Source organism: Chaetodon auriga, chromosome 12 (genome assembly GCF_051107435.1).
Source record: "Chaetodon auriga isolate fChaAug3 chromosome 12, fChaAug3.hap1, whole genome shotgun sequence".
Classification (NCBI taxonomy): domain Eukaryota; kingdom Metazoa; phylum Chordata; class Actinopteri; order Chaetodontiformes; family Chaetodontidae; genus Chaetodon; species Chaetodon auriga.
The window spans coordinates 9,128,249-9,262,897 of NC_135085.1; the positions used below are offsets into that span (position 1 = coordinate 9,128,249).

The window sequence follows — 134,649 nt, forward strand, 5'->3', positions numbered from 1 at the left end:
TTATTTCATGGTGTAACTGTCACACCCCAGCTTTGCACACTGACTTATTATATGCAAAAGTTTGATCAAAATGGTCAAAGACCAGGCCTTTGCACATTTGATGGGTCTCATTCAAACACAGCATACCCAATATATACTTTTATTTTACTTTCTAGGAAAGCTTTGAGCCGAAGTTATTTATTCAAGCACAGGCTGAGCTTCTTAAGTTAACTTGATGCAAACCAAGCTTGAAAATCCTCAGCTGACACCAGTGTGCTTCACCTCATCCCACCCCGTCAGTCTGCGCCTGGTGAAGTTTATCTCCTAAAGACCCATTAGCCCACTGCTAATGGTCAGCGGGACAAGCCAGCCTTGCAGCTTGGGCGGCATCTGAATATCACCATTTGGCCAGCCGGCCACCTGGCAGAGGGACAGGAGGGGGGGTGGGCTAAAGGGAGTTGGCCAGATAGGAGCAATTAGGAAAACAGGCTGGATCTGCTAGTCAGGGGAGGTGGGGGGGTGCCAACAGGGAGAAGTCTGGATCAACTGTAAAATAAACAGAAAATGTGGGGGAAATGGAGAAAGAGGGAAGTAGGGCACAGAGGCTGAATGAACAGCAACAACACAACTAAAATCCCTCTGTCCAATCAGCGAAATCTCAGAGAACTGGGCTGTAGTTACAAGCCTGGTAAGTGTGTGGGTATATGCAGGGTCTGATCCCACCTGCCACTGCAGGAGGTCACTGAACCTTTGTGCCACACACTCAGTTTTAATGTCTCTGAAATCTATGTGGAAGGCCTGATAACAAACACAGAGTCACTGGTACCTGACAGTACAGCTATAGGATATATCATGTAACCTTAATCCCTCACTAATTTTAAAAATTGCTTTTTGAATATTTATTATAAAAAGAAAACCTGTCCGCCATGCTGGCAGCTGACCTGAACTTTTTACCTGCCACAGACAACACTTAGCCTGTATTCGGCTGCTGACAGGAGCAAATGTCATTGCCTGGATATACAGGTGAGGAACATAATACCACCACTGGCGCTGTTATGGGCACAAGCACTTTCCTCACCTTTCAAAAAACATTGAAACATCCCTTACAAATATGCACTGTATTGATGTTTGTAGTCTCGGCTCGGATCTCATCACTCCCTACAAGAGAACACCAAGCTCAGCATTGTCATTATTAACGTCAATCCCCACTCCCTGCTGTGCCAAGGTCACAGCTTCGACGCCAACCGGGTCTACCTTTAAGGAGAAAAACACTTCAGAAGTATAATCACCAGCAAATGATTTATTTTTGTAAAAATTAGATAACTGCTATCATTTACAGATGCATATTCTATACAAAATTCGCTACCAAAATGGCTCAAAACGCTTAGTAATAAAGACAGAAATAGACAAAAATTAGAGGCACATTGAGTGTTTTGACCACATGATTCATCAAACACAGAGGAGCTCTACATACTTTGGAAATTTGCACTGATGTTGCATACAAGCAGCTCCTAAAGACTCACTGGACGTTGGAGGATTGAAATCAGGCTGAAAGCTGATTGGTCAGTCAGGTTCTGCATGTACTACGCAGGGAGCTCACTTATCAAAGCAGCAGCTGCAACTGAAGCTTGACAGACCACATCTGAAGATCAAAACATGTTATCGAAGTGTTAAATTAGGTTGTTGATTAGCAAAATTCAGGAGGCGTTAAGTTTTCCAGCCAGTTTGTCCTTGAAGTGCTGCTCAGAGGACAAAAAGCCTGCTCCGGGTCTCACAGCTTGGCCTGGCCTGGTTTGACCTGGAGGTTCTGCAGCTTCATAGCCATGCCCATGTTCCCAGAGATCTTCAGTTTCCCTTTGAAGTACGCCTGAGGAGACACAAAAAATAAAAAGTTGCACTATTAATAATTTTATTAAGGTGCATCTCCTATACACTGAAGAAGAAGCCAGTTTTTGTCAAACACTAAACGAGTCTTCTCAGATGGAAAAGGTGGCGAGCACAAACCGAGTTTTCACTTTTTCAGTTTGCAAGATTTTTTTCCTGTTGCTGCTTGAGCGTGTTTGCCTCCGGCTGTGTAGCCATCAGTGGGTTGTCATCTGACCCTACATCCACCTGCCAAGAGCACCAAAGCCAGGGGCCTCTATTGATTGAGGGCAGGAAATAAACAGGTTCAATTGCTTGCCTCATAGCTGGTGTGAACAGAATAAAAAGCTGGAGCTCCTAAAAATAGCCAAGTGACAGCCAGAAGCTCAACACTTCACATGTCTGAACCTGAGTAAAGTCTTTTTCTCAGTGTTCAGTTCACTCATTTACCTGAGCACCAAGACTAGACGATCAAATCCATGTGGGACACTTTGGGTCATATTACATGGTCTTAACATGATGCATTTATTATAACGTTTCATCTATGTTTTTCAATCAAATGTAGCCTTTTCAAGCCTTTTTTGTTGTCTTTATTCACTGGGCAATCCTGCATTGTACATACATTAACAAATAAAAACTCTTGAACCTTGACATTTGATATAAAATCATAGATGAAATATTACAGTGATCCTAATTGTTCAAATCCAGTTCTCAGCAAGTATTACAGATCTGGCATCAGTATACAGTAATCCAGGTGCAGGCAGTGTGTAGCCTTTGCTACACTCCCCCTCAGTGTGTGTGCTGCGTGCAGAGCTTCTCCACATGAAAGCTAAAACTGTCTAATTGTCGGTTTGATGGCGGACATGCATCCATCAAAGGTGCACTTTGCCAGCAAACACTCACAGCCGTCAATCTCAGAAATGTGAGTCTTTCTAAATGTATCAGTGTTTACTGGTGTATCATTACTATTGATAGAACTCATGAATTCATGCTAAAGCTAACCGGCTACCACAAGTTATAGTTGAAATAGGCTGACATTATTCATTTAAAGTAGCTCGCCAATGTTAGTTATCAAAGAGTTAATATTAAAACTCAAATTAGCCGACGCCTCGTTCGATATAACATTATCACTGACAAAGAGTAGACGAATCGTTTCCTATTGCTTTCAGAATTCCCTGATGGGCTAAATGGAAATGTGTTCAAACAGAAAGCATCCCTCTGGATAAAGCTGGTTAACACAGATGGTAATCTGGCAGACAGACATGTATTTAGTCTTTTTACGAGCAACAGACAGCTCTCAGTGAAAACTGTGTCACATCTCTATGGGAAGACGAAACAAACTGAAAGAGACGCATCCAGGGAATCCAGGGTGCTTTCACACATAACCTGTTTGGTTCAGTTAAGACAAACTTCAATGCGTTCACCTGTCTAGGTCATCACTTCATTTAGGCTGGTGTGAAAGCTGTCAATAGTCAATACTTATGAGATCCAGTTGCACAGTTGCAGGTGTTAAAGTGACCTGAGTGGCAATTAGGAAGAAATCCATTTGATCCATCTTTTATATGTTTAATGTGACATTTTGTTCATGTGGAAAACAGCAAAACAAAGATGACACATAAGTACACACCATTTGTGCGTTCAGCTTTCCTGTCATCAGTTCCAGAAGATCCTCATCACTCATGGAGAAGGTGCAGTCTGCCTTTTTACCTAAAAGGAAAACATGAGGAGCAACATCTTCATTATGGTCAACTAACTAATGCATCAGAGCTAAACATTCACACACAGAAAGAAATCAGTATTTGCTCTTCCTTATACACACATTAAGGAAAAATAACCTCCACTTGCTCCAAAGAGGAAAACAATGTCATATCTATAATGTTAAATATTGGAAGCAACTGTTAGTCACCATTAGCACAGCGCTCTGAACTGAAAGCCCTCCGGAGTACACTTGGCATTTTGATTCAAGTTTCCATTAGTGGAAAAACATGTTGCAGTCATATGAATCCAACGCAGTGTCTTTCACTGAAGCACAGAAGAAAGCTTTCTGACTCATGCTTCCTGCGCTCTGACTGAAAATCAACGCTGCTGTGTTCTGCTGCTTTCTAGGCCTGTCCAGGACAAAATGTCACAACGCCACAATCAGAACAAACATGTCCGTCGTTACAGAAACAGGCATGTTCTCTGCCTCGGCTACGATAATGGCGTATCAATATATATATAAATAAATAGTGACATCAGATGAAAACATGTTTTTTTTCCCTGTAGGAACTGTGTGCAAGTGTGCGTGTGTGTTGTGAATCGCTAATTGTCCTGAGCAATCCTTGCAGTCCTACATGAAAAACGTGTCAAATCACAGCCTCTTTGATGCAGTCTCAAATCATCACTGAATATCTTGCTTTACCCTATTTTTACTTTCCGTTTATTGAAGTACATTTTCACACAAGTACTTTTAGTATAATATTGTAGTACTCCTTCCATCCCCAGGCATTGGTAACTTCAGTTATAGGGGGAGTCAGCCTAAAGCAAACAGTCAGGGAGCTACTGATGAGGCTGAGTGTATGTCTGGGCGAATCTGTACATTTGTGCCTGCATGTAACATATGACATTAATTTTTCAGTTTCGTGCTTTGATGTCCATTTCAGCAGCCTTATCAGTCATTAAATCCAGAGATGAAAGATAATTCTAGTTATTGTGATGAAGACTGCGTTCAGAATTTCAACTACGTCAGCTGCTTCACTCGACTACTAGTTCACTTGAGTTGCAGCTATCACAGCTGCAACATAGCTGTGACTTTCCCTTGGGGATGAATAAAGGCTTTAACATCTGAAATCAAAACACCATCTAAGAGTTACGTACCGGGGTCATTGGTGACGGAGCCTTTGCCATTTTTCACATCTACGATCCAAGTTGCTTCTTTCCCACCTGGTCCATTATTGACTTTAAAGGCAAACACTCCGCCAATCTTCTTAACGAGCTGCTCTCCTTCCTGCAGGGAGTCAAGGAGGCTTTAAGCTCCATGAAACAGTGCTTTTCATACAATGGCTGCAGGCAGGCAGTCACTGCCCGCACAAATCAAATTAAATACTACAGCCATCCATTGTCATATGGTTTTTGTAATTAAGCTCGGTTTTAAAACTTAAAATTATGATCTGATTGTCTTTAATGGTGGTTGTGAAAGGAATATCTCCAAACAAGACAATTCTGGGCGACAACTAACAGGATCGCCACTTTATGTCCTCACTTGAGAAATGTCAACCACCAATCAAGGTGATGTTCAGAGCGACATATTCTAATAACCCACTTCTTTGATGGACCCATTTATGAAATCCTTGCAAACACAAACGAGGGGCTAATGGTTGCATTTCTGTCACACGGAACAATCAGTAGACCGAAAGGAAGAAAAAGGTGCAAAGCTAATCAAAGATATGGCTGCTTTTAGTTCAATGAAATGTACTGGCTCCATCAGATCAAACACAGAATAACTACATTTTACCCTGTGTAGTTGATTTTCAATCTCTTTGAAGACGGGGTAAGCTTTAAACCCCTCCAGACCGCTGCCTGAGCTGGTGAGAACTGCACCTACGCGAGAACTGTGGGAGGCAGAAAAAGAACTGAGATAGCAAAGTATGTGGAAAAAAGAACTTCATCTATGTAGTATTTCATTCTAGATAATGTACTGTGTCTCCAGCTGAAAGAAGAGTAACAGTGGAAGACACAATGTTCCGATGTGCGATGTGGGTACGAGCAGAGAAGAGGATAGAAAATATTTCTTAGTATCAAGTTTGATTCACATGACCAAAAAGGACATACTGACAGCCGGATCACGACTTCCTCACCTGGCTTCCTGAGGGAATCCCATCCTGTACAGGGTCACAACCACAGCTCCTCCCAAGCCAATGTTGTGTTGCAAGGCCACTTTAGCCCCTGAGACCTGCCTCCTGCCAGCCTGCCCTCGGAGCTGCCAGCACAGCTCTGCACACTGGGCCAGACCTGAGGGAGCAGGATGAGAAGGAACAGAGGGTATGGGTGAGGGTGACTCACAGAGGGGGGTGTGGTGTAAGGAGGTGTGAGGACCCGATAAAGAAACATGAATCACCACACATAAAATGATTAAAGAAAGTTAGTTTCACATGTGGACTGACTGAGACTCTCAAAAGGTGCTCCAAGAAAAAAAAAAATCCATGTGTTGTATGTGTGTGTATGTGTTAAGAGTCTGAAAGAGTCTAAAAGAGTCTGAAGAAGAGATTTCAGGGAGGACACCGATTTCCTGCCTGACATCTTCAAGCAGCCTGTCTCCACTTGAAGACACCAAAGCATTCTGCAATGTTAAACACAATATCCTCACTGAGGGTGGGTGACAAATTGACTCCTAATCTGACAACTCACTCCCTAATCCCACCAGGGACAACTCCTGCGCTAGCGTTATGGCTAAGTATTTCATCCCATCTGCTTAATGAGATTTTGCATTTCTCCATTATCCCAATCAGCTAAAGGACTTAAGGGTAAGACCTCTTCATGGTGCAGCGTTCACATTCTGCAGCACTCTCCTGATCATCTCCATGGGGACTTGCTTGTGTGAGTGTATTTTCATCCAAATCAAAGCAATCTGAACATCTATTGTAGGGTCCACCAGGCTGGACGTCCCCGCAGGTATACAATTTACACACAATGAAAAGGAACACTCAGAGTGGTGCATGTTTTTCATGAATCGATGGTGATCACAAGCCTTTTCAGCCTTCAGGACGTGGTAATTAACCACATAGGTCAAGCTCTGCATCAGTGAAGCTTCAAGGTCCCTGGATGTCACATCAACACGTAAACATCATACCCTTCTGAGATGGATCACGCTCCCTCCTGCGAGTGGGTCCCTGCACAGGTCAATCAGCTGTCAGTATCTCTGCTCGCACTGTTCCCGAGGCAAGAGGTCAGAGCTTAACGACCATGACTAAGAGCAACACCGTGGATCAGACAGAGCTTTGCTGACTGGGGCACTCGCATACAAAGAGATAGAGTGAGCATTGATGGGTTAGGGTTAGGGTTAGGCGGTTAGGCCATTACAAAACTACATCCAAGTAAAATCCAATGAGACTCAACAGTACAAAAGGCACTGCACAACTACTGCTACCCTAACGCTACGCTAACCATTGCAATGACCGCTGTGATTTATCACAGGTGTTAAAATGTGGTGTGACCAGTTAAGAAGGTGGAATGGGTCTCCGCGGGGGTCCAGCAACAGAACAAACGAGGGTGTGTTATGAGTATGACTGAGAGCACCCAAAGCTACGCAGCAGTGACGATGAGTATGAAAAAATGGTATGTATGAAGAGTACTGGATCTGCCAGTAAGAAGATGAAGGCTGGGGGAGTCATCTGCACTGTTTGCTCAGTCTTGTCCCTCAACAGTTTAATATGCAGAGAGATTACAGAGGAGGTTTGCCAAAACCACAGACGGCTGCCCTCTCACATGCCGGCTGAGGATCACACTTAACCGGTTACCCTCCAGGTGGCCATCACTATGAGACACATGCCACCTGGTGGCCACTGTGGAAACTGTTTGACAAAGTTTTAAGATACACACCACGATAAACACAGCAGCTTATATGCTCTGAATAGTTCATCTGCAGCTCCAAACAATATAAATAAACATTAGTTTAAAATGCTTTGTGACCCTGATCTGATCCCAGATCTGGTATTGTCACTCTCTGCCACACTGTGTGCTTTGTCCTACAGTGAACGACAAGTGGTTTTCATCAGGAGCGAGGGGCTCGGCGTACCTGTGGCACCCAGAGGATGTCCTTTAGAGATGAGACCACCGCTGGGGTTGACCACAAACTTGCCTCCATATGTGTTGTCCCCTCTGTCAATCAGCTCTCCTGCTTTACCTGCAGAGATCGTCAAACACTCAAGATCACAAAACAGTACAGCGTGACATGTACAGTACAATCCTATTACATGTTAATCAAATATCAGAATATCTGAATCCCTCTTGGTTCAGTGACATCTGAGGCAACAGGTTTTATTCAGCTTGCTCTTATCGTCCCTCAACACTGTATCTCCCACAAGAATGGAGACAGTGCTACGATGTGTATTCAGCCTCACAGTCAAATGTTCCAACAGCCAAGTATTTAAATAATGACATTTTTAACAGGTGCAGTCTCACCCTCAGGGCACAGCCCCAGAGCCTCATACGTGATGAGCTCATTGGCTGAAAAGCAGTCGTGCAGCTCGACCACATTGACGTCACTGGGCTTCAGACCTGCAGCCTCATAACACTTTTTGGCAGCCAAACGAGACATGTCATATCCAACCTGAACAGAAAAAAAGAAGCTTAGGAACTAACTTAAAGAAACAAACGTGTCACAATCAAGTTATCAAAAAAGTCCGGCTCGGTCAGCCTCAGCAGCAATAACACTCTGCACTGGAGACTTTACTCAGCATGGACCTTCCTTCCTTCTTAAGATCCAGTCATTTAGATCAACAAACGTTTGGTGGAATGTTTACTCGATGCCTGTAACCTGATCCACACGATCTTGAGCCTAAGACAGTGATTCTTCTTCAGAAACGCTTGGTTTGGCATCGTGCAACTTCACGTTCCTTCAGTTTGTCTAGTGGTTTCGTGTTCTTGACATTCATAGGTCAGTTATAAAAGGTATGTTACTGTTGGAGGATGTTATCACACTACACACTTTGTTAATGACAATTTCCTACCATCTTAATGCAGCTGTTTTCTTCAAAAGTGGAGGCCAAGTCGGTCACCATCTCCTGGGCCAGAATCTCCACTGCCTTGTTCTCCAGATGGTGCTTCCTGACGAAGGCCTCACTGGCCAAAACTGCTGCTCCAGCACCATCTGACGTAGGGCTGATGAGAGAAAAGAAGCAGGACAAGCATGAGAGCTGTGGTCGTTATCATCAGTGCTGGCCTCAATCCTGGCACAGCTGGACTCAAGACTTCAAGATCCATGTATTTTCAAAAGATAACACGAACTAATGAAACAAAAGGCATCCGCTACCACACCACCAGACTACAGAGCAGCTTCTTTCCTCTCATCCTCTGCACTCCAACATGAATGACAGTTTTCTTGTGTTAATAAAGGGACTACAACTTATGTGTCACTGTGCAACCCTGTGCTGTAGACTGACACTGACATGAACCTTGGAGCTTCTTACCAACACTGCAGTAAAGTAAGGAAGTCAAACACCTTCCTGGAGTTGATCACCTGCTCCAAACTGTACTCATCCTGGAACTGGGAATACCTGCTCAAACAGACACACACACACACACACACACACACACACACACACACACACACACACACACACACACACAGTATTCACACATAAACTTGACTGAAAATAAATTCATGGGCATTTTGAGGCAATAATCTGTTTTCAGAGTGAGCCGAGTCTTACGGGTTGTTGGTTGAATGCTTGTGGTTTTTCCAGGCAATTTTGGCAAAGTGTTCCGGTTTTGTGCCTGGAAGAGATAGTGTGTATGATAAAGTGAAAATCATGAACTCAACGCAAGACACAGCCATCACTTCCACATTTGAGGCCTCGCAAACTGCTTAAAGAAAATGGAAAATGGAAGTTAGCGGTCAGTCCGGAGCCCTGAAGCACGTACCGTACTTCTCCATGTGCTCCCTGCCAGCGTTGCCAAACATCTGTGGAGCTGCTGGAGCTGCCGCCATCCCGTAGCAGTTGATCATCACCTCCATGTGCTTGTCCATGGGATTGGTCCTGTCCATATACTAGAAACAGGCATAGTTACTTGGGTTTTCACCTTGTAAAAAACTTCAGTAGAGAATGATGGTATCTGGCGAATTTGCTACCACATCTGTACTGTCAGGTGATGCAGCAATGCCTGTTTTGTTGATGACAGACACTGATATACTTCATAGCAGCAGAGGATAAATGTGGACCCATCTCTGATATTCTTTCTTTTCAACATGAAAAACATGCTCCTGGCAATAACTACACAATGGACACAATAACAACAACACCTGCGTGGAGGATTGCACAATACTGTGAAGTGTTCATGTTATTTTGTCCACCTCCTCGACATACAGTGCAACAACACATAGTTTTCTACCTTTGAGGACAAGGAGCCCTTCTCCATCCTCTCAAACCCAAGGGCGAGCACACAGTCAGCGAGACCTGCGGAAGGAGAAGAGAAGAGCTTGAAGGAAGGATTTAAAAGTTTCAGTTAAATCGTGGATTATGGGTTATGCTGCAATGTTGCTGAAGAGGTTTCTGTTCGCATTGTGATTTTTTTCTGTTGAAATGCACTGAAGCCACTTTGTGTCCACCAGGTAAACTTGAAGAATTTTAAATGAGGGTCTGAATGGACAGCTCAACAATATGAACAATATAGATTTCAGTGGTTTATCACCTCCCAGGACTATCTGCCGTGCCATGAAGAGAGCTGTGGAGCCTGTGGAGCAGTTGTTGTTGACGTTGATGATGGGGATCCCGGTCAGGCCCAGGCTGTGGTAAATGGCCCTCTGCCCACATGTGGAGTCCCCTGAGGGAATGCGTTACTGCTGTTACTGCTTATTCATTTTACTCAGGGAATTAAAATATGAGACAATATGAAATGTAACATTTAAAAAAAGGACTTACCATAAACATATCCAACACAGGCTTGTTCAATGGCAGAATATGGGATTCCTGCATCTGCTAGAGCATTCTGACCTACAATATATAATACAATAAAACACTGTGTTACATGTTGAACAACAGAATCTAGCTCACAGATATAAAGATAAACAGATATGGTATCTTTTGAGCAACGGAACAACGTCCATATTCTGTTCAGATAAGCACCTGCTTCCTTGGCCATGTCGGGGTAATCATAGTTGTCTCTGGCTCCGGGCTTGTCGAACTGCAGCAACACACAGAAGAGTGTGACAGACAGTGAGTGTCGCTCAACATCAGCATGAACATCTGCTTTTTCTGTTCTCCAGTGCAGAATAACACCCTCTGTTTCATCTTTTGCATTAGTTTCACCTGTCTCATCCACTGTCTAACCACTAGATGGAACTTGTATTACAGGAGGAGTCACTCTAATCAAACTGTCCTTAGAAGATGCTTATGATGGATCTCACTATTCTGATAGTCGATTAATCGTTCTAATCAAGCATTCTCTACTTCTAGCATCTCAAAATGAGAGGATTTGCTTCTATTCTCTTATATATCATTGTAAACTGAATGTCTTTGAGTTTTGGTCCGTTGGTTGGACAAAACAAAGACATTTTACGACATCAATCCTGGGCTCTGGGAAGCTGCTTTTCATTGTTTCACAATCTTTTGACATTTGTGAATGCTGTGTGCAGAAAACATTGAATGGTGAATAGATTTTATTTCATAATAATTATTTAGAAAAGTGCTAAACACATTTTGTAAAACATAATCAATATTAATAGTTCATTTTAAGGAGCTTATTAAATCTTTAGTTTCTGCTTTAGGCACCATCCAGACCATATTTACTTTGCAAGTTTGCAAATGATGCCCGAACATTAAAATGTCCACATTAAATGATCAAATAGAAAGGACGGGGAAAGGACAAGACTGAAAAAGCAGTATGAGAGGCACTGAGTGTTTTCTCTGGTGGACAGCAGCATGTGTGTCAGAGTAGAGCTGATAGCATTACTTCAATATGAACCTCATTAGTGCATAAAAAGAGAAACGGTGTCTGTTCAGTGTTCAGTGTGATGGGGCGCCAGGCTCAGGTTTCATCCTGACATTTGACAGCATTATCACACTTAAAGCACTGATGTTTACACATTATCGTGAATCCACATTAAAAGCATTAAACTGACATGATAAGAGTTCATAAAACACACAAACAACAGGTGCAAAGGGAAACCTCAACAGCTCTGGAGTCACACGTCGTAATGTGAGCAGTCTGCTGGTGTGATGACCCTTCACACAGATTGCAGCACTGGTGGCCATGAACTATGGACTGAAAATGGACGTGAGGCATGAGATACAGACCCACAGCTAACCTGACTACAAACACGATTTTAAAACTGTAAATCACCATAAATCACATGCTGACATACACTGCGTGTACCCTGTATGGGCTAGCTTCGCTGGCTAATGTCTGCAATGTGTAGTGTCAGCTGTTGACACATTATGAGCAGCTCTTAGCAGCACGGACTGTTAGACATAGCTGTGACATTAATGCACAAAAGCTGACATTTTTAAGTGAAAACACGTTCAAAGGGGCACAGCAGCAGCAGAGTTAGCCGCTAAGTGTTATGCTAGCCTCAGGTATGAAGTTACATAAAGCTCGTTCATGTCGTCTGGCGCACTGAGACATACAAACGTGAAATAACATTACCTTTGTCATGCCCACACCGATGACAAACACCCTGTTCTTCTTTCCAGGTGCCATGCTGGCCTCTCTTCAGCAGCTGGTTCAGACACAGACAAGCCGACGACCAGCGGACTGCAGCGGGGATAACAGGCTCAGGCTCAGGCTCAGCCCCACTCAAAGCTCGTCTATGAATGAGCTGATGCGTCACTCGGTCTGCGCCAATGTGGACACGCTGAGGAGAGTGATCCTAAAGACAAACATCGTCCTTCTTGAAATGTCTTTGAAATACCTTGTAGTTGCATTGACAAAATATTTGGCTTTTATACGCCTTGTGAAAAAAGACTTTAAGTTGTCTGTGGCAGGCACTCACTTTTTACAATTCGAGCTTTTATTTCTTGTGTTCAATTATTCAACATTTACCAGCTTGTCTTATTTAGACCTTGACGTAAATACTCTTTTCCACAGGTGCTGTGTTTTTTTTAATTCTGTTTGTTTGTTTTTTTGTGTTATGTGGAAATGTAACTGACCTGAGGAAAGCTTAAGCTTTTATTGTTGTGATGAATGGTTTTACTACATTGTGCCTATTGTTCATTGTATGGTTGCTGAGGGAGTGTTTCATGGGACAGAGCATGGGTTTTTTCTACAGTGTGATACAGTTCTTTCCCCACCACTGTGTGTGGGAACTGTAATTTCGGGCAGGCATGCTGAAATTCTCACAGAGTGAGAGCTCTTCCCTTTCTTCTCCTTAGTTAAACAGTCATCTGCAGGACTTTCTACTGTCCTAACGTTTCTCCTCAATCAGTATTTGCCAAAATTGGACGTCTTTGCCCAGTCCAGCTTCTTTCAGCAGTAATGAAAAATTGAAGCAAACTTCTGCAACAAAATTCCCTCCAAGTAAGGGAAGTTGGCAGATCATGTGCCACTCCTCCACAGAGAGGACACCATTACTTTCCCTGTTCCATTTAAAAACAATCATCTCGGAAATAATTTAGTATTGTTTGCAGAGTTTTAAGCAGATATAAAATTTTTCATCGTTCCATCCTCTAGGTTTGCCAAATGAACGTCTTCTAAGACTGTTCTGAAGTTTCTAAAGTGGTGCTGCATGAGGAGGTATCTGTTCAAGTCTTGCTGTTCACAACTCTTTAACGCCCCCTATGTATCAGAGGACAGTAAGCCATAACACCTTTCCTTGCCCATATACACTGCCCAAAAAAATTGAAAATTTAATTACACATCGGATCATGATGAACAAATTATTCAAGTTGCCTGCTACTGCTGCCTACACACTCTGGCGAGGAGGAACCCAGGGCCCGCTGCACCAGTGTAAGGTCTGACAGTCGCTCTGAGGATTTCATGACGTTACAGGCAACGTAACGTTCACCACAACGTCTCCAGACTCTTTGAGGCCTGTCACATGTGCTCAGTGTGAACCTGCTCTCATCTGTGAAGAGAATAGGGTGCCAGTGGCAGACCTGCCAATTCTCAAAACTCAAAACTAAAAAGAATCAGTCAGGAAGGATAAGGACAGAGCAACTGTCTGTGGCCACCACATGCAGAACCTTTCCCTTTGTGGAGGTTGTATTGCTGTTGCCTCTCAGCTGCACCTGTTGTCACTTTCATTTGCACCAAAGCAGGTGTGAGTCACAATCACTTGTGCTTCCTAAATGAACAGATTGATATCCCTAATTAAATGACTTGTTATACTGTCATGATTAAGAGTTCCCTTGTCAATGTTTTTGAGCAGTGTATTAAATGCACTGTTACTCAAATTAGGGCTCTAATTTGAGTGACAGTAACTCTTCTTTAGAGTTGTAAGGTTTTAGATTTAATTCTTGGCTTCTTGCCATTCCAGATATATCTGGATATGAGTTTGACCCATCCCACAAACTGGTGGGTTTTCATTTCCGCCAGCAGCATTTTTGAAAAAGGTTCAGTCGTCGTGGCAGAACATTCAATTTGACTGATTCAACCCTTGAACTTGATTTTAGGGATAGAACTAAATGCCATGTTCTTACATCTGCCTTTCATCTTTCCTAAAGTACACTACTACTGTGTGTCTACTGACCATTAAAAGTGGAACTCAAACACGCAATGAAGAAGCTTAAATCCAAATATTCACCCATCAGTTTTATTGAGGCAGTGAAAAAAAGCCTTGAATGTGTTGATTGATCCAAGATGAGTGTGGAGAGCCTGTGGTTGTTAATCCACACCTGTTAATGTTCATCAGCAACCAAGCCACGCCATCTGAGCGCCTGAAGTGTCCTTAGATCTCAGGAAAGAGGCTTGACGACGTTTGGGCATAGAGTTCATTCACTCATCACGTGATGACATCAGCATTTTTTGAACTGGTGTGTGACCTCATATATCCCCACCGACTCATTTACTTTCTCATCGTAGTCTGTCCAGTCCTGAAATTTACAAAGCCGGGGTTTGTCCAGTTGCACAGATAAAAGAGAGAGTCACATTATGCAAACAAGCTGGTTTGAAAGTAATTTTCAGAGCAGAGAAGCAGAAATACAAACTAAATGAATGAATGAACCTGGAACTAAAGAACTACTGGGAGTCACTCAACACAAAACTTACGATGGTGCAATATCAAAGGTTCAAATTCTGCTTCAAGTCAAATATGCTGTATAAAATGTGCAACAAACAAACAGATGCTCTCCTTGACAGCTTATTCTCACTGCACTTACTTTTTCTTGTAGGTTGACTTCAGGAAACTGTGTTCCAGACTCTGCTCCTTGTGCTGCGAAGCCAGCCTGCAATGAGTTAGAAGGAAATTTAGAGAACACACATGATAGTATAACATTATCCAGTTCATGGGTTTTTTTTTAAGTTGTCTTAAGTGAACTGTCTGACTCAGGAACAATACACTTTCTCCACAACAAATACACTGACTCAGCAGGGAGTACAGGTGCACCTGACAACATTAATCGATTTCATTCAATTTAGTAGTGCCAGTACACTGTTCCAGAGTCAGTATGCTTAATACCAGGACCAGGAAATTGGTACACCCACATGAACGCAGCAATATTGTTTTGTAACTGTGACTGGCAGGAGAAAGGCTCGGAAAAGCTCAGGCGTACATAATAAAATGAATAATGGCAGCTTTTGTTCCAGGATGCTGGTATTGTGCACACTGCTTCACTGTCACACTGCCATGACACGAATGGAACGGAGCCATTGTTACTGTAATTAGTACTAATGTGCTTTTCCTATCAGTCAAAATGTCTGCTGTGAAAAAGGCCTCTGCTATACGCTTTGTATCCACTCTCAAAGGGTCTCACTTGCGGCTGGAAGTCGACGGGCTCCAGACCTCGACACTCAAACTGCACCATCGTCTTGAAGCTTTCGCTGTCCTCGGCCTTCAACCCAGCAAACAAACACACACAGAGACACACTGTTAATGGCTGGAAAAAGAAGCAGCACTCAACAAATCGTCATCCTGTTGGCCTACCTGACAGGATTTTTAAAATCTTTTTGGAATACTTAATATTCAGAGGTGCAGCCACATAATGAAGGACAGATGCAAGGCAGCAATATTTCCAAAAAAACATTCAGTGATGGGTTCACAACAGCCCTTCTTCATAAAATTAGTATGTTTGCTCCCCATAGCATAAGTGATGCTTTCAAGTGGCAACTGCACTGATTGATCAGGCTGCGTGAAGACAGACATGCAGAGACAGCAGAGGTACAGGATGTTTGCTTACATTATAAGGCGTGATTGTGTCTCCCAGGATATCTGTAAGAAAGCATTGTGACATGTTATACTTGCACCAGGGTTTTTACCCCCTGGACATGAAGCCAAAGTGAGGTAAACAGCACGTTAGCTTGACCTATTGAATTTTCCCTGGCACAGAGTTTACATTTCTGCACCATGCTGGCACTGCCTCTTCCTCCTTTTAGTGGCACACTCTCCTGTGGGATCATTAAAAAAAGAAACAGGTTGGATACCGTGTGTGACAGAATGTACAAAATCTGCTGAACTATGTGAATAAAAAGGTTAGTTTTGTTCTTACCACTAAGGTTACATACTGCCATTTATCTGGAACCTCTCCACAGTTTCCACATTTCAGCTAAAGGGGGGAAAGATTAGCTAGAGTTAGTAATGAACATGTGTCAACCTAATTAACATCTGCACAGCGTGTTTCCTTATTTAGCTGTCAAGTAAAGAGTACTATCAGACCATTTCCTCTAACAACGACCATGATAAAACTACGACCACCATCAAACACTAAACTGTTAAGAAGTGAGCTAGCATGCTAGCTTGACAGCCATCCTACCTTCAGAAACCAGCGGAAGTCGTCCCCTAAAGGTCTCACATTGGTGACATTCTCCAGAGTGGCTTTGAACTGGAGCCCAAATCTCTGTTATTCATATAACAAAGAGGTTAAAATTCACCCATGAGCTTAACTGCATTGTTTAGACAAGAAACATGTAGCGGCGACACGTACCACCATCTTGACGCTTCCCCACTTGCTGCCTTCAGGTACTCATCGTAAATTCTAACTTCTGAGCCATAATGGACAAATTTTCTTTTCTTTTGGTGGAGTTAGCTACATGACAAAGTGGTGTGAAATTGGAACGTTTTGATAGTTGTTCTGTTTACGAATCAAGCAGCACAGTTTTTCTTTTGTCGTCATTGAGCCGAAATTAAAATGGGAAAAATATGAATTATGCTTGCAATACATCTGTTGATAGCACGGTCACCTTATGCCACATTCAGCACGTCTTGCCAAACTGTTGACAACTAAACATCGCGTGTTGCTATTTTTTCTAATTATTTTTCACATTCGTGGCGATTACATGCCTCCAAGTTATCAAACGTCCGTCAGCATTTTAAGGGAGCATCACTCCAGCGGTTAATTGCTCACTCTAGTGGACACACTGAGAGCTGCCCGAATGACCTACTTTCTGCCCAATGCCGCATTTCACCCTGCTCTTTGTTCGCAGATGCACTCATGATGCATTTGCACGTGTAGGCAAATCTATCAACAAAGCATGTCATTTACAGACTTTGCCCAAATAATCACACTCTTCAAAGACGGACACTCGGTTTCATCAGTTTATTGACCATTAAGCAATTGACATCATTCAGTTATAAATCATCCAATATCTCAATCCAATTCAGCAGCCATACGGTACAAATCTCTTTATACAAATCATTCATTCAGTTGCACTAAACACAACAAATACAGCACGTGGAATACAAAATTGATTAAACACTAGCTTTTATTGTAAACCTAAAGTTAGAATGGACACTGGCTTCTAGTGTGGATACTTACTGTACATGTTAACCTGAGGCAACTTTGCAGAGGCATTGTGGTGGGTCCTGGTGGTTAATAGCCACACACCTGGGAAAGTGGATATTGCTGCAGCACTGAACACCCTTTTTCTGGCATTTCAAATCAAAATGGTATCATCAACCTGAGAGTATACATGTCATATTCTTATCTTGTTTAACAGGGCTGACTATGTCATGTGAATGCAAGCAAAACCATGTAAATTAGGGAACTAAACTATATATATCCAAATTTAAATAGCCTTATGATTGGTTCATTCCTTTTCTTTAACAGGAGTACTTACATGACCGAGCTTGAATAGAGACAGTTATACATAAACAGGCCAAAGGCCATAGAGAATACATGTGTCTCCAAAACGTAACAACACCCACAACACTAGACTGAGTTAACACAGTAGTCAGTTGAACCTTGCAGCCTTTGGCTTCATTGGTCTGGTAGTCACATTATTCTGTATGTGGCAATCAGTACTGAAAAATCATGTAGTGTTACTACTGCTGCTGCTGACGTCATACAGAATCAATGTGGTGGACACTTTGTGTAGCAAACAGACCTTGAGTGTCACACATTACACCACACAATACAATGAGGGAGCTTAAAACACTGGGGGCGGGGGAGGGGGGAGGGGGGACGGACACACACACACACACTTCCAAGATTGTCAGTACAAATACAGAATCCAATCGTGGTTTCTTCAACTCATCTCATCCACATCCTTGTCGTTTGGAACCCACCCAAACACTGATCACACTCCCCCGGCCATGAGGGGGTTCAAGTTTTACCAGACGTTAGGAAAAAAAAAAAAAAAAAGTTAAAGGATTCCCCTCTTTTATTCATGAGCGACATGTTTTCCATGGAGCAGCAGGGGATACATGATAAACAAAATGCAATCTGGGAGGAAAAATGCATGGGGGCAATTTTAACCCATGGTCTCATCACAAGAATAACAAGAGTTTCTCTTTTACTCTCCTGACAAAAAACAAAATCTAAATCCCAAGTTCAACAATTACAATGACAACTAATAACGAGTAGTCATAATAATAAAAGGCATTTCAATTCTTTTTGCATCTCTTTGCTCTCTTAAATACAGGGATGCCAACAGGCATTATTTACAGCGCAACCCCCACACCCCTCTCCGCCCTGTGAAGAGAGGTGTGATGAGGTCAATGAGGCCGGCTGCTGGACTCGGAGGTCCGCCGCTGGCGTGGAGTGCTGTGGCCATTCATGCAGCCGTTGTGCCGCTTGTTTAGTCCACCGTTCAGAATGTCTTGGATGTGCTGCACTATCAAGTTGATGGCCACTGCAGGAAAAGAGAGAGAGAGAGATGGTTATGAATCTGATGTAGGTGCGAACTGCAAGCCGAGATGAGGACAGAGCCACAGAGATCTGATAAACTGACTTCTTTTTAATTCCAAACCTCCAGATTTTGGGGGATCTTTTTAAACTGACATTTATCAGGCTTCATGCAGCTCACTCTTTCTTCACACATGCAGCTGTGCTTCCCATCGGCTGTAAACAGACTTTGATGTGTAACACGGCCTGGGTCGCCCTTGAACAGAACGCCACAAGAGGAACTATTCCCCGGCCGACCAACACGAGCTTAATGTCCGCGTACTGTGTGAAAACTGTCCTTACCAAGGTTGTCCGCTCCTCGTGGAATGATCACATCTGCATACTTCTTTGTCTAGTAGGAATGAACAGAAGGTCAGTACTCAACGTGTTTCTCATCATCAGATGTGTACTGACAATATGCACTGACCAGTATTTTAATAAACACACCATATAAATAAACATTTTGTCACCCTAGTGGACAAACTATGTAATAGCAACACTTTCATAATTGCCCTAAATGTGTCCTGGGCCTTTCTGTGCTGCAATTTAACGTTTCACATCACATTAAAACCGATATATCTGCTCTCAGCTACAACTGGCTGATAACGCTAGCCGTCACAGCTTATCGGCTGCTCTCTACTGCACAAGCACAGGCGCCTGTAAGTCAGGAATGTCACCTACTGGTAGACAGAACTCCTCAAAGGCAGGTTTCACAAAAGTGATGTACTGAGCCAGCACCTGCTCCAGCTCTCTACCACGCTCGCTGATGTCTCTCAGAACTGAAATCGAGAAAGCACACACAAAAAAAGATGGACAATATTAAATACAAGCATTTAACAAATCGATAAAAAACACCTCTATACAAAAACCCACACTGGTATTCGCTGCTAGTTTTCAGTGAACTTACACTGGTGGAAATACTTTCCTTTTACCAGCAGTACCTGGACAACTCTGGTTTATCATTAAATGAATACACTTAACTTTGCCTGTGCACTATTCTACAATCATCACACCCGTTGCGGTTGTTAACCCAACTCTCACTACACACCTCGGCGTGAGAGCCGTGTGTCTGGATCTGTGTCTACAAACAGCTTCATCTGGAACAGGTCCCTGATGTCCTGCGAGTAAAACATGAGGATGCCCTCAAACAGGACCACATCAGCCGGATACACCGTGACAAACTCCTCTTTCCTAAAACAACACACACAGAAGAGTTTTCTCCCATCTGCCCATGACCACATTCAAACATGGTGTAATACAAACCTAAACACACTGTCGATTTACAAAGCAAAGACGAGCTTCAGGAACCTGCTGGCAACAAACTGAGGAGCTCACCTGGAATGAGTGACAAAGTCATAAACTGGGATCTGGACCGTCTTCCCCTGCAGAATCTGTCTGAGAGTTTGCATGATCAGCTCATTGTCGAAGGCATCTGAGGACAAGAAAAGGCCAAACGCTCAGTTCAAATCTTCATGAGGCATCAGATCGTTTAACCCCAAGCTACACCAGCTTTGTGGGCGCCCGTGGACACGTGGGATCCCACACTAACCTAGGAATCCCTTTGGCATAACAGGTGTTGGCTTCCGTCTCTGAGCCTTAGAGCAGCTGCCTCCAAGAAAGGCCTGCTGACTGGGGGGATTTATAATCACCGAGAAAGGAAGCAGGAGCATGAGGGGGCAAAGTTGGGCTCCAAAAATGGAGTCTCCAGTATGCTTCTGCCAAAAACACGCTGGAAAAAAATGATCAATGTGGCAGCACAGCATGGTGCTGAACACAAGCCTGTTTTAAACGTCTTATATCATTTGGAAGTTTGCTAGTTATCGTCATCTAAACCTTAATCTTTAATCTGCGCTGAAGCAGCACTGGCTGTTACCAAATTACTGCATGTGAAACTCCACTTGCAGATCAAATATTTGTTCAAATCATTTCAAAAAAAAAAAAATAAAGACTCTTCTTGAGGCAACTGAAATCTATGATACAAGTAACACACATGTGCCAGTTGAGGTGAAGCACCCCACATAGCGCATGAGCTGTACCACCAGCTATTCAGTGTCCACATACCTGGATGATCGAAGTTGAACTGGCCCTTAAGTGCCTTTGCCTTCTGCTCTGGAGTTAGCACCTTGTAGAAGCTGTCCTGGCTGAGGATCGCCACCTGCCGCTGGTGGTGGTCGATCTTGTTCTGGCCCAGCAGCTCCATGATTTTCTCACATACGGACGACTGCAGAAACAAATGGAAATGTTGAGAGTAGGTCGCTATGTAGGAAGTAGGATGCCTGAGCATAAACCGCCTGCATATGTGGAGGTTTAAAAAAAAAAAAAACCTGCAGGGGTAATACCATTCAACAGCGATCAATCCAAATATGAGTGAAAGCACTGCAACGATCACCAGTTTCCATATGGCACTGAACGCTCATGCTAAACCCACAGTCATATGTACGAGGAAATAAGGTAGGTGGGTAATTTCCCACCCTGTGTGCGTCAGCTAACACAGCCATGATTGAACCACCCATTGGCCCAGTTTGTTTGACCCCACTGACCTGTCCAACTAAAACTGAATCTCATACCCAGCGCTGACTGGGCATTCTCCAGCTGCCCGAGGCTCTGTTGCCTTTGTCTGCATGAAACTGTGCTACAATGAATTTGGACAACCCCACTCAGGAGCCGGGAGGTTACGTCAACCCACTCAACAATTTCAGACAAAAGGACGTGACTTTAAACGCATCAAACACCCACTGACATTTACTGATGCAATCCACAGCATCATCTGCTCGACATGTTCTGTCTTTTGACAGATAATCCATTGTTTTAGAGACTGTGAAAAGATGCAGTTCCACTTCTAAGTCACATTTCTTCAGATAAGACTAAGCAAGCAAGTAAAACAGGTATTTTTGCTCTAACCACTTGATGTCAATTTGACTTTCAGCTATTTGGTAACGGCAGCCAAAATGTTGGTTAAAGACAATGATTTATGGATTGATGGATGCTGAACGTTATAAAGTAAACCTCGTAATATTTGTTTTATTTCCTGGTTTGATATATCAGTATTCGCCTTCGTATCTCATTCTGAAATCTACCTGCGCGGCACGTGAAACCGGAAGCAGAACCACAGCCACGAAAAAGAAAGCTGTTGACCGCTTTACTTTACAAAAAGACCCAGGCTGTGGCCCGGCTCAGCTCGTGTGTCCGGTTACACGAGGTGTGGTTTGTGGCACCACTCACAAAAATACACTCGGTTCATAACAAAGAAATCTAGTGACGTCTTCGGAAATGTTCACGTCTGTGTCGTGTCGCTGCAGGGAGGCGGTCAGCGCACTGCCCACGCAGCCAGCCGCGGAAAGTTTGGGCAAAAGGCAAATCAAGGAGACTGGAAATTTTAACTGGCGGTTTGCTAATGTAAAGACAGGTTCATGTTTACATTAATCAGTATAGTCAAAACCTGATTTATTTTTCAAACTGCGACCACATAGAACAAAGGGATGTGGGGGCGATGTGCTAGTTTCCCGCTGGCGCCAGTGTCTGTTATCAGTCATTGCGTTAGACCATGATCTGGGTTACCGTTATTTACCAAAAGCGGTTGCCCCAGTTCAAACAAAAAGTGCGTTTAAGGCGACGCAACGGAAATATGTCTTACTAACAACAGCGCCGCTATCTTGTCATGGTGATATTCTAGAGGGGAAGGAAATGCAGCTCACATTGTTTACAAACACTTCAGAGAGCCTCGAGGCAAGCTAACACCAGCCAGCTATTGTCTCGCGCACCCGGCACTGCTAGCATGTGATGGAATTTAGCTAGGTGGCTAAGTAAGCTAACATCGGTGATCTCCACGTAGTCTGAAGTTAGTCGGTCCTGATAATGATCGCCATCAAATACGAAAGGGAAAGACGCATTTGAACAGGCACAAAATCCACTACGACAGGCGGTGGACACGCGTGCTAAGATAAACCGGTGCTAGCGAAGAGCCGGATGGTTAAACAGATGACTGAGCTGTCAATCAAGCCTCAGAGCTGCGTCGCTGAAGCCACGCGGTCAAACTAGCACCCGGTAGCCGACCGACCGTCTGCCGTGATTTTTCTCAAAATCTGACCATGACAATTCACGAAAACCACCAAATGAACTAGCGAGGATTCCAACCTTTCCGCTGGCGGTGCCTCCGGAGACACCGATGAGAAAAGGTTGTCGAATAACGTTGGTATTCTCGTCACGGTCCCTGAGATGTGTCTCACTGTCCCCGGCCATACTTGCAATGTGCATTCAGAGCTGCTGCACTGGAAGACGGCTGTAGCGAGGCTCCTCCCACCATCATCGCTATACACTCGCAACTAAATTTAAATTTAATTATTTACATGTATTTTCAATATAGTTTGATTTAAAACATGGACAATATATATTCAATGAAATTAGGAATTTGTAACTGTTTTTTGTGTTACACAGTAAAAATATCCAATCGTCTGACACGCTCTGACGGATGACGTCAGCAAGGGACCCGCATTGTTCGCCCCGCCTCCTGGTTGAGTCTGTGCTGAATAATGTGACATTAACTGAGCAATATACCAACTATTCACTGTTTCAGCTGCTTATAAAACTTAGAAAGTGTGAGGGAGCCTGAACGTAAGTTTGCCAAGACCCAAATACAACCATGAAACATGACCAATGACTAGGCGAGGAAAAAGTAGCGTTTGGCTCACAAAGTGTAGCTAACTAGTCAACTCTAGTTAACAGCATTAACTCAGCTGGGTGAAACTCCCTTTGGTGTTTTCTGATGTTGTAGGTTTTGCTTAAACTATGTGACAGCGTCGCAGGTGTGTATGTCTTACAGTTATCCGCTAAAGTGCGAGCAACGGAGCCCAACTGAGAATGCTTCAGAGACTCGCTGCGTGCTTGCGGCCGCCTCTTCCACTCGCGGCCGCGGTACGGTACGTCTCGTCGGGCTCCGTGGACGTCACGCTCCCGCTGAACTTCTGGGCTGGGAAGAGATGGAGGAGCCGAGAGAAAAGCAGCAAAGAACATGTTTACGAACCCGCAACAGGTAAGTGACACAATTCTTTGACATTAAAGGAGGGCTCTCTGTCATTTGACATTGTTGACAGTGTTTCCTAAGTGGACTTTGGTCACTGCTGTGTGAGGATGTCTGTCTGGTGGTCTCTGGCCTGGAAGTCAATAGTAGGTTTTTTAACAGGTCACCTTTCTGAATCCATTTTAATTGTGTACGTAATGCATGGTCTGTATTTGACCGCTACGTATCCAAAGGCAGGCAGCTGTGCACACACGCTGTTTTACTTGCTGATCAGTAAAGCACATCCATTCACACCGTGCCAGGTTCATGTGCAACCCGTTTTCTGACCCCTGTGCGGCTTTAGTGGAGCAGAACCAAGTCGTGTGAACACATCCTCGCTGTTACAGCTTTCTCTGTACCCTGTAGGTGGTAGATTTTTCAGTCTTATTGATTTTAAGGCTCTTTGTGGCTTGGTTCCGAGTTTGAACACAGATATCTTAACTCCATTTTAGCTACCACACAAAGTGTGTGCAGCCAGCTATTCAAGCACAATGATGCTCCTTTTCCAATAACCAGTTCCATTATCATGAAACACTTCAACACCACAGTGTGCCTACAGAAAAAAGCAAAGTGAGGTGGCCTTGCCACATAGAAAGCATCTTTTGTTTTTATATTCAACCCACATACTTAACTGTGTTCACCATCATATGTTTCACTCCCTGCAGGACGAGTCTTGTGTCATTTGGAGCCGTGTGGTGCTGTGGAGGTCGATCAGGCTGTGGAGGCTGCCAAGTCGGCCTATGGCCCATGGAGCAAAATGTCTGGGATGGAAAGGGCGAGGATCATGATAGAAGCTGCCCATATCATTGAGGTTTCTTTTTTTTTTTTTTTCTTTTTTTTTTTGTTCATTTGAATGCGACTCCTGAGAATATGTGAATTGGCACAAAGAGCACATAAGAATTGCTGCAGAGGTCCTTGGCCTGGTTTCCTAAAAGCTTTTAGTGTTCTGGTGATTTGATGAAGCCTCTTTTATATCATGCATAACAAACATCTCTACAGTAGGAATCACCATGTTATGTATGTTGTACAATTAATGTAAAGTTGCAGCCTGTTCCATACAATCCACATCATTATTGTCTCAGACGTCTGGAGAGGTCAAAAGTCCAAGAGTGTTTAATGTCCATAACTGATGTCATCTGCATCCTTTGAGACCAGCACAGACTTTATCTTGAAACTCAATAGCTTCTACTTAAATTCATGTTACTTCATGAAAAGCGCATCCTGTTTGTCTCAGTGATGGATTTGGGATGTTGTGTAACAGCAATATAAACAAAATGTCTTACACTTACCCTGGATTTCCTGTACAGAGCAGGAGAGAGGAGATAGCTGAAATGGAAGTGGTCAACAATGGGAAGTCCATCACAGAGGCCCGTCTGGATGTGGACTCTGCCAGACTGTGTATAGAGTACTATGCAGGGCTGGCTAGCACTCTGGCAGGTTGGTACAATGCAACTAATGAGTCTGAAGACTGGAAGCAAATAAAATAACTGATATGGGCGTGATAGCCAGCAGTTTGATTCAGTATTATGAACTATGTTATCTACGCTGTTTGTTCATTTTAAGGTTTAGTGGGAATACAATGGCACATTAGCCCATTATAAGGTATTAGTGAAAATGTGATCATTCATCTTAAACGCTGGCATTGCTGTCAGGGAATGAAAGCAGCACCTGCCACACAACCAAATACAGGGTAAATGTTGTTTATGGCATTTAAAAACTGTCACCTGCCAGCACGTGATGTCTTCCATTACTTGTAAATTAGACACTTTATACAGTCAGTTTACTAAATTTCCTTTCCTGCCACCTAAAACTTCTCTTGATTTAATCTTAAAATGAAGGCTTTATACATGTTTTGTACAGCTATATTTGACAGGGAAGACTTGCCAGTTGCTGTCGATAAAGGAAAGCTGGGAAAATTCAGACCCTGATTGCCATCATGTGTTAGTAGAAAAAAAGACTTTATGCAAAAATGTTCTGGCCTACATTTCTGGGGTCACCACTTTTTAAAACTAAAATCTGAAAAATGTAATCTGAAACCTCTGTTTTGCTGTTTGTACTTCTGCCTTTCCTTCATCAAGGCCAACATGTCCAGCTGCCCGGGGGGTCCTTTGCCTACACCCGCAGGGAGCCTCTGGGAGTCTGTGTTGGCATTGGTGCTTGGAATTATCCTTTTCAGATAGCTGCCTGGAAGTCAGCTCCAGCCCTGGCCTGTGGTATGGGATGCTTTGAAAGTTATTAATAAATGATTACCTTAATTACATCTAAGTTATTTCCTCTATCAGGAAGGTTATGCTTTAATTTTTAAACCAAATTTGGTGCTTGTGATTTTGAATGAATATGAAAAAACATTTTTCTGTAATTTGTTGTCAAATTCCTCTGGGTCTGGCTTATTTGACATAAACTACCAGGAACTCCTAAACATATTCCACCTATAGATGGTGCTACAGCAACATAATGAATGTAAATGGTCAGATCGATCTCAGCTGTCATGAGTTCGTCTGTTCACACAAATCTTCAGACTTTGTGATGCAACAAGCCCTAACATTCACAATTTATTAATTTGTCCCTAAACCACAGCTGCTGTCATGTCTATATGTGTGTTTTCTAGTTGATGAGATGCATCAAGTAATGAGCCTTACTTGTTCATTTTCTCTATCATCTAAAATAGGCAACTCCATGGTGTTCAAGCCGTCACCAGTGACGCCTGTGACAGCGGTCATGCTGGCAGAGGTGTATGCCAAGGCTGGAGCTCCCGAGGGACTGTTCAACGTGGTGCAGGGCGGCCAGGAGACTGGAAGCTTACTCTGCCACCACCCAGACGTCGCCAAGGTGTCCTTCACAGGGAGTGTTCCCACAGGCAAGAAGGTCAGCGACTACGAATTCTATACCATGACAACTTTTCTTGGCTCTATCAGTATGACACTCAGTCGTAAAACCCCTCTCATGATTGGGAGTAGTAGTCGTCAAGATTTAGGATTTCTAGATTTAGGATTTGAGGGTTGTCTTTTCCACCCTAATCTGAGCAATGGACCCACAGATCATGGAGATGGCATCCAAGGGGGTGAAGCCTGTGACTCTGGAGCTTGGGGGGAAATCTCCTCTTCTCATCTTTCAGGACAGTGATGTGGAGAACGCTGTGAGAGGAGCTCTCATGGCCAACTTCTTGTCTCAAGGCCAGGTGAGGAGTGCTCTGCTTTGGATGTCTGTCACAGTGCCAGCCTGTCTGCACACTGAGGCATATTTGATTTGATTACATGTGTTATAGGTCTGTAGCAACGGTACAAGGGTGTTTGTTCAGAGGGATATTCTGCCTGAGTTTGTGGAGGAGGTGGTGAAGAGGACCCGGGCAATCGAGATAGGGGACCCACTACTGGAGAGCACCCGAATGGGAGCACTGGTCAGCCGACCTCACCTGGAAAAAGTCCTGTCCTTTGTTGAACAGGCAAAGAAAGAGGTAAGTCCTCAAAACGTCTTGTGTTTGTCAACAGGCTTAACTTCAATTTAGAGCTTGATGTAAGTTGTACTGTTTCTAGGGAGCAACAGTGTTGTGTGGAGGTGAACCTTTTATCCCATCAGATCCCAAACTTAGAGGTGGATACTACATGACTCCATGCATCCTGGGTAACTGCTCCATACATTCCTCCATGACTTTTTAGTCTTTGTTGCAGATTATTTTACTCTTTTAGGGAGTCAAAAGAGATTCATCACTATCTGAGTACAGTTAGAACAGTGACTTTGAGGTCTCACCAGCGTTTCCACATTCCTGTCCTTTCTTTTTTCCCTCGTTTAGGCGACTGCACGGACGAGATGACCTGTGTGAGGGAGGAGATCTTTGGTCCTGTCATGTCTCTGTTGTCTTTTGAAACAGAAGAGGAGGTGCTGCACAGAGCCAATGACACCAGTATGGGTCTGGCTGCAGGAGTTTTCACCAGGTAGGATTGTGGTGAGACATCAAGGGCTAATAAATCAGACTTTTGGACCATGATTATGATGTCTTAAGAAGAATCAGTAGTCTAACCAAAAAACTAACATATGACAATTGATTGGTCAGTAAAGGCATGTGCACCTGGCAGCTGACTCTTACAGGTCGTAGTATTTATGTTATTTTGGCCCTTGTGTGTTATCACTTAAATATTCTAAAAATGAACACAGCTAAATGGAGGATTTTCTTTTGCGTCTGTAGGGATGTGAGACGAGCACACCGTGTGGTGGAACACCTCAAGGCTGGTTCCTGTTTCATCAACAACTACAACATCACTCCAGTGGAGGTGCCCTTTGGAGGCTTCAAAATGTCAGGTACAGTCTGGTTGGGAACATGTGGACCAGGAGTCCACCAGGACCAGGACAAGTCAAGCTGACCCATGTCTGTAAAGTCAATATGCCTAAAAGAAAAATTCGAAGTCTATTACAAAACAACATCAGCAGCTAATCTGATCACTGTGGAGAGTACCTCTTTATTTAAAAACCTCCTCAGTGGAAGTTAACATCTTCTCTTTACATTCACCAGGCATAGGACGGGAGAACGGCCAGGTAACGATCGAACACTACTCCCAGCTCAAGACTGTGTTTGTGGAGATGGGAGATGTGGACAGCTTCTTCTAAGACACACACACACATCAAGAAGATGGAGCTGTAACACTGACCCAGAGACTAATGGTCTGGACCAGAACATAGAACACTTCTATCACTCATGCTCAAAGTGATGAGAAACGAGCCACGATCTCAGGAGCTCAAGTCCGTCCTGAAAATGAGCCATAACATTTCTCAGTATTTACTGAACGTGAGGTGAATGTCACAGTGAGCCGTCAGATTAGAGATTGTTCTTAGTATTTACTGAACCTTAATTGATTTCAGCTACTAGATACGAGTCACATGCTGTGATACATGATTTGCACTGTGTTTTCTTGCTTCATATATTCTGTCATAAATGTACAGAATAGAATTTTTACAGTGTTCGCTACAAGCCAAGCTTTATTTCTTGAACAATACACAGCAATATATTTTTATACATGCAAAATACTGAACAGTAAAGCATCTAGACTGAACACTGCAGTACGCTTTGTCTAAATTCAAACTGGGACAGTAACATCCCGCCTCGTGGGTAGAGATAAACCTGTAAGGAACCTGTCTAACACATTTCACTCATCAACTCAATTGTAATATCACATTAAAGTGTTTAACATTGCAGTAAAATCAACAAACAGTCCATGTTTGTGTTTACATTGCTGACTGAGCTTTTCCTTTGTGTAACATTGAGGCTAAATCCTTCTTTTCTTCTTCTTCTTCTGCAGTTTTTTGGCAGCTACATTTCTCTATGATAGACAAAAGCAGGTAAATACCTGTCCAGTTTGCATGAAGCCCTATGCATACTCTAATATAATCAAGCCCTTCATAAAACTGTACCTTTGCCAGAGGTCTTGTCGGTTTCTTGAACTGTGCAGACTCTGTTTAAATGAAATCCAACAGGGTAAACCCTTTGATCAATTTTACAGATTGTCACAGTAGAAGCACACTCACCATCTTCAGAGGGTAGATCCTTTTCTTCATATTCATGAGGATCCTGTAAACACATTTTACAGATAGTTAGAATTAACTGGCAGCAAAATGCACAAGTATACAAGTGCAGCTTTTAAATAATCCTCCTTTTGGACCGACCTTGATTGCTTTCCTTCTCTGAGACACCGGCTTGGTCTCCCTCAGATGGTTCTCTTCTTGAAGCTTCTCCAGCCGGCCTTGTTCCGCTGACACTCGCACTCTCAAGGTGTGGAAGGCCGTCTGCACCTCACCCACAGTGAAGTGCACTGCCATGCCTTCAAACCAGAGGCTGTCACATGTGCCCTCCCTGAAGCCTGGTGGTTGGTAGTCAGCAGGGGTGACTTTGAAAGGCAAGCAAGGAAACATGTTTTCACTATGCTGCCAGGTAAATTAATCCAGGACCTGAGCTGATTCTTGCTTTGTTGGGCTGTGGCATGAACGCGTCTTACTGTCGTCATAGTAGTAGAGCTTCATGGTGAGGTACACGCCGCTGGGGAGGGCGTCCAGGTTCTGCATGAGCAGGAAGAGCTTCCTGATGAGCAGCACCGAGGCTCTCTTGGTGTCTTCCAGTGTCACCTGCAGCTGCACGTCGTCATTCCTGTGGTTTCGTGCAGGTTACATCACCATCAATTCAATCACGTGTGCCGGCACAAACGTAGAGTGACATTCCAAACCTGACTATGTCCATCTCTGGCCCCCTCTCAGTGTATTTGAATTTGAACTGGTAGGACTCAATGATGCACTGCAAAAAGAGAAAAGGAAATCTAAATGTGCCTTACTGTTGATCAGACACAAAAGCCTGTTTCTAGTCAGAGTGTGAACACATGTTTTAAGAGAAAACTTACATTGGGTTCATCTGGATTGGTGTACACCTAGAATGCAATAACGTGTTACTTTTTCTCTTTGTAAGCAACGTGTTAGCTATAAATCTTGCTTTAGTGACTTAACTAACCTACCCCAATGAATACAATCTGGAGCTGTGAAGAGGACAACAATTATAATAAACGCAGTGGCAGTATAAATCAAAATGGATGATCACATGACACATTACAAATTCAAAGTGGATGCGTTAACTTACATAGCGCTTCTCTAATGCATCGAAACAGCCCATCATCCTAGAACAGACAAGATTGTAGGGGGTGAAAAACAGCAATGAGGCCAGGAAATGACCTTCAAGCCACCGAGAGCTGATTATGACCACAGATGAAACACAGGTTGAAGAGCTGCTGCGCTGTCTGGGAGCATGAAGGCAGGAGCATCATAATCACCATTTCACAACTTTACTGGCTCCTGAGGTCCTGCAGTCCTCACGCAACACTTTGATGCACAAATCTGAAATGGCAAACGACATGAGAAACATAGATGATGAAGGATAAAGAGTAATGATTTCCACCATCATCCTGTAAAACTGTGATTTCTTTCAATTTTAAACACTGACTTCAACACTTTGGCGTTGGGTAGTTTCTATAAAGTGTTTCAGACTTGCGTTCACCTTCCAGATATCTAGATTTGTAGGCATCCTCTGGAAAAATCCCTCTGAGGTAGGTAATGGAGGACACTGCCAGAGCCATCATCCTCTTGACGAAGACAAGGGACTCCTGCTCGGTTCTCAGGTCGTTCAGGAACAATCGTGTCCACTTAAAGACAGACGACAGAAGACGGTGAGGAAAGGGCGAGAACAGCGGAGCTAAATGTCACTTGGTGCCATACGGTGGCGCTATTGTTGTAAAGCCGTGATAACATTGACTCATATATACAAAAACTAAATAAATTAAACATTAAACATGTCTTAGTAAGCTGGTCTGCTGTGGTCAAACCTCGGGAGTTTCCACTGCGCTCCTCCTGACGCACGTCTTCCCAGCTGCCATGTCCTCTTCTCAGGTTAGCTCTGTCCTGTTAGCTTGAGTCGATGCTAACTATGAATTAACGCGGCTAACACTATGAACACATGAACGTTCATCCTCAGCTAAGAGCAGTCCGCTCCCGCCAAAAACGCTCCCGGATGAGACTGATAATAATTACCAGAGGAACGTTTTAACTAAGCGGAGGGACATTTGGCTTCTTGGTCACTCACATTCATATTACTGACTATTAATTCAAGTGAAACACATGAAGAGAAGCTCTCTATTGTTATAACTGCTAAGGCACAGGTGTAATTATGGTGATGATGACCGCCATGTTTGAATTAGGTGTGTCAGTTACAAAGTTCAACACATGACCCTGAGAGTGACTGAACATCTGAATGAGTCTATTGACAGACAAAACGAGACACTGTCAACTCATACAGGTTTTATCAGTTACTTTAGCAAATAAGACTTCAAAAGACACACAGTTGTAGTTTCTCCTAACAGGACCATGAAAACAGTCAGGAACATGTCGCCCCACCCCACCCACACACCCACACACCCACCCACACACACACACACACACATCTGACCCGGTATGGTTGAACTAAATATGTCCCTTTAGGAGCGTGTTACAAGCTTTTATTCTTTATTTTGACGTTAAGAACATGTGTTGTTCACTGTAAAAAAACAACAACAAAAAAACCCCCATCATAACAGAGAGGCATGTGTGTGGCTTCATTCCAATAAAAACACGTATATGGTCCTTTGCATCTAACAATGGTAAGGAATGACATGAAGGAACAGACGAGACATTTAGCGTGCGTTACCACAGCATAATTACAGCTACATACTTTGGTCAGAAGTGCACTATTTACTCTACAGACAACAGAACACACGCAGCATGTTGACTACAGAAACTGCCTCCTAACCACTCCACAGGCACAGCAGCGGGCTGAAATATTGTTCTCTGGAAATGTAATCTTGAAGTGAGATCTGCTGCAGACTCCGGCCTTCGACTTATTAATGCTTGGAGAAGAATTCTTTACTCTTCTGAACATCAGGCTTGATGGTGTCACTTCCTGGTTTCCAGCCAGCTGGGCACACTGAAACGATAAGCCTGTAGTGAGTCCTTGCCCAGTAGATCAAACAGTTCAGACTTGTGCTAATATAAGACACATATTCAGTATATAACAGCTGTTACCTGAAGTTCACAGCACGGAAATGAACCAAAGGTGAATTTGTGAATCAAATCAAATGTATTTCTGCTACACCACCCTCAATTTATTGCCCTCCTTTAAGTCTACAATCATACCTCAATTTGTTGCAAAGTTAATGTAAACCTTAGCACTGATAAGAGGTTCAGCTTTGAATTTGAATAAGCCTTTAAGCTCTTTGCCCTGTCTTCCCAAATGGCCAATAGCAACTTTGAATTCATGTGTGGTGGTGAGATGTGCAACAGTTCAATGATCAACACAACCATATCTGGGTCATGGAGAGCTTGATGAGAGCAATGATATCACTGACAGTGAAGCACATTCCAAGCAATCTTGAAATCTTTTCGTAGAAAAAAAATCAAGTGACACGCGACCAGTTGCAGTAAAACACAGTGCGTACATTCAATTGGTAAACATCTGCAGTATGTACCAGCAGTGACTTACCTTCTCCGTGCTTGTCAGTGAACTGAAAGGCTTGGACCAGGCGCAGGGTCTCATCAACACTACGTCCAACTGGGAGGTCGTTGATGGTGATCTGTCTCAGGACGCCCTTGTTGTCAATGATGAACAGACCCCTGAAACAGAGAGCCAGATCAGGTAAGTTAAAAAGGTGTGTTTAGTGTGTCTCCCTCTGAAAGCAAAGGCAACATCAACTCGCGTGTTTCTAATCTTTATTGAAGCACACTGAAACAGCCCAACGCCACATTGTTGAACCCACCTGTAGGCGATGCCCTCGTCCTCCTTTAGGACACCATAATCTGTGGAGATGGTGCGTCGTATGTCAGACACCAGGGGGATCTTCATGGAACCCAGACCACCCTGCTTACGAGGTGTGTTGATCCTTTGAAGGCACAAACCAGAAAGACAAGGTGAGGAGTTTGCAAGAGTAAACCCACACATGCCGAAAATACAAAACCTTAAAACTACCATGCGAAATGGGAGAAGTGTGAGTCGACGGAGGCGCCGATGACCTCACAGCCGATCTTCCTGAAATCTTCGGCAGCGTCACTGAAAGCGATGATCTCAGTTGGGCACACGAAGGTGAAGTCCAGGGGATAGAAGAAGAAGACGACGTATTTCCCTTCACCAAAGGAGAAGAAAACAAATAAGGCCGTCTGTCATGTGACAACGCAGCAATTCATTCAGTCTTTAGAAGTGTAAATGAACACATTGAGGGATCACAAAGCGGTGAAGAGAACAGTCATCAAAGCAACCTCCGACACAGGTTGAGGTATACCTCTGTAGTCTGACAGCTTCAGGTCCTTGAACTGTCCGTCCGGCATCACTGCTTTGGCTGTAAAGTCTGGGGCCAGCTTCCCAATATGTGCCTTGCCTGCAGCCATCTTCAGTCTGACCAGATTGCAGAGGACGTGAACTGTCTGTGGATGACACAATCCAAAAATCACAAATGTACATTTCTTTGTGTTGGGTGTGACATCGTGGCTGAACCATAACCGTTCCTCATTTACAGGACAAGGACATCATATCATTTATTCTCAACCCAGCTGTCCAATCGTTCAGCCTCTTGCAAAATCACGATGCATTTCAGGGCTGCAACTAATGATTTTTTTTTGCTCTGATCTTCACCTGATCTGCTCATTATCATAAAAAAAATCATAAAATAGAATGGTGTAATAATATAATAGTTATTTTGGAATCAAGGAATACACGTTAAACTCCACATTGAATCCGCAGTGATCTGTGATGCAGGTCTTGACAGTAACTCTGAACCTCAGCACCGAGACTTTACCTGAGGGCGAAAACTGGAAACAGAGCGAAACTATTAATCATTTCCTCTTCCCTCTTTAAATTCTCTATTGTTTCCGCATATGGATATTTTTCAAAGTCTCTGTCTTGACATAAATTTCTGGTATCTTTCCAGGAGCAGCCACCTGAATTCTCTGGTCAGAGTAAAACTATGACGCCAAAGCGCGTTTTGGGATTTTACGAGCTCACGTAAACTGAAGCACCAAAAATGTCGATATCGGCGCAAAAAATCAGTTCATAAACACAAACTATGAAGGACTTAACCTTTTCCTCAACTCTTTCCTACTTTAAAACCCCTGTCATGTTTTCATCTGGTGAAAACCCACTTGTTGAACGTTTCAGCGACAACCACGGACCTAAAAAAATAATTAAATAAAACCTAATTGCACACTTTAAAGAAACGAGAACAACTTTAACCAGTTATACACAATGAGGCGAACATAACTGAATGGATTTTGTAACACGTACCTCAGCTTTGATCACACCACACACACTGACGGAGTGGAGAGGGGAGTGCAGCTGCCGTTTGAATCGATTGGAGAATTTATACCCGGGCTCACTTCTCGCGAGAAGACGTTCAGAGCGTGACTTCGACCCACTTCAGTCCAGTCCTCCAGGCTCAACAATCCAACTACACAGCATGACTGTGCAATTTTCCCTGTCGCTTTTCTGGGAACTTTTCTGCTCTTGTGAAACCAAATCATACATTGCAGTACAGGGTGAGGAGAAGAGCCCTGCAGGAAATATTCCTCAAACTTCCCTTACAAAGTTTCACAGTTATATTCAGTTATCCCTGTGGAACATCTTTGACCCCTGTGTTTCATCCGCTTCACTTGACATTCAGGGGTCACAGAATCATGAGGCTTCATCATATGACTCAGGATGTGGAGCCAGTCCATTGTCATCATGATCATACACGAAACAACATCTTCACATCACTGGGTCGAACATGTCCACGCATGTAAACACACACAGCTTTTCCTAAAAATAATAGAAACAGCACATACCATATTAGTTTTCAACCATAAAATAGCTTGAATAGTCAATATCCTTAATTTATATTAACTATAGACTGAGACAATTAGTAATAACATTCTTTATTCTATTAAAGCTCTGTAAGACTGTGAGCCAATTTCCTCCACGTTTCCTGGATCGTCATTTAGACCCAAAGTATTTTGCATTTACAGTGGGGCGTAGTGGACGAGGCACTGAACTGTTGCAACATGTTGTACTTATTCTGTGGGCTGCACAAGGCATTTTTCATTCTCATTTCCTCCTGACTGTCTATGTGAATGACTTGGCTGAGACACAGCATCTCTTGTCTATGCATTAACATACTGGCAGCTGTTGCTGTAATGAAAAAGGAACTTAAACTGACATTTTACTCCCTGTTAAAAGAGTCTGTTATGGATAAAAATGTATTTTGGTAATTACATTTTTAAGGTACACCCAACTTGTTTAACTTGAGTTTTTAATGTCTCCCTGTTAATATTATGCTGGTTGTACAAATACCACTTAACTAATGTTGACTTACAGTGAGCAACCGTTTCCTGGGCCGTGGAGGTTTAATCCCATTGACTGGTTACGTCATATAAGGTTGAGAGGTGTTATCATATCTGCTCACTCCACGTGACGGATGTTAAGACCCTTCTTTTAGTCTTATCATCTGTCCTGATTCCTAAGTCCAATGCAAAATTATATGCATTTCCACCCATCTTTAAATCCGTTGTTCCCTAATTTTGATCTGAGTGAACTCAGATCATTGAACAAAAAGGCTGACCTGAGCCTAATGTGCTGTACGTGGAACAACAAGCCTTGTGTGTCTAACAATGATTCCACTACAAGAAGAGAAAAAAACGACGAAAGGGAAGTGAGCTGGTTTCACAGTGCAACACACTGTAAGTCACAGTGTATCTTAGATTGTACTGTTTTTCAGCTGGTAAATTAAAACAGTTGATAGTTGATCAACTGAATCATCTCTTTTTTTAACCTTTAATGACCCTAATACCCTAACAAAAAGTCTAATATCTGCTCACAGGTTTAGGAAATTTCAGGAAATGAAGCTCTATATGCTGTATTATTTATATGAAGCCTGCACTGTCAGATTATATTAGTTCACCTGAGTGTAACCTGGACAGACAGAGGCTGTTATGCTCAAACAGCCCTTCCACCATGCCTCTTTTCTCCGCTGTCACAGAACGACATCTCTGTATGCCGTTACCATGGCCACCGCATCAAGGACCAGATAAGAGGGGGCCACACAATAACCTCCTGTTAGAAGCACTGCGGTGGGTGAGTGATCAAACGCTGCCCTGTGTTCATCTCCTGTATCACAATATGCACATAATTAGTGCATCTGCTCCACTGCTGATTCCAAAGCAACTGGACGTTTGAAGGGCACTTGTGTGTCCATCATCCTGGTCACATTCAGCAGTTTGATTTATCAGAATAGATCTGTTAAATGGATACCATTATGGATGGAAGTGCTGGTGAATTAATGTAGTCCTGTGTTCAATTTCAGTTGTTTCCCCAAGAGCATTCATGTGAGGGTATACAAATACATTTAATGGCTGTATAGTGCGTCACTGGTCTGTGGGGGTTTCATTGTGGTTTTATTGGTTATCAGCCCCAACACATCCACCAAGTGGAGGGGGCAGATCTCAAAGGATACTGCAACGTGTTTCAAAACATTCGGAAGTAATGTAAATATTGACAAGAAAAGACAAATTGAATCAGTTCACAATGTTTTCTAAATGAATGTGTTTGTGCTGTCTCTGTTTCACGGAATGACATTAAATGAATATTTTGAGAATTTGGGAAATCTTCTCATTCACTTTCTTGATGATAGTTAGATGAGAAGATTGATAGCACTCAGGGTCCTATCAATCTTCTCATCTAAGTTCAAAAGGCCACACTATTCATTTAAAGATACAGATACCCCACTGTCCTCATAGCTTTGACCTTCAATAAATCAGCCCTTAATAAATCCCCATTCAAACCGATTGCTTCTGATTGAATAAATGGTGAACTCAACGAGGCCTGGTGTGTTGTGTTGGTAGATTTTACTGGGAAATTATAGTTGTTGAAGCCGTGTCTCCAATAATGACGGTGTGAGGGGAGTTGAGTAGCATTGTCTCAGTGTGAGGCTGATTGGATGCCGGTCCAGACTTGTCTTGACAAGGTGGCGACACGGTGGAGTCAGCAGGAGGGACTCCGAGGGGAGCTGGACAACCCATGTCCCCCACAGCAGGACATGACAGCAGTACTCTGTATGTGTGTACATACACACTGCTCATGTGTGTACATACAGAGTGAAACAAACACATGCACACATATACATATACATTGCCACACCTAATTTTTATCAGTATCTTTCATCAATTATTCTATAGTGATCACATAAACTGTTATATACAGTAGTGGTATTTATGGATATTCATAATAACAGTATTAAATGAAAAGAATCTCTCTATATAAGACATTATGAAATCAATAATAATATAGCCTAAATAAATGCAAACAAAATAATCATCTTGAACGCTCCGTGCGTTCTGTGCCTTTAAGAATTCTCCCGCGCTGGTTCATGAATCCGGAAGTCGACCGGAAGGGGCAGGAATATTTCGCGCCAAATTGAAACAACGGAGCAGTGAGTGAGCGCTGGAAGAGACGACCTGAGACACGGACTTCCAGACTCTGCTTTAAACGTTTCACCCGTTGTTTCAAGGTCGAGGAAGGTAATTCGTTAACGCAACGTACACGCAGGACGTTAGCCTTCACAAAGACTGACGGACGGAACAGGTGTGTGGGTTCGGCATTGGATTAATAACGTTTCTAAAAACTGTTTACTTTCTGTTCAGTGTAGCCAACATGGAGGAGGCCAACAAGCTAATCGGTACGGGCAAGAAGCACCTGGTGATGGGGAAGGTGGTGGAGGCGGTGAGCGCCCTGCAGGAGGCCTGCAGCCTGCTGTGAGTTAACGATGAGACAAAAGCAAACTGCTGGAGCGACACACACACACACATATATATATATATAGAAGAATAAAGTGTATATTTCCTCTATATTATAACTTGAGCTGACTTATATGGGAGTTTTTGACTGTTAGAAGTTCTGCTGTAAGAGGCAGTGACGCAAATGATTGGTACTGTGTGAAGATGCCTTTTGCATGCGTGTAAAACACACACACACACACACACACACACACACACACACACACACAGTGGCTGCCATGTGGGCTTTCATGCTGATGATAATCTGACATTAAAACAGATTTTTATTTTTTCTGTTCATTTCAGAGCCAAAAAGTATGGGGACACAGCAGACGAGTGTGGAGAGGCTTTCTTCTGGTGTGGGAAAGCTCTGCTGGATTTAGCACGGTAACACCCCCCCCCCCCGTCATTGTTTAACAGATGTAGTAGTAGGAGTGCAGCCAGGTCTCTTTCTGGATTGTGCTCGGTGGTGTTGGTGGTTTTGCATTTGGGAAATGAACTGACACGTCTGTTGTAGGATGGAGAACTCGGTCCTGGGTAACGCTCTGGAAGGAGTGCCAGAGGAAGAGGAGGATGAGCAAAATGTCAAGGACTCCAACGTTGACAGCACTGAAAACATTGATGGTGAGGAGACAATGTTATATATGATTTTTAAAGTGAGTCGATTCCATCTTTCGACGTGGGGCTTGTGTTTGTGCTGTTTCCTAACCATCCTCTCTACCGTCAACAGAGAAGACCAGAGACGAGCTGCGGGTTCAGGTGTACGACGCCATGGCCGAGAAGAAAAGCGAAGACGCGGAGAAAAAAGGTGAAGACGTGGAGGAGGTCGAAGGGAAGCAGAGCAAAGCTGAAGAGAAGAGTGGTGACGTGGAAAAGGCGGAGGCTGGTGATGAGCGACAGAACGCGGTGAAGGAAGAGAAGGATGAGCAGACGAGCGACGTCAACGGAAGCAAGACTGAAGGTGAAGACAAGACAGAAAACGGCAAGGAGGCCGAGAAGGAATCAGGAGACAAGGAAGAGGCCGAGAAGGAATCAGGAGACAAGGAAGAGGATGCACAGGGTAACCTTTTTTGCCCTCTCTGTCCATTAAAGGGACAGTTCAACCCAGAATCTGATGGCTTTCTGATGCTTGTAATGGCATTGAACTAAACCTGTTACTGATGTTTCAGATGAGGAAGAAGAGGATGATGAAGGTGACGCAGAAATGGAGGACGATGCAGAGGAGCAAGGCAAAGGAGACGGCGCCGCTGACAAGGTACCTGTCCAGTCGACTCGGTGACCTCAGAATGAGCTGTGAATGTGTGATTTTTACATCTGTGTTTCTGCATGTGTAGGACAGCGAGGATGAGGAGGTGGGCAACCTGCAGCTGGCCTGGGAGATGTTGGAAGTAGCTAAAGTCATCTTTAAAAGGTAATGGAAGCACCGCCATGACTGTGAGGAGTTTGACAGTCACTGAGCTCCAGCTTCCATGTTAACCGACTTTAATTTTAATTAAGGAACGAGACGGAGGAGAAGCAACTCATGGCAGCTCAGACTCACCTGAAACTGGGCGAAGTTTCTGCTGAATCAGGTGCGAACAAAGTTTTTGGTTGGCTTATCTACAACATCAGTTTCTGCTAACTTGACTCCTTTCCAGGAAAGTATGATTTGGAGTTGCTGCCTCTGTCTTCCAGGAAATTACACACAGGCGCTGGAGGATTTCCAGGAGTGTCTGAAGCTGCAGGTGAAGCACCTGGACCCGGACAGCCGCCTGCTCGCTGAGACTCACTACCAGCTCGGCCTGACCTACAGCTTAAATCTCCAGTACAGCCAGGCCATCGAAGAGCTGAAGAGCTCCAGCACCGTCATAAAGAACAGGCTGGGTAAGCGGGGTCGGCCTGCGGCGGCGCTTAAGTCACATTTCAACAGAGGACACGTCTTTGAAGTGTTCTGTATCCACTCTGCCGGACAGACAAACTGCAGGAGGTGCTGGACAAGGCCAAGGACCCGGAGGCTGTACCTGAGGAGAGGAAGGAGATGGAGGAGCTGAAGGCTCTGCTGCCAGAGATCCAGGAGAAGGTGGAGGACGCCACGGAGGGGCTGAAAACGGCGAGCGCCGCCGCTGCTGCTCAGGAGGTGAAGAGTGTACTTGTACATGGTTTGTGATGTCACTATTACATACAGAACACTCAGCAGCTTACTTTAGTGAGGAGTACACTGTTTCCAAAAAAAAAAAAATGTGTTAAGTAGCTCCGGTTTTCTTGCTCGCTCTGGTGTCATCAGGTTTAGGTCAGAGCCAACAAACACAGTCTGAGTGTGAGAGTGGTGATACTGACTTTACATTCTGCTCTACTGAACACACTGATGACCACATTTGAGTCTTATCACAAGTAAACCTTCATATACGTCAGTGCTACACCAACACAACCAGCGCCGCCATCAAACACTTCATCTTACCTGGAGGAGTCAGGGCAGGAAGGTGAAGCTGCCGTCTAAAGGTCTGCTGTATAAAAGCTTGATTCTAACATCATGTCTTGAACCTGTCAGGACGGAGGCTCCACTTCCTCTGCGTTCCCTGGGTCCACTGTGCAGAATGGCGACTCCTCAGCGAGTTCAAAGGTAGGCTGCACTCTGCGTGTGTGTACGTGTAGTGAAAACATGCTGCTGATGTGTCTGACATCTTTTTCTGAGCGCTGATGAGTTGTGGTTCGTTCTCTACGCAGGCTAACGGCACACCAACCAAAGGAGTCAGTTCCACCAACGGACATGCGTCCACCGCGGCAGTCTCTGACATCTCCCACCTGGTCAGGAAGAAGGTGAGGCAGCCGCACCGTGGGTTTCTCACAGCGTGATGACGGTGAGTTGAGTGACAGTCGCGCTTGAATGAACCTGTCTTGTGTTTCAGAGGAAACCGGACGAGAGTCCAGTGAAGGAGGGCGTGGTGAAGAAGGTGAAGCAGGATGCCGGTCAGACCAACGGCGTTCACAAAGCCAACGGAGACACTTAACGGAACGAAGTCGTGAGGTGAGAGATGCTGTTTGCTGAGGTCATCCATCGCCCACCTGAACAAACCATCGGTCTAATCAGGACTGTGCTTATGGTGTGCAGGGTCAGCTCAACTGTTCTGAGGCTGGACCCCCTCCATGTTTTTGTCTGCACCCATGAGATTCACCGACTCGCTGAGCTCTTACTGTTGCTGCACTTGTTTGCTGTTGTAAATATGTGCGTCTTTTTTCGATGCCTGTTGTAATGTGACTGTTCATTCCCACATGTAAACCTATGAAGTTCAATAAAGATTGTTTGATAAAACACAGTCTGCTTTCACTATGTCTGTTCCCTTGTGTCAGATTTCTGCCACGAAGAATATGTGGCTACGACTTAGAAGCATCACATTGAGTTGACTAAGGTGGATTTAGTCAAGCTAATAGGCCTGATTTACAAGATATTTGACCTGTTACAGCAGGAAAACCACAGCTGAAAATATAATAACTAACATTTGAATGGAAAGTCGCCTTTGATTGCAGCTGTGCTTTTCAGCTGTGGAAAAGGTCTTTTTAAAGAAACCTCAAACTTTTGCTTCAGTTGTTTTTCATTCTTAAAATCTTCATAAGCATATATGGGCTGGATACTTCAACACAAACACTGGTAACAGTCATGGAAGGATCTGTTATAGTGATGTGACTGACACAAGACTGGTTGAACATGTCCATAGTTACTTGCTGTATCAAGTGGGACACTGGAAAAGCATTTTTTTGTGCATGTTCAACATAATGGGGCCAATCATTTAGAATTCCAAGTATGCTCATGTCAGCAAAACAACACATAACTGAGACGCACTCTAACTGGCCAGAAATTAAAAAAAAAAAAAAAAATCCTTTCAACAGACCTAACCGCACACAGCAGATGTCAACTTGACTTCTCAGAGTGAAAGGCACAGGTGTTAATGATTATACTAATGGGCCCGTGTCAGGACCCCAGCTGTGCACGCGGCACACAAGCATTACTTACCGGGCCGCCTAACTGGAACTAAGCCACCGTCAGCGTTACTCACAACTCTGTACTTTGCCAGCTGCAAGTCAAAATGTTTGTTAAAAAGGCATTAATAATGAAGAAAAGTGACCTCTAGATATCCAAAGAGACATCTCAACAGTTTTAAGCTCATCTACATATTTTTGTTAGTGGAAAACTCTAAATTTCTTTTCTTTTCGACATTCTTTTTCTTTCTTTTCTGACAGTATTTGAAAGTCTTCGTGTTTTCAAGTCTGAAATCCAAGTGATGGCTTAAAATCATGGTCAAAAAAAGCAAGATCAAATTCTGACTGATTAAATTCTGCTCTGTAAAACATTTTGTACAGAAACATTTTATATGACCATCTTGGTCAAAATGGTATCAGAAAGTAAGACAAATGTCCTTTTTAAAGCTACAGTCCTGTCCTCTCAGAGCAATTCAGGACACAGGAACTGTTCACAGCACGAGTAAAAACATATTCTGCATGTTGAAAACCACATGTGTTCCTGGCTGGGGAAGACATTGCTGCTGTGACGCCACATCTACACAAATTCCTTATCTTGCCACTCAGACTGAAGAACTTGCCGAGGAGGCAGCGTGGGATCGACGTGGACTCAAACACCACAGTAGCCAGATTCATATTGAAACATATCAGCTTGTCAGGAACCAATTTTTATTAATATCATTAATAATGTGTCATCAGCATCATCAATGAAATGAGTTAGTCTGTTTAAAGCAGAATCAAGTGTGCATTCATTGCCCTTCTTTTCTTGATGAACACTTCAGTTCCACAAAGCGAGGAAGAAAAAGGAAGAAGGGGAGGGGAGGGGGGAGTCAAAGAGGGCAGGGACTGCAGTGAAGGAGGAAACGCAGGGAAAACGACGTCTGGCGGAGCAGGGATCTCCCCCTTCACTGGGATATGATTGGTTTTTCCCTTGTGCAAGAATGACAACAAAAAAATCAAAACAAAAGAAATTCAAAATGGTGCTCTAAAAACAAAGATGAGAGGAAGAGGGGGATTGCTTGCTGGGATGTTGTGTTGGCTGTTGTGTGTGTGTTTTTTTTTTTTTTGTTCCGTAAAGCCACGTTAGGATTTGATGCAGTCGTCGTCGTCAGAGGTCTGGCTGCTGCTACTGGTTTCGGACTCGGAGCCCTCCTCGACGTTCGCCTCCGCCACACTCCGCCAGGGGGTGAAGTGGAGGGTCACGCCCCGTGCCCTCGGGAGAGCCCCGTTCCTCTGCATGCCGTTCCTCTTCAGCTGGTCAAAGGACACAAACAGTTAGTGTGTGAACGAGATCCCCTTTTCTTCTTCTCTCATGTTTAATTCAGGGGAAAATATATCAACGGCTAAACATCAAAACGGACGTTTCTCCGAGTGCTCACCTGTTCGGTTTTAGTCTGGAACTCTCTCAGCTCATCCTCCGTCAGAGGCAGGAAGTTGTCATCATTTTCTGGGTACTCCTGCCAGCCCATGGCCTTCAGCAACCTAGAGAAGCATGGTGATTTTCTGCTTAGTTGACTGTGTGTGTGTGTGCGTGTGTGTGTGTGTGCGTGTGTGTGTGTATCAAGTTGTTCGCAGCGTCCTACCGGTGCTCTGCCTCCAGGGAGCTGGACAGGTGTTCGGTGTCTGAGTCACTGAGGGAGTAGGACAGACCATTCTCGTGGCAGACTTCCTCGCTGTAGGCTTTGGGCTCTGGCGTGCTGCTTTCACCCTGACAAAATTGACACAGCAAGAAAACTCTGTCTTTTTTTCTTCCAACTGAAAACAGTGACGCTGAAGTGGAGCAAACTGCAACAACAAAACTAGAATGGGCACTATTCATTTCAAAAGTGGACAGTCTCTTTCACACTCTCTAAATGGAGCGTTTTCTGGAACCACTGTGTTCTCCTGTGTGCTGCTGCCTACCTCTCCGGATGTTCCCGGGCTGCTGCTTGTCGTCAGCTCTCCGGTGCCTTCGTCCTTCAGAGCTCGCAGGAACTCGCTCTTACGGTCCGGACCGCGGCGCATCAGCTTCAGCCTCGACGGGGCAATGTCTATGGGTGGAGTCGTGCTGGAAGGGTGCTGTAGGTGCAATGGTGCCACAAAAAGAAAGAGAGAGAGAGAGAGAGAGAGAGAGAGAGAGAGAGAGAGAGAGAGAGAGAGAGAGAGAGAGCGGGACCGGGTAGAGCATATGTTATTTTTTTTTCCCCAACTGAGACCGCAATTTATTAGCTATGAAATCCATTTAGCCGGTGAGATGTTTCAAAATAGGTCAACAGTGATGAGCCATTGTAACTGGCTGAGACGACAGTGACACTGAACGGCATACTGCAGACGTTCAGTTCCTGTCTGCTGCGCACATGTGAGTATGCATCTCAGCTGCCGACCACACGAACATAATTACTATGTTTAGATAAAACCTGGGAAAGGCCTGCTACATGTGTCACGCATGCAGCCGTAAAACAGACTGCTGCGCTGGGATTTTAACAGTTTCCTCGTTGTGCAGCTCAACATTTAACCAGGAAGTCTGAGTAAACCGCATCATTTAAATACTGTTCCCTGATTAGGTTAGAAAACTAAACGGCTGTTGTAATCATGGACATCAAGTAATAAATTCATGTTTCTCCTTTCCTCCTACCTCTTTCTGGGTGTTGTGCTGTGGTGCACTGACTGGGGTGCTGGGTTTGGCTGCAGAGACGGGGCTGGTGAAGACTGAATCTCGGCCTGGCATGTGAAGGCCGGACTTCGTGATCTCTCTACCACCGGATTTCCACTGGGTGCTCTGGAAGAGAGGATGTGCTGTGAGTCTCTGTCACAAACAAAGAGACGGCTTCCACCACAGCGTAGCAAAGCCAGTCATCTATTTCATACAAACGTGCTTTATGAGTTCATCTTGCATGTCTGCTGAAAGAAATCAAGCAAGTTGTTTGAATGTTGACACACAGCAGCAAGTCCTACTTTGGTGGGGGCCACAGCAGGCTTTGGGACCAGGTTCTTGTAGACGCTGGAGCCTGCAATGGGAGCTTTGCTGCCGTTGGTGGGCAAGGCGCCAGCAGTGGCAAACCCCGCAGAGAAGGCTGTGCTGGGGTCCTCCTTGGAAATCTTCTTGATAACCAGCATTTTGGACACCATCTGTTTGCCACTAGGGGGGTTTTCTGGAACACAATCAGTTAGTGATGAAATGTTAGAAGGGCGAGGACAAGAAAGTGAGCAGAGCTTAAACGTCTCTTGTTTATTCAAGAATTTCAGCCCAATCTGGTCCGCTCTTACCCCACACTCCAGCATGGGGAGCCACTGCACGCATCTGAGTCCCAGGCTTTCCAGTTGTTTCAGGGTTGAGGGAAGGCTAAAAGCAAACAAAAGGCACCTGCATTAAATGCTGCTGCATTTTCTCTTGTCAAGTTATGTTAAAATCCAAGAATCTGAGCAGGTTGTTGCTGACGGGATTAAAGCTAATGGGTCAGTGAAGGGAAACTCTTGTTGTGCATAATACTCATGAAGTTAGCATTTTTATCACAAGGTAAATAAGCTAAATCCTTCTGACAATATTTTTGATATCTAAGAAAGCAATAATCACTATTTTCCTAAAAATACAGTCTATATTCTTAACTTTTCCTGTTTATTTAGCAATTCAAATAGCTTTGCCACTGACTCAAGGTCTCTCACATTCCAACAGAGCTTTGTCATTCAAAGACTATGTCAAGGTCGGTGGCATGATTAGGAAAAATCAGTGAAGACTGTCTACTCACAAAGTCCTCCTCCACAAACTTCAGCTTGTCGTCCTTGCTGTCTTTGCGTTCCTCGTTGGGGAACTTGTCCTGGTACGAGGTGCCCTTGCGGGGATGAAAGTTGCCATTACGCTGCCGGTGCCCCACCTGCCTGTCCCTGTCGCCTCCTACCCGTTTGGGGTGGCGTCCCTGGTGGTGGTGGCCATCCTGGGCCCCCCGCGACGCTCCATGCCAGGTGGGTGTTTCCTTCCAACATGAGCCCCCCGCCAGCCCACCGTGCCCTCCTTTGGCCACCCCCGAGTCCACCGAGTCATGCCTCAGAAGCAGAGAGGGCTGCTGCCATCCATCACCTTAAGAGAGAACAAACATACAGGATATAGTTTTAAATAAAAGTGCGATGCGGCTTTGAGAGATACACCAGTAAGGTTTCTTTTACTTTCTGAAATAACACTCGACCACCTTTAATCTGTGCCAGTGCTGAACAGTGTTCACCATCTTGGTCTGTGAGCTAAAGAAATCCGAGAAAGTCAATAATTCTGTTAACCGAGTGGCTATTACGGTTACGCTAGCACACGCTGAAAGTGGCAGCATTTGAACATCTGCTTCACTGCTGGCTGGTTAGGCAACTGGCATAAGATAAGCTGAGACTCAGTTATTTCCAAGGTGGAAAACACAAAGCAGGTGCCAGGCAAAACCAACAGAGCAAAACAGTCGGACTCACTATGCAGGCAAATGATTTTTGTGAATGCACTCACAGGATGACGTGTTCTGTACTTTAAATGGCACTGAAATAGGTAGGCAGAAAAATGTGGGGTATGCCCCATAAATCAACCACATGATGAGCTTAAGTCTAATCCATTAAGTCTACTGAGATCTGTTGTCTTTAGTTCACTAAAAAGGGGTTACTGAAACAACCAGAGCATTCGTCAAAACCAAGAGCAACAAACTCAATAACAGAGCTGAACAGCAGAAGACATGACATTTTTGGTAAACTTTCTCACTGACATAAGTGAGTCGTGATGACTGGAGGCACGCTCATGCTTTTAAGACACATTTAAGTTCTTGAATTTGCAGAACTGGTGTTCCAGATTGAGAATATTTTGAGTCTTAACGTTCTTCAATTCAAGAAGTGAATTGAATAAAAAACTGGCAAAGCGTCGTAAATTTTACATTTACTTTGACTCCTATGACATTATCCAGAGATACTGCTGCACATGTGGCACAGTGAGCATTAAGCTACTGCAGTAATACAGAGGGCAGAGAAGAAGCTTGTAAACTACAGGAATCACTAGCACGTTTAAGCTTGAATGATGCCTGCAAACTACAGTGGGTTCTTTCCTGTGACGGACCAAAAGCACCCACAGCATAAAGAAACACACCAGGAAACACACTTCACTGTCAACTTCCTACATTGAAACTACACAAGATGTTCCTGTCAAGACTACTAGAAGAGACATTTCAGAAGATGAAGTTGAAGATTTGCTCAACACGACTGACTCGCACATAAATCAGCCTTTCTGCTTTCCAAAGCTAAAAGGCAGCACAAGTGAGGGACAATGAGGCAGGACAAATGGGAGTAGAACCTGTCAACCAGGAAGATTACTGCTGGGACCTAGGATTGAACTACTGCACCTGAATGCATCTTCCTGATGGTACAACAAAATCCTTCACCCAGAAGAACAACATCTCAGAAACTGAGATGAAACGTAAGTGAACAGGGGTGTGAGACTTCATTAAAGCACAGCAAGTCGGTGGATCTTTAGAATCGACTTCAGACAGGAGGAAATGAGCAACAACGAACTGGTACTTAAAAACTCCCTTCAATTCATTAATTTATTCATCATTGGAACAACACAGTCTGGTCTGTCCCTTGGTAAAATCAAATAATGTACATATGCTGGATGAGAGGACAGATGGTTTGAATAAGGCATAAAGGACATCATATGAGTCATGAAAAAGAAAGACTCAAAAGGGGACGGGACCCCAACGTTGGCTGTCTGCTGCTTAAAATGCTGCTACAACACCAGCACCTCCATCACTGTCTCAATTAAGTCCTCATCCACTACAGGGACCTGAATTGTATCCTCTTTCAGTCAAGGTTTGTTGCTTCTCATCATCTTCAGCTAAACACAATGAAAGCCCAGCAGAAGCATTTCATACTGATCTAATGTCTGAAACATAGTGACACTTATTCCATCTTGAGAGCCTCGGAAAGGTTCTCTTAGGAGATAAAAGTCGAGACCATTCAATTCGTCTCCAAATTCTACCCGTTCATTCTTGACACAACCACTTCTGTTGATGTGTCATCCACAAACCATTACCAGCTTTGACCAAAAACTCTTCTAGCCAGATGGTGCAAAGGTACACGTGCATCTGTCTCTCCAGGACACGTCAGTCAAAAGATGAATCTAAACCCCCCCCACACACATCCATCGTCCACCCACACAGGGGTTTCCTGTCGGATCAGACCTCTTATCAGGACTGTGTTGGTGTGTACAAACTGCACTTGACTGACATCACTTCATCTCTCTGCTGGCAGCAGGACACTTTTTATTCTTATTCATCCAACTCCCAACAAAGCCTTCAAAATTTTCTTAAGCAATTATTTTGTTCCATTTCATTGCGCTGCACTATAGTGTTAGAAGATTCAGTAACTCAACTCATCATGGTTTCATTAGTTTTGCTTGTATTCTCAGTTACACAGTTTAGCCCTGTAATAAAAACCGTTAAGAAAAAGGTGGTAACTATTCTGAGCTGTTACCTGCTGGAGCACGCAGGGAGCCGTTGTTGAAGAAGCCATCGGAGGAGTTGTGGCGGCGGCGGCTCACAGCAGTTCTGCCATCTCTGTGGAGGTGGGGCTCACCTTGTTTTTCAAGATTGGCAGCAGGGGACTGGAGGAGGACAGAAAGGGGACATGGTTAGTCAAAGTGGGACTAAACTACAAAAGAGAAACAGCAATTACCCTTGGACCTTTTTTCAGGACTTTCTTTTTTCTCTGTCCTTGTGAAAAGGCTTAGATTAGATGAATCCTCTCTGTACACAGAGTTCCTCTCTTACTCCCTCAGAGAACTAAAATAACTTGAAACTGTCAACACAGGGATCTATTCTTAGGGAAAGAAAATGAACAAAAACAAACACCGCAGGAACTAAAAACAATCTTGGATCTTTATCACTGAATAAATATGATTCTATGGAACCACTAAGATCAGACAAACACAGTGTTCATAACTCTTAGTGATAAATCCTGAAGTCACTGCACTGCCACAGCTGTGTGTTTGACAATGTTGACTACAAATGCTTAGTTCCATCTGAATCATGTCCTTGTCATTAGCGGAGGTTCAAAGGTCCAATTAGACTATGTTCTTCAGCCTATCACTGCAAGAGTCATCTCAAAGTATTTTTATAACCTCAACAGACAATAAAAATCAATTCAATGTCGGAAAAAACTGAGAGAATAAACTGCAGCTCCAACCCTGGAGAGGGTGTGCATGCAGACTAATCCCTGAAGACAAATGACACTGAGGTGAAGTCATGTGTAAGCAGGACAGTGACTGTGCACTTATTTCTCTGTCTTGACTCTTGATTTCAGAGACAGGCCACTTAGCTGGGCAACTGCCTGACTCCAAGATTACACATCTCAGATGGACAGTAAGATGGCTTAACACTTTTTTTAAAGGAAGGCCAAAAATCAATCCACCTAACATCCACTCTTCTTCATTTGCAAACCCTAACCCTCCAATTTTATTTTCAATGCCAATATTTCGAATGACTATTTGTATTTTCATTCTAATCTAATGTAAAGGTGGCAGATACAGCTCGGATCCAGATCCATACATTCTAACAACATCTCAAATTATGTCAAGCAATTACAATAATGTACACAGGTCAATACAGCCAAGAGTGAAATCAGTGCTGATGATACTTAAAGTGCATGTAACTACGGATTAACAACTACTGTGATCAACAGTGGTGATGTGAAGTGGTGAAAAAAAAGCCAACTTGGCTAACTTGGCTAGCTAGCAAATGTTAGCCAGCCACCCTTGCTTTGCTGTTACCCAACATCTGCTGAATGGAGAACACAATAGCTAGGCTGAGCAGTCACATTCTTCAATAAATCTTCTTAACTGGCTCAAATATTTCTTTTGCGTTAATTAAACACAGTCTCTGCTTTGTGACATTGGGTAGTGTCCATGTTCTCACAGTGATAACGCTCCCTGGTAGAGGAAAACAATGGACTCAGTGGAGCAAACTCGTATATTGTACTGTCTGCCTGTTACTTTCCTATTTTGAGATACCTCATCATGCATTATGTAATGCAAGATGTAATATTGATTGCTGTCTTACTTAACTTACCATAACTGTTAAGGCAGCTAGCTCTCTGTCAATGTTGACTTTCAAAAGTGATGTTAGATGGACCACCACTTATTAGTTAGGATAAAAGTCCAATCCTTGCCCAATAAAAAATGGCCATAAACAGTCAGACTGAATAGTAGAATGCAAACAAAATTGCCATTCGGTCTGAATATGAGAATAACAGGAAGATCGATAACAGATCAGGTGGATATGACAGCAGCAGGTTGAGTGTCTGTAGTTCATTTCACTCGGCTATGGCAGTAATTTCAGAAAACTGGATTACTTCACTTTAATGCAGCTTCTGGTGAGGTTGCATTTAAACACTGTCATATTTAAATATTCAAAAACCCTCATCACATATCATGATAGAAAATTTATACAGATCTATCTCTACCGTGAACACCTAAAATCAGCCCATTCTTCAAACACAGCAAATTCATACACTCTTCGGTTTATCTGCAAGAGCCTTCAATTCTATCCAAAAAATAGCAATTGTTTCCCATTTGGGAAAGAACACTTTAGATTTAGTCATGCTTGGATGCAAAAAACAAAACAAAAAAAACAGAAAAATCCTCCATGAAATCCTCCTTACTCTTAGTCTTTTTCAAAAAGGTACACAACGTAGGTGAGCCTCTGCCGAAAAATGCATTGACTGCACAGTCAGTCCCCGAGGGTGACTTGTCGCTGTCACACACACATACACACATTCACTGAAAGGTGCCGCTAACGGTCATAATTTCAAGCTCTGTCTCAAATGACATTTTTTCCTGCAATCAACTAGCACACACTCAAATACATACACAGCGTGCACACACCTTGGCAGGCTGGGGCGTGGAGAAGTTAAGCCAGGCAGGGACAAAGTCATGCTGCGCCATTTAGGTCCAGTGTTTCCGGTCAGTGGATCGAGGCATCAAACCTCATGGCCAGGATCTAACAAAAGAAATGGACAGTAGGAATGGGATTTATAAAATTGAGATCCTGCAATTTCGCTTTTTCATGCTTGTCTATCTTAAATTTCATGTCATTTCTTCCAAGTGTTTTTGTCTACCATCAGTTACTCTGAAATTCACTGCATAAAGGTCTCCCTCAAGACAAGCCAAAAAGAGTCCTATTCTTAGCAGAAAACAACAAAGCTGCAGCTGTGCCTGTGAAGCTGATAACTGGTTGACAGTCTGGATGGAAAATAACTTGCACAGCACAATACAAGTATTACTTTGTGATGTGTGTATGTGATAAATTTATATAGATCATCATGCTTGATTTTGCTCAGCTCTCTTAATTTGACTTTAAAACTATCACAAGGAGGAAAATTAACACCTGCTACCCACAAAAATGTTGACAAATGACTTGTAAAGCACCACACTACAGCAGTTCATTTTATGGCTATTGAGTTCATGCGTGTCTGTTCGCCCTTGCCAAGTCAGTCAGATGCAACTTTATCATTACCCCAGAGTCTGTGGCTCTGAAGTCCTCTGCCTCCTCTCTCAGTCCGGCTGGGCTTGGGTCCTCAGGCCTATTGGCACTGATCACAGTGTGTGTGCACTGACAGATGGGGAGCAGCACACGGACAACCCCCTCTCCACCTCCGCCAGGACAACACAGCCCCTTTCCCCAGAGGCAGATCCCTTCGTCCAGGGTGAAACACTGGGAGATGGGTCAAAGGGTCACAGGAATGATCTGGAATGGCGATCCAGAGAACTGGCCAAAGCAGGAAGCAGATTTCTTAGCAGAAGCACAGAGATCTGTGAGGGACCAACTTCCCTTCTTGAACCAGATCCCCAAGCAGCTCCTGTGTCGGTCACGTCTCTGATGAATTCTGAGTGCTACTGTTTCCAGTACGGGTAATTTTTTCCCAGGCAGATTGAATCCTTCACCAATCTATTTGAACCATTTGCTCTTATTGTCAGGAGTAAGACCTGATTGAACTTGATGCTGATTGGTGAAATGAACTGAGCTGACAGGTGATTTGTCCCAACGGTGAGGAAGAGCCAGGTTGTCTTATTATTAATACAAGGAAGCAGTCTGTGAAAGTTGTCTGCCCTGGAATATGCACAGCAGTTTGTGTAGCAGTTCCACTTTGACACCAGATGGGGGGGAGAGAGACAGGCTTTGTCCTGCCACACTGCGTGCCAGTATGTCTTCACGTCGGCTCACCTTTTACCGAATCATTTTAAGATTGACTGAAACGCACGCATAAAAGAAAAATGAGTTCAGAGACAGTCTTTCACTGGCAAAGGAGGTCGCTGAAACCCACTGCTCACCTCATTAAACTGATGAAAAAGACTGTCTGACTTTGAAGAAAACAATGCTCAAAAGGTTCAAAGTCACATGACAATGAAGGAAATAAAACCCTATGTTACATCGCCGTCATTTTCAGTTTTGATTAGAGAAATAGAGATGCTGCTGGATGATGCATTATAATGCCATATTTATCTTTATGTGTTTTAATATCACATTTGTAACATGCCCATTTAATTATCTTGGGTTTTCTGATTGGAGCAGATATAGGGTAGAGCTCTGATTTCATAGATATGCACGCTCAAAGGCTAAACAAAAATATTCCGCCAGTCAAAAGGTCTTCGTGTCATACGATGCAGAAGAGTCCCTTGACAGCAATTAAAATTCATCCAAAAAGAAATCAGCTTCTTGAGACAGGTCAGTCAACTTCTTTTTCTCAGGGAAAAAATGAAGGTTGAAAAATAGCATGTGTCCAAAATGAGTCGAGTGGGTCTTTCCTTTTCTTCTCGAGTGAGATTTCTCTAACACATAAATTTGAGTGCAGTTTTCTCTTGCTGATGCTTCGCTGGTATCTGCACAGGAACAGACTGGACCTGCAGGAAACATAAACAGTGTTAGCCTCAATTCAGAAAAGCTCCAGGTTAAAACATACACCCACACTAAACTCAGCTGTCTGTTTATCACTAACACCTATCTTAACTGCTTCACAGAGGCCTTTATTCAGCTGTATGCTTATAGTGCTGTTGAATTGTTATATTGAGTCAAACATTACTGATATACATTGGGTGGACAAAACATTTCACGAATTTACGGCTGATCAATAGATTAAAATGTTGTCAAAATTGTAACATGGCCAAGTGTTACATCCAAATTGCAGGAGGTGCTGATTTCGATAAATGTCCAAATGTGTCACAACATACCATTATGAATGAAGCACTGTGGTGCTACTGTAATGCCCCGGCACCAGCATCACAAACTACAACCTCCAAAGCAACTATTTAGTTGAATCAACACCAGTAAACATCTGTTGTATCAAACTCCATTACCTTTAGTTAGATGTAAACTGGCAACTGAGAAAACAGATAAAGTAAGCTTAATCCAACACATTCCTTCATATCTCTACACCTGTCTTACTGTAAATATCTACAGGGGATATCTCAGGTATTGTGAGAGCTACTCCTCCTTCACTGAATACCCTTATTAAACCCCCATATAGCTTCCAATTCAAGGAGACAACCAATGTCTTAAAAGAAACTGTGTTTGACACTTCAAACACATTTTGAGAGGTAAGAGAGCAAAATCATGACTCAGTGATCTGAGAACCATTTCATGCTGAAAGCTGGCTTTTATAAAATTGTGTCGGCTTCTGTAAATGAAATATTTATATCAGTGTAAAAATAACTTGAACACTTTCTTCCTTGGTACTTCACTGACTACTGCGCATCTAAACAGGCCTGGCAGTGTGTGTGATGCTCGACTGAGCTGAGGTTTACAATCTTAACAGTGATTCCTGTACCTTGTTCAAACATAAGATATAATATAGCTTTAAGATTTACATAAAAATAAACCCTATATGCACAAGCTCAGAGCTACCACAGACTCGTTCACGTATTCCCACTGAACTATTACGTAACAGCTCACCATCAATGAGTTTGCCATGGACGCGGGCTACAATGTGCAGCACAGGCATTTAATCCACTATGAAACTACACTCAGATGAATGACGGCAACGCAAATACTGATAATTTTGGAAAGTATCCACTTTAACATTACTATACAGAGTGGGAAACCCACATGTTCAGAGACACTGCAGCACACCAATCCAATACACAGTAACGTTACATGCACGTTTCACCACGCTACCTAGCTGAGTAATGTTATAGATTTAAGACCAGCGAAATAAATTCAGCCGGAAAGCGGCTATGGTGTTTGCTAACTAGGCAACATTAATGACTAACTAATAACGTTATCAGATCTGTCCTAACTCTGCTGCTAGCTAACTCCCTTTAGTTATCTAAGGTTAACGTTAGCCTAGCAATTGTTAGCTAATAGCTCGCATTATCTAGCCTATTAAGTAGCGCACGAACACTGCTAGGTAGTTGAAATGAATTAGTATGGTTAAGGGGCTTAGCAAAGTAAAAATGCATTTAATATGTCCAAGGTGGCTTAAACTGTCTATTTAAGCAGCTGTCACGAACATACAATATAGGTAAACAGACCTGGCTTCGTTGGAACAACACAGTTTCAAAATGGCTACCTTAGCAGCGGCAGCACACATTCATCAGCTTGCTAAGTGCTAGCGAGCTAACTTGCAGTGTTTCATGACGATACCGTGTAGCTGTTACCTTCTCCTAAGCAAGAGGGCCTCCGGTAGATACTTATTCCAATATATATATAATCTGCAAACATTAACGAGTTACCACTTTTTCGCAACTATAAACTTCTTTAATAATGGAGCTATTGGTGTTTGTTTGGGTTTTCGGACTCGGGGCGCTTACCACTGGCGCTGGCACTGAGGGATTCGAACAGCCTCAACGATGCGACGTTCAAGATCTTTCGCTATTATGCAACTTACCGTGGTTCTACTGCGGTTTTTTTTCAGTCGAGCCAGCTTAACAATGCACGGTCTGTAAATACTTTTCTTTTTCAATCAAACGACCTCCGCATATCTGACATTACTAGATGACGGTTTTCAAAATGTTCATAGACCAAGGTGTTAGTAGCACGTATATTGGTATTTTGTCATCTTGAACATAACTTAATACCTCCCCCGTCACAGACAGCCAAACCAGTCGATGTCAGAACCTTCTGGCAACATCAGGAGACAGGCATTTAATCGAGCACCAATTGAATGGCAATCAGCAAACGACCTTTAGCTAGTTATCGTTAACTTTGGAACTATTAATGATACGTACTTATGTTTATAGTAGCTCTAGCGAACAACTGAATGACAAACAACTAAAAGGAAATATATAGGTAACATCTGTAGGTTATTGCAGTATGATAGCTTTGTATTGCGTCAGGTTGAGCAAGTGGCTATTAGAGGTTGAATGCTAGCTGTTAGTAACACGTTAGCCTGGTTATATCATAGATAAAACTCCAGATTCCTTTTCTTATTGGGAGTACTTTATAACCAGTTAACGACGTGTCTTTTTAGATTGGAAATGATTAGATTTGCATCTGGAAGACGCATAATTTCTGGGGTAAGAAAGCGAAAATTTGACCAATGAGCCATACCGGTTGCTTATTAATAAATACAGATGAATTGTATGTGCCAGCGTTAAGTAGCATGAAGAAACCATGATGTTTATGTACTTCTGTGGTTATTATGCTTTCAGGTTCCAGTATGGAGATGTCTTCAGCAGATAACCAGAGCACCAGACTACATTACGAAAGCTCCGCTGCTGTTTCACTCTCAAGCCTCCTCAGCGTTAATTCCACCCAGACAAACTTCCACCAACAGGTTGTTGGGCATCAGGCCTGTAAGCTGGCCTGCCTCACGCCTCTGCCACGGGGATTCACGAGGCACCTCCGAGAGAGCCGACAGCAAAGGGGGGTTCAGTTTGAGGGCCCTCACCCAGGCTCCCAAACCAGCTCTGTATCTCGGCTTCTCTGGGCTCATCCCTTTCGTGTCTGCCCCTCTCCTGATGGCTGCCATGCAGTCCTTCTACCCTGAAGTGGCATATGCTCAAATGGTCTACGGAGCCTCTATAGTCTCCTTCCTTGGAGGTGCCCGCTGGGGGTTTGCCATCCCTGCTGGTAGTCCTGCTCAGCCTGACTGGATGAACTTGGGCAACAGTGTGGTGCCCTCACTTCTGGCCTGGCTGGCACTGCTCTGCTGGGACAACATTACAGAGGGAGCCCTGATTGTCATTATGGGCCTGGGTCTCTCTCTGCACTATGACCTGACGCTGCTGCCTGGTTACCCCTCCTGGTTCAAAGCCATGCGAACTATCCTCACTCTTGTCGCCACCTTCTCACTTGTGGTTACTCTTACAATTAAACGTTTCTGTCCTGAGAAGAAGATCAAAGAGATCTGGAACTGATTTGGAACAAATGGGACTCATGTGTGGCATATAACTTAGAAACTGAGTAACAACAGTTTGCAAGTTGCAAAACGGGCACAGAAATGTCGAATATGTGAGGGTCAAGATTAAATATCCAAATGTAGAACAAGACCGACTTTGAAAAGAATGAAACATTTATCAGAAAACGTTTGTGGAATCTTATTCTTTGCTCGGAGAACCAGACAAAAAGTACCCTGAATACAATGTTTTTGAATATGGGGATTTTACATGTGCAAATTTGACACAATGGAGAAACGTTGGGAGTATTTGCATACCTTTGCTTTCCATTGTTGTGACTCCACAATGATACATGTCCAAGCCACAGCTGAAGGAAAGCATGAACAGCTGTTTGTGGGAGTTTCTAAGCTACTCTTCTCATCTATTAAAGATGAATTATACAGAAGAGCTCTTTTATTAAAAGTTCCCAAACACCCTCAACCTTCCTGCTTCTTTAATGACTTTGTTCTGTGGAGCTAAAGTACAGGATACAGAGGTCTAAACACTGCATCAGTACAACCCTCAGTGTTAGCATGTATCACAGTGAGTTTTACATTTCATGGAAATGTTCGGTGTATATCCATGAGTGCTGAGTTCCAGTGGCAGAGCTCTTGCCTTGGACGTGTGCCACATCTGTGCCAAACAGCCTTGATGCTGTACAGCCTAACAGATGATAACAGAACCGCGTTCAGAGTGAGTTGATGACAACAGATTGTACTCAGAGGTACCCTTTCATTTGACAAGGAGCCACTTATCCAGTGAGATGTCAAATGTAATCGAACAGAGCAAATATTGCGACTGTAGCTTGTTTGTGCAGTGCTGAAAGTCCTCTGTTACAAACATTTACAGTCCGCTCAGGAGGTGTTTGTCATGCGCAGATTCAGTGTGATGTCTGCAGTGGAGAGTCCTTTTAGTCTAATTTTCCAAACCATAGAGCAACTTTACAGATGCCGTTTTCAGGCAAAGACTGCAATCATGCTCGTCTGACCTAAAACACACTCATACCATCACTCAGTACACCAGGGAGGCACTTAACTCCTTTGAAGTTTATTAAGTCTGAAATCAACCAATAAAAGATATTACTGTTGTGTCACAATTAATATTCTGTTATCTGCCAAGGAATAACAATACATGATAGGAAATACTGTTACTGTGCAACGGCTCCACTCAGCAGGCAAATGTGATGAGCTTCAACATCCGGAGGGGAAACATGATAACTTAGCAGAAAGAAGGTAAACACGTCCCTAAACATGTGCATTATCTTTTAGTTATGCAACTCAACATCGGAAAGCTGAAATGTAAATTGAATTAATTTCACTCACTGATGAGTGAAATGATAAATGGTGACTAAGAGGCACTATTATTTACAGTGTCATATATCCAAAGAGGATCCAGTGAAAATTACTGAGCGATAACTGCACAGTGGTGAGCTGTTCAAGTGTCCAGTTATTTACAGAAATCACTTACCGTGGAACTTTGGTCCCATTATTAAATAGACTCAAGTGGTCTGAGAAATCTTCCAAGTAGCAATGCACTCAGCTCAAACCTCTCTTTTCTTTGTGGAAAAATAAAGCGAAAACAAACTAAAAAAAAAAAAAAAATCAGTGTTTTCACATCTTATCTAAGAACAGAGTTCATAGTCCCCAAAGGACTCGAACACTTCATCCAGAAAATAAGTCGGCAGTGAAAAAATGTCCTCATCACAAGGGTCGCTTTGTCTGTACACAAACGAGGAAAACGAGTGTGTGGCCACTCTGATGGTCCTGTAAAATTATTTAGTGAATTGAAAATAGAGACACAACAGTAAGCGGAAGCAGTTTCGGCAGCTAGTTTTAGATCTGCTGTCATGTTCTTATGTTCAGTGAATGTCACATGTTCTGGACAAATAAAAAAGAAAACTTGTCTCATTGGCCTACTTGAGACAGGAAACACACTTTTTGTGTTTCTTAAGGTGCAGCTTTTCTCCAGTTTATGCAGTTTCGGGATGGTTGAGGCGCTGATATTCCTGGCTATCAGAGCACGGCCAGTCCACCGTCACAGCGGCTGGTGATCATGTTGCCGACTTCGGTCCAAGTGTCCAGGTGAGGGTCATAGATTTCCACAGAGTCCACCGTCACTGGGGCAGAGAAGTCTCTGCTGGCAGCTCTGCCCCCAACGGCGTACAGCAGCCCATTAACCGCTGACACTGACACGCCGGCACGAGCTGTAGACATCGGCGCCACCTCAATCCATTTCTCCTGTAGACGGACAGATAGAGGCGAGGAGGACGTCGGAACACAGATGTTACTCAAACTTAATTGTCACAGAAAGGTTTTTCGTTAATCTTGCGAGTAACACTTCCTGCACTTTACCTCTTCTGGACAGTACTTCTCCACCGTCTCCAGCGCACCCAGTGCCTCATTCCAGCCACCCACCGCGTAGATGCAGTTATTGAGGCAGGCGACGCCAACATAGGCTCGACGTGTGACCATGACGGGCAGCGCGCTCCATCGGTGGGAGATGGGGTCATACACCTCGGCCGAGCGTAGCTCCATTCCTTCGTCACTGATTCCTCCAATCACATAAATGAACCCTGGAAGAGAGGACAGCATTTGGTTCAGAGCTTTCAGAGCTGCACTGGATTACATGAATGTATTTTTCAGGGAGGAACGCACCTTGTAGCTCGCAGCAGCCAAAGTAGTAGCGAGGAACCGCCATGCTGCCGATGACCTCCCACTTGTTCTCCTCTGGGTCGTATCGTTCCATGGTCTTCCCAATCTCAGAGCCAATCCAACCACCTAAAGAGGCACCGCACAGTCGACAGAATGTGGTTTTGGTCTGAAGTTTCCCAAGACACTGGTCATGAGTTATCAATTAAAACTGACTCGTTTGTTATCATTTCACAGAATAAGTTGGTTGAAGTTGTTTAACTTGCTTTTTGTTCTCCGTGCTGTTTAGTTCTGACACTGATGAGAGTCGATCACAGTCTTTCTGGATGTGTACTTGTAATATTTTGTTTCCTTTTGTTTACATTTTTGGTTATTTTCAGAAGCAGAGAGGTTTGATTAATTTCAGCTATAACTTTTTCGCAAAGTCAGCATTTTTTATTTCAAGATCAGCGCCTGATCCTGTTTTTAAACACCTTAGTGCTAAAATTAGTGATTAATTCTCTTTTTTCACTGTTCTATCATCATTTTTACCATGTTTTATTAAGATGGCTTGTTTGTTTTCTGGCTGTGCTTAAAGGTACAATATCTTATTATACTTCCCCAGAGTTGGGGGACTTGCGCAGAAACAGAAAAGAGGGTCTTTTAATCCCTAGTAGGGGCCAAAGTCCAAAAACACTGAATCCTACATTTCCCATAATGCAACTCAACAGCATCTTTCATTAAACCTTCCCTGACTGCCAACGTTTGTCATGTACACTCCATGGCTGTTTTACAGGCTGAGTTGTTCTGACCATGACGAGCAAACTGATCTTTAAGTGTGAAACAAGTGGAGTGCCCATTTAAAACTAAGCCATCAGTTTGTGCTGAATGAATTTTGGTTAAACATGGTGCTTGTGTTACTGTGGCATTTACCAAGTGCATACAGAGCTCCGTGGCAGGGACACACGCCGACTCCACAGCGAGGAAAGTTCAGAGACGCCACAGCGGCCCACTGCTTGGTCACCGGGTCGTACCTCTCCGTGCAGTCAAAAATCATCGAATCTTTCTCCCCTGGTGAAAAAAACAAAACAATTCCATGTCAGAATGAAGATCGTTGAAGCTCATTAATTTTTAGGCTTGAACATAAACACAAGACAGCTTCAGCTGTCTCACCTCCCACCACATAGATCATGCCCTCCAGCACTGCCACCCCCAGCCCGCTGCGGGCCTGGTGCAGGGACGACACGGTGGTCCAGTACTGGTTAAAGGTGTCGAAGCGCTCCACACAGCTCAGCGCCCGGCTGTCGCTCCATCGGCCGCCCTGCAGCCGAGTGTAGCCTCCTGCCACGAGGAAACAAGCGAAGGCCTGAGAGTTAGCATCTCTGATATTTCTTATTAGGACCGTCACTTACACTGCCTTCACTGACCAGAATTCATCAGGTTACTTTTCTATACTGAAGAAAGAGATCTGAAAGCAAACCTATGGCATAGAGGTATTTCCTGGCTTTTCTTCTGGGTCTCATCTTGGCCGGTTGCAGCTGACTGTACATCTTATTTTCTTTGGGAGACTTTGTGACTTCAGTGTATTCCTTCAGCAGAGTCTGCAGCGCCACCCGCAGGCTGAAATCTGTAATACCTTTGTTGAAAAATTCTGAATGTTTACAATGAATCATTTAATCAATTTTACAGCAATACTGTCACTGTGAATAAAAAAGGATGTAAAATATGAAAGCAGAGTGCTACACTGTACGCCTTGCTTACCCTCTATGTACTTGAACAGTCTCTGTGGGGAAAGCAGAGGGAAGCGGACTGGCTCCAGCACCTCCACTACATGTTTTTTCCTCTTCGCCACATCTTGGAGAACCCAGTCCATGGCTGCAGTGAATACCTGGTACTCATCCTCAATTCTCAGCTCTTCACTCCTCAGCAGCCTCACCAGCTGATCCTTCGACAGGCCCCTGAACTCATCTGTGACACACACCTAAGAGGAGGTAGAAGCAATCACTGAGGATCGAACTTGGAAATTACAGTGTGAGTTGAAGCTGAACAGCTGAGTGCTGGCAGAGAGATGAAATGACATACATGCAGTTATTATTTCATACCTCCAGAAAGTGAACATGGATGTAGTTCTCAGTGAACTCCAGCATGTCCATGCAGGCAATCTGCTCCAGGAACTGAAAGATGCCCACGCAGTTGGACGGGTCCATGTGGCTCTTGAGGAACTCTCCACAGATAGACACCACCTCGTTGAGCTGCAGCATGTCTGCTGCCACCATCAGCTCCTGGACATTCTCCACTGTCACACTGATCACCCCTGACAGCAAAAAGCACATTTCCATTCAGAAAATGGTTCAAAAATCCGACAGAATTCACTCAACACGATGATTGGGGTATCGGGATCGATGCAGACCTGTGTATATGAAGTCCAGCAGAACCTCAAAGACCTCCGTCTCCACTCCAAGGATCTGCACCTCCTCTTTATCCGCCTCCCTCATCCCCCCGGAGAACAGAGCGGCGAAGTACGGGCTGCTGGCGGCGAGCACCAGTCGGTGGACCCTGAAGACGCGGCCGCCAACCTTCAGCCCCACGTCGCAGAAGTCGGTGCGGAGCCGCATCTTGTTCATCTGGGCCAGGATGAGTCTGGCGTAGCGGTCTGAGGCCAGCAGAGCCTGCTCGGACGCCTGGGTCGCCATGGTAGCATCACCACCACAACAAGTGGATTTGGACACAGAGGTGGAGGACATGGCAGTGGGGGCGGCTCTGCGTTAACATGGAGGCCGGTATTCCCAAAACCTCATCTCTAGTGAGTTTCGGCATAAAACAGGCCTGAAAGGCACAAGAGCAGATTGCATAAACACCAAAACACAGAGTCACTGACTCACTTCATGGTTGTGTAACAACACAGAACTAAGGCAATGTCGGCAATGTAATCAGCGATGAACGCATACAAGCGGATTTTCTTGACAGTCTCATGTTATGACACACTGGTGCATTCACTGTCCATTACTCCGCTGCTGTATGGGCTATAAAAAGGCACCTGCCGTCGCAGTTAGCCGGGGACGCTAGCCGACAGACAGCTCGGCGGGGTGGATTCAACCATCACCTTCATCAGTAGCTAAAATGCTCAACTGAAATCAAACCGCCTCACTGCTCGACCAAGCGCTGCTCAGAGGAAAAACTACTCACAGAGAATAACGTCCATCTATAGACATTAAATGTCAAAACTCATCTTGTTTATAGCCGCGACTTACCCATAAGTTCACTGATGAAGGATGCAGGCAACTTCCGTCGTCCTGCAGACTGTCAATCCTTTTTTTCTGGATCGACTGCACTGGTCTGGTAGATGAAGCTCCAGTCATGACTAACCAATCCCCGATAATGTTGCACCTTGTGTGAGTTTGTGTCGTCAGTGACACTCGTTGACTCTCTTGAGAAACAGAAGTGTAAATTACACAAACGTATGGCTTATGTCGTGTTGTTTTAACATTATTATATTATTTTGCTCTCATTTTAGCTCAGTTTGCCCAAGAATTCAGTTCAAATTTGTTATGACACACGCCGCCAGATGGCAGTGTTGCCTTTGAACAAACAGCTAAACAAATAAAAGTCCTTGACAACAAGCCACAGAAACCTACCATGTAAATTATCATAGTATTCTTAGCATGTCAGCCCCCATCAGAATGATAATTTTAGATGTAGCTATCCTCCACTGTGTTGGCTGCAACCTCTTCCACTAGGGACTCAGCCAAGCCTACAACCTAGCCTACTCATAGACAGTGGCAATGGGTTGTCCAGTTTATGTTAATCAGTAGCTTGACATCAAATTAGTTTAAACATTATGTTGGAAACCTGTTATTACATACAGAACTCTAGCACTGCATGGGCCCATTAAACCTGCCTGGTCCACTGAACTGAGGTGAAAAAAACACGTGTGACAGTTACAGGAAAAAGTCCTGTAACTGTCACTTGACTTGTATTTCCTGCTATTTCAATGTGTCATCCAGATTTAAACAGTCAGTGGTGAATGTGAGTATGTGGCAGCGCCGACGTTGGCCAGTTAACACTCAAAGGTAGATATGTGCCAACCTGGCAACCCTTTGTACAGCACAATTGCTTGGTTTTCCCTCTTGTTGCCCTGTATTGTTAAATGTCCAGTGTTTTGTCTCCCTAAAGGGCATCCACCATGGCCATTATCTCTGCTGAACAATTCCTTTATTGGATACAGCTTAAATGGACTCTTAACAAGCCAATATAAAGGCAAAGTTCACCCTCTGAACTGAGTGAGCTTTGAAAAAAAACTCTGTCGCCTTAATGTTCCCCTTTTTAGCCAAATATCTCAGAAGGAATTTAAAAATCCAGACATCAAATATTTTCACAGTCAACGTCCAGCATAGATCCCTCCGTGATTAAACTTGAACTCAGCAGTGTTTTAACCTGTAATGTGATATCTTTCCATCTAAGCATCAGTCTTAACATGCCGACAGAGAACCAAACAATATGAAAATGCGGACGGTGAAAGTGTTGTTCATCCTCAAACAAGACAAGTTTTTCCTCAGAAGTGGCACGATCACTGTCACTTTCCACACAAGCCTGAGTTACTGTATGTGTTAATCACATTATGTCGCCTATTCTTAGCAGTCGTGAGTTATCAGTGCTGTTGAGTGATTGAGGAGCCTCATTGGTGTTTCATTATACTCTGACAACAGCCTCCTTTCTGTCAATGGATGATACATGCTGGTGAGGAGCATGCATGTTCTCCATGATAATTTGTCCATCAGAAGTTGTCTTAAATGATTGATATTAATAAGACATTTGTGGCTGGTTGTTCATAGCTATTGACCTCATTACTAGAGAAAGAAAACAGGCCTCTAAATCCTTCAAATGATCCTTAATTGCCATGCATCATCCCTCGTGCTTAGGCTTTGTGTGTTTCATTTGTAATATGAACGTGTCTCTTTTTCTGTGCCTTTTGTTCTTTATGCTGCTGCCTGGGCAGGTGTCTCTTGTAAAACAGGTTTTAATAAGTAGGTGAGGTGCTAAAATGAATTTGAATGTCGTGATGCAGACTTCTTTCAGTGAACATGGTTCTGTTACAATGTGATTGTGCTTTTTTTGTGCTAGGCATGACTGTAGTCTCTGCCTTTTTTCCTCCTATAGACAACATTTTTGCTTGTTGTGAACATGATAGTTATGTTCACTGATCACCATGTCTCTCCTCTGTGGTGATAAGGAGCATGGCATTTGCTTGACTCTCAGAATCTCCCGTGCAGTGGGAGAAAAAGTAAATAGTGTGAGGGTCGTCCTATGGAAAGTGGTCACCATAATTACCATTCTGTTTTAAGTGCAGGATATGTCTGACTTTTTCATCAGGGCCCTGTCTTCTGGCTAGACGTTGCTTTCACCAGGAAAGAAAAACATCATGAGATGAAACTGACAGCTTAAGGGTTCTTATGAGAGTAGGTAGAGTTCAGAGTTTTCTAAGTCTTTATGGCTGACTTTAAATCATACCAGATAAGACAAAACAAGTAATTTCAGCACTCTGCGGTGAGAGTTTTATTATTATTTCCATAATATTGCCCATTACTAATCCTGTAAAAAATACTGGGTATTTTATTTCATCTTAATAATACTGTTTCCTTCTTATTCCAAACACACTGTAGATGCATTGTTATATCGCGTACGTGTTTGTTCTAGCATTGCCAGACGAGGCTCCTGTCCTCACCTGACAGGACTTGTGAACTGAGTAACCGCTCCTTATCTTGGCTGAGTTCACCTACAGTGTACAGACAGTATTATGCTTTCTCTCAAGCTTCTCTGCCATCTGCACTGGAGCCGGTGTCTGTCAAGCCTGTGCCACATTGGTTTACTGGCCATGTGCCCGTCGCTTCTTTTTTAATCTATTTGAGAGCTGAACTCCCGCAATGAGATTGTCCTGAGAGCGTGAGGGACTCTGAGGCCTTTCGTTTATTAAAGCTGAAACCATTAGTGAGGGTTTTTTTCCTTGAAAAATACAAGTACAATGTAATGTGTAAATCACAGGCTGATGCAAATCGTTGGCTATTCATGAAAAAGGAAAGTTATTATTTTAGGGTTGAGTCCTGTTCTACCTGTTTCAAGGAGGTGAGATCATCTTCTATTCTGGCCTAAGCTGGTATCTGCAAATCTGATTTGGTTGTGGATCTGGATTGGCATTTCTCCTGAATCTTTTGTCAGCAAGCAGTTGTATGTTATCCGCTTGTAAGAGCTGGCTTAGAGTCACCTCTCATCTTAGTGTGGTCTGAGCCTCCCGTCACTGTAACCAGAGGTCACCAAGATAATACATGATCATTTCAGTGCTCGAGGCATCCAGCAAACAAGTATGAAGTGATACCACACATCTTCACATCCTATTACTGCTTGGTAAAATTGTTTTATTCTATTTAACTTTTATTTTAATCAAATTTGGACAGTACAGGAAGTAATCAGACATGTTATTTTGGCTATTCCTAAAAATTATGGCCAAGATATTAAAGGGGAAAAAAGAGTTTGTACAAACATTAACATCATTTCCATTCTAAGACTTGTTTAATGTGCATAATTTACCATGATTCCTCAACTTTAAAACATTTTTCCACTTCAATTTTCCAGCTTTTCCATGACCTCAGACACACACACACACACACACACACACACACAGAGAGCGCGAGAGAGAGAGATACATACACTACAGACATACAAATTGTTAGCTTTTATTTGTAGTGGCATTAGATAGTCTTCAAAGAAGATGCAGGGCTGGTATCTTTAATGGCTCAGTCCGTGGCCTACATGGTGCTTGGCAGGCAACAGTGTCTGTAGCCTTCAGCCTATACGCCAGCTATAATGTGAGCTAGTAAAAAAGAGAGCGGAAAAAAAAAATCTCTTATCGATTCTGCCTCCAACATAGCAACTGCACGCTGATTGGCCGACACTCGGCACATTCTCGGCCTCCCATTGGCTGGTATGGTAGCGTGGAAACGGTGGAATCGGACGGAGACAGAGGGGAGGAGAGACGCGATTGGCTGCGGCTGAACTGAAAGCAAAAACCTCATTTCTGAAAGCCTGCGAGACAGTTGATGGTGTGTGTATTTTAGGCGTGACTCCAAAGGTAATTCGTCCTGTTGCCACCCCTCCCGCCCGTATTTAAATTGAGAACTATAAAGCAAAGTGACTGAATTTAACCGTGCGACTTCTACTCCTGAAAGGGAGGACAAGTAGAGAGGGACTGTAATATGTCTGAAGCTCAGGCAAATGGGACTGAGCAGTGTTAACTAAAGTGCTGTCGAAGCAAATAGCTTTGGGGTAAAGCCAGGTGGGAGTGTACTTCAGGTTAAAGGAAACCAGGCTGAGGACCAGCCTGACCTTTCCAGCCTTCAGTTTTATACCGTTCTGTACAGGAAATAGAAATATTTCGAGTACTCCTTCCTGTCCCCCTCTTTTCCTGTCTGTCCACCCCACACACTTTCCCTACCCACCCTCTCCCTGACTGTAGACACTCATGCAGCAGCCTGACTGTGACTCAGCCCTGGTACAGTCTGTCCTCGCTCTCTATCTCCCTTACATCTGGCCCATCCAGAGCAGAGCTCGCACGCTGCCCGTCCACCAGCGCTCTGTGCTGACACAGGTAAGAGGGAGTAATCCGTGGCCTGGAACTGAGGCTCTCCCCCAGTACATCCCTGCCCTCCCCCTGCACCTCATTAATCCCTGCCTAACACAGACCTTATGTGATGGTTGAAACAGGCCACCTGTTGCGCTGATCACGAAGGGCCAATGGTGGTGTCACCCAGGGTCAGCATCCTCATCATGGTGGCCGCTATATCCGAGGTGTTTCTTTGTAGACGCCGTTGAAGTGGAATATTTGGAAGACATTAATTTTGTGTAATTAGCCGATAACAATGGTGTTGACTGTGCGAGACAAAACTCTTGCTGGCTGGTGCCAAATGTTTACAGTGGAGCAGCATTCCTTTCACAGGAGCTTCAAAAAAAAGTTGTTTGAAATGACAGCACGTTCATAGTGAAGTATGTCTGATAAGATTGTTTTCTAGTGACTCAACAGCGGCCAGACTGAGCAGGGAAAGGGCCTGTGCATATCCTGCCATTGTCTTTATCGCTTCCTTTCTCTTCCATCTGTCCACAGTGTGTCCTCCAGTGCCCTGGCTGCCTCCCATCTCCGCTGACCCGAGGAATAAGATCATCGGACAATGGCTCCACTAGAGACAGCCGGTATGTTTTAGATAACTACTCATCTCACTTTCTACGCTTTGTATTTGGGTCATTTTTCTACCCACATTACTTGGAAAAATGAGCTCTTAAACCCTTTTTACATGGTTATCTTAAATGATAAAAGATAATCTAGACTGTGAAAGCAACAGATTGAAAAAAAGCAATGAATTATGTAAGTTGACAAAACCCTCATCAGTTTATTGTCTTTCAGCAAGAAAAAGGTCAGAATCTCACATTGCTTAGCTTCACCCGAGGAGTTTCCTCAATCCCCCAGTGGAGTTATATTTTTTATAAGAGGCTTAATCGCCCTCCTCCCATAAACCAACCTCAGAAATACATTTTACAGTTTCTCTGTACAGAGTATCTATTGTCCTCAAACTTGAAAAATGTGCCAAGTTCAACATGGATTCCTTTCCTCTTAAGCTATGTAGGCGGCATGTCATGAAAAACATTCATAGCTCGAGCAATGCCACAGTTCAAGTAATGGAGGCAGGATACTTCCGGACCTCTGGCAGTTCACACAAACATCGGAGGCCACATCATACCGACACCACCAAAGAGAGTGCATTTTTGTGGCAAATGTCAACCTCTCATAACAGCATTACCTTCACCACCATCATCATCGTCGTCATACATTGCAACAATAGAAATACTGTTGGATTGCACTTTCTTCAAGCTTTCATCTTGTGGCATGTTTATAGAAAAAATATATATAGAATACAAAAAGCTTATACTTCTTTGAGTAACAGAATATAACATACAGTACTTCAGATTATGTTTTGATCAGCACATCAGCAGGTGTACATAAATTGCCCTACCCTTGCCCAAATGCAATTACCGGACTTAACAGGGATGTAGTTTTGCTCACTATTAAGTGCTCTGGTCAATGGGTTTTACATTGAGTATGCTCATACAATGGTATTCTACAGGATGTTAATGCTACATAATTATCCACTGTATATGAATGTCTGTTAAGAAAGGGGCAAACTGTCAAGCTGCACCACGACTTTTCACATATTCACACGTGGTATTTACCCAAGAATGGTTTGGTCCACCAAACTGATGACGGAAACAGCCTGTATGCAGAACCATTTTCCTCCTCACAAATACACTACATAGCAGTAACTTATGGAGTTATCTTTGGGCCCCATTCCTGAACGCACAATGGGACATTTTGAACAAGCACATAATTATATTTTGCTATTTTGCAGAGAACTTAGTATCATTCAAACAAAGAATTATTGGACTTGAACAAGCAAAAATCTATGGTGTGCCCAACACATTCATTACAGTGTGTCCTATTATCCACATAGGTGCACAATGATATCACTACGTTTTACTAATTTCCATGCTTTGCGCGCTTGCAGATACTTGGACTGTAGCTACATGTTCCTCTTGCTCTCAACATCTCTGCTCTGCACTCTTGTGTTCATCAGTGCACTTGGTCAACTTGACAGTGTTACAGTGTGATACGATGCCAGACAGCCAGAAAACTTGAGTCTGTCATTTCTGATTGGCTGTGTTGTCTCCAATTTGATTGCTAGTCATAATATTCTTTATGTTTTATTAAATTCTGCCTGTGAATTACTCTATTAGCTTGCAGCCTAGCTTTCTTGGTAGGTTCGCATACATGCGGAATCTTAGACATTTTTTAATCATTATGTTAGTTCCTTGAAAAAAAGGGATCTTACAATTTTTTTTTCCACTCAGTAGCACGTGTTGAGTCTAATTTTCATATAGCTAATTGACTTAATTGTCTAATTATTATAAACCACCTTAGAGCATTCTTTTAAAATGAGATATAACACCCTCTGTCCAACTAAATCTAACAAAAATCTGTTAAATTTACATTTATTTCAATTTACTCATTGAGAGAGGGCAAATCAGAGTGAAAGAGGTTATCATTGTGTGCTTATGTGGATATTAGAAAACAGGTAAATTAATTCAGGTTTAAACTCTTTTTCCCCTGGGTAAATAATTTCTCAGCTACAGGAGGCTTCTCTCTTACTCCCCTGCCTTTCCTGTCTCTCTTGAGCTGTCCCTGTCGAAATAAAGCAGAAACTCAAAAATTGTCTTAAAAAAAATAAAAACCTCTGCTAAATATAATTTATGATGCCTGCAAGAAATCCACTCAAAACGTTCCATCACATGCTGAGGAATGACGAACAAACATAACTCCACGGTAACCAAATATATTTCTAACCTATTGGTCAAATTTTAAGAAACTGAATAAATTTCAACTAGGGAAATGAACATCTCTAGCAACATCGACTCTGGTTGTAAAAGTCAAACAAAGGTGCAGCACCTGACGCCAGTGAGCAATTTCCTGGTTGTCAACATCCCTACTGAAAAGGTGTCCATTAAACAAATGGCAACAAATGAAGTACAAAATAAAAAAAAAAGCTGAAACAGTCACTTTGAAAAAAAAAAAAAAAAAAAAAAAAAAGTTCAAGCTGACATTCAAGTTCCGGTCCCACTTCAATCTGTGAAATCCCATTCACAAAAAACCGATGGAATCACTGTAGTGCAAAACTTTACACATTGCACCTCGATGCAGTCATTCTCGCAGGATACAGTAAACATGTCCTTTTGTCTGTTTCCGCTGGATTACATCTCTGGAGCGGCAGGAGGGAGCCCCGCTGTGTGTTTTGGAGTCTGTAAGAGTTTGTGTTCCTCTGCGTGTTGCGAAGGCGTGGCTGCAGCTTTGGCGTGTACTGGATGTGACAGCCGAACATCCAGGGCGTCATTGTGTTGCGCTAAGGAGTGCAGGCGATAGTGCAGGACAAGGTCTTTCAGTGAGCAGTGGACGTCGTATGGTTCAGCGAAGCCGTATCCGTGTGGTGTGCTGTAGATCATACAATGCTTCACTTCTTCGTTCACGCTGGAATAAATGAAGAAAGAAAAAATAAATCAATCAATGCAACGCCATTGTAACATTAGCAGTATTCATGTCAGATCTGTTCTCCAGATGCTGCTTTCCAAAATGTTATACTCACACAACGGAGCAGGCGTAGCATCCCTGTTTGCTGCTCTCACGGATCAGGAATGTTCCAGGAGCTTTACCTTGTAGCATCTCCTCGGCCTGCGTCCGACTCAGTTCACCAACAAACCAATTTGTCTCATCCTGATGCGGCAAATTCTTCTCGTCTCCCTTCAACACATAGGTGCTGAAGAAACAAGAGTCGTATTGTAACATCTCTGTAACAATTCTGCATTTCATTGATAAGTTACATTCTTAAACACCGTCTCCAGAAAGAATCGACTGAAACTTACTCATCCAGGCTGTCACTCTGTGTTCCCAGCCAGTCATTTATGCGTTTCTGCCGCACGCCTTTGTGATTAAGCCAGCTGTGGGGAGACGTGGAAGAAAGGTTTAATTTTTACATAAAATAATGAGGCTGACTTCTGTTCTTTCCTTTCTGGGTTTGCACTGATATCACAAACAATATTCCGACGCCGCTTACTTGAGATACTGGTCTCTGATGTTGCGTAGCTGGATGAGGTCAGGCCGCAAGCTGTTCATCTTCCTGTCCGTCTCTCTGTAGTCCTCCACCTGCGTTCTCAAGTCTTCCTCCAGATGGATTTTGCTGTCGTAGATCTCCCCAAGACGACACTTCAGTTTCTCGTAATTTATCAGAAAGCTAAGGAGGGGAAGCAAAAGTCACAGGTCTGAATAGAGTTCAATAAACATGGGCAACATTTACCCAACTTAAACTCCATTTTGGTGGCATTTCCTGCACCGTGGTGTAATGAAGTACCTCTCCAGATCTTTATCGGCTCCATCAGACTGATTGTTCCTCTCAAACTCCTCTCCATAACGCTCCTGTTCACGACACTGCTCCTCAAAGATCAGCATCGTCTCGTTGAACGCCTCAATTGCCGTTCGCTTCATCTGGATCTCCTGCATCACATAAAATACATCCAATAAGAAAAGCCTCAGGAGACTGATGAATGTAAATTCTACTGTTTAGAAAAGGATTGATATTTTGCTGTGTGCACACACATTAGAGACCACCAGAGTTCACTGAAGAAGTTTGTTTTTACCTGCGAGGTCTTTGTGAAAGCTTCATAAAGACGATCAAACTCCTTTGTCTTCTCTTGGTACTGACTGTGAACCTCCTTCAGCTTCCTTCCAGCAACATCGACAGTGTCCTCTTTCACCTGAAGGCAAAAATGACCCTTTAATATGCACAGTCCCCAATGCTTTATCAGGCTTCTGATCGCCATTGTGCTCTTAAAATATAAAATAATGGTGCTCACGAACCTGCTGGAAACGGGACACGGGATGGGTGAGCATTAGGTCCAGTGTGGCGTTGTACTCCACCAACGGATGGTGTTGGTAGTGCCAAATGAGCTCCACCACTGAAGTGAAAGTGAGGGGGTCCGAGAAGCCGTACTTCCCATCGCGGTGGTAAATCTTGATCAGCTTATTGTGCCCGTCTTTCCTGAGAGAGTGAAAGCACAAAATTAGACTGTGACTGTAAAATAAAGTGTCATTTGTGGCAGCGCTCCGGCAGAGACGACCAAGCTCTCTTTTTCTTCTGTTTACCTTAATGTCAGCGTGAAGTCTCCTTGCAGCTTTGTGGATGCGTCTCGCACCATGAAGGAGCCATCGGGTGTGTCTCGGAGCTTCTCATTCACCTCGTCCCTGTGGGAAAATCAGTTATTGGTTAACGGATCTAACATACCAATGTGCTCAACAATCAAACGACACATGCCCAGCACACCTCGGCCTGTTTGATACGGGGCTGTTCAAGTCAAGATACCTCACCTGCTTATGTCTCCCCAGTACCATTCAGCATCCTGTAGTGAATACACAGGTGGCAAAAGGCAGTTGTTGTTCATGGTGGAGGACACTGGCTTTGTTGACCTGGGAGGGAGAGCTGGAAAGCAAAAGGGAAAGAGAGAGAGATAAGAAAATGAAATGCAAAGGATTGCGATCGAGACAGTTTCTTAGAAAGAGATGAGTCTGCATTGATCTGTTGTGAGAAGCACTGTAAACATGACTCCTTCAGTGTGACTTAAGCCTTTTGTGTGCTATGGAAATACAGTGTTTTTAATGTATACCACCCCCCTCACCCCCCCACAAACCACACACACACACACACACACACACGCACACACACACACACACACACACACATGCACACACACACACTCTCTTTCTCTGTCAGACCCTGACTTGATGGAGCCTGTCAAGATCTGGGGACAAGCCCAGGCATGTTTCCAACAGTTAATCTCTTGCCAAATCATTACCAAGATCTTAAGTGTGGTCAGCACTAAGACAGGAAATGTGACAGTTAGTCCTCATTTCAGAGCACCGTCCGTCAACAAATGTGAAATATGTTTTCTTTTATTATTCCAGAAATTCTCACATTTACACGCTCAATTGCCTGCAACTCTTGCACAGCAGATTGAAGTCCAACTCCTGAAGTTTGCAGCAGCCTCTGGCGCTGTCCTGCACTGCATGACAGCCATTAAATAAACCATAAGTTATATTTTGAGCCCCTTGGACCACTCCTCCCATTTAATAATGATTGCACGCTTGCAGATTAAGTTTTCCGTCAAGCTTAAAGGAATCAAATCTGCGAGGCTGGCTGAAAGATTAAGCGTTTTCCTAAAAATGAAAAAGGAGGGCAAACCGCATCAAGAGGAGGTGAAGGGCGATATATTTCACTGCAGGACAAAAGTGCCTTTCATGAGGCAGTTGGGGAGAATACAAGAGCACCCTCAGTGAGGAGAAAATGTGGGTTTCTCCCACCATCCGCTCTCCTCTTTTTCTGACCTTAAAATAAACAAAAGGCAGGTGCAGCAGCACAGTGGCAGGCACAAAACGAAAAGCTGCGGCTCCTGAACTCAGCAAAATTAAATCTGCACACCTCCTCCTCCCCCCCCTCCTTCCTCCTCCGTCTCCTGCCAAGGAGCTCTCCTGGCGTCCAAAACCTACATGCGCATACCAGTACAGACAAGAGCCACGTAATTTAAGTGTGGAATAATAAAAAATATGGAGTCAGTCACGCTGCAGCATGGCCTGGATCTGTGTCCATGAAAGGTCTTCATAAGCAGACACAGGAGCTGTCACACAGAGCTTATAGGGACAATACAGAGCATGTTCATACTGTGCACTAATCAATAATTATCTTACAGTAATGAATGCACGGGGGTAAAATTATGGTTTAATTCTAATTATCTTAAGTCCAAATTAATTTAGCTAGGCAAGTCTTTAGAATAAGTCACAACAGGACTGAAAAAACGAAACACAAGTGTTACACAGTGTTAAGACTGTGTAACAGCGCGGAGGTCAAATGACAAATGTAAATAAAAAATGAAGTGCTGGTGAGTTGCCGGAGTTCAGTCATGAGACGAGCCGTCTAGCCTGCTTGCCTCTAGCCTACTTTGAGAGCTAGCACACAAATTAAGCACGGCTGGCTGCAGAGGAGAACAAAGCGCTCGTTTCATGCGGCGCTCATTAACACACACTCAACTCTCTTCCTCACCAAATGCTCTCTTCGCACTGTCACACGCCTTCAGCAGGTCTGCTGCTTTGACAGGAGGTGCAAGACGGCCACGCATTGCCGTCCGGGTTAGTCATATGTGCCGGGACAAAAGAAAGGAGGCAAGCCACTGCGCCTGGTCCACCGAAAGGTATTACGTAATTGGCAAGTGAATTGCGCTATGCATGCCTGGGCAATGCCGCTGGGGGAGCGCGGCGCTCAGGGCATGGCCATTATAACGTTTTAGCAACACCTGCACAGCGTTTTGTCACATGTCAGCTTAAATAGTGACATGACACAGGACGATGCCAGCGCAAGAAGAAAGCAAAAAACGAAGAAAAGCTTTTCCGACCCCCCGCAGTTCAGACAATGGCTGCCTTTAACCCTAACTTACCTGGTGGTGCTTGATCCATTTCGATGTAGAATAAACCTTCGGGAGGATAAACCATTCCTGTTTCAAAATAGTAGTCCAGGTTGCTGCTGTTGTCTTTGCGCGTATTATATATATGGTTTTTTTTTTAAGAAAAGCACGCTTCCTTTGCCGCAAATGCACCTAATTTAGGTTATTTCAATGCAGTCGCAGACGCCACGTCCTACATAGATGTAGACAAAGAGGAAACTCCTTCGATTCAGAGTCCATAAAACATCCAAAATTCCAAATGTCTTTTCTCAACATAGCCTGTCTACCTGGGGTTTTTTTTCAGAGAGACAGACTGTGGCTTCATGCCTTCTCGCTGGGCGACGGAGCTCCACTTTACTTCATCTCGGAAGTGGAGCGACTTTAAAGGGCTGTTCGTAACATCATCTTGGCACAGTCCAACCCGCTGCTGCAGTAGGGGATTACATTTTCATGCAGGATTCGTGGTCATGTAAAACATACCCAGTCACGTTTCTGTCGGATAGTTAAGTGACAAGATGCATATTTAAGAAGAATCTGCGAGAGAACATTTTAGCTGGTGAGTTAAACTCGCAGATACTTGATTGACGCCACATCAGTAACCTCTAAAGTGTAATGGTACGTTCCAGCCCGTTTCATTCAGCTCTCCTCAGGCTGCACTGTAACAGCTGAAAAATAGCTTTCAGGGCATGAATGGAAAAGAAAAACCTAGTCTATTAGCTTTAATGATTCAATAAGAATATTATCTAACTCATACCTTATATGTTGTGCATTGTGTTAAAAAATAGGAATTTAAGCATTTATTACCACTTTAGATTTTGTCCTAATTTACTGGTGAGTGAAAGGGTTGCAATGAAATGACATCATGCTATAGGTTTTATGACAATTAAACTGTCCTCAGCTGTTTGGCATCCAGAGAGCACCCAGCTTAAGCCCTTTTGTCTGAGAGGTGACAGGGTAGCCTGTCGTGTTGGCAAGTATGTATTATATTTTCGTTGAGCTTGTCAAACACGTTCGACAGCAAAAATGGCATCTTGACTGCAGTCACTTGCAATTATTGCTTCTCTGAGATCATCCCATCGAGGACACGGGAGGTAATAGCAGGTGTTTTAACACCTGTACACATTAGTGACTTGAAAATGAATGTAGTGCAGAAAGAATTGATTATTTTATGATGAGACATTCTGCTGTTTCTATCTTTCTATCAGGTTTACTATCTCCTCTTGCATTCATGTTGGATGAATGCATGCATTGTTGCTCAGTCATGACACAGAATGACATTGTGCTATAAATTTAAACAACCAGGGCCTCTTCCATCAGCTGACATTGGTGGCTGCAAGGAGAGTGAAACAAGGTCTGTATGGTCAGAGGTCCGTCTCTGTTGGTGTCCCGGCGTTTATGGCTGGTCCCCTTTTGACCCAAGGATGGAGAGTCAGGGAGGTAAATGCTTCCAGCATTCCTTTTTCCCATCAGTAAGACAATTCTCTGCTGTGTCCAATCCGTGCCCATGAAACATCCTAAACTAACTGCCATGGTGGAGCAGATTATAGCTAGAGAGCAGGCATTGCAGGCTGCTCACACAGACACACACGAAGACACACTCACACATGTGTATGCACGGGTATTCCAGACAAACACATATAGACTTTATTAGCAATTTTTGGCCAAAAAAAGTCTAGATCATTTGCAGGTTGCATGCAAACGTTGTTTAACTAGCCAAATGGTAGTCTTGAGATGTTGGCAGCTTTTTTTTCAGACATTACATCCACCATTTGAAAGGTATGTAATTGTGTGGGTGTGTGTGCACATTGGGTGAATGCGCTCATGTGCGTCTTTGTGGGTACAATGCATGAGTGTTTGCCTGTGTGCTTTCCGTGCCTACCTACTTTAAGAAGCCTTGAAGCCTGTCACGGCATGTCACTTGGCTTCTGCCCAATCCTCCCCTCCCCCCCTCCTGTTTCCTCGGTGTCAGAAGACCACAAAATTTGCCCCTTTAACTTCTGGGTCTGACCCCGTGACACATTTCACTACCACCATCCCCTTGAGACACAACAGCATCGGGGCTGCAGGCAGTCACTGGGGGACAGTCATGCATAGACTTCATGAGCTCTGGTCTTTGGGCTTTATGTTTGGGATATGTTCCCTGCATGATCAGTATTAGAAAAACCCAAAATGTTTAGAGAGTGCCATGCATTTGTAAGTGAACCCCGTTTGTGTTGTGTGCATGTAGTGGCCAGAGCAGTGCAGGGCCAACTTGCAGGATAAACCTTTAGGCTTTGCACCCCAGATCCAGGCAGTCCTGATGGGATCAGTGAAGGCTAATCGTAAGATTACGGCATAGGCTGATACGGCAAGCCTGCCAGCTGCCTGCTAGCTGATGTGACTCATCTTGATATCCACTACTGCAATATGCCACTGGACTGTGGGAGTGCTGGGAAACGCTGCATGGGTTTTAAATTAACAGAAAGATGTTCTTCTGTGCTAAATGTAGATAGCAGTTAAACTCTAATCCTGTTAGATTTTCATTTTTGACACTGATCTGACAAACAGCGTAGACTGACTACAGAGGGGCTACTAGGCAGCAAATGTTAAGCAGAGTAGGTGTCAGAGACGTTATAGTTCGGTCATTGCTCTGCTCAGGAAAGCAGTGTCAGGAGGAGACATAAGAGCTCAGGAGAATGGCAAACAGGATTGGCTTTTGTGTCCTATAGATTATTAGGTCAGTGTGGTTAAGTGTGTTTTACATGAACTCTGTGGTGAAATTATGAAAAGAGCTTTAATCCCCATATTTAAGAGTGTTAAATGTGTACATGATAGGCCTCCTGCTGTCACTGACTGAGCCACAGAAAGTCACAACATCAGTATTTGTAGAATAAGTGGAATAATCTCCTGGCTTTTAGAGTAATGCTTGTTTAGACTTAGTTTACTAACTGTGTCAAGGAATTTTGTTCAGCGACTGTTTTCGCATTTCCTGTGCGGTGCAATGTAGGACACATTTTATCAGGATTTGTTTTGTTTGTTGTTGAGTCAAAGACACAACACAGAGAAACCATGTCAGGGATTAGTTCAGTTAACCAATGTCAGTATCTGTGTCTCTCATTGTAGCCCTGAGTGAACTGCACATCCCTGAAATCTTCTGTACTGTAGTGTGCTGCTATTCACGGCCATTGAAGGGGTGCATAATGGTCTTGGCAGGGCGTTCGACATTCACCATGGAGAGACTGTGGGGTTTCCCTGATCGGCGGCCAGAACCAGCACACAAAGCACGCAGTAGTCCTGCCAGAGGCAACTCAACTGTGGGCAGAGTGCAGGGCGGCTATGGTCTGGCCCCCAGGACCCTGCCATTGTGGAAATGTAAGTGGGGACAGTGTCTGAACGGCTTGAGTTGGAACAGAAAACTTTGGATGACCAAAACTATGAGCTTCAAATAGCTGGGCCCTGGGAAACATAGCTTGTTCTTTTAAGGAGGTCAAAGAGAAGCAAAAAAGAGGAAAAAAAAACAGAAAACCAATGTTTGGTAGAGGGAATGTCAAATTGGAGGCTACTGTTACTATAGACATCAGCAAAACTGACATACCGTTTTTCCAAACGCTCCGGTGTCTGTCTGCCTCTGTGTTTGTCAAGTCCAGCCCTCTCTTTCTCTGTCCTCTGCATTAGCACCCGGTGGTCATACCCACCACTCATCATCTGTCACTTCATTCTGCCAGAGCCTAATCTTACTAACAGAGGTGACAACTGAGGTACTCATGGCATGCCACCGCATAACGTTTACCAGCTGAGTGTCTGGGTTATGCCGAGGATGATGATCCTGCGGTATCAGCGGCCTCTGTCTCTCCAGAGGCCATCCCCACCTCTCCGCTGAAGTGGTGCGCCAAATAAAGGCCTGACCATGATGAGTGTAAGCAGAATATATCTGTGGGTTGCTGTCAGTTATTGAGGCCCTGTATCAGAAGGTATGGATCACAGTGGGTTATAGGGCTGCAACTAAGGATTACTTCAGTCGAATAATCTGTTGGTCTTTTTTTTTATGAGTTGTTTTGTTTTAGGTGTCAGAAATAATGGAAAAAAAGTGGCATCTTCACATTGCATAACCCAGTGATATCCAAATTGTAATGGCAGAAAACAAAACAAAACAAAACAAAACAAAAAAAAAAACTTTTTTGCTTGGTAAAAGACTTAAAATTCAACTTAACGTTTCAGAACTGGTCAAAGTAAAAGTAAAAGTGAAATTTCCAATTGTTCTGGGAACAAAGAGTGTACTATTTCTGATTCAGTCAGCCCACCTGCACACTGAAATCAGCAGAACTTCTGTGATGCATCTTCAACTATGACTCAGCTATGAGTCTTTACAGAGACGAGTCGTGTGTGCCAGTGAGTGAACGATTCGTGGCTGGAAGCTCAGTGAAGTTAAGCTAGTAACCTCTCTCTCTCTCTCTCTCTCTCTCTCTCTCTCACACACACACACACACACAATCCCAGGCTTTCATGCAAAGCAAAATTGAGGAGCCGAGACCTCTTTCATGCTCCTCAGCAGTTGCCCCCTTTATATAAAAGGACACTACTCTCCTCTGCTACACAGCCATCACATCAGCACTATAACTCTATTAGGCACAGCTCCAGGACACACTAAGAAACCCATAGCCCACAATGCCATCATTGTCAGTGGGGATTGCGTCTATTGTCGTCCATGCTACAGGATTTATTCCCCTCCTCCCATATTGTGACCTTCACCTCTGACCCCGGCTGCCATCTCACTTGCTCTGGGACTGAGAGCTTGTGAGGCTTTATGCCTTCTATGTCTTAAATGCTCCTTTACAATGACCCAAGCCTGCTAAGTGGCTTCTCTCCACAGCGCCAGTGCTGAGATGATTCAGGTTAGTGTCAGTAAGGAGAGAGGGGGGAGTGGTGGTCGCAGTACGGAGTTGTGGTTGGACTGATTGACCCTTAGAAAAGGTCAGTTGGAAGGCATGAGAGGAGAGGAGCTGCCTAAATGGCTCTTTTCTCTCCTTTTTCTCCCCCTGGCCAGGGCAGAGACTCTGTATGGTTATTTATGAGCGTGTGGGAGAGTGAGAGGGGCTGCAGTGAAACCCACCAACCCTCTTTGTTGCGAGGGCTGGGCTGGGCTGAGGTGCCTGTCATTGGTTCGGTTCTGCCATATATACATGCACATGCACGCACAGGCAAGCGCTCACACACTATTAAGAACCCCTCCCAGAGCTGCAAGGACAGAGGAGAGGACTCTGTTGCGAGGCAGATTTGGAAAATGAGGTGTGCTTCACACAATAGCTGTCAGCAGTTTGATAGATGCCTCTCAGGCACCTAAACCCCATGAAACGTCCAGAAACTGGAGGCCATTGACATCATACTGAGCTAAAGCTGCCACATATGTTAGTATGAAGTCCACATTGGGACATAAATCAAGGCATCATCTGGGGTTACAGTGGTTTCTGCAGTTTTAAAGTTAAATAATTTAATAATTTCATGTGAATGTTCTAATTAAGTGCCTCTGACACTTAATGTTGTTGTTACTTGTTTTTAAAATTTTATCTTAAATATCATAAAAGAGCATCATTAAACATACCCAAAATATTGTTGCTTTATCCATGTTGATATAGAAAATCCTGCTCTCTTCTGAGCATACGTAAGCCCAGTCAAACCACTTCTTTCAGTAAATACATGATGTGTGAGATTGTTATGAGTCATATATTCTTTGTGACTTTGATATTCAACAGAATGAATTAGCTTCCCAGAATTGCATGAAGTTACTGTTCACACCAGTGCAGCACTCTGCCAGTGTAACACACACCACTTTTTTTTTTTTTTTTTTTTCCCCTGACAAAGTTAAATTAAGCTTGAATTTCACGCTGAAGTCAAATGGTCATGATGTCATGGTTTGAGGACAGAATGACTCGGTTTGTCTGTTGACTGAGAAGGCCTATTCTTGCATGTTTGGGTGGGAGCATAGCATATAATTGCAGAGCGGGATAGCGTGAGGGGATGGGGGAGGGAGAGAGTTAGCACGCAACATGAGTTTTGGCCCACAGTTGCTGCTGTGGGTGCCAAACTTGTCCAGAGGACTGCTGTGTATATCTGTGCGCGAGGCTAGTTTCTGCTCTGCTTAGAGGCTCGCACTGTTCCAAGACACATCTTTCATTTGCACACGCTGAATAGCTTAGGGGAGCCCAGGGCCGTTTGGCCTGGGGATGGGTCTGGCTTTTTGGACTTTTTAGGGGATGTTGGGTGGTTGCCTGGCTGTGTGAGTGTGTGTCTGTGCACGCAGGAGAGTCCACATCTTTTCTGGACGTGCAGAGTTCTTCTGAGTGTCCCTTTTCAGTAAGAACCGTTGCATTGTTTCGTTGTCAAGTTAGTTGTTAGGGAGCAACCAAACCGCTGTACACGTGTTGCAGCCATTTGAGGATTACACTGATCCAAAAATCTGACAGTAAAAGAAGAGAATGGAAAGCTTTGTCGGCCTTTTCATATCCTCTCAGTGGGAGGTAGAAAGGCAAGACCTCCAGACCTGGGCTTGCGGTGGTGTGTGTTTATGGGGGGGTGTGAGCTCTCAACTGCCAACCAGATGGACAACCAAGCTCTGTGTATTTAGGGAGATCATATGGGATAACCTTGCAAAGACAGATTGACATTTTGCTGACAAAACAAACCACCCCTGTCCTGCACGCAAGAAGCCCCCTTCCCTTTTTTGCCCTCACACACACATGCGCTCGCACTCTCATGTACAAGCATACAAACACTTAGAGTGGTATTTGCTTACATAGGTCTTAAGGAAGTTATTTCAGAGTGTGTTAAGTACCCGGTGAGGAGCCATAACAATAAGAGGATAGGACAAAAGAATCTAGGATTACACAAGTCCAGCACAAACAATGGCAGCGTCGGCGACCTGTGTAAATGAGACAACCTTGAGCCATGAGGGGAGCATTTTCTGCGTCATAGGTTGGGATTTACCTTGGTGCTTTAAGGTCGTAGGTTGGGATGTATGTCCCTGAAGGTTAAGAACATCATCTTCTGTTTGACTTTACTCTGTGTCCTGTTTTCCCGTGCTCACGAAACAAAGTGTTATCTATCAGAAACAAGCTAAAGTAGGCCATTGTAAATGCTTCGTGTTTTGATGTTGAATTTATATTACCGTGTAGATGAGTCAGGCGCTATCACATTCCACTACATGAAGCTTTTTTTTCTCCGCTGGTTTAGTCAAAATAGTTTACTCGGTTTAGAAAGATGTGCCATGAGAACAGAACATTCTCTGACATGAAAGAACAGAATAAATGCATTTGAAGTTATCAAGAGTCACTCTGCTCCACTCCCTGAAGTGTCCTGAAATCTGAATACACTTTTGATGATTTACAGCACATAAACTTCCTCCCACAGACACCAATTTCCATTATTAATACAACTTGTACCAATGCTGTGTGTGTCCCAAAATGCTGATTACATCTGTGGCCTATTTACCACACTGCCACTTTCAGGACAGGAGACAGCGTGAGAGAGACAACTGTACTGTGAAACTGCTGACTGCAAAGGCCTGAAATTGTCATGGTGACCCAAGAAGAATGATGCCAGAGGCTGCTTTGTCTTTTTTTTTTTGCGTAGAAGTCAGATTTAAATTAGCTTGATTGGCATGGCCATCATTAAACATAGTATTGCCAAAGCAGGTCATGCTAGTTTTGCAATATCATTAAAATAAGGACAAAAAAAAAAGACATTACTACATTACAGGTATATTCACTATACGATATTATACACAGCTACATTACTACACAATATAATGTAGCATAATGAAATAACAACCAATCATCCCAGGCAAATCGTAAAACAGATAATTAAAATAATATGTGTTTAAGATGAAACATAGTTTAACATTTTGGTGTAATTTACTGCTGAGAACCAATGAAGAAAGCAGACAAAATAAAAAATCAAAAGAGAGGTATCTGTCTGTGACTGCAGTCTGGCACTGTTTAATGAAGAAAGCAATTAGGGGAAGTTGGCTAAGAAAGTCCAATTTTCTCACCCTTTCTAACAGCCTACTTTGTGTTTTTATGTCCCACCACAATGGTCTGTGGTACATATGTGGGACACCAGAGTGTTTTGGTGACATCTGTGTGTGTCAACGTAGACTCAGTGATGTGAACACAACATGTTCCCCCTATAGAGTGGATGGTTTGAGTCGATTTTGAACATAGTTATTAAAGGGGTACTCGTAAAGTTGTGGGGGTTGCAAGAGACAAGCAAGAATCAGACACAGCAACAGTGTTTTTGGCACAATGCTAACATGTGGATTCAAAGCAGGTATAATGTTTACCAGCTTCTCCATCTTAGTTTAGCATGGTGGCATGCTAACATTTGCTAGCATTTGTGAGGTTGTGTTTTCTGTTTGGTTTGTCTGTCTGAAAAACTGCTGACTTGATTTTCATGAAACTTGGTGGAAGGCTGTAGCATGGGTCAAGGAAGAACCCATTCAATTTTGGAGCAGATCCGAATCACAGGGCAGATACATCAGTTATTTTTAACTTTGTTAACATTGCGAGATAGGGCACCTGGGCTTGGCAGAATAAATGATAAACATCTTAAACTCCAGTAGATGCTAGTAAGGTTCAGCAGTGACAAAACAGCCAGTTGTAGAAACAGGCTGACTCCATATCACAGTCCACATTCATGCGTAAAATAATCCTCGGGGGGGTAGCTGCACATGTAGTTGCTCAAACTTCATACAGAAAGCAGTCGTTGAGGAGGGGACAGTGGTTTCATGGGAGAACTGGTACAATTGTAACATCACCACAATTGTAACAAAGCTTTCTTTCCCTCAAACGAAGGTGTGGCTGTCGGAATGTAATTTTTGGTTTTCTCAAATGTACCTTTAGGGGAATCTTGGGTATTTTTTTCAGTGTGGACCCTATTTTCCCATGTTTTTGTGTGTAAGGGACGAATGGGAGAAACGGTTTTTGAGCTTGGTCCAGTATTGAGCAAGAGCGCTGCAGCCAGCATCCGCAAAATGGTCTGTATTCTTATCCTTTGGGGCAACTGCGCTCGGTCACTGTTATATTCTGGCTCCACTCGCTGGTTTCCCCACTGCCTCTCTGATGCCCAACCTCCCTCTCGCTCCTCTCCTGATACTTTAACATCTAACTTGGTGAATGAAGAGTTCATTTCGACCAAACTAGGGTTGGTGGTAGTTGGAACAGTGGAAAGACTGACCAAAATGGTTTTGGTGAGTTTTATTTTGTTTCTGTTGTGTTTGAATGAAGTGTGTTTTACGATGATCTGTAGGGTAAAATTGCCGTCTCTGTCCATATAGTCTGGTGGCTTTGAGGAGAACGATATAGCGGCTGTTTCTGGTTAAACAAAAAGGTCTAACTCTGAAGTGATCCATTATATAATGTTGACACTTATTATAACAATCTGAGCCTGTCAGTGGCAAAAAAAAACAACAACAAAAAAACCAAAAAGAATAAGACTGTAGTCCATTTTGTACCTGCTGGCTGCAGGTACTGCTCGCTTGGTACTGGACCAGTTTCTGTTGTCCCTGTTAGCCACTTTGACACAAAAACATGCAAGCATAGGGTCCAGGTTGAATAATGCTGATGTTTCCCTCTGAGTATAAGAAATATTTCTGGGTTAATAAATGCGCAGCTGAGATGACGAGGATATGCACAACCATATTTTACCATAATTCTAATAGTTTTGGAAATATATCCAGATATATATAGCGACTGTGCTTGCAGACTTGCACATCATACATTGTCCTTGTGTCATTGAGTATAGTAGCACTGATATACCCAGAAGTCAGCGGCCATGTCAACACCCAAAGTTTGAAACAGGTATGCTGACAAGACAATGAATGCGTTTATTAGCTTACATTGTTAATGTAAATGGCTTATGTTAACAATCTCATAATGAAATTTGGTGGGATATCGGACTGCTCAAATGTGCCTTGTTTTTCTTGCCCCGCTCCTCCTGTAAAGCCCCCTGGAGTCAAGACTAAGATGAGCTTAGTGAATGGATTCAATCCTGTTTGGTCATCTAACAAGGATAGAGCACGCTTCTTAAAGGTCAAAGGCCTCTTAAGCTTGTATGACCGCCTTTCTTTGGCAATTACGCCTGTCACAGAGGGTTAGCTTTTATCAACACTGGAAATGTCAAAAGGTAAGCGGGTCACGGAGAGCCTGCGCCTGGGCTTTAACTGCAGAGATTCAGTAGTGTAATAGGATGTTTTGGGAGACGCAGAGACAGCCAGATAAACAAACAGACTGGTAGGCAGGCAGGGAGGCAAGCACACAGTTGTGACAAAGGAATCCTCAACATCACATGGTTATGAAGATAGTTTATGTCGCATGTCTAACCCCTCTCAGTTTGATTACATTCATCATGCTCAAATTTATGTTACCCACAGAGATTCTTGCTTGTGCTATTTTGGTAAAGGCCGTTGCTTGGGCTTGTCTCTGACGATCCAGCTCTCTCCGGCTTGGTCTTGCACTCTCTCCATCTCTCACACACGCGCGCGCGCACACACACACACACACACACACACACACACACACACACACACACACACACCTCTCTCCCTTTCTCTGTCTGTCCCTCCCCACTGCTCTAGCCACATTGCCACACTCAGTTTTCCATGGCCTCTCATTCCTGAGTGCTCTGCGAACTAAGTAAATGAACGACACAATCCGGAAATAGTGTTCCAGCCGGAGATGGTGGGAAGGAAAATCCCTTGACTCGTGCTGGCAGGAGGGTGGGAGAGACAGGGAAATAGCATTGCAGCCATTCACACTTCAGACAAAGCTTGTTCTTCTCTCTTCAACTCCAAGTTTTGCCTCCTTATGTAATTTTGCTGTTTGTAAGCTGAACTGTTCAGCAAGGAAAAACACAATTCTACTTGGTTTCCTTTGGGAAGACACTGCGCATGTTAACACGACAACGTTACGAGAGACCATATTGGTAGCTTCACGACACGATAGTGGAGGTTATCTTTAGTGTGGGAGGTCAAAGATCAGTATTAAAAAAAGCCAGATGTCTCTGAGGAGGCTGGTGTGGGGGCGTGGAGTGCAAGGCGTTGCATAAATGTTGTCAGGATTGGCCTGGAGTTTGGTGGAGGGGGTTGAGAGGAACGAGGTGAAGACAGGAGGTGTGCCAGCAGGTTAAAAGCAGGGTCAACTCTATAACCGGGGTGTTATCTGGATACATCTCCGCAGCTGCCAATCACAATCATACCGCAGCGAGACCAGTGACAGGGATTGGACGGTGGTTCAGCCGCTGCAGTCATACACACTCAGGAAATGTTCCAGCTCTCTTGAAAACCTTGTGCAATGGCCTCTTGGTCAGGGTGGTAAAATGTTCCTCCTGCATTCTGTCGGAGGATGTGGTTAAATCTCAGCCGAGGAGACTGGGGCCACATTTGTGAGGCAACAGTGTAACATTTTACATCAGTATAATTAAGCTCCAGTATGATTTTAAAGGGGGTACAGTAAATGTGCTTTTGTAGAATAAGCAAATAATGTCTTGTCACGGATCTTTAATTGTGTTTAACTTGGTGCCTGCTTAGTGCCTGTTAAACGGCCAACAAATGCCTTGCTGACATTTTATAAGAGGAGGAAAGCCTGCGTGAGTACATCTCACTATAACAGTCAGTAACATGAGATGGGGAACCACACAACCGCTAAATCAGTAAAATGGGAACCCAGAGTCACTGTAATTTGGGAGAGAGCTGGTTAACCACTCCTCATAATGGATGGTGTTTCTGTTTAGCCTAAGGCGTTGGAGCTAAGGTCATATGCAAACAAGGCAGATCCTAGGCCTCACTTTGAAAAGGTTTCATCCATGCATTTGATCTGGTTCATCAAATCGTAGAGACCCGAAAATTGCGCATTTATCTTACACATATTAAAGAAGAACCTCATAAAATATGTTCTTAACTGGCTAAAAATGGCTTTATTATTGAAAAACAAAATGTTGTAATTTATCATTTGCTTCCTATGAAAGCATTTATTGAATATGTTGCTACAACTAAAATATTCATGCAAATTCACCTCAGATAAGACACCACGTATGATCATCACTGTCTGTCTTTTTTATATTAATATTGGTATTAATCATTCACCTGTTGCCCCTAACTGACCCCTAAATTCTCACTACTCACACACACACACACACACACACACCAACACACATCATAGAGCTGAAGCAGTACTCTATACTCAGAGACTCTATGTTCTGACTAATCCATCGGTCAATTCACTTGGAATCGATTAGCAGCAAGTAGAACTTCTCGAGTAATCGTTTCGGTAATTTATCATACAAAAATGCCAAACACTAGAGTTCCAGCTTCTCATTTTGGGGTCGTATTGTAAATTGAATGTCTTTGTGTTTTGAGCAGCTGGTTGGACAAAACAAAGCGTATGAAGATGAATTATGATGAGATTTGAAACAATTTTCTGGCATTTTAAATGAAAGCAATCAGAGCATTTGTACATGTCGTCGTCATTTCAGCCCAGCGCCACAGTCCTCCATCTATTGTTACCATATTTTCTTTTTTTGTGAATGTCCCTTTAAAGGATTACATCATCCTCTTTGCTCCTTTTTTTCCCTCGCCACATTTCTCAGTGTTCAGCCTTTTCTGCCCAGAGACAATTGGTTAATTCACCGGTGTATCACACTGCCACCTCCTGATCCACAACACCATCGCCGTCTGCGAGGCCGGCACACCTTTCAGAGGCATGTTTAGTTTGCCTTGATATTTCACATCATCCATCACTGCTCTCTGATCAGATAACAGCACTCAGACAAACTACATCACTGTGTTGACTGTGGTTTCACTGTCACATGACGTTCTGCTCAAATTTTCATTAGTGGTAAGGAGACAGATGCTTTACGTTCATCATTAATCAGCTCTGAGCTGAGTGGAAGCTTTCAGTGTGTGCTGCTGTGTGCTGATAGTGCTGCTGTGCCATCTAGTGGCAAGAAAAGAAGCTCTTAACGACGCTTACTGCACATTTGTGACTCCTTTTTCAATGAATACAGTCTTTCTCTGCCAAACTGTTCAGTCTTTACTCAAGTGCAGTGTAAAACATGAGAGAAGTGTTTTCATGAAGGGGTAATGTGGTGTTTCAGTGGTTCTTTGTGCTGCCCACCGGCTCAGCTGACATCCACGAGTGCCTTCCAGAGATGGTCATAACACCACTGCACGTTTATTGTCTCTTATGTGCTCCATGAAAACCAGGTGCTGGAGGGGAAGGCTTTTCAGCACAGAGAGATTGTGTTTGGCACCTTTCTTGGATGTGGGAAACAGAAGTGTATCTGTGTTAAATTCATGGGAGAATTCAACTTGGATCATCGGCATGGACCCTCCAGGTCTCAGAGATTGTGTATGAATAACATATCATTAATGATTTTGGAGCAGTCATTAAGAAAGTATTTATGTCCTGTTTCCAAAGGTATCTTCATAAACACTTGGAAAAAATGGAGCACGCAGAGGCGGTTGCCCCTGTGCCGACCTGAAACACCTGATAGGTAGAGTATGTTGTGAACCAGCTTTGAAATGTCCTCATTGAATCCTTCCAGCAGAAAGAGAGAGAGTCATAATACTTGATATTTAACTTCACTAATTCATATGTTGAATGATAGAATTGAAACACGACTCGATAAAACGTAGAGAAAAGTGACAGGATTTCTCTTTACAACTGATATTATCTCTGCTTGCATTTCTCTCTTTCCACCTGGCCTTGTTACCTTCAACATTTATTCACAAAGAAGCTGCTATTATCACCGGGTCCTCGCTGAAGCACTCTGACTACGACATATCAGACTTCCCTCAGCTGATCCTCCTGCTGGGAGGTACACAAAGAGTTCAGGAAGGCTTTGGCTGTCTGTGCGGTTGCAGAAAAATACTTTGCTGACAATTCTGTGGCTCTAAATCTGGCTTTCAGCTCCCACTTCCAAAGAACCAAAGCAGACACACACAAACCTCTTCTGCTGGAGCCCCAAAACTGTCATCTATTCCCAATGGTGGTGTAAAACAATGTTAAAAAAATAGCTTAATAGCTCATTGTAAAGCTTTTATTCTATCTCGTAGTGAGGTGACAGAGCAGTGTCATGCTCATCAGTGCTAAGTTCTAACATGTGTGTTCCCTGAACATGATTCTGCTTGTAGAGACTTTTCTTTCCTGCTGGAATATTTAATCACAAATGTCCAGTTATTCTTCTTTCCCATTTCTTCCTCTTGGTGCTGGCTGACAACCTGAAACCTTACAGAAAGATACTGTTACTGTCTGTTGGCACCTCAGACTCTCCCCTTTACTTTCAAAATGTCAGACAAACACACCGATTGTAAGATTTTCACAATCATACTTAACATGTGCCTTAAAGTCAGTCATCTAAACAACTTATGAAATTCACTTGAGCAATATTGAAGCCTCTTACCTCTAACAACCTGTTGACTTTTAGCTTGTTGCACAGAATAGTTAAAACAGCTTGTTTATGTTCTTTAAGAATTGCACAGCTTATTGTCAGCATCTTGCCTTACGAACTGCAGAATCCATAAACTGGACTGCTATAATAAACAGGAATGGCTTCAGGACTTCTTATTGATGGAGAGCGCAGCCTCAGCCCTTGAAGACTGTGATAATGGACTTGGTGCCCCCTGCACTCTCATTAGAGAATACATGAACAGTAGAATAATAATCTGGTTCTGAAGTGTGTATGCATTTCACACATCATTGTGAGTAGGACTTGAACTGATGTAAGGTATTACATGTAGTCTTGACTGCGGCAGTAGAAAGCTGCCTTGGCATCATTATCCCCAATGTTAACCCATACTTGGCATATTCTTAACGTATCCTTGGAAATAACATCCACACTGTGTGCATTTGTCTTGCATCTGTCTGCTTTTGGGTGCTTTTACTGTTGATTTAATGTTGTGACTCCATACCATTGAGACTCTCTTAACCAACATTAGCTGCCGTCCTCCGTGCTTTGCTATGCTGTTTGTTTGGAAATTAGCATCTCAGTTATTCTGCAATAAAATGGGAACACAAACAAAGAAAGAAAAAAGGAGGACAGCTTGTTTATGTGTTTGTCAGACTATGGCATGGTTGACTTTGCAGGATTCAATGAAGCCAGATGAGTGTTTGGGCACAGTGTAAAGTCATGGAGTGCATGAAAATATCCTGCTGTGTGACCCAAGTGGTTTTAGTCTCATACAGGATAAGAGCAATTGATGACTTGGAATACCTTCCCATACACATAATTTAGAGAAAGGTTTATAAAAGGAATTTCATGAACCAGTAGTATCACAGTATCACAGTATCTCTCTAGAAATCACCCAAAGTTGCCTCTTGCCTTTGTTAGATGCAGTTGGATTTAGAGTGCGTGAGTAATGAGCTATCGTCTGCCAAGGCTGACCAAGCCTCCTGTCCTCTGGTGGGAACGCTCCAGGCAGGAGACAGAGCGGTTGCAAGGTTACATCAGCTCACCATGGTCGACAGCACCAACATGACCTACAGTGATGCTGTCACTCTGTCAACCCCGATGAGTCCTTTACACCCACAGGATGGACAGCAAGGACACAAACCGTCTTTAATCGCACAGATACTAAAGAGGCAGACGTTAAATGTGAATGTAATCTGAGGGAAGGTTTGATACACATATGACAATGTGCATACAGGGATGCAGCATGTTTGTCTTGCTAGTTTGTTTCTGGCTGAAACACCAGCTATGGTCTGCAGTTTCTGCCTCATGTGATGATAATGATGATGAGGACAAATTGATATCTTGGAGCTTGAGAAGTAGAGCTTCCAGTAGCTTCACTCACTAGGTGGCGGTATTGAGCCGCACAGAGTGAAAGGATTTACAGTGCATAGTAATCCTGTCACTGTTTCCTGCAGTGAAGGCCATCGCAGTATGCATGCTTTTTATCATCATGCTGAATTGAATCAATATCAATATAGCAGACCTTGCTTTATATGTGGAAGAGGAGAAGACAGCCTAATCAGGGGAGCAGACTTTTTCTTCACTGCATTATTCTCTCAGACATATTTGCGATGTGTTCACAGTTTTCATTCACCCCAGTGTATCTGAACGCAGCACCCAATAGTAACAGCATGTTGTCAGTTTCCCTCAGCTCACAGATCTCCCTCCATGTGTTTTGCTCTGTCCAGCACTCTTTTAGCTAATCCCAGTTGCCGTGACCTCTGACCCCTGCCTGGATGGCATCTTATGTAAGCAGCTGGTTTAAGAAAAGCACACAGGAGCAGCCCGTGCGCTCTGTTGCGTCACGTTTCTGCAGGTAAGCTCATTAACAGTTACTCCAGGATGCCCAAGCTATCAACAACTACAAATAAACCCCAGTCGTGGGAATAGTAAAGCAGAGATGCGATGACACGAGTTGAAGGTGCTGGCTTCTGTTTCCAGGCTAAATTTTCTTTGTTTCCGTGTTTGGAACTTATTTAACTTGGTAGACTCAAGGGCACTGAAACTCACACTTACTGTACATTAAACATACAGTGTAGAATAGCCTGTGGGTTGTGTGTGTCTGCACCTGATTACACTCCCTGACATTTGCAATAGTTTCTTCACACGGGAGAACAGAAACAGCAGAGGAAGAGAAAACACCATGTTTGAGGTCCACTTTGCATCTTTTGTTTTGTATATTCGTCTTTTAAAATTGCACGACCTCCGCAGCAGGAACCTCTCTACCCCCAACACACTCAAACGCACAGCACAACACTATCCTCTAACTGCCTCCCCCCAGCTGTCCTTTCCCTATCAGTGAGGGTGAGTCACTCTGCTCCAATAGCCCAATAAGCAGCCATTAAAGCGGCTGAATAATCATAGCATTGCTTTCACTAAAGCAGCTCAGTTTTTCTAGCAGAGCCTAACACTCTGTACACTCGTATGAGGAGTAGTTCGTCCTTTGCCTCTCTCTCTCTCTCTCTCTCTCTCTCTCTCTCTCTCTCTCTCTCTCTCTCTCTCTCTCTCTCTCTCTCTCTTCCGGGCTAAAATGTGAGCTTGTGTTATGATTACAGCTGACAGTGTGTACTCTGCGGTGGTGGACACACTGCTGTCCTCCAGTGTGACACATTTTTAACAATAGAAACAATCTTGCAGCTTGCAGTTGTGTGCAGTCAATATATTCCTCTTTTGTTTCTGGAGTGTTAGAGAAATTAGTTTTGTCCAACTGCTTCCGGAAAAAAAAAAGAAAAGATCTGTCTTCAGTTTTTCCACTGAACAAAACCCGTCCCATTAAAATTGGACAAATGATCTCTTGACATCCTCTTGTTCTTAGGTCTGAGTGCAGCCTTTGACAGCGCAGGGCACATTATTCTGATCCATCAGCTAAAGCACAAGTGTCTCTCCGGTTCTGCTTTGGACTGGCTTTCTTCACATTTATCCAAAACAAAACTTCACAGTTCCTCTGGGACTCCTCGCTCATCCTCATCTTCCATATCCTGCAGGCTATCCTAAGGCTCGGCTGTTGGTCCAGTCCTCTCCTCCATTTATTTCCCCCATTTGGCAGCCTAAAAATAGAAACACGTCATCTCTTTTTCATTATTATGTTGTTGACATTTAATTGAATCTGTCCTTAAAGTATTTTTCTGTGACATCAAATATTCATGCCCAAATAATCAACAGCGTCAAGCAACAAGTCCACAACTGCCATCATATTTTGATCTAATTAAGTGAATTTACAATTTAGAAATGACATTTTCTAAATCGCCATTTGTCCATGGAAGTACATGACATCACCTTTTTCCAGCTGAGCCCCGCCCACTTCAAACCAGTCAGGCAAAACACAGAGATCTCTTACTAGCACGTAGAGCTGGGGAGAACTGAGCAATTGCAATTGCAGCCACCTGTTGATCAGAGGAGTAGTGTGAGAGGAATGTGCATCGTGTCACCTGCTCCAGCGTCCTCGTGTTAAGATTTAAAAAGAAATTCGATGGGAACCCACTGATAAAAACAAGCTCTACCGGGGGAGCAGAGAGTCCAGAGGGCACCTTTTTCAGTTAGCACTGAAATGTGTTAAACCTGACTTCATTTACCTCCAAACAAGGAAGTTTTTATTTTCTTGACCTGGAGAAGAAACAAATCAATTTCTTTATATTTTGGTGTCACTCAGGCTTCTCTGTTCAGCCTCCAGAATACTGCAGAAAAACCTGCAACAAGACACAGTTTTACCTTTAATCCTCCCTTCACTGCTCCTCCTCTAGTCACACAATATTTGTATGGAAAGCTCTGCTGGTCTTGTGCCATCACACAGTATATATTGTGAACTCCTTTCCCCAAGAAACCCGAGGCCCTTCTATCAGAGCTTTTATCTGTCGCTCATTCAAGGACAAGATCATAGAATCCTCCTTCCTCTTTTATTGGATTATTTTTTTCAGTCTATTCAAGATTCCAGCAAAGGACTTAAGGAGACTCTTTTCCTTAATGGCTTTTAACCGTGTCTGACCCGTGTCTGATCCTGTGTTTGTCTGTATGTCTGTGGGTGATTGCTGTATTTTATGTTTGGCCCTCACCGTCCTTTAAAGCTCAAGAGCTCTAAAATTAGAAATAGAAATTGCATCAAGAGATGTCCACTAACAGACCAATTCTCCTCTTCATCATTTTGAAAAAGCACATTAAAGTGCGCATTTAGACGTGCTCTGATTTCCACTGAAGGAAATATTCTGCCAAACGTTATATTCTCTGAGACCTTGTGTAATATGTATGCAGTTGGCTGCTGGAGTGTCTGCTCGAGGCTAGCCAAGAGGTGGTAAGGCATCAGGGGACAGCGGCCATGTGACCACGGCTGCAGGGATTGGTTTAGTGCAGATGTGACATCAGCGAGCCTCCCACTCCCTCCCTCCTCCCCTCTCTCTCCCAGTCTCTCCCTGCCTCTCTCTCTCTCTCTCTCTCTCTCTCTCTCTCTCTCTCTCTGTGGCGCTCTGCTTTTTTCTCCTCCACCTTTCCTCAGCATCCCCCCTCTCAGAGATAGCGTGTGTCGGTGGCGCTCGAGCGTCTGGGGCCTAACGTGCACACAGAGAGGACCCCCCCAGCCCCCGATTTGCGGCATCTTCCTCGGTTGTCTCTTCTCACTGTGTCCTCCACCACTGCTGCCTCCTCTCAGCTGTGCCCCCACCCCACCTCCCTGTGCGGGTGTCTGGGAGTTGGGCCCTTGGGGGTGGAGGGAATCAACATCGTGCTTCGCTGGGGAGCTGTGCAGAATTAGCTATGCCCTGCCCAGGCATCCTTTGACCGGCTCCATTTCTGTCCGCCTGCGCACCAGAGGACAACGTAGGATGAAAATCTGCAATCATGATGCAAGGTAAATGATCTGTGGACTTCTTCTCCTCCTTTATTTGCCACGTTTGTTCCCCTGCGTCCTCTTCCTGCCCTCTTGTGTCCTGCTGGGCCATTAAAGCGAGCGACTACAGTGATGCGATCTGTCGTACCGTAAGGACCTATGAGCTGAACTGAGCTGAGTATATGCATGACCAGTGTGACAATGTAGCCATTGTGTGTGTGTGTGTGTGTGTGTGTGTGTGTGTGTGTGTGTGAGTGACGTTGTTTGTCACAGGCTGACATGTAAGCAAAGGTGTGTGAGGTGTGGATTTGAGAAGGAGCTGACGCGCACAGCAGTGTAGCTGTTTGTGTGTGTTTGCACATGTGCCTGTGCATGTCAGTCTGAACATGTGCAGATTATACTTTAACCTGTATCTGTACACTCAGTCTGTGCTATAAAGGCGTGTTTGAGGAGATGTGAGCAGCTCAGGAAGCTGCTCTCATCCATGCCTCTGCTGCTGATGCTATCAGTGCATGATATAATATCATGCCAATGGGGCAAGTGTTTAAAACCATGAAGTGAAGTAAAGGATGCTCTACCAAAGTTAACTGTGGTGGAAATGAGGTAAAGAACATTATAAGCTACGATGGAGGACCTAAATCATATATCTAACCCTGCATGACAGATGCTGGGCCTTTACCATCCATTAATGCCAACGTGGTAATGGAAGGTGGCTATTATTAGCAAAAGGCCTGCAGTCAGGCTGCCATGATATTGTGCTCAGTTCACGAGCTACACAACAAGGCAGATGTCACATGCTTATCATAGCCTTTGTGAGCTACACGTGCATTGCTAATTACACAGCATAGGCTGTCAGGTGCCGTTAGTGACATTCAGTACATGTTATTTGGACTCAAACCCGGCTGCAGTGCTTTTGCTCCAGTGACAACCTTCTTGTGGATGCAGCAGGGTAGTTTATCAGCTCTGTAACTAAATAACTCAATGCAATATCTCAGAAACATGGATCTTAGACTGCTTCTTAGTCTTGGATTAAAGTTTGTCCAGATGACCCCTTTTTGAACTCTAAATTTATACTCGTGTGTCACATTTATTAACTGCCACTTGACATGGACTCCAAGGTCCATACTGGTGGTTTTGAATGTTTCAGCTCACTAACTACAAATAATACAATTCATCATCAGTTCACAGTGTAGAACCAGTGAGGAGGTGGGCCGAGAAGCTCAACATCACAGACAAAAGGGTGGAATCACAGTATAATAATAGTGTTATAAGTATTAAATAGTAGTTGATGGTAACGTGCCATTTATTTGTTCGCCAGTTGCCAAAGAAGAAATTTATTGAGAGCTAGCACATTTTTTAAGTTCTTCTACAGTTTCAAACTCTCAAATTTTAATTGAATAAAGGTCAAAACAACAAAACAGACAATAAAATGCTGTACTTCCAGGCAGCACGCTCTCATTTGTCGGTGTACCTTTAAACGTGGAGTTGTAGGGACTGGAGTGCATGCCAGGTGTATCAGTGCTGAGCAGGTCTTTCCTGGACAGTGTTCAAAACCAGGTGGTCCCAGCTTTGGCTGTGTTGCTCCTCTCTTTCCTCTTTGTCTCAAACCTCCTCTATATCTCTGGCAACGGAGGCGCGGTGTTGTTAAGCAGCCAGCGTTGCTGTGGCAGAGACAGGTGTGTAAAGAATGGCAAGAGGAGATTTTTCACACTGAGTGACTGACAGTTCGTCTGTTTGCCTTCCCAGTGGTTTGTTCAGATATTTATAAGAACCTCCGTCATCTGAGATTTGAGAATCAGCTGCTGAAGAGTGACCTTAATGAGCTGCGTTTTCAGAAAGCCGAACCCAGAGGACAAACAGTCAGAACGTTGAACTCCAAAGTCCACTTTCATCATTTCTGAGGCTTCCAGTCGCATCTAGTAGCCTTCATCTGCACATGCAGCGTGGTCTGTAGTGAAGCCCATCCAGCGATGAAGGCCAGCTGAAAGCTCTGGAAGAAATCTTACATCAGCTGCTAGATTTTTTTTTTTAGCTTTCCGCTGCATCATCTGCTGAAGAAGGCTACAAGATGTCACTGAAAGAAATGTGGAACTTGAGTTAAGAAGTTTTTCTCACAGCAAGAAAGTTTTCTGGGTTTTTAAATTTGCTATTTCATGACCAGACCTGATGTCTTACACATCCAAAAGACCGTAAAGAAGAGCCTGCTTCTTGTCTCATTCAAGTTTAGAGTGTCAAGATGGATTTCATACCACGGTGAAATGGATGGGGACAAATGGGTGCCGAGAAATTTGGAAATCAATCTACTCAAATGTTTTACCAACGTTTTTCACATTTGTCTGAAAGCATGAGGATATGCACTTGAAACCGTGTTTTGAAAGTGGGTTGATGGTGCATTATGTTACGCTATGCTGAAAATGATCAGCAGTGATGGAGAGGATCTGCCATTTGTTTGCAGGTTAAAACTAGCATAAAAAAGAAGACCCAACCCGAGTGATATTTACACCTAATATCATTAATTACAATGATACCTTTGTTTAATGAGTGTTGCAGGGCTGTCCTCAGGCAAACTTTTTAAATGGGTTACAAAAGCAACCATCCTCCTGCGATGCACAGCGTGAACCAAAAAAATGTGACGGGGCTGCTTGTGCTCCCTCAGTATGGACCATACTGATCAGCAGGTTTGTTACATATTAACGCCAGGATTGATCCTCTATTTTCACTCCTCATCACACAAGACACATGCGGGTGAGGACTGGACAGAAGGCTGGCTGTCTCTATTTATGAAGAGCCATGATGCAGGGATAATCTGTGCTACTGAGCAGCCCAGCCTGCTACCAATACATCACGGGCCCTGACACGTCCTTCAGCACCCAGAGAGCAAGTGAGCGGTACCGAGCACCAGTCCAGTCCAGTGCAGTACCGTCACATTTACAGCGTTCATTAGTCTTAATATCAGGATTTCAGTGTGAGATGGATGATTCATCCAATCAGTGACTCAATGTTTATTTGGATTTCAGAGTCAGCTTCATTTCCAAAACAAAATGCCATTAACAAAAAAGCCACGTACAATGCAAAATGCCAGTTTAGGAGCATGTGATATGTTCCTGTTTAAAACGCAGCCTTCAAAGTACAAGAAGAGACGACGAACACAAACTGAGCTGCCTCTGAAGAGCACAAAATGTTCATCCACCCAACTGTCCGTCACGTGTCCCTGTCGCTCTTATATGGATGTGAGAATCAACTGTGCTCTCTTGTCTTCTGAAACACTGTTATGCAAACCTGTCAGTTGTCTATTTTGGGAAAAAAAAAAACATGTTCACACAGAGCAGCCAAAATATAAAAAAGAGAAAAAAAGGAAAAATGCTCCCTCTGTGATTTCTTTTGCCATCAGCAGACCAAACTGTATCTTCTTTTACGTCATGCCGGTACATGTTGCACAAAATCTCATTGCCTCAATACCTTTGACCTGAGGGAAGCAGGAGGACTGTCAGTGTCAATTAACTCATTAAGCTTCAATAACCAGTGCTGAGCAGCCATTCGGCTCAATTTGACATGTGAAGGTTTCTTGCTTGGTTTCAGTCACACAGTCTACGATTCTGTCTGCTTTCAATCATCAAAGTCAAATGTTCTGATGTTAGCTATGCTAGCAGCAAGGCTCTGTGGATGAAATGTCTGTCTGTGGTCACTTCAGGTCGACTCGAATCTTCCCACACTGAAATAACAATTATTGGAAAGACCGCCATGAACGTTTGCTCATGATCCCTTGAGGATGAATCGTCCAGCCTTTGGTGATCCTTTGACTTTTCCTCTCAGTCTTTATCTCGTAAACTGTCTCTCAGCTCAGCTGGGCTTTGTCTTTAATGCTAATTAGCAAATATTGGTTGCTAACACACTAAACTATGATCATGAACATTTAGTATGTTAGCATACAACGTTTTTGTGCTACACTCTCAGCTGATGGAGACGCGTCCAGCCTCGCCTCTGTTCCTAATGCAGCCTCTAACTGAGCATTTCTCCCTGAAACCTGAAGCATATTCCTGAGGTTTACTGTCCATATTCTCCTCGGCTCTCTATCTGGTGAACCTGCTAAGCATCAATATGGTCACATTGTCAATGACAGCATGTTAGCATGTTGACTGTAGCATTTAGCTCAAAGCCCAGCTCTTCCTAAGCACAGCACCACAGAGCTGCTAGCGTGGCTGTCGAGTCCTGTTGACATAAATTTGAAGTGATCACACTCTCAGGCTGAATGGTATGATCCACTAAATGTAGAGTTTTCATGGCTCAGGCTGCAACCACAGATTCATTTCATGATAATCATTTAGTCAAATCCATCCAAATTTCCTGAGCCCCAAATTGCATCTTCATAGGCCTACCCCATATTTTGCCTGACAATCAGTCCAAAAACCCAGAAGAATTAACCGTCAGATGAAACAAATCCTGATGATTCGCTCAGTCAGTGACGCTCCAAACCAGAAATAAAAACACAGACGAATCATTACACAAGAATTCCACCTCGCAATACTTCCACAGAAACCTTTAGGCATTGCACACATTGAATCTTTGTTAGTTTTCTCAGTCATCCTGATTCGATCGCTGCATGGTGCCAACCGTCAGTGCTGCAGGGGTCTTGGCATCCAGTTTGGCTGACAGGCTGCTGTAGTGGATCTCTCTAATGAAGTGGACACATTGATCAACCGTTGCTCGTGTTTTCTTTCCGTTCCATATTGTCAGGGAGGGGACACTTAGCGGGATTGCGTCTGCGCTGCTTCATTTTACGTGGAGGTTTTCTCCAGATGGCAGGATGCTTGTGTCCTGACTCCATACATTCATTTGTATCAGCTTATTGGGGTCACTGTATTTCCTGTGCATGCACCGACTTACTGTGCATCAGCCTGTTTCTCCTCTGTGTTATTTGCTTTTAAGTGCATTTTAATGGCAAGACAGTTAACTTTATATCAGGCTCTAAAACTTGAAATTATTTCTTCATGATGTTGCTCTCTCTCTCTCTCTCTCTCTCTCTCTCTCTCTCTCTCTCTCTCTGTCTCTCTGTTCTAGGACTGAAAAATCGAACAAGGAAAGCCCTGGGCTTACGAAAGAAAGACAAGGATACAGACACAACGTGAGTGAGCTCACACACACACTCATAACATCATTAATATGCTGAGTTTTTCAACCAACCAGTTTACCAGTTTTAGAATGTGAGCACACAGAGCTGCGTATCAAACCTACCTACTCGTACGGTACTGACCGAATCGTGTGTCTAGCATCGAGTATCAGAAGCTGTAAAATACTGAATGTTTGGTCGTCTTTTTTTACTCATTCTCTGATGAGATAGTTCTTGATTTCAATCACAGTTTTGCTCATTTTACACTATTTTATAGAAGCAAAGTTCTTTTCTGCTGCTTGTGTTTTGAGCTCTTCTGTTAAATGTAAGAAAAGGCTATCGTAGAAACACATGCCTGTTCTGTCAAAGTGAGGCTGAAAAAAGGATTAATTTGGAGTGAGTACCAAACTTAGATATTGTATTCAGACTAGTACTGAATAATTTCAAAAGATACTTTGAAGACCCCTGATGGATCAGAAAAATTGTACTGCGTCTTCTGATGTAATTTTTTCAGTCCAACTGCCAGAATAAATGTTGGTATAGTAGGTTCCTGCAAACCACAGTTATGTTGAAACTTAACATTTACTCTTGTTCAAACTTTACATTTCACTTTCAAACGTATGTGTGGTCAAGGTCTGGTTAGAGATGTACAATGCAAACATGGCGCCTGGGCTGAATGTTTTTCTTTTTCCTGTTCCTTCACTCAGGAGCTCACCTGACAGAGAAGGAAGTGGAAGCGGAAAGAAAGGAAGCGTATGTACATTTTACATTTTCATTTTCAAGCTGTGAAGCTGTTACTGCCTTTCAAGGATAATCACTCTTTATCACAACTTGGTAGCTATTTTTTGTAGATTGGGCCATCATTTCTACTTTGTTATGATAACTTTGAACTCACCAGAGTAACTGCTGAGCTCTGGAAACACGCTGATGTCACTACAACAAAGTGTGAAACATGAGAATTCAGACAATCAGACAGGTTGTAAATGAGCCAACAGTTCATCTAAACCACTTGACTTGCAGAGGACAAACATTCCCAGCCCACCTGAAACGTCGGGAACAATCCCTCATTGCACACAGCTACGTCAGCTAAAGCTAAGGTGCTTAGTCTAAATTGTAGTGGACGTTTACGATGGACTGTTGTGGTGCTAATTTTACTGTTTTCCTTTTATTTCTCTTCCAAATGAGTTAGCATAACATGGCTAAGTTAGCATAAACGATCTGTTCATGTTTCTTTTCATTATTTATAACAGTTTTTCCACAGTTCACTTGATGTGTGCAACCAAAACTACAAAATTAAAACCCCAATTGTGATAAACCAGATATTTGTTCAACATCGATGTGTACAAATGAATAATTCACACTGACATTTTAAAAGTGACCTTATTTGTCTTCAACATTATGATGTTCTCCTTTCTTTCTTCTGTCTTCTCTCTCTTCTGTTGCTAGAAAAAGGCCAATGGAGCCCCGAATGGATTCTATGGGGAGATTGACTGGGACAGATATGTAAGTGTGCGCCTGTTTTACTTGCACTCCCTCTTCTTGATGTTTCTGACCATGCAGCGACTTTTGCAGCTTCGGTGTGAACTGCTTTTACGGTGCCTTGGCAATCAGTGTCATGTAACACTGGGTTTAAAATGACTGAGTAAATGTCGTGAATAGAGCTGCACATTCTGTGAGTCAGCAGTAGCTGCAGCCAGGAAGCTGACCGTCTCAGGCAAGCCATCTGTGAAATCTGATCCACATTTATATGCAGAGCTGTTCACAGGGAAGATGGAAATTTAGCAATGCCTCTGTTACAGCGTGTGATGGACTTGAAATGACTGTCGCCTCTCTCCTCTCTCTCTTTTCCAGGCCTCTCCTGATGTGGACGAGGAGGGCTTCAGTCTCCGGCCCGGTGACGAGGGTGATGATATCCTTTTAGTGAGGAAGCAGCAGCAGCAGCAGCAGCAGCAGTCTTGGGACTCTTCTCCTGCAAAACTATTGACCTGTTTGGCTGAGTGACTCATTGGATGAGTGCTCCTCAGCATGAAATAGGCCAAATCAATAGTCCCTCCCTCTCTTGCCACATCACATGAGGATGTCGCTCCAACGGCAAAAAAAAAAAAAGTAAATAAAAAAAAGAAAGCAGCAGGAGGGGCAGCCGGACTGAGCCACATTACATTCAGACTGGCGTCAAGTTGTCACTAAGCCACAACACTCATTAACAACTGACCCCCAGTTCACTGGTATTTTAAGTTTCTACTCCCGCAGGTGTCAGCAGCTGCATGTCTGACATGGATTCATAGAGAGGTGGTACTATGGAGACCTCCCCCGAGCGGGATGATTTAGCCGAGGCAGAGCAGGAGTGTCAGTTACATATAGCAGGTGTAATATTGTTAACTGGGACACAGCAGACTGAGACACGGAGCGCACATGCCACTGCTCTGCTGCAGTCAGAGGTGGAGGAGTAAAGGTAGTAGTACCACAGTGTAGAAATACTGTGCTGCCGAAAAAAATCAAAATACACTCACGTAAATCGTGCTGAGCCTTTTCAGAATAATGTTTATTACATTAGTGGATTATAATTATTGATGCATCTATATCTACACCACTTCAGCTGGTAAAGGTGGCGCTTATTTCAACTGCTTTGCGTACATTAGCTTGGGTAGCTTGTGAGCGTGGATCAGTGAAGTTTTGTCTTAATCTATCGCCATAATAGTTGATCTAAATCTGTAAAGTAACTAAAGTGAAGAAATTTATGCAGCGGAGTGAAGAGCACAGTATTTACCTTCATACTGTGGAGGAAAAACACTCGTTTACCTCATAGTTGTACTTACTTAAAGTATTGATTGAATGTCCTCAGTTCCTCTCCACCACTGGATGCATGTGTACAGAGTGTGTTTTAGACGAACTCTATTTGTCTTTAAATGCTGTAGGAGACTGCATCTTTCACATTGCGGACTGGTTTCTATGTCGTTTGTCCTTCACGGATGTTCACCAGCTTCCAAAGGAAAGCAATTTTTCTCCTCCAGCGACTCTGAGGACGACGAGGACAGCAAGAAAAAGTTCAAAATTAAGATCAAGCCGCTGGTGTCGGACAGCGCCAAGTGTGTCCCTCCATCTATGGACGAGCTAAAAGCCTCAGTGGGAGGCCTGGCACTCTCTCCATCACTGGTGAGCGCTGCTGATCAGCACTCTTGTTCTGCTACACACTACAGAAGGGAACAAATCACACATACACACACACACACACACACACACACACACACTGCAGCTTACATGTTGTAGTAGCGTCTTACACCGTCTTTGCATTTTGTCTTTTCTTCTCACTGCCATCATCTCGCAGAGGAGAAGTCCGGTAAGCCGGTCATCTATTTTCACATCTGCATCCCCACTAACAGACTGCATGGCATGAGTTCTTCTTGTGATAGCTCACTTAAAAAAAGCCTTTTTGGTTTGACCCTTTTCTTTCGTGCATGCAGTGTGTGTCTGACCCTCAGTGTTGCTGTCCTCTCTGGGCCTTAAACGACCTCACCTCTTTTTTGTTGCCTTTCTTTTTTTCTGTTTAGCTCCAGCTTTACTTGAACCTGTCTGGCAAAGCGCCCGAGTTACATAATGCACAGTAAACATAACACACGCACGTAGCTGCAAACCTATTGATTTGGTCTCAGTGGAGCTCAGCTGCTGAGCGACCTGCCACATTCAGTGTGCGGCTCTGCGCGTGTTGATCGTATGTGATGCTGGTATTGTCCTCATCTCAAGGGTGTTATGGCTCATGTTGCATTATTAAGGCTTTGCGGTGCAAGTAAAGAGGTGCGGTGTGTGCAGTTTTTAGTTGGTGTCCATTTGACTGATCTGTCACTCGCTCTCTGACCCAGGTCTGTTCTCTCTTCCTTTTTGCTGGTCTCAGAGACGCAGCCCGGTGAGTTTCTTACCCCATCTGCTGGCTGTTTCAAAGCTGACAGCCTGAAACACAGCTTCCTAATCTCAGTTGCATGACCCATTTTCTAAAAAAATGCCTTTGCCCAAAGTTAAAGGGATACTCAGGAAAATAAGAATAATCCATCCAAGTCAGCTGTGATTCATCTCAAATTAATTTTCTTGAAACAAGAGAAAAATGTGACAATGTGGTGGCAAACATTTCAGCATTTCCGCTGCAAATCAACTTATTAACAGTAGATGTTATTGATATGACTGACGTGATTTATGAAAATATATTTATGACGAGGAAATGATTTAATGAGTTCATCCACTTAATCTTACTGCTCTGCTTTAAGAAAAAAAAAAACATCTTAAAATTGAATATAACAGTAAAATGTTTTGTTTGTGTTGTACACTTTCACAAGATATCGCCTGTATCCTTAATTTCTGCTCTGTTTGGATTCTGTCTTTTACAGGGGCAGATAAAAAGGAATTTGTCCTGTAAGTAAACCTTTCTGGAAACACCTTTGTTTGTCTATTCCTGTACACAGCAGCGCTTTGACCTAAATACTAATGGAAATGGTAACATGCTGATGCTTATCAGGTAAAATGTTCACCAATCTAGTTTAGCGTGTTAGCATGCCAACATTTGGTAACTGGCATGAAACACAGAGTACAGCTGAGGATGATGGGAATGTCAGTGGTTTTGTACATGTTGGTCATAAACAACAGAAATTGTGACCTGATGATGGCTTTGATGAAAAATTAAGGGAATTTTTTTTTAGGAATCCATCCAATAATTGTTGAGATATTTCAGCCTGGACCAAAGTTTTTGACCAACCAGCAGACTGATATTACCACCCTTAAAGCCACGCTGTCAGAGGGGCTAAAAATCAGCTTTTTCTGATAGGAATGTGTTCAGATACAAGTGGAACAGAACAACAGGTGAGTTTTTGTCTGTCATAGGTGAAGAGATTGCCAGACCTAGACGCTCCACCCCGACACCAAGTCCTGCCCCTGAGACGCCAAGGTCTGTCATTCTTTTAGCAATACTGACCACTGACTGAAAAGCTTATTCACTCCGCATGTTGTTGATCCAGATGTGCCTTTTAAGGAATTTTAAAAAATAGAACTTTTTGTTTGTTTTTTGATTGTTGTACGTCTCCTCCAACAGTGACAGGCTGTCACAGAACGTTCCTGCCTTTTTCGGGCTGCCTTCAGAGACCAAATATGCCAGATATGACGGTCAGTCCTCTTTCCATTGGACATGACATGAATTGATACGAAGCATGCCGTGAAGCAGATGCAGTACAGAGGTGACATTTATCGTTTGTTTGTCAATCACAGTGGTCCCTACTGATGTATGGGGGGACTCGAGACCATGCTCAGAATCGCAGCTGAGCAGAAGCTTCCCAACAGGAGGTGAGCCGACATGAGTGAACCTCGCCTCATCTTTGATGCAGGAGTAATGTCAGTATATATGAAGTATTGCAGTCTGTAATGCTGAACTGGCCGAACTGTCATCCTTGTTGCAGCTCCTCCTCCGCTTCCTCCGAAAAACATACCATCAAGAAGTCATTACGGCTATCCTTCGGACTCCGCTGGTAAGTAAAAGCAGCAGTTTCATCTCAATCACACAGTTAAGAGCTTTGTTCTGAAAGTGTCCTCAAACTCTTTGCAGTTGATCTGCCCAATGGAAGGGCAGCTCGCAGCTCAGCCCCCATCTACCTGAACGTCCTGTCCCCCGCCTCTTACCGAGGCCCCCCCGCCGCTGACCTGGACGATGTGTTTGGCCCCATGGACAGCCCCCGCACCAGTGAGGGTATGGTGTCTCCCAGATGGGTCACTTTCACTGAGGACAGACCCCCACCACCCGATGAACCCGCTCCCCCTCCTCCGCCGGACTCCCCCCCCCCAGACACACCCTCGTCCACCCCATCCACCCCCTGCCTCTCTCCAGGTCCACCGCCAAATGAGCCTCCGCCTTCGCCGCCGCCGTTTTCTCCCGGGTCTCCTCCCCCTTTCACGCCACCAGAGTCACCCCCCTCCATCGTGCTTGGACCTCCTCCTCCGGATGAACCAGCCCCTCCCCTGCCTCCCGACTTCTCTCCCTCTAACTCGCCTCCTCTATGCCTCGACGATGATGCAATCGATGAGGAGGTGCTGCAGTTCGCAGAGTACGCGTCGTCCCCCGCTCCCATCAGCCCCGTGCCCCCTCTGCCAGCAGAGCGGAGGTCTCCCCGGCCGGGAGTCATCTCACCCCTGGTCCTGGCGGGCGTGGGGGGGAAGAGGACTCCAGAGGGAGCGTACCTGAGAGACGATATCCCAGACTTTGTGGGATCACCCAGAGAGCTGACACCAAGCTTCAGGGGCACGCCGCCTCCTCTCCCTCCAACCACCTACAGGTCTATCATGTCTTCACCGGGGCCCTACTCGGGCAGCAGTGAGTACTCCGTCTCTCTCTAAATGTTCACAATGGCCTTTTATGCCGCCTTCACACAAACTATGCCAAGTTTGAGAGTGTCCTAAAGTTTGGTTTGTTTGAAAAAGTGAGGCTGACGCTGCCATCAGTAGCACCAAAAACAATGAAACGGATGCTCGAAGTGCTCGTGCTTTTGCCTCTTTGCAACCTGTTTATGTTTTCTTAGGTGTTGAATGTCACCTGAACCAGCTACAGAGCGCTCATCACCGTCCCATCTCAGCAGCCACCTTTTGTGTTTGCTGTTTTGGTGATTTTTTTTGGTAAATACAACAAAGGACACAAGTATTATGTTGGCTAGCTGACTCATTTAGGGTGCAGCAAGTTTTCTTCAAAGCAGTTTTACAAGCTTGTGGCGAGTGATACAGTGACAAAATGATATAATACGGCCTGCTACTTTGACTTGAGCAATATAGCATTAGATTAATATAGTTACCACAAATAATGGCTTTGTAAGTGATGTAACACTTAATTAACTGTCATACAATAAGCAAACATGTCAGTAACGTGCTAATGTGAAGTAAATGGGTTTCTTACTGACATCTGGTGGTGTGATAGTAAGGTAACGTCCTCTGTGTTCTTCATCCTCAGTAAGGTTTCCTTGGAGAGGTTACATACTTCTTTGACGTCCCTCCAGTAACTATGATGTCGGGACAGATGCCAAATTTAATTCCTAATCTCATAACACGCATGACATGATGTTGCTGCATGCTCCGATGTGAACACTGACAAAGAAGCTATTTACTAAAACAGATGTACTAACAGTGATCTGAACGGAGCTCGGGATAGAGCCCCTGAAAAGAGATGAATGTCTTCAATGAATTACAGAAGTGAAATATGGTAAAACATCACAAAACGCGACAGCTCTTCACACTGACAAACAGACCTTTGCAGAGCTGATAGAAGCGAACACAAACAGTGAATACAAAGTGAATTTTGGTCACAAGTTACAGTCTAAAACATGTCAGCACACAGCACACGCTCTGCGAAAGTGACTGTGTGAGCAGAAATGTTGGAGCTGATGCTGAATGATAATCTGAAGGCAGTGCTAACCACAGACACTGGTATGTGCCGCAGGCCCCTCGTCTCCAGCTCGTCCTGCCACGCCTCAGTCTCGAGGCAGTCCGGTCCCTCCGCCTCCTCCTCCTCGACCGTCCTCGCGACCGAAGCTGCCCCCGGGGAAACCAATCACAGACCTGGTACATATGTCCCATTTCTCTGACTCTTTACTTTGACTTTTTACTCTGATGTTCAAATTTAACTGATTATTAATTCTGTATGTTCTTTGATAAAAGAAAGCATTTGCCTTCCTTTTGTCATTTCCACTGTTGCGTTGGGTTTTCATGTGTGTGCTGCTGTGTACCGTCTCCAGTCTCGGCCCTTCAGTCCGCCGGTTTCAGGCAGCCCTCCGCCTTTCGCCCCCTTGGCCCGGGCGGAGAGCTCTTCCTCCATCTCCTCCATTACTTTGCAGAGTGCAGCATCCACTCCAACCTTAGGAAAGGACCTGAACATGTCCGCTGCAGGTGAGCTAGCAGCAAGTCGTCTTGTTCCTCGCGTTTCTCTTTAGCCTCACATCTCGGTCTCTGTCCATGTTGTCTGTTGCTCATCATCGTGTCCTTGCCTCACGATCTTGTCCCTCTCCATGATTCTCTCCTCCTCATGTCTCTGCTCACTCAGAGGCCTCACAGCCTCTGGTATGGTTTGACCACGGCAGGTTTTATTTAGCTTTTGAAGGTGAGTCGTGCTACTGTAGTCCCGCCAGTGCATGGGCTTACAGCACCTGCCCTCCTTTCACCTGCAGTCCTGTCCACGCTCATGTTCACTGAGCCAGAATATTACTACCCATCCATCCCCTGTCCTGCTCACTCACCTAGAATTTCTAGATGGATTGCTGAGTTTTGATTTTGTCTGTTTGCTTTTGTTTGTTTGTTCTCCCCTCTCCTCCCCTGAACCCATGGCTGAACATGTGAGCATATAGGGAACAAATCCAAGAGAACAGATATAGTTCAAGGTTTTAAAGGTGTTTTTTTTCCTCTGTGTGTTTTCAACAGGATGCTCCAGAGGACCCAGTCCACTCACCATGGGACCCCAGGACACCTTGCCAGTGGCAGCCGCCTTCACAGAAACCATCAATGCCTACTTCAAAGGCGCTGACCCCAGCAAGTAGGCCCACAATTCCCTGTAATGTACAACGCAATGAGCAGCATGAGTTATAGATCGATGCTTTGATGAAATCCAGAAGAGATGGAACGCACAGACCATTTTTAATTTTGTTATGAGTAGCAAGATGAGAGATAGGCGAATGAAGTAAAATACATTTGACTTTGCTCTTCAGTTTTTGGTCCTGAAGGGATTCTGGGATTGTATGTTCAGCATGATCTCTCCCCTCCCTCCGTCCCAGATGTGTGGTGAAGATCACAGGGGAGATGGTGCTGTCCTTCCCTGCGGGCATAACCAGGCATTTTTCCAGCCACCCATCCCAACCCGTCCTCACCTTTAGCATCAGCAACTACAGCCGACTGGAGCAGGTCCTCCCCAATCCTCAGCTGCTCTGCTGGTGAGAATAACGTTACAGACAAACACACACAGTAATATGGCTGCCCTTTGTTTTTATCTGAATTACACGTACCTCTCATTTCTCAGTGATCCCACAATAGACAGTGTCGACACCAAGGAGTTCTGGGTCAACATGCCAAACTTGATGAGCCATCTGAAAAAAGTGGCTGAGCAGAAGCCTCAGGCGACATACTACAATGTGGACATGATCAAGTATCAGGTATGACATGCATCTATTTGTCTGTGTATCTAACACGTGTTGCTCTAACTGCATCCATCCACATATCTTGCTGTCTTGTGTTTCTGTGTGTCTCAGGTGTCAGCGGCGGGGATCCAGTCCACTCCTCTGAACCTGGCGGTGAGTTGGCGAGGCGATGCCACCAACACAGACCTTAGAATAGACTACAAATACAACATGGAGGCCATGGCCGCCCCCATGCCACTACACAACATCCACTTCCTGGTTCCTGTGGATGGAGGCATTGCCAAAGTCCAGGCCATGATCCCTGCCGCCACCTGGTAAGGACTCCCTGCGTTCAGACCCGGCTGTAGGGGCTCATGTAGAGAGGCCAGTGCATGCCCAATAACATATATATGAGCAGTTTTACATTGTTTCTGAGCACAGAGAACTTTTGATAATCAAGACTTCTGTGTTAGCAAGTCCCTGGATTTAGGCTGAATATGTCTGGCATGGCTTCCCATCATACAACAACATGTCGTCTGTAATGTAGAATTATTCTCTCACAAAGGAATCCAGAGCAGCAGACGATACAGTGGAAAATCCCCAGCCTCTCTCACAGATCTGAAAATGGAGGTAAGTGTTCTTACCCAATGTGCTTGTTAAACAAACATATTCTCCCTCATGTCAGTGGACTTTACAAGTGAAATCTGAGGGACAGTACACATGTTTTGCCTTGAGTCTAGAAGTTTTTATTCTTTTCAGTCTAAATGTGTGATAGCCACTACACACTAAGCACACACAAAACTATCAGTACTGTATCCGTGGCCCACAGGAGTAGGGGCTCTCCTGGGCCGGTTCCAGATGACAGAAGGTCCCTGTAGACCCTCCCAGCTGGCAGTCCAGTTCACCAGTGAGGGGAGCACTCTGTCAGGGTGCGACATCCAGCTGGTCGGGACCGGCTACCGGCTATCGCTGGTCAAGAAGAGATTCGCTGCAGGTCAGTCTGAGCATCAGAAATGCGTGTGACCTCATGTGACCTGATTGTTGAAACTCTGGTTCTGTCATCTGAATGCTCACAGACACTCTGAACTTCTCCGCCCTCTGACATGCTTTGTTTTGCTTCACAGGGAAGTATTTGGCGGATAATTAGTGGACCCGTTTGTGAAGGGAACCAAAAGAATCAACGTCTTTTTGACTGTGAAGACTATGGATCCATCCCATGTTTAGTGCATTTGAAACTTTCTCTTTAGCAGCCATTAGAAATAATGGTTGAGATTTAACAGAATAACAGAACACAGGCACACACACAGATGATATTTGACTTCATAACATCACATTCAGTAGACTGACTGCTGCTGAGAGTTTATGCAAGTGAATACAAATCATTAGTTTTGTGCACTTGGAACACTTTTGGGCTTACATGGGGTAAAGTATAGGAAACCCTGATTCTTTGTTCTTGTTAACATAATTGTGGATTCATACAGCGATCCAGCCTTATTCATTGCCATTTCCTTCGTCTAACTGGTTGTCATTGCAAATGCACTGTAAACGATAATGTGAATAGATTATATAATACTAAAACAATCTTAAACAAGGTGGAAAAGAATTGAAAATGTCAAAAAAAAAAAAAGGTGTAGTATATGGTTGCTTTGCAGTTGTATTTCAACATGTTCTGGGTTACTTGGTAATATCTTATTTACACTGCCACCTCAAATCAGACTTTTCTCCACCATGTGTGACCCATCTTTAGTGTAGTCGAAGCAGAATTTGTGTTTCTGTGTAGGCAGCCTGCCTTTGAAATGCCACAGCCCATTCTGTCAGTCTTGTGACTGAAGGTGACTGGTCAGTTCACAGTTCAGCACGACCTGCAGCGCTGGACTAACACCAGCACTCTCAATCCGAAGTAGCTTTTTATATGGAATTGTATTTGTGCCTCAGTCTGGATCTCATGATGAGGGATTTTAAGCCCAGTAACACTTTGTGTGCAAGCACATAGATTATACTTTGTAGAGAAATAACCAACATGCACAAGAATGCTTTACTTTGAGCAGAAAGAAATCTATTTCATGCTCAATAAATGTGTTGGTTTGCAGTGATCTCAGTAATAACCTCACTTTTACTCATTTGCTGTATCTCAGATTTATGTGAAAGAGGTAGCTTGTAGTGACACGAATGGAGTGTAGGTCATAGCATTGTTTTTGTCTGCAGCAGGCAGCTGCTAGCTATGCTAAACCCACAGTACAACTGCACACCACCTGCTCAGCACTACACAGCAGATATCAAAGTTAGCTATTAGCTGGTGGACCTTCTCGAACATTTAGCTGCTATAAAGCCAGATTTTTCCCTCAGGAGTGGGTAGAGACTAAAATGTTGTGTTCACAGCCAGTTTCTGAACTATCCTAGAGGCCAAAGGCATAAATTCACTTTTTTTTTTTTTTTTTTTTTTTTTTTAATAGGGGCTTCATTAATCATTATAACATCTTGGCTGTGTAGCTGACAATTGTTAAGTTAGTCAATTAACTTTGTTGCATTACTGGCAGACATTAGCTAGCAAGCTACTAAGACAGCTAGTCTGAAAGCTAATCGGTACAGATTAATAATCCCAGGTATGTCAGCAAAATCGTATGAAGTACTTATTGTTAATGTGTGGCCGTGCACATCCTGAGCAGATCGGTTCATTGTGTTTGTGTGTTTATGTGGATAATAGCAAACATAATAATAACTGAGTGATAACAATTTCTCTACAAATTATAATTGTGCCTGCAAAAAATTTTTTCAAAATGTCCCATCCTGCAATCAGGATTGAAGCCCATATATGTAATGCTCTACTTTTACACGTGCAGCCTTTACAGGTGCTTGGATGGTAGTTTGCCATTAACGGGTCATGTGAACAGAGAGCTGAAACTGTCAGTCAGTCAGTTACACCTCCACCTGTTTGACCTGCTGCAGGACAAAATCATTACATCACCACTACGGACACGTGCAATGCTGAGATCCATCAGATTTCCCTCATCACAACACTTCTATAACAATGAGGTGAGACTAACAGAAGCTGCTACTTTGACTGGAACAGTTCGGTTAATTTAATGTTACTGTTCCAGACGTTATGTTTGAACGGGCCTTACGATGTAAGACACATACAGAGCCAGATGTGAGTGCCATACGGTGGTGAAAAGGAGCTTTAAGTTTCAGGGGAAACGTTGAGGAGACCTGGGCGGAAGATTGTAGGAGTTGCCTTTGATGCTGCTGAAAAACTTGGCCAATTCCTTTGACCTTGGTCTTTGATTGAGGTCCTGACGAGTATTATAGGGGACATCACAGAGTAATGGAAAAAAAAATGTCTATCAGGAAGACAACACTATTCCCTGTGTTCTGTTTCATTTCCTTTCTTTTCCACCATGTTAAATAAATGTTTTATCATTTTCTAATAGCAATATTTAAAAACTTAAGTGTAAAAAGTGTACATAAAAAGCTATGTTTCAAATATTTCTCTGGGCATATGGATGTGTCTGTGATTGTCTCTTGGTTTATTGATGTCAGCACTCATAATGCATTAGGTTCTATGTAACGACACCACCACTCTTCATGTATTGTTTTACATGTGGGTTTCTTGTACAAAAAAAAATGTTACTGTTGATGAATAACTCCAAACGGTGCCGCATGAAATCTGCATTTGTCCATCACCAGTCTTATCAATGCAATACCAGTTTATCCATTTCAATAAGGTCATGATTTGTGTGTTATTGTATAATCGTGCTATGAGAGGAGACGTTTTGCCTTCACTTAAACCTCCAATCTCTGTTTCGCTGTTGTTGCACCTTCAGAAACCCATCGTCAATAAATTTGGCATGTATTCATTGATATTTCCATTCCAGGCATCTGATATAGGTGTTTGACATTCTCCTGTGTTTGACTTGCACACAAAACACACCTTCAAGTTCATGAAAAACACAATTCATGGCTTCATGTCACATGCTGATATGTGTTTGAACATCACATTTTATAGAATGTTTCAGTGTGTTGACTCACAGTTTGGGCCTGGGTGTCAAATTTCGTATAGTTCTTGGTTAAAGAAAAATCATGTTTTTCTTCAGTTGATTAAGAACAACGGTTCACTGTTCTGTTAATAATGCTTATGTTTTTCTTTGCCTTATTTTTGAGCATACACTAAGTCCTCCAACATGGGAGGGTTTCTGTAAGTTTATTTTTTCTACAACTTTTTGGCTGTATTCCTTTCACTGCATTAGACACAGAATATGCAAACATTTCATGTAAATTTCCCATCCAAAGATTTTGAAAGTAAATATATGAAAAAATCAATATAATGTAATACCTGTTTTACTTGGTAATAAAGAAGAGGAAATATGAGCTGTGTATCCCCCTCTCATTTGTCTTGTGGGAATATTACTTATTATTTATTCCAAAATTCCACAAAGCCTCAGCTGGGTCACATTCGGGCCATCGGAGAGGAGATGGTATGGAGACAAATGTTACTAGGCGAGCTGAGAAAACAATCTCCCCACTAAGTCCATTTAGTCAGGGGACTCACATGTCCATGTTGCCTTAAAAGCTGAGGTTCAAAGTTCATTCTTGACCTTGGAAACAGTTATGCCAAAATAATGAGATGTTCTGAGCATCTCCTACAGAAAAGCTTCATAGACCCTGTGGGAAAACTGGTTTTCACTGACTCCACTCACTAGCTTTTTCAGGAGCTTTCAACCACGTCCCACAGTCTTCATCAGCAGTTATAAATAACGTTATCGGTACAATGAAAGATAATAGTGATGAAACCTGATGAAACTTCACTGTAATGTGTTTCCTTAAAGCTTTGGCTCACACACTCCTGCAGGAAGCGCGCATGCAAGGAAGCCCCTCCCACTGATTGACGGGTCACGGTTGTCATGACAACACCAAGCTCCACGGAGCCGCCTCGTTTAGCTCGGTCCAAGAGGTCCTGAAAATTGGTAATATATATATATATTTATACATATATATATTTAAATATGCTAATTTTCCCTCAGTAATGTTTCTGTGTTACCCAACTGACACGACATCATTTTTAAAACCATATTGCTCATACTTAATCTAAATACTCACGGAAGTCACGGAAACAAACGAGCCAACTCTACCCAGAAAAGCTCGTGCAGCAATGTTTGTTTTCATGACGCTGTAATTTTCATTTCAATTCCTTGTGAGTTTTCATTGTCGACAGTATAAGTTTGCTAAATGCTGGAATTCGCCAGTGTACGATTTCACTCCTGTGTCTGCTCAACTTGCTAGATATTGATTAAGCTAACATCAGGACTTTTAGATTATCATCCTGTGAAGACGAGCTAAAGGAAGGGGAGGCCGTCATGTCCGACCTGCTTAAAGACAAATCCCAAAGAAGAGAGAAGAGAGCAGGCAAGGCCCCTTCAGAGGGAAGCCATGGAGTCCGAGGCAAAGATACAACTGGCAGGACTAAGGAGTGAGTGGACAATGCAAATAATATCCACCTTGTATCTTGTGTGTCTGTCATCTTTTTCATTCATACCTAACTGGCAGACGTTACAGCTGATATTCAGAAGGCATTCCCAAAAGCCTACAGTGTGTTTGTCTCAGGAGCTCTCCTCAGCTTTTCTGAAATTATTACTCATGTGAAGATCAGTGTGCACATTCCATGGTCCTCTTCACGGCTGCTTCGTCGCTCTGATCATGTCTTTCAGTTCTATAAGTACTGTGTCGTGCTTGGATGAACTGGGTCATCAGGATGACAACGCTCGGATGGCTGTAACAATGGAGAACACCTACCAGCTGGGTGAGATAACATTCACCTGTATGACAAACACGCTGCCCCACAGCATCATCACCAACTACAGATGTACTGTAACAGTTTAATACGACAGTGGTTTGATTTTGTTTCCTTCAAGAGATTCAGCTCATCAGAATATTTGGACAATGATTTTATTTTATTTCTTTTGCTTTGTTGGATTTCAGTACTTCAGTCTTACTACAGTCTTACACTGAGGCACTGGTTCGAATGACACTTTTTGATGCAATATTAATTGGTTTTAATCCATCATAGCTAATGCATCACAATATTTATTATTTTACTAACCAAAGCAATTGCATATGAAGAAAACCTATATTCCAACGAATTATTGTCTTTGTTTTTTGAACCACAGGACCTTACAAACGCTTCCCTGTTCCTGCTGTCACAGAAATACTGAAGGATGTACTCACCAGTTACCTCCAAGAGGAGAAATATGAAGTAGAGTGGTCTCAAAAAATGACAAAAACAATATCTGAGGTAAGTAAATCTGAAAAGATCATCCAGGCAACTCCTTTTGAATATGCTGGAATGTCTGTTCAGTCAGCTTCGTTCTTTGGATTGCTCCTCTCAGGTGATAAGAGCCCGTGTGAAGGACCTCATGATTCCCCGATATAAGATCGTCGTCCTGGTCCACATCGGCCAGCTCGCTGGGCAGAGCATGCAAATCAGCGGCCGCTGTCTGTGGGATGCATCTAATGACACATTTGCCTCTTACTCCTTCAAGAACAGCTCTCTGTTTGGTGTGGCAACTGTATATGCTGTTTACTTTGAGTGATTCTTGTAAGCATTGAATAGACTCTGATAAGACTCACTTTAGTCTTGCATTTTCCACAGTTAGGAAAAGATAGAGTACTTCACCTATGCTGTATATTTTGGAATGTACAAAAAGATAAACAAGGATTTTTAGCCAAAATTCATGGTGTTTTTTTTATTTGTGTTAGCACGGCAAATGAAATCAAATTCACAACTTAATGTTCTGAAGATAAATATATATATTTGAAACTAATGAGTGATTATGACAGGTTGACGATGCCCCCCTTTGGGATGTCCCCTTCTAGCAGAGCATGGAGAGGTCACTCCTTCGACAGCCTAGTTCACAGCACACTGATATCAGAGCCTGGTTTTGGTCTCGCCAATGACGGGTCATCACCGGCACGCCTGCTGTCTTCAGGTTTGGCTCTCTGCTACCTGCCAAAAAATATCAGTATCACTATTTACCAGAAGTCAATGCTGTTGCAATTTTGGGAAATGAACAGCAAAGCTAAAAAGATGGATTGAAGTGGCTGTGTCCTCACCGTCTTGCAAAGTCTCCTCTTCTCCCATCAGTCTTCTCCACCTGGATCCTCCACAGGTGTAAACCACTGCCCGTAGAAACGCCCGGCCACACAGCCTGAGTGTATTTGTGTTATCTTGAGTCTGAGCCTGTGCTGCAGCTGCACACAACATGCACAGGAGCATCACAAGAAGGACTTGGGGTCTCATGTTGTTAATTCTCAGAAAACATCTGCCCTGATCAGCCCTTTTATGCAGACACTCCAGTGATGTCACTCGCTTTCCAAAGTCTTCCTCAGGTGATTCCTGAGTAAATGACGTATGTTATCTTTGGTAATCATCATGCGCTTTTAACAACGGATGTCAATCTAGCCATTTAGGATATGTGTGGGAATCTTGGACCATTGTATGATCACTGATTGACTACAGTTTTCAAATGTTAATGAGAAAGAATTGCTCTTTTATGTCCAAACTGCAGCATTTTTATTGCCATGGATTTAGTAAAGTGTTGCCTAATGGATCGTTTGAGATATCCTTCCTACAACAAACTGAGGTGATGGCTCTCTACATAGCAACGTCATGGAGTGTGTGCCAACTATCAAGAACATAAATCAGTGATTCCAAGAAGAGACAGTTACATTATCTGGAACACTTGTTGACAAATTGATCTGTGTCATGGAATAGTGTCATTACTGTCTGGGGGTGGGGGCATAATCAGTATGTAATCATAATAAAAAATATGGTTGATATTCTGAATGTATCCTTTGCCAAGAAGAGTGCATGCTGCGGTACAACACTCAAGATGATGACCGTTATAATGGAAATGGTATTTTCAAGTCAAGTCAGGTCGTTTGGCCTGTGTCACTGTAAAATGTTCTGTGTGGCATCTATTGGATGAAAACATTTGTTACCTCTTGTATATTGTACGACAATATGTACATACTCATCTTCCATTTTTGATATTCATCCCTGTAATCCACCTTGAATGAACCTATTTGGTGCAGCATTCAGTTTTGCCAGTGTGATCAGCCTTACAGTCTGGACATGTGAATCTACAGTATGCACAACAGAACTTTTAAATATAAAGTATGAATTTTTCTATGCATCCCATATTGTTATGAACTTGACAGATTAGATTCTTCTGAATTGTTGATCCTTTCAGGATTTGTTCTCCAGTCTTTCCAGGAACTGGTAACTGGATCAATATTATAAACACTGATTCAAAAGCCTGCAAAAGGTTATGCCTCTCTTTTTTTTAACTTGATTCCTATTTCCATTATTATTTCATTTATACAGCATTTAGACAACTTTTCTGTCAAAAGCATTTCACATATATGTACAGCATATCAATACAACGAATTTCAGTGATTTAGATGTAATGATACGGCTTTGTTTAAACCAATGCGTTAAATTTGATTATGGTTCTTTATTAATATGATGTTACATAATGAACATTATAACACATGGATGTCACAGCAGGATTCATGCATTCGAAACGTTGTGCTCTTGATACCGCAGGTGGGCGGGGCTCTACATCCGGGAACTGCCGCTGACCCCTGACGTGACCCTGCAGGATTGCAAACATGGCGGAGGTAAGAAAGTGAAATAAATATTAGGAAAAATAATTTTATACCGCAAGATAGTTGGTTCAGTCGAGTGTGTACATCGTTTGTGTGTTGTAGCTTTACTACATGAAATTAAGACTCCGCTGTTTGCGTTGCTAGATAATAGCCATTTTTCGACACAGGCATGTTTAGGAAACTTCGAGTTTAGCTAACGTTAGCTCCGCTAGCCCTGACGGAAGGTAGCTGCGGTGTTAGCGATGCTACTTGGCGGTTTTGTTTAAGAATACTTTACTATCTTTATTCACGTTTTAATAAGATATTTGGCGATACTTTCATGGCTAGAGATATTTTGTGTATTGTTTTTTGCATCATATGGAGGCGGTTGATGCCAAGCTTAACTTGGACGCGTTAGCTAAATATATAAAGGAGGCTTGACTTGTAATTTGTAATGTAAGTTAGCCAGTTGAGTAAATCCACCCAGTAAGCAGTCGCCTGTTGTGGCTAACTGTGGCTGAAGGCGGGCGGTAAACACCATTGTTAGTTACCTATGGTATTCGTAGCGTTGAGATGCAGCCAAAATGTTCCCACAGGAAGTGGTGACAGTCCTCTTTGTTTCTTCTCGTGTTAAACTGCAGTCAGCTTTTAGTTCACGGGGTCGGGCGCGCTTTTTCTGAACTCCCGTTTCTGTTTCCCGGCCAGAGCAACTTCTGTATGTCAACTTAGAAACTGCAGCGGCGCGTTTGTGATTGTACTTTCAATGAGATATTTGCCTCTGAAGCTGTTCTTGAACTTTATTTATGTTGCTGTTTTCCGTTTTCCAGCCCTCCCTCGGGAATTCGAGCCCAGGTACGTAAAGTTGGAGCCTTTTTGTGATCGCTTTGGGTGTATGACATAGGTTTGAAATCTGCTGTCAAAACGTGTGTGTTATATATAATATGTTGTTTAAAAGAACAATTTTGGTCAAAATGGAAGGGAAGCAAATCAGCTCCACCAAAATCCAAAACACTGGATTGAAACCTGCTGTTATTCCCAAACTGATAGCGAGTCTTAAAGACCTGTATTATATGAAATGATTTGACTGTTCTTATGTTAATATCAGCAACAACAACAACAACAACAACAACAACAACAGCAATACAGAATAATACTTATTTTTATGTTATACATTTTCTGATGGTTTGTAAACAACAGTTAAGTTTGTAAACGGTGGTAAAACGTGTTTTTAATGATGAATATGTGAAAAACAAAATATGTATTTTCCAGTCCCTTTCATATCTCTAAATGTATGAGGCCATTGTTTGAAACACGGTAAATCTGATTACTTTATGATAATGGCAGATTGAAAAGATTCTTGCATCTGTGTGATGAAGTGAAGTACTTCACTTGATTTTTGCAGTTTTTGCAAAAGTAGAAATCCCCATCTGGGTATTTTATCTGTAAGAGGTTTTAGTTGCATTTTTACCGAATGTATGAGATATATATCTATATCTATATATGTGTGTGTGTGTGTGTGTGTGTGTGTGTGTGTGTGTGTACCTATATATCTGTAATCCACATACCTATCCAAACAGAACGTACTCTTTTATTCTTTAAAAACACTTGTCAGATTTGTTCATAATTACGTTAAGTAAATGTCTTCATTCAGTCTATTAATTTGCAATGTCGCTTAATTTTTTGGGGGTTATTTTTCCAGGAGGTTCAGCAGGTTCCGATGACCATGATTTCGACCCATCAGCAGACATCCTTGTCCATGACTTTGATGATGAACGCACCCTGGAGGAAGAGGAAATGTTGGAGGCAGCAGATGAGACCAACGCCAACGAGATTGAAGACCTTGCCCGGGTGAGTTTCGGGCTTTGAGCTCACGTTTGGTTTTATCAGCCCTGTCTGGTGATAAACTTTGCTGTGTAGCTCAGCATTTAAACAGTCTTATCAATTCGCTGGCAATGAATGGCAAGTTCCAGTCCTGAGTTTTGAATTTTGTTCATTTAAATTTAGATTAAAATAATTCCTTTAGGCATCAGATTGTTAGATGTAGGTTCAATTCACTTTATAGTTTAGTAAACAGTGTCACTTCTTCTTGTTACTTCTTTGAACAGGAGGGCGAGATGCCCATTCATGAGCTGCTGAATCTGTACGGTTATGGCAGCGGTTCACCAGCAGATGAGGATGAGGAAGAGGAGGAAGAAGCTGAGGAAGAAGAGGATGATGATGAAGAGGATGAGGAAGAGGACCTAGACAATGATGAAAGCAGCAGAAGTACTGGCGAGTTGAAAAGAAATGAAGTACGTTGGTATTTCTTGTCTCCTGACGCTGATGTGGTTTCCATAATCTTAATATCTGTCATTTCAGCACTGTTTGCAACCTTTTTGTGTGTGCTCATGTGTTTTCAGGGTGAAGGTGTTAAGAGCTCATCAGGACAAGGGGATGAGGCCCAGGCGACCTCTGAGGGTCGCACGCGCTCAGTGCGGTCCCTCGGCACAGCAGAACTTATTCGCCCCCAGAAACTCAAGTACTTTGAAAGTATGTGCCACCTTACCTTATTTTCTTTCTCTTCTTTCCTCTTGTTGCAACTAAATTTTATGTGTTGATGTTTGTGTTTGGAAACACTGCAGATTGTCAAATCTATTGTTCATTCATTGTGTCGCAGGTAATAATGATGCAGAGGAGGAGTCTGATGAAGATGAGGACTATGTTCCATCTGAAGACTGGAAAAAGGTATACATGGACTTCATTTGTCAAGTCAGACGTTTGTTCTGTCAGGTCACAGTTGGATTTACACACACTGCTGAAAACAGTTGTCAGAATAAAAAACATGGTTTGTTGTAAATTCTGAAGAACTTGCACAGATGAATTTATGATCCTGTGATGTCAGGGTTTGCATCATGAGCAGTGTCATTTCCTTTTGACTGACCGTCACTGATACTATAATGGAATTGGCTTCAAATATGCACTGAGCCCACTGCAGAAATACAGCACTGAACTTCCTCAACAGAGTTAACTTTTCTTAAAGGAACAATCAGGGATATTTAAAAAGGAAGAATATATTCACAAAAATTGTAATGTGTGCTTAAAATTGTATAAACCGTCGCTGAAATTGGACCCCTGTCTGTTTTGTGTGGTGCAAGCAGGTTTCAGATTTGTAAGTAATTATCAGCCCTACACTCAGTCTAAACTGTGTGCTTATTCCCAACAGGAAATCATGGTGGGCTCCATGTATCAGGCAGAAACCCCCGTTGGTCTGTGTAAATATAAAGACAATGAAAAAGGTAAGCTGGCTGTTGGTTGTGTCACTGTCAACATCTGCATATTTAAGCTGGAACATGATGTGTCCTTCTGGGTCCAAAAGAAGTAAAGATGGTACAGCAGACTAAAGGCTGACACCACATTTCCTGTTTTCTCTTCATTTTTCTTGTAGTTTATGAAAATGATGACCAGTTGTTGTGGAACCCCGAGTGTCTTCCTGAAGGCAAAGTGGTGGAGTTCTTGACGGAGGCATCAAGGCGGACGGGCGAGGAGAAGGGAGTGGATGCAATCCCAGAGGGATCCCATATCAAAGACAATGAACAGGTGAGAGCATTGTATCTGTAGCCTGTATATCTGTGAGTCTTTTCTTGGGTTTGTTGACAATAAGAAAAACTGTGCTTTAAATGAAAGCAGTTGTGATCGTGCTGTCTTACATGCTTGTCTGTCTCCCTGCAGGCTTTGTATGAGCTGGTGAAATGTGACTTTGACACAGAGGAAGCTTTAAGAAGACTTAGGTTTAATGTAAAAGCAGCCAGAGGTGAGTAGACAATGAAGTCCTTCACGTGTTCACCTTCAGTCTTGTCTGATGTAGCGTGTTTGGTGTGATATGGCACTCTGTGCTTGGGGTCTTATTTTTAAGGTGGTCTTGCAGATGTAAGATTAACACTTGTTCTCTCTGTGACAGAGGAGCTATCTGTATGGACTGAAGAGGAATGTAGAAATTTTGAACAAGGACTAAAAGCTTATGGGAAAGACTTTCATTTAATACAGGCCAACAAGGTAAGAGAAGTGTTTCGAAGCCACATTACGAACCATTTGTGCTTAATATGTCATGAGCATGTATTGATAACATGAAAATGATTTGGGTTTGGATGACCTTGTTAACTTAATGTTTGTGTGTTTGTTGTCATGTGGCTGTTGGATGCTCAGGGTTGGAAATGGCTGCATTTCAACCCTGTTGCATTTTGAGACAAATCAAATTTCTTCATTTTTACACACAAGTGTCTGTAGATGATATGACCAAAGCAGTAATTTGATTTGTCTCTTATTTGAAATTGTACTGAATCAATCTCTTCAGACGATGGTAATAATGGTTATTTCATGTCTGCTGAATTAAATCTTTCAGGTGAGAACTAGGTCTGTAGGAGAATGTGTGGCCTTTTATTACATGTGGAAGAAGTCTGAGCGTTATGATTTCTTTGCACAGCAAACCAGACTTGGGAAAAGGAAATACAACCTTCACCCTGGTGTCACGTAAGTTTTTCAAAAAACATATGTTGTATGTATCGCTACAACAGACTTTATTCATGGAATAAATGGCTCTCTTGTTTCAGGTTAATGTGTTTGTGTAATATGTTTGCTGTTTCTAATCTGCCTAAAGACGTTTCATGATTCAGAAGCAAACATCAAACATATGGATGTAAACAGATTGTCAGTGTGTTTTGTGTGAGATTAAGTCGGCCATTGGTGCGTCCTCTTTGCAGACACATTATACACGAAGCTTTATTCAAACTGATCTTAAACTAGTGAAATACGATGTGAGTTTGTCTTTTTAGAAAACAAACGACAACAGATGTTAATGCTATGTGAGTCTGATGTGCTGTACAGAGGCAAGCCAGACCTCTGAGGAGGCAGTTCTAGCCAAATTAGTAAAAAGTATATTCATTTTGTCTCTAACTATAATGTCTGGGTGTATTATAAGATTAATGTACTGCCAAAGGAATGCAACAACAGTTAAGCCCGAATGAAATCTAAGGTGAAACTATCACATCTAGACCAAAACTGGCCTGTAAGGGTGAATTTTTTAAAAAAAGTGACTGTGTGAAATGAGCTTTCATCATTTGTCCTTATGGAAAACCTCATAAAAAAAAACATCATAACTGGTGATAGCACCTCAACAACAAGGTTAGGAAAAATGTGTCTGACAGCTTGTGTGCTGCTGTGTGTCCTCAGAGACTACATGGACAGATTACTGGACGAGACTGAGAGCGTGACGTCCAGCAGGGCGGCGTCGCCTCCTCCCACCACCTCCAGCAGCAGCGCCAGCCACTCGGAGAAGGAAGACAGTAGCAGTCAGAACGGTGAGTGGATGGATGTGAAGTACTTAACAGAGTGCACACAAACGGTTATTAAAGATGCCTTTCATCTTAAAGTCTAAACCAAGACCTCAGGGAAAATGTAATTAGACTAACATCTGAAACCCTGGTACCACAGTTTCTGTGTTTTTAGTGTTTTAATGGTTTCAAACCACTGACTTCTCAATGATCTTTGGCAGGTATCACAAGCCACAATTCCAGCCACCCAGTGGAGGGCGCTCAGTTGCCTCCATCTAACCAAGTCAAACCTGAGTCAGTTCAGTCCAACGGTCCCTCCCATCCGGCGGTGGAGGCTCCTCCTGCCATTTCAGACAACAACTCCAATGGCTGCAGCCAGCCCAGTGCGCCCAGCCACGACCGAAATGGCTCTCTGGAGCCTCCGCTGGACCACAGAGACACGGCGACAGCACACGAAAGGCCGGCCAAGAGATGCAGGACGGAGGCAGAACCCTTGGGCCAAAGTGAGGTGGAGCCCTCCAGAACGCAGGAGAACTGAAGGATCCAGAGTTCAGAGAGGCTGACTGACAGACGCTGAACTGGGGTGAAAAAATAGTCCCCGTGTTCCCACTTACGGGCAGAGGTGAGGGGTGATGAGGAAGATGAGCCCCTCTTGGCCCGTGAGTGCAGTATCTCCTGAGAGCAAAGACTCACTCTTAGATAAAGTCAAAGGTCACTGAGGGTCACACCTTGAAGAACACAGCCAACCAAACTGCAGCTGGTCCTCCAGGAGGGGCAGCGGACCCCCACCCACCCATCTCCCCGTCCCTCCAACCCATCCATGTACTGACTGCCTGCAAAGCTCATTCCAAAGTACCACGGCTCCATGTCACGTCCTGCAGAACACCTTCTACCCATCATCTGTACTCCCTCTCCAGAGACTGACAAAATTTTGCCAAGAATTTCCTTTTTCTATTTGTACTCAAAGAAAAGAAATCACCCGTGATATTTTTTTACGCAAGAGATATTTATATTTTTTAACAAAAGAAAACTATGATGGGTAAGTGCTGTCGAAGCTATCTGATGAAACGGGGGACGTGTTTTAAACGATTCTGTGCTGACGTCGTCAAAAAGAGGCAAAGCAGGCAAACACGAGACGAGTGAGGCCGCCGCCACCGCCGGCGCTCTGTAGTTGCACTTTGATTGTATGTTTCTCATCTTTATCGATAAGGAGTGGTGTCGAAACCCAGCAGAACTCCACTTTCACTCCTTCACTTCTGAACCCGCTCTGGCCTCGATCATGGTTGTCTCTTTGATTCTGATGAATAAACCGATGGGTTCGTCCCCCCGCGGGTTTGTTTGTGTAAAGCAGCTGACATCAGTGATGTCCTGTATTATAACTCATCGTGTAGAAGACGGCTGTATTTTTGGATTTTCATGGTCAGTGCTTTGCTCAACGCTTTGTTTTTACTAGACAGAATGTCCGTGATTTTTAATGTAAAGTTTGTATAGATTTCTTACCTTGAGCAGTTGGTACATTTTTGATAACTGTCTGTTTCTTTCTGTATTTTCTGGTCTTCATTATAGGCCGTGCTTTTTGTTGAGAGATCGTTTGCCTGTGTTGCTCTGAGATGGATGTAATAAAAAAAAGTAGCCATTCCTCTTTCCCTCTCTGTTTGGCAGCACTTCCTATTCCTGTTTGAACCCGCTCAATCTGAAATGTCTGTCGCAGAGAGCCTCGTCTTCTGTGCGTTCAAGAGAAAAAGCCCCACGTCGTGGTTTAGTGTGCAGCTTGCCTTTGGTTTAAAACCTCTGCTGACTCAGATGTTCAGTTCCAGATGTCCACTGTCTTTCCTCAGTGGACATCCAGCAGTTAAACAGCAGGTTGACGCGGGCGTGCGAGCTGGAAGACCTTCGTTTGTTTTGGTACCGTAGCTGTTCAGCTTAATACTTAGGTGTTTTACTTTGTACTCCAGCTTTGAACTTACATTCACAGATTTAAGATAAGTTTGTCTCAAATAATGTTGATCCATGTAGTCTTTTCTTTCCCTTTGTTGACAAATGATGTCTTTTTTTTTTTTCTCTGTAAATGACGACATGAATAAAAACTGTATTCCGAGACCTGGCTATGAATGGAATAACATTGGCTATATTTAATAAATGTATTAATGAGTCCCAGTTGTTGCTTTGTCAGTTTTCAAACTCGAATACAGTACAAAGATGACACTTCTCGGTTTGATTTCATTATTCCTTTTTATAACCCCGGCTCCCAAAAAGTTGGGATTTCTAATCCTTTTTGACATAATAAACTGAAAACAGCACAAATACAATTTATTGAATGTTTTACTTCATCAGCTTCATTTTTGTAAATATATGCAGCAACATGTTTCAAACACATTGATACAGAAGCAACTAAAGACAGAAAGATATGGAATGCCTCAAAAACACCTGATTGGATCATTCCACAGGTAAACAGGCTCATTGGTAACAGGTGATAGTACCATGATGGCCACTTCCAACTAAGCTTCATTTCAGCTGAATTTGATAAAGTCGACTGGAGTGTGTCTCCTTTTTCTAACAGGGCATTGTGTTAAACTTGAATCAGTTAAAGCCAGTATGGAGGAAGGATCACAGTCTAAACTCTGCTTCACTTCTCCTGATTGTCAAATATAAAAATTGCATTCAATCAGCAAATTAAAATTCTAAAAACTTAAGACACTTTGTCTTAATTATAGATTCAAAAGTTGATCAAACTTTCTATGATTGCAGGGAAAATGTGTGCTGTCAATACATAAAGACATGTTTGTGGAACATTTAAACGGCCTGGTTTAAAAGCAGATGTCTCCACGTTCAGGATGCAGTTCTTCAGTGTCGGGTCGGGACTCTGGTTTACGCCTTTTCTGTTAAATGTGATGCAAAACATTTCAGTAACCTGAAGCATGTTCAGTTTATGCATAGATCACAGCTCCCCCCCCTCCCCCAAACACACAAAAACTGAGGAAAACTTTTTAGATTCTTACTGGTTCGCTCCTCTGTGAAGGTGATGTAGGAGTACACCAGGCTCCCAGCAATGCTGTGGGAAATAAACGTGACAATGTGTTCCCGCACAGAAAACACCAGCTCCCATCAGCACAACTGAACTGCTGCTTGTCTTACCTGATGTTTAGACCTATGAAGTTAGTCCAGGTGAATATGTAGTCTCCACCGAACACCATTCCAACGTAGGTCACGAGGATATTCTGCAGGAATCACCGACAGAGTCACCGCACACGTTCTGCCCTCGTGAATCTGATGAGCCCGCAGAGGGCGGCAGCGGCGTGAAGCGACTTACCTTAATGCAGCCCACGATGGAGGTGGTGAGTGCCGAGTTGTACTGCGTGGACAGCATGATGGAGTACATTAAAATGAAGCTGCACAACACAGTGAAGAGAATTAGACAAGGGCAGCCATGCAGGATATTATCTATTAATGAATTATGGATCTAGAGTTTACCCCATGACACAGGAGAGCAGAAACTGCACAACAAACAGCAGATCAGACCACCCGTTATACTCCAACGCCTACACACACACACACACACACACACACACACACACACACACACACACAGAGTAAAGATTCTCAGCACTAACTCTAGCTGTAAATTATATTTATCCACTTGTGTTAAAAAGCCTACCATTTGCAAGTCCCCTGAGTAGTAAGCATATGCAATAGTGGGGAAAATCATGCTTAAAGCGTTGTAGTACAGGAGGCCATATTTGCCCAGCTCCTGTGGGAACAGCAGCGTACAGTGTTATCCTTCATGAAATGATGCAGCAAAGACGCATCGCTCACTGTTAGGGAGCACGATTAGCAGCTCTGCTCACCTTGGAATCCAGTTTCTGCTTCACATACGCCCCGCTGGCCGCTGTCAGAGCATTATTCAGCATTATGAATACGTATCCCTCAAGGTCAAAAGCTAAATCAGAGCTACCGAACACAAAACATATCAGAGGGTGAGATGCAGGCTCACGCACGGCGCCTGTAAACTGGATATGTCAGTGTGCGTGCATGACGCCAGCTGCTCACCTGGCTGCAACAAAAGCACCAAAGATCATAGTGAACACTGTGAGTTTAACCGACGTAGAGAAAGTCTTTCTGTGAGCGGAGGAAAAGGTGTCATCATTCATTTGCAGGTGTAAGAACGTTCTTCTGAAATGATGCTGATGAGACGTTTGAAGCTCAACTTACTTCAGCAAGAATCCCTCAAACACCATGGTGAGAAAAATACCAAACCTCCTCAGAACTGTAAACATGGGCAAACTAGGAGAAAGGAGAACATGCTATGTTTTGCTGTTTCATATTAAGGAAGCTGTCGTTCATGTCGTATAACAATGTGCCAATTCACAGATAACAGGCCCTAACTTGAGTCGTTGTGTCCCGAACAGGCCTGATATTTGATTCCCGACATACAGCAGAGGCAGTGGAAACATCTGGAAAGACACACAAAAGCAGCAGTTGTGATCTTCAGTGAGGTTCTTCTCATCGTCATGTTTTTCAGTCCACTTCACAGTCTCACCTTGCGTGGTATACTCAAATCCAAATCTGGGAACGAGATCACACCCAACATCTTCCCGGTCCTCAGAACTACAATGGTCGCCAGCATCTGCAGAGTTATTGAAGCGAGGACACGATCAGGCTCCGCTCAGGTCAACAGGAAGCGTCTGCGAATCAACCTGAGACAAAACTTACTTGGCCGATTCCGACACATGTTGACGATGGGAATCTGTAAAACATGCACACACACTCAGTGGCACGAATGAGGAAAACTAGTCAATAATGCAAATACTCGACAACATTAGCTGTAGCTCAGCCTCTGGGTCATTACACTCAGTCATATTTCTGCAGATTTGATGACATGAGGAAGAGTTCTCAACCTACAAACATCTCACACAAGTAGGGTTTTGGGGGCTGATTCTGATATTTGTAGCCTAAATTTCACTGTTTTTAGGCTAAAGAGGAAAAAAAAGGATTTTTGCACATTTTCTACCAAGCCAACATGGCAGAAGGAGCAAATAAACGTTCTGAATTCCTCTACTTAAGTACAAGTTTGACTGAGACATCACACATCAGGGGCAAATACTGTGCTGTGCAACTTATATCTGACTGTTCAACTGTTGCTTTAAGCTTAAAAGTCAAAATCAATAATATGCATATAAAACTTTTGCGTTGCTATACAGTAAATTCAACTATCTACTATTTAAATAGCAAGAATTAGCTCCACCTCCACCACCTGCAACATTAACAAGCTGCTACAAACTGTTTCACAATGTAGTTCAGTATTAATAACAATATTAATACAACCTTAGGACATACGGTAGTATATAACACTGACAATGACCATTCTGCTGTATAATACACATTTTGACTTTCGATCATTTAAAGCAAAACTGTGTAACTTTTCTGATTACCCTCCACTGCAGCCATAAGAATAATATGTGTGAATGAATATTCTTCCATCCCTGAATACATAAAGTGTGAATTCTGGGGAATTATCACTAAATGCTCAATAAATTGAACAGAGTTTGGTTGGAGGCTGGTCTAAACTTGTAGGTGAGGGGTGCTTTGGAGCTCCGCCTCTGTGGCCAGAGTGTAAACACACTGTCCAGCCCAGATTGAGGAAGACAAACCTCTTCTTTCTGGAAGTATGAACACAGTCTGAATCTCCAGAGTTTGTCTGCTCCATACTTAATGTCCCCATCACTAAAACTGCCACTCTGAACCCTGCTGTCATGGCTGACACACAGATGGCCACCTGTCCGACATGAAGCTTTTACTTGGTACGTTGCTTGTACTTTGTACCTTTACCTGTAGTTGGTGAGGACGCTTTTGTTGACAACAACGATGAAAAATGAACTGACTCCGTAAAATCCCGCAGCGAAAAGTTTCAGCCACAACTCGGGGCTGTCACCGGATGTGGCTCTTTCGGTCTTGGAGGATGCTCCTTTGGGTGATAAGTTTCTATTGCCGCGTTCATGTCGTCGTCTATGCAGCTCTGCCATCACTCAGCCGGAAGCATCCGAGTCATTCTGCGCATGCGCACAACAATCAAACCTCAGTGAAGCGGGACCCTGCCGACAATAACGGAAATGAAGAGAAGTGACACATTTTGATTCAACTACAGACTTCCTATAGTTAGGAATATTTTGCACTTTGTTAGCTTCAAATTGTTTTAAGACTTCACCTCGAAAGCAAGTTAAAAGACAGACAACCACAGAAAGGGAAATACCGTCTGACCTCTAATTTAAGTTGTACTTTACATAAAAAAAACATTTAATGGAGTAAATACTTTTGATTTATTTTAATGTTTACTGATGAAAAGGTTCGTGGGACAGCCTCAATTGTTTAACGTAATGTCGCACAGTATCGGGTTGACACTAGGCAAAATGTCACTCCAGAATTGAATTTTAAGCCAAAAACTTAGTTATATTAAAGTTACATTTACAGACAATGCACAATATACATGAATGAGCGCCAGTCAAGACTTAGTCACTGTATTAGGTACAGCTAGCTAACACCAGTGAATCCAATACAGTAACCCGGGACTAGCATAAATCTTTCCCAGCTTAGTTTAAACATTTTAAACTCTTTTCAGCACAATTTTAAAGAGCTATCTCAAACTTATGACCTTCATGAAGGGTAGGACTCTGCTAGGAGGCTGCTCTATCAAACTGCCTTAGTTTGAGCTTTTTGTGCCTCATAAACCAACAACTGAGTGTAAATCAAACAAGGTTAAATGGGTTTAAGTTGAAATGGTGTACTACTGAAATCACAGCTTCATTCAAGCATTTGAGAGTCCACAGCACTATTGTGTACACCTTTAGAATCACAGTATTGACTTTAAACAACCCAACAGCCACTGCAGAATACATGTAACACCTCTAAAGCAATTTATTAGAACAGGGATGTTTGCAGAGAAAGTTTCACCGTCTTGTGGCTCAAACAGTCCTACAAGAAAACTGCTCCGGCCTCCTGTATCAGTGCATCACCAGCAAGTCTTTGCAGAGCACAGCATGTAAAGCTTTGAATTCAGTCATGTTCATTAACCCCCCCCCCCCGTCAACCCCCTCCCAATGTGAAATATACCCGCTTCATCAAAAGGAAATGCTCACTGGAAATGCTGACACAGGTGGCTCAAAGCACCATTAGCTTACATTACATTCTGTAGCTCGTGATTGTTCCACAATGACAGCCGACATTTCTTTCAGACAAATTATGCATTAGTGCTGCTGCACCGATAAAATAAAATTAAAAAACAAAAAAAAACAAAAAACAAAAAACAGCAAATACAGTTTACAGAAGGGGGAACACAATCTTCAGAGGACTGGTGCTGATAAAACCAAGTGCTTTGAGATCTGAAAGACATTACAGATACTGTAAGAGCAAGATATGTCCACGGTCTACCTATCATTCGGACCTAGATTTCAACAATCACTTCTCAAAAGACACAAGAAATTGCCGTCTACTGTTTGAGAACGGCAAGTTCATAGTAGAGGAATACTTAAAGTCTAAGTAACTAGCTGTCAAATTCACACACACTCAACCTCACGCTTTGTAGCACACACTCACACACAAGCGCACACACATATTCTTAACAAAAAAATACAATATTTGCTTAGTGGTCCTGCAGTTACAAGTAGTACGGTCTGTATGACCTATGAGGACCAGCCTAAAGATATACATTGGGCCCTGGGACACCCTGAAAACACAGGTAGCACATCTGGATCAGGGGATACAAAGCATTACTAACCACTGGTCCACCAAAAAAGGCAAGCTATCAAAAAAAAGAAAAGAAAAACAAAAAAAAAAAAAAAGAAAAAGGAAAAGAGGCATTTACTTTCACTGCACAACAAGCAGAAAAATACCAAGCTTTAGTAGGAAGTCACTTTGCCTTGTTACCCATCCGGAGTGTGTGTGCCTCGCAAAGGGATGGGTAGTCAGGATCAGCGTAATTACACTTTAAATGCATGTTAAGCCATACGTCAGATATCTAGTACGAGTTCTCTATGTAGTGTAGTGCTACCACATCAGTGTGTAATTACTGGGAAGAAAAACTCCAGTAGAAAATTGTTTCTAAGTTGATCCCATAATACTGAGCTGAAGTCATGAGGGGGGGAGAAAAAAAAAAAGAAAGAAAAAAAAAAGCACAAAAGCTTCAGGGGAAGAGATATACACACACTTCAACCTAATGGCAGAAAAAGCATAAATTCAAGCAGCACAAAAAAAAAAAAAAAGATTTATGAAGTATGCATAATCTCTGAAAAAAAAAAAAAAGTATGAAAACATCCCTGCTTTCATGTTCCTAAATACAAAACTTCAGTGTAACAAGAGGTCCTTTTTCCGCCTTTTTTTTTTGTCTTTTGTTCTCCTTTAAAACAGGTAAAATTTGAGTCCTCTGGTGGTGTGAGTGGTATGGGATGACAGTCTTTTTTTTGTCATTTAAAATCTTTTTTTTTTTTTCCTCTGTTTTCTTATATACTTGAAGATGTGGTAAGCATGCAAGCCTCGTAGAGGAGGGGCCCGGAAGGGCTGATGGGTGGGCTGGTGGTGGAAAAGGAGCCTTTAGGCCAGGGCTGGGAAGGCCTCAGGATCATCCACGTTGGGGACTGACACTCCACTAGCCTGGGGGGGACAAACACAACACAAGGTCAAGAGAAGAAACACAATCACTGTTTTTACACTAACAGTGGATCACATTATCACTTGTACTTGGAGGCTGAACCAAAAACAAACACACACTCTGTGTTTGCCGTCACTCTCCATCTTAGAGCTTAATGCACAATGTTCAGGTCGATGGGGCGAATAAATACAAACGATCCCGTGGTCCAACTCAGGCAAGTAACAAAAGACAAAGCTTCACCTTTTCTTTTTAAAAGGGTGATTACGTTCTAAAATGACAACAGACATACATCAACTGAAGCTTTTGGACTGTTGGCTGAACAAAACAAGCATTTAGAATATGTCAGCGAGGGCTTTGAAAACTGAGGCGCCATTTCATCCTGACATTTTACAGACCACACAAAAACATGAACTGATAATGAAAATACTTGAGAGTCACAGGCCCAGATTAAAAAAGGAGCAAGAATACGATTCCAGCTTTCAACCCTTTCAATTATTACTTATTCTACACTCTAAATTCACAACACTAAGCACCATGGCAGCACAGATCCACACCACCGTGTGGTCAGTCTGTGCGCTTGGCGTCTCGCAGCGTGTGGCGGCTGGCCTGTTATTTCAGGGCCTCAGTGATCCACAGCACGTTTTCCAAGTCAGTGCTTTCACAGCCTGTTCGGTCAGTGAGCTAAATCTTTTGTGAGGGACTCTAAACCTTTGTCGCTGGCAGCGACGACAGCTTTTATTGTCACCTTTTCAGACCGTCCTCCCCCGCGTGCCGTCCTGCTGCCTCCCCCTCCACGGCCTCCCCTGCCTCCGCGAGCTCCCCCGCGCCCGCGGCCGGGGCGGCCCAGGTCTCCAAAGTTGATCTCCAGCTGGGATGTGATGTCGTTGGCTGGTTTGCGGAAGTGGTGGTCACTGGACTCATCGGGATTGGCCTGCTGATAAAGACAGACGGCGAAAGCGTGTTGGACACTGACTGGACTCTGAGCCGAGAGGTTTGTTTTTAGACCAGTAAAGAAGTGAGCGAACATCTCTGTGCTGAGCACCAACGCCGTCTTTTGACTGTTCATTCCTCTGGAGCCATCCCCAAAAACTAATGAAGAAATCATTTTCAGTATTTGAAGGTGCATTAAATCACTCACTGTTTTCTAAGCAGGTGGTTTTATACAGATTAACGCAGAGTATTTTCATGGACTGTGTGGGTGAAAGGAGTGTGAGAGCTGCAGGCACCTTGTGGTACAGAGTGTGTGTGTCTGCTTCTGTCTCTGCGGCGTCAATCAAAGCACCAACGGGCCTCTGAAATGTAAAGACAGCAGAAGGTTTCTCATTAACACACTGTCAGATCAGCCGGTGAGACGCACAAGTCGCCACACCAGGCCTAAGAATGTTCTATTTAAATACATCAATCACAAAAACACATAAAAAGGAGCAAAGTGTGCAGACCGTCGGCTTTGAAACGACGCTTCAAAATTAATCAGTGACTATTTTGATAACTGATTGATCGTTTCAGCCGCTTCAGTCAAAAATCTGCTGGTTCCAGCATCTTGTATTTTTAACACATCCCCTCAGGCTCTGAGGATTTGTGATGCACATCTTTTAGACTCTTCTCACATTCAAACAAACAAAACAATTAACCAAGAAAATAGTCAGAAGATGGCTGCCTGTTGTGGCTTTAATCAAACCTTTATCTGTGCTGCACTGACTCGTGTTTGCTCCTTCTGTATTTCCTGTTGTCTGTTTTTGCTACAAATTTCAAACAAACAAACCCAAATGGCTCCATTGACAACCTTCCAACCATCGTGCTTCAAAACCAGAAGCAGGAAGTTATTATTTTTGCCTGGTTAAAATGTTAAGAACCCAGGTCAAAGGATAAGTTTACACACACACAGACAACTTAAAAGTGACGTGTGTGTTGGGACAGACACAGGAGCCAGCACAGAGCTGGTGTGTGGTTTATCATTAAGCTCCATACTCACATCTTCACTCTTGGACTTGTGCAGCACGTATCCTTTCTTCCACTGGCTGTCGGCTCCTTCATTGGGCTTCCGGATGTTGAACTCCACCTTGGTGCGCTCCTTGTCCTGCATGGCCTTCCACTCGTCCAGGGTCATCTCTTTGGGGCCTTCGTTTTTAACTTCTTCAACCTCGTTCTCCCTGGAGAGCCAGCACACAACAATGTAGGACCTTAAACCTCAAACAGCCAATCCTCTTAGCTCTATACATGCTCTCTAATCCTGAGGCCAAAGGGTCAGTCACAATGTTTATCCCGTTCGTACCGGAGCTTTGTGACGGAAAGGCGCATGCAGACACACTATTTGTGACACGGGACAGTGTGGAGACGTGGACCTCCAGACGCTTCACACTACTTTCACTGAAGACCCCCTGACTGAACATGCAAACAGGTAATGGACACTCACTTGTTCTCGGAGCCGGCGGGTGCGTTTTCCTCTCCCTCTGGGGTCGTCTCAGGAGCAGCAGTCTGTTCAGCCTCGCTGGGGACAAACACACACAGCCACCTTGTCAATACTCATCGACTGCCTCCACCTGAAATATCACCTCTCAGTGGTTGCTTTCCAAGCTCGCTCACAAATGCTCTCTCTACTGTGTGTCACATCCACTTTCATCTAATGCCATTACACACTTAATAGAACAATAGAAAGCTAGAACTGATTTGTAAACATTGCAGAGCACTTTTAGCGTCACACCTGCTCTTTTTCATCTTGCTGAATGCAACCCCAAAAGCACAGTGTGTACCAGACACCACTCTGTAAGAAATGCTCCATTAAAACTGGTGCAGCGAATATGAAAATAGAGCCCCTTCATGTAGACTGTACACAGTAAGTAACACATTTCAGATGAGCATCATTATCCTGCAGACAGTAACGCTCAGACAAACAGGCCACGTGTCTGTACTCACCTCACTTCATCCTTCACATTGCCCCAGTTGTTTGAGCCAGTGCCGCTGCGCTTCTCCTCACTTTTCAGATTGCTGGAGGAGACAGACAGGAAAACACACACACACACACACACACACACACATCACACCCTGATGTTTGTGGTCCAAAGATACTCACAGCTCACAATGAACAGCCATTCTGAAGCCAACCGCAACCCTTGACCTCAAGCGTGCAGTCAAAAGTAGCTGACTGTGCATAATTTAGGGGGGAAAGGTTGCTGCTGACCCTGTTATTGAATGTTAAATATAACTGCCAACAGATCTATATACAGACAAATAATGTGCCACCTGGTCCTGGCAACCTTTGGCACTTAAAGAGCATCTCTTGATAATAAAGATTAAAGAAAGGGATGCTTTGAAGGAGTCATTTCTATTTCTGGACTCCCTAGTCTGCCGAGGTCTCGGAGTCCAAGACTGACTCACGATTTGTCACTGCCGCTGTGTCTGTCAAAGTCTCGTTTTCCACGGGAGTCAAAGCCGTCTCCTCGGCCCATGCCCCGTCCTCTTCCACCACGCCCACCACGGCCACCACCACGCCCTCTCGGGGGCCTGTCTCCTGAAGGCCTGAGGGGACACAAACAGATTACAAACAAGAACGTTACAAGCTCATGTGACACACACGCATGAATCTGCTCTTAAAGTCAGTCATAGCCCAGCTGAAAAAAACAAAACAAGCACTCCAGCTGTGCCGGAGTCTGTGCTGTGATGTTGAGGGGGCTTTAAAGCTTGTGTATCAGACGCTCCCTGCATACACCCTGACAATGATGGTGTGATCGCAGCAGACAGCCTTGAGCTCATCAGCACGTTTAAATATGCTCTTCGTCGTTCATCACAGCTACTCACTTGTCTGTGGAGAACTCTCCACCTCCCTCAGGCTTGTCCTCATTGGGCTTCTCGAAGCGGCGCTCGCGGGGAGGTCTCCGGTCCGGCCTCTTGTCTCCAGGTCGCCCTTCGCCTTGCCCGCCCTGATGCTGGGATCCAGTTTGGCCCTGCTGGTCTGCTCTTCGGCCCACCCGTCTGATACCTGACAAAAACAGAAGCACGTACAAAGGGACTCAAAACCTTAAGAAGACAGTAATTTCTATCAGAATAATAATTTCATGATGTTTGACAATCAGCACGAGTTTACAGCATGTCCGTGCAGGGACGTGTCAGCTGTCATGCAAACTAACCGTTTAAGCTCCTGTTCTACTGTCTGAGCAGTTACCAACACTACTGACTGACAGTGGGCCGTCTGCTCATTAACTCGGTGCAGTTCGTGAACTCAATTTCAGTCGACCACG

General features: G+C 43.5%; 16 protein-coding genes across 27 annotated transcripts in view; 6 read left to right on the forward strand and 10 right to left on the reverse strand.

Annotated features, from left to right (window-relative positions):
• Positions 1–1,259: 1,259 nt before the first annotated feature.
• scp2a (sterol carrier protein 2a) lies at positions 1,260–12,352 on the reverse strand. The gene is made up of 16 exons (XM_076745653.1): positions 12,184–12,352; positions 10,665–10,722; positions 10,461–10,532; positions 10,231–10,362; positions 9,931–9,995; positions 9,463–9,589; positions 9,252–9,315; positions 9,009–9,095; positions 8,550–8,700; positions 8,002–8,149; positions 7,616–7,723; positions 5,679–5,832; positions 5,336–5,432; positions 4,699–4,828; positions 3,470–3,549; positions 1,260–1,846 (listed from the first exon to the last, which is right to left on the reverse strand). The coding sequence occupies exons 1-16, from the start codon at positions 12,235–12,237 to the stop codon at positions 1,751–1,753; spliced, it is 1,623 nt and encodes a 540-aa protein (XP_076601768.1). The 5' UTR covers positions 12,238–12,352; the 3' UTR covers positions 1,260–1,750.
• Positions 12,353–14,266: 1,914 nt separating this feature from the next.
• czib (CXXC motif containing zinc binding protein) lies at positions 14,267–16,659 on the reverse strand. Its single transcript, XM_076745212.1, has 8 exons — positions 16,614–16,659; positions 16,443–16,526; positions 16,179–16,235; positions 15,996–16,077; positions 15,870–15,901; positions 15,447–15,524; positions 14,853–14,918; positions 14,267–14,567 (listed from the first exon to the last, which is right to left on the reverse strand). Exons 1-8 carry the CDS (start codon positions 16,617–16,619, stop codon positions 14,490–14,492), a joined length of 483 nt encoding a protein of 160 aa, XP_076601327.1. The 5' UTR covers positions 16,620–16,659; the 3' UTR covers positions 14,267–14,489.
• A 551-nt stretch (positions 16,660–17,210) lies between these two features.
• Positions 17,211–23,053, reverse strand: uck2b (uridine-cytidine kinase 2b). The gene is made up of 7 exons (XM_076745767.1): positions 22,926–23,053; positions 20,853–21,012; positions 20,127–20,223; positions 19,840–19,982; positions 19,473–19,570; positions 19,095–19,143; positions 17,211–18,759 (listed from the first exon to the last, which is right to left on the reverse strand). The coding sequence occupies exons 1-7, from the start codon at positions 23,043–23,045 to the stop codon at positions 18,623–18,625; spliced, it is 804 nt and encodes a 267-aa protein (XP_076601882.1). The 5' UTR covers positions 23,046–23,053; the 3' UTR covers positions 17,211–18,622.
• Positions 23,054–23,264: 211 nt separating this feature from the next.
• Positions 23,265–29,074, forward strand: aldh9a1b (aldehyde dehydrogenase 9 family, member A1b). The gene is made up of 12 exons (XM_076745138.1): positions 23,265–23,402; positions 23,611–23,820; positions 24,513–24,658; positions 25,155–25,284; positions 25,926–26,060; positions 26,516–26,712; positions 26,885–27,025; positions 27,113–27,301; positions 27,381–27,468; positions 27,638–27,779; positions 28,031–28,143; positions 28,355–29,074. The coding sequence occupies exons 2-12, from the start codon at positions 23,649–23,651 to the stop codon at positions 28,447–28,449; spliced, it is 1,548 nt and encodes a 515-aa protein (XP_076601253.1). The 5' UTR covers positions 23,265–23,402; positions 23,611–23,648; the 3' UTR covers positions 28,450–29,074.
• Positions 29,027–31,584, reverse strand: zte38 (zebrafish testis-expressed 38). Of its 3 annotated transcripts, XM_076745141.1 has the most exons (12): positions 31,200–31,584; positions 30,875–31,019; positions 30,651–30,714; positions 30,461–30,497; positions 30,339–30,359; positions 30,228–30,254; positions 30,057–30,124; positions 29,832–29,980; positions 29,503–29,723; positions 29,365–29,407; positions 29,251–29,291; positions 29,027–29,159 (listed from the first exon to the last, which is right to left on the reverse strand). In XM_076745141.1, the coding sequence occupies exons 1-12, from the start codon at positions 31,248–31,250 to the stop codon at positions 29,106–29,108; spliced, it is 921 nt and encodes a 306-aa protein (XP_076601256.1). In that variant the 5' UTR covers positions 31,251–31,584; the 3' UTR covers positions 29,027–29,105. The 3 variants fall into 3 exon arrangements, with proteins under 3 accessions (XP_076601256.1, XP_076601254.1, XP_076601255.1); XM_076745139.1 differs by having other exon boundaries at positions 29,027–29,291; XM_076745140.1 differs by having other exon boundaries at positions 29,251–29,407.
• A 72-nt stretch (positions 31,585–31,656) lies between these two features.
• prdx1 (peroxiredoxin 1) lies at positions 31,657–34,735 on the reverse strand. Its single transcript, XM_076745142.1, has 6 exons — positions 34,679–34,735; positions 33,681–33,822; positions 33,371–33,524; positions 33,162–33,284; positions 32,888–33,018; positions 31,657–32,332 (listed from the first exon to the last, which is right to left on the reverse strand). Exons 2-6 carry the CDS (start codon positions 33,784–33,786, stop codon positions 32,250–32,252), a joined length of 597 nt encoding a protein of 198 aa, XP_076601257.1. The 5' UTR covers positions 33,787–33,822; positions 34,679–34,735; the 3' UTR covers positions 31,657–32,249.
• Positions 34,736–37,810: 3,075 nt separating this feature from the next.
• LOC143329457 (nuclear autoantigenic sperm protein-like) lies at positions 37,811–41,484 on the forward strand. Of its 3 annotated transcripts, none has more exons than XM_076745343.1 (13): positions 37,811–37,944; positions 38,068–38,178; positions 38,506–38,586; positions 38,717–38,823; positions 38,930–39,259; positions 39,369–39,454; positions 39,534–39,610; positions 39,697–39,770; positions 39,874–40,062; positions 40,152–40,315; positions 40,727–40,798; positions 40,903–40,995; positions 41,085–41,484. In XM_076745343.1, exons 2-13 carry the CDS (start codon positions 38,078–38,080, stop codon positions 41,184–41,186), a joined length of 1,476 nt encoding a protein of 491 aa, XP_076601458.1. In that variant the 5' UTR covers positions 37,811–37,944; positions 38,068–38,077; the 3' UTR covers positions 41,187–41,484. The 3 variants fall into 3 exon arrangements, with proteins under 3 accessions (XP_076601458.1, XP_076601457.1, XP_076601459.1); XM_076745342.1 differs by having other exon boundaries at positions 40,152–40,324; positions 41,085–41,332; XM_076745344.1 differs by having other exon boundaries at positions 37,849–37,944; positions 38,073–38,178; positions 40,152–40,324; positions 41,085–41,332.
• Positions 41,485–42,822: 1,338 nt separating this feature from the next.
• gpbp1l1 (GC-rich promoter binding protein 1-like 1) lies at positions 42,823–55,281 on the reverse strand. 4 transcript variants are annotated; one of them, XM_076745114.1, is made up of 12 exons: positions 54,986–55,281; positions 51,696–53,080; positions 51,065–51,179; positions 48,658–48,787; positions 45,918–46,246; positions 45,439–45,514; positions 45,127–45,323; positions 44,807–44,950; positions 44,095–44,250; positions 43,776–43,900; positions 43,572–43,674; positions 42,823–43,446 (listed from the first exon to the last, which is right to left on the reverse strand). In XM_076745114.1, the coding sequence occupies exons 3-12, from the start codon at positions 51,122–51,124 to the stop codon at positions 43,276–43,278; spliced, it is 1,491 nt and encodes a 496-aa protein (XP_076601229.1). In that variant the 5' UTR covers positions 51,125–51,179; positions 51,696–53,080; positions 54,986–55,281; the 3' UTR covers positions 42,823–43,275. The 4 variants fall into 4 exon arrangements, with proteins under 4 accessions (XP_076601229.1, XP_076601231.1, XP_076601228.1 ...); XM_076745116.1 differs by having other exon boundaries at positions 55,063–55,190; XM_076745113.1 differs by having other exon boundaries at positions 54,833–55,001.
• Positions 55,282–55,313: 32 nt separating this feature from the next.
• On the forward strand, positions 55,314–56,992 carry LOC143329498 (transmembrane protein 69-like). 2 transcript variants are annotated; one of them, XM_076745420.1, is made up of 3 exons: positions 55,387–55,463; positions 55,645–55,690; positions 55,826–56,992. In XM_076745420.1, exons 2-3 carry the CDS (start codon positions 55,652–55,654, stop codon positions 56,531–56,533), a joined length of 747 nt encoding a protein of 248 aa, XP_076601535.1. In that variant the 5' UTR covers positions 55,387–55,463; positions 55,645–55,651; the 3' UTR covers positions 56,534–56,992. The 2 variants fall into 2 exon arrangements, with proteins under 2 accessions (XP_076601534.1, XP_076601535.1); XM_076745419.1 differs by having other exon boundaries at positions 55,314–55,690.
• A 585-nt stretch (positions 56,993–57,577) lies between these two features.
• Positions 57,578–62,525, reverse strand: ipp (intracisternal A particle-promoted polypeptide). Of its 2 annotated transcripts, none has more exons than XM_076745418.1 (10): positions 62,430–62,525; positions 61,589–62,004; positions 61,281–61,492; positions 60,940–61,159; positions 60,659–60,805; positions 60,352–60,519; positions 60,112–60,249; positions 59,206–59,328; positions 58,903–59,123; positions 57,578–58,788 (listed from the first exon to the last, which is right to left on the reverse strand). In XM_076745418.1, exons 2-10 carry the CDS (start codon positions 61,920–61,922, stop codon positions 58,564–58,566), a joined length of 1,788 nt encoding a protein of 595 aa, XP_076601533.1. In that variant the 5' UTR covers positions 61,923–62,004; positions 62,430–62,525; the 3' UTR covers positions 57,578–58,563. The 2 variants fall into 2 exon arrangements, with proteins under 2 accessions (XP_076601533.1, XP_076601532.1); XM_076745417.1 differs by having other exon boundaries at positions 60,659–60,814.
• Positions 62,526–67,584: 5,059 nt separating this feature from the next.
• On the reverse strand, positions 67,585–74,682 carry LOC143329319 (phosphatidylinositol 3-kinase regulatory subunit gamma-like). Its single transcript, XM_076745156.1, has 10 exons — positions 74,305–74,682; positions 72,188–72,299; positions 71,966–72,064; positions 71,681–71,861; positions 71,461–71,577; positions 71,175–71,317; positions 70,881–71,057; positions 70,690–70,764; positions 70,413–70,583; positions 67,585–70,297 (listed from the first exon to the last, which is right to left on the reverse strand). The coding sequence occupies exons 1-10, from the start codon at positions 74,357–74,359 to the stop codon at positions 70,024–70,026; spliced, it is 1,404 nt and encodes a 467-aa protein (XP_076601271.1). The 5' UTR covers positions 74,360–74,682; the 3' UTR covers positions 67,585–70,023.
• Positions 74,683–93,262: 18,580 nt separating this feature from the next.
• On the forward strand, positions 93,263–112,194 carry LOC143329121 (SH3-containing GRB2-like protein 3-interacting protein 1). Its single transcript, XM_076744861.1, has 23 exons — positions 93,263–93,625; positions 98,663–98,726; positions 99,419–99,464; positions 100,158–100,214; positions 100,563–100,620; positions 101,689–101,864; positions 102,037–102,048; positions 102,601–102,612; positions 103,088–103,112; positions 103,578–103,641; positions 103,786–103,856; positions 103,959–104,033; positions 104,147–104,215; positions 104,293–105,054; positions 106,168–106,289; positions 106,463–106,613; positions 107,142–107,253; positions 107,492–107,647; positions 107,734–107,866; positions 107,963–108,165; positions 108,396–108,460; positions 108,660–108,824; positions 108,955–112,194. Exons 1-23 carry the CDS (start codon positions 93,616–93,618, stop codon positions 108,975–108,977), a joined length of 2,631 nt encoding a protein of 876 aa, XP_076600976.1. The 5' UTR covers positions 93,263–93,615; the 3' UTR covers positions 108,978–112,194.
• Positions 112,195–112,624: 430 nt separating this feature from the next.
• Positions 112,625–116,058, forward strand: dynlt5 (dynein light chain Tctex-type family member 5). Its single transcript, XM_076745556.1, has 5 exons — positions 112,625–112,791; positions 113,108–113,294; positions 113,533–113,624; positions 113,992–114,116; positions 114,211–116,058. The coding sequence occupies exons 2-5, from the start codon at positions 113,182–113,184 to the stop codon at positions 114,412–114,414; spliced, it is 534 nt and encodes a 177-aa protein (XP_076601671.1). The 5' UTR covers positions 112,625–112,791; positions 113,108–113,181; the 3' UTR covers positions 114,415–116,058.
• Positions 116,059–116,449: 391 nt separating this feature from the next.
• On the forward strand, positions 116,450–123,929 carry mier1b (mesoderm induction early response 1b, transcriptional regulator). 2 transcript variants are annotated; one of them, XM_076744423.1, is made up of 13 exons: positions 116,450–116,503; positions 117,298–117,322; positions 118,170–118,318; positions 118,576–118,761; positions 118,870–118,999; positions 119,127–119,194; positions 119,673–119,745; positions 119,895–120,046; positions 120,179–120,260; positions 120,408–120,502; positions 120,849–120,976; positions 121,676–121,803; positions 121,998–123,929. In XM_076744423.1, exons 1-13 carry the CDS (start codon positions 116,495–116,497, stop codon positions 122,312–122,314), a joined length of 1,542 nt encoding a protein of 513 aa, XP_076600538.1. In that variant the 5' UTR covers positions 116,450–116,494; the 3' UTR covers positions 122,315–123,929. The 2 variants fall into 2 exon arrangements, with proteins under 2 accessions (XP_076600538.1, XP_076600539.1); XM_076744424.1 differs by having other exon boundaries at positions 120,930–120,976.
• Positions 123,930–123,992: 63 nt separating this feature from the next.
• On the reverse strand, positions 123,993–127,915 carry LOC143328922 (nucleotide sugar transporter SLC35D2-like). Its single transcript, XM_076744428.1, has 13 exons — positions 127,603–127,915; positions 126,487–126,520; positions 126,314–126,400; positions 126,160–126,227; positions 125,986–126,057; positions 125,824–125,892; positions 125,622–125,724; positions 125,432–125,524; positions 125,248–125,315; positions 125,087–125,165; positions 124,912–124,994; positions 124,776–124,828; positions 123,993–124,655 (listed from the first exon to the last, which is right to left on the reverse strand). Exons 1-13 carry the CDS (start codon positions 127,794–127,796, stop codon positions 124,645–124,647), a joined length of 1,014 nt encoding a protein of 337 aa, XP_076600543.1. The 5' UTR covers positions 127,797–127,915; the 3' UTR covers positions 123,993–124,644.
• Positions 127,916–128,661: 746 nt separating this feature from the next.
• Positions 128,662–134,649, reverse strand: part of serbp1b (SERPINE1 mRNA binding protein 1b) — a 6,819-nt gene continuing 831 nt past the window's right edge. Inside the window, exons 2-9 of one of the 2 annotated variants that reach the window (XM_076744427.1) lie at positions 134,210–134,390; positions 133,790–133,930; positions 133,328–133,399; positions 132,828–132,902; positions 132,387–132,564; positions 131,641–131,706; positions 131,160–131,345; positions 128,662–130,416 (exon numbers count right to left, since the gene is read on the reverse strand). In XM_076744427.1, coding sequence (XP_076600542.1) covers positions 130,357–130,416; positions 131,160–131,345; positions 131,641–131,706; positions 132,387–132,564; positions 132,828–132,902; positions 133,328–133,399; positions 133,790–133,930; positions 134,210–134,390 — 959 coding nt within the window. In that variant the 3' untranslated portion in view covers positions 128,662–130,356. Of the gene's footprint in view, positions 130,417–131,159; positions 131,349–131,640; positions 131,707–132,386; positions 132,565–132,827; positions 132,903–133,327; positions 133,400–133,789; positions 133,931–134,209; positions 134,391–134,649 lie in introns of both variants that reach the window. The other variant, XM_076744426.1, reaches the window with a different exon arrangement.

Excerpts from the sequence above, each read along its gene's own strand:
- scp2a (XM_076745653.1), bottom strand. The coding sequence starts at position 12,237 with ATGGCACCTGGAAAGAAGAACAGGGTGTTTGTCATCGGTGTGGGCATG. Across the intron at positions 5,833-7,615 it reads ACATCCTCTGGGTGCCACAG|GTCTGGCCCAGTGTGCAGAG; the intron begins GTACGCCGAGCC and ends CTGCTCCCTCAG. Across the intron at positions 5,433-5,678 it reads GGATTCCCTCAGGAAGCCAG|TTCTCGCGTAGGTGCAGTTC; the intron begins GTGAGGAAGTCG and ends TGCCTCCCACAG.
- LOC143329319 (XM_076745156.1), bottom strand. The coding sequence starts at position 74,359 with ATGGTTTATCCTCCCGAAGGTTTATTCTACATCGAAATGGATCAAGCA. Across the intron at positions 71,058-71,174 it reads GCCGATAAAGATCTGGAGAG|CTTTCTGATAAATTACGAGA; the intron begins GTACTTCATTAC and ends TCCCCTCCTTAG. Across the intron at positions 70,765-70,880 it reads ATCAGAGACCAGTATCTCAA|CTGGCTTAATCACAAAGGCG; the intron begins GTAAGCGGCGTC and ends GTCTCCCCACAG.
- zte38 (XM_076745139.1), bottom strand. The coding sequence starts at position 31,250 with ATGGCAGCTGGGAAGACGTGCGTCAGGAGGAGCGCAGTGGAAACTCCC. Across the intron at positions 30,715-30,874 it reads CAAATCTAGATATCTGGAAG|ATTTGTGCATCAAAGTGTTG; the intron begins GTGAACGCAAGT and ends TTGCCATTTCAG. Across the intron at positions 30,125-30,227 it reads CCAATCCAGATGAACCCAAT|TGCATCATTGAGTCCTACCA; the intron begins GTAAGTTTTCTC and ends CTCTTTTTGCAG.
- LOC143329121 (XM_076744861.1), top strand. Across the intron at positions 103,642-103,785 it reads CCTGCCCCTGAGACGCCAAG|TGACAGGCTGTCACAGAACG; the intron begins GTCTGTCATTCT and ends CTCCTCCAACAG. Across the intron at positions 107,648-107,733 it reads AATCCTCAGCTGCTCTGCTG|TGATCCCACAATAGACAGTG; the intron begins GTGAGAATAACG and ends CTCATTTCTCAG.
- dynlt5 (XM_076745556.1), top strand. The coding sequence starts at position 113,182 with ATGTCCGACCTGCTTAAAGACAAATCCCAAAGAAGAGAGAAGAGAGCA. Across the intron at positions 113,295-113,532 it reads ACAACTGGCAGGACTAAGGA|TTCTATAAGTACTGTGTCGT; the intron begins GTGAGTGGACAA and ends CATGTCTTTCAG. Across the intron at positions 113,625-113,991 it reads GGAGAACACCTACCAGCTGG|GACCTTACAAACGCTTCCCT; the intron begins GTGAGATAACAT and ends TTTGAACCACAG.
- LOC143329498 (XM_076745419.1), top strand. The coding sequence starts at position 55,652 with ATGATTAGATTTGCATCTGGAAGACGCATAATTTCTGGG. Across the intron at positions 55,691-55,825 it reads GAAGACGCATAATTTCTGGG|GTTCCAGTATGGAGATGTCT; the intron begins GTAAGAAAGCGA and ends TTATGCTTTCAG.
- LOC143329457 (XM_076745342.1), top strand. The coding sequence starts at position 38,078 with ATGGAGGAGGCCAACAAGCTAATCGGTACGGGCAAGAAGCACCTGGTG. Across the intron at positions 40,063-40,151 it reads CGTCATAAAGAACAGGCTGG|ACAAACTGCAGGAGGTGCTG; the intron begins GTAAGCGGGGTC and ends TCTGCCGGACAG. Across the intron at positions 40,996-41,084 it reads CCCACCTGGTCAGGAAGAAG|AGGAAACCGGACGAGAGTCC; the intron begins GTGAGGCAGCCG and ends CTTGTGTTTCAG.
- czib (XM_076745212.1), bottom strand. Across the intron at positions 16,236-16,442 it reads ACTTCCGCTGGTTTCTGAAG|CTGAAATGTGGAAACTGTGG; the intron begins GTAGGATGGCTG and ends TCCCCCCTTTAG. Across the intron at positions 15,902-15,995 it reads TGCCAGGGAAAATTCAATAG|ATATCCTGGGAGACACAATC; the intron begins GTCAAGCTAACG and ends GCTTTCTTACAG.
- prdx1 (XM_076745142.1), bottom strand. The coding sequence starts at position 33,786 with ATGGCTGCAGGCAAGGCACATATTGGGAAGCTGGCCCCAGACTTTACA. Across the intron at positions 33,285-33,370 it reads CACTTCTCCCATTTCGCATG|GATCAACACACCTCGTAAGC; the intron begins GTAGTTTTAAGG and ends GTGCCTTCAAAG. Across the intron at positions 33,019-33,161 it reads GACGAGGGCATCGCCTACAG|GGGTCTGTTCATCATTGACA; the intron begins GTGGGTTCAACA and ends TCTCTGTTTCAG.
- LOC143328922 (XM_076744428.1), bottom strand. The coding sequence starts at position 127,796 with ATGGCAGAGCTGCATAGACGACGACATGAACGCGGCAATAGAAACTTA. Across the intron at positions 126,228-126,313 it reads ATTTGAGTATACCACGCAAG|ATGTTTCCACTGCCTCTGCT; the intron begins GTGAGACTGTGA and ends GTGTCTTTCCAG. Across the intron at positions 125,525-125,621 it reads AGCAGAAACTGGATTCCAAG|GAGCTGGGCAAATATGGCCT; the intron begins GTGAGCAGAGCT and ends CTGTTCCCACAG.
- gpbp1l1 (XM_076745114.1), bottom strand. The coding sequence starts at position 51,124 with ATGGCGCAGCATGACTTTGTCCCTGCCTGGCTTAACTTCTCCACGCCC. Across the intron at positions 48,788-51,064 it reads CCACGCCCCAGCCTGCCAAG|TCCCCTGCTGCCAATCTTGA; the intron begins GTGTGTGCACGC and ends GTCCTCCTCCAG. Across the intron at positions 43,675-43,775 it reads TCCCTGGAGGCAGAGCACCG|GTTGCTGAAGGCCATGGGCT; the intron begins GTAGGACGCTGC and ends ATGCTTCTCTAG.
- mier1b (XM_076744423.1), top strand. Across the intron at positions 120,261-120,407 it reads TAATGTAAAAGCAGCCAGAG|AGGAGCTATCTGTATGGACT; the intron begins GTGAGTAGACAA and ends TCTCTGTGACAG. Across the intron at positions 120,977-121,675 it reads AACCTTCACCCTGGTGTCAC|AGACTACATGGACAGATTAC; the intron begins GTAAGTTTTTCA and ends GTGTGTCCTCAG.
- ipp (XM_076745417.1), bottom strand. The coding sequence starts at position 61,922 with ATGTCCTCCACCTCTGTGTCCAAATCCACTTGTTGTGGTGGTGATGCT. Across the intron at positions 59,124-59,205 it reads TGGCTGCTGCGAGCTACAAG|GGTTCATTTATGTGATTGGA; the intron begins GTGCGTTCCTCC and ends CCTCTCTTCCAG. Across the intron at positions 58,789-58,902 it reads AGAAGTACTGTCCAGAAGAG|GAGAAATGGATTGAGGTGGC; the intron begins GTAAAGTGCAGG and ends GTCCGTCTACAG.
- aldh9a1b (XM_076745138.1), top strand. The coding sequence starts at position 23,649 with ATGCTTCAGAGACTCGCTGCGTGCTTGCGGCCGCCTCTTCCACTCGCG. Across the intron at positions 27,469-27,637 it reads CATGACTCCATGCATCCTGG|GCGACTGCACGGACGAGATG; the intron begins GTAACTGCTCCA and ends TCCCTCGTTTAG. Across the intron at positions 28,144-28,354 it reads TGGAGGCTTCAAAATGTCAG|GCATAGGACGGGAGAACGGC; the intron begins GTACAGTCTGGT and ends TACATTCACCAG.
- uck2b (XM_076745767.1), bottom strand. The coding sequence starts at position 23,045 with ATGCACATTGCAAGTATGGCCGGGGACAGTGAGACACATCTCAGGGAC. Across the intron at positions 21,013-22,925 it reads GAGGCACCGCCAGCGGAAAG|TCGTCCGTATGTGAGAAAAT; the intron begins GTTGGAATCCTC and ends TTGTTTCTGCAG. Across the intron at positions 19,571-19,839 it reads CACACGGCTCTCACGCCGAG|TTCTGAGAGACATCAGCGAG; the intron begins GTGTGTAGTGAG and ends TCTCGATTTCAG.